The 121,896-nt window shown below is 41.3% G+C and overlaps 1 protein-coding gene across 2 annotated transcripts; it reads left to right on the top strand.

The window, feature by feature from the left end:
• Positions 1-628: 628 nt before the first annotated feature.
• LOC115076056 (multidrug resistance-associated protein 1-like) lies at positions 629-108,837 on the top strand. 2 transcript variants are annotated; one of them, XM_029577160.1, is made up of 32 exons: positions 629-823; positions 22,175-22,351; positions 32,811-32,936; positions 35,086-35,223; positions 38,181-38,306; positions 40,714-40,775; positions 43,699-43,830; positions 46,001-46,228; positions 50,923-51,100; positions 51,800-51,961; positions 52,156-52,248; positions 54,077-54,280; positions 59,306-59,452; positions 60,213-60,300; positions 61,706-61,775; positions 67,647-67,773; positions 68,263-68,439; positions 69,360-69,527; positions 71,565-71,742; positions 72,694-72,720; positions 74,906-74,984; positions 75,525-75,651; positions 77,521-77,728; positions 82,349-82,659; positions 84,408-84,607; positions 85,377-85,503; positions 87,739-87,840; positions 94,578-94,724; positions 98,804-98,962; positions 103,028-103,194; positions 105,329-105,523; positions 107,029-108,837. In XM_029577160.1, exons 1-32 carry the CDS (start codon positions 776-778, stop codon positions 107,135-107,137), a joined length of 4,587 nt encoding a protein of 1,528 aa, XP_029433020.1. In that variant the 5' UTR covers positions 629-775; the 3' UTR covers positions 107,138-108,837. The 2 variants fall into 2 exon arrangements, with proteins under 2 accessions (XP_029433020.1, XP_029433021.1); XM_029577161.1 differs by lacking the exon at positions 72,694-72,720.
• Positions 108,838-121,896: the final 13,059 nt, after the last annotated feature.

Below are 121,896 nucleotides of genomic sequence, written 5' to 3'. Positions count from 1 at the left end.
CAACGGGGGATGCCCGATCCCCCAACAGGCCAATCCGCCCCTGCAGTCAGGTTATCTCCAGGCCTGACCCAAGAGTTAAGTTTCCAGTGCTAAAAAACGGTGTGTTGGTCAAATGCAGTCTCTCTACAGTAGGAGTACTGCTAATGCCCTCATTTCCATGCAAGGGTGCTAAATAGTGCTCCCATTTTGGTATATTCGTTTTTTCACAAAACTCCTTGCTGCATGGGCAGTACATGTTATGCACTGAAAATTCCTATTCAAGTGCAGGTAGCAAGGTGCGTTCGACTGAACCGTACCTTTCTGCATCGGCGTGTACTTGAGTGTTATTCCGCGCAATTGAGTACATTTGCACCCTAGTATTTGACCTTAGCTGTAAAAGGACTGAGAACCTGATCGGTTTGCATACTTTGGTTACAGAAACAAACAGGTTTGCGTGTCAAGAGGTGCGCACGTCACTGTTATCATAATTACCGCTAAATGCCGTTTCTACGTCGCAGCTCTTACACAGCTCAGGAGAAGAACCTAGAGCAGGACAATCATGCAAAAGGAGGGGCGGAGGGGGCGTGCCGCCGCAGAGCGGCCGGCAGCCGGCAACCAATCAGCGGGCGGGCCGGCCAGCCGGCTCGCGGGACTGGGGAGCAGCCGCTGCGCCTGGTGGAGCCGCGCGGACGCGAAAAGTGAGAGGGGGCGGGCGGAGAGCGAGGAGCACGCAGGCGTCGTTCGCTCGCGACTGTTCCGCGTGAAAGCGGCGAGGCGCTCTCTGGAAGCCGGCGCGATGGGGATGGAGGCGTTCTGCGGCACGGGTAGCGTCGAGCCGCTCTGGGTAAGGCCTTCTGCAGCAACGTTCACAGCCTTCTAAGGGGTTTTGTTGTTGTGTTTTGGGTTTTGTTTTTGTTACCAAACGAGTTGTGCCGAGGCCGTCGTCCTGGGGCCTGCCCTTGACTTTCGGAGGAGCTGGTTTGACGACTTGGGGGGGTGGGGGGCGCGCAGGTTTCCGTTTGGCTCCAGATAACGCAGAACGGAGTCCGGTAATGGTCCGTGCGTGGCTTTGTTCTTCCTTCTTCGCTTTCCCATTAATGAGCGCTCGTCCACCATCGGCAGGCGGGGGCCATGGCTTATTCGTGCGCTGGGTGCCGTAAGCCGGTGGTACCAGGCTTGCTTGGAGGGATCGGGCGAGCCGGTGTGGGAGCCAGAATGCAGACGCACGTGACAATAAGTCGTGGTTCTCTGCCAGGTTCTCTGTTGCAGCCTGCGGCTTTCAGGCGGCGCTGACCTTTCTGGGTACCATCTGGGGTTCCGTTTTAAGGTTGCTGAGGGGCAATCATCGTGGCCACGTGTTTGTGGCTTCAGTATATAGCAGATATTGACAACGCAGAATGGCAAACCCAAGTTATCAGGTTTACAAAAATACCTGCAGTCATGGTGACCTAGCTACTGGATTCTTAGGTTAACCAGAATACGAGCAGGTTTATATACCTAAAGATATTCTTGGCCTGTAACTGACTCATTAAAGCTTTGTTTTCCTAAAACTGCTTTTATTTTCTCTCTTGGGAGAAGTTATGATGTTTATGCAAACAATTTTGTGCATTTGCTTTGCCCCACTTACTCGGTATTAAACTTTTCATATTAGGTTCAGAATTTTAATACATTTAGAGCATATTTTCTAATGTTTAACTTAGTGTTTCAGCTCTGTAAACCGTGTGTGTGTATATATACATATATATATACACACACACACTAAATGCAATGATTTTAATAACTAGAATGTTGAACTGTACAGAAGTGTTAAAATTCTAGATCATTCATTTTAGTGTATTGATGTATACAGAATACAGTGCATAAGCATAGAATAGGAAGACAATTTTTAATAACTCCCTAGTTCTTGTGTTGCTTAACTTGAAAAGTAATCATGGAATACCATATACCATGTACATTTAAAATGCATTAATTTGAAATCCAAATAAATATAATAAAGAGCCACAGATATATAAATTAAAACACTTCTGCATCTTATATTTTGAACAGCATCTTTGAATGATTTGAAAAATAACAGCTTTTTGCAATTGAGTTCAAGCATCAATAATCCTCTTATTTCCTGCCTTACCCTCCCCATTCAACCCCTCCTTGCTCTCTGACTTGATACGTTTTATATTTGAAAATGTTCACCTTACTCAACTGTTACACATCTTCTATGAAAATGTATATTGTTCTCAAGGTTTTACTGTGCTCAACTGCTATGATAATTACATAATCTGTAAACCGTTATGATGGCTCTACCGAATAACGGTATATAAAACTCAACAAATAAATAAATTTGTTTGGCTGGACAGTTACCGATTTATATCCCAATCTTGGGTTGCGATTCTGTTTGAAAATGTTCTCAAAACTTGAACAAAGTCCTCTTGTTGGATCTTGTATTGTATTTACTGACAAACCACTGATGGCAAAACAAACCATGATTTGCAGATTGTGAATTACCGAATGCATGCTACCTGATTATACTCCACTTTAATTCACAAAGAGCGAGAGTCCTGACCATAGTGATCGACTGTTCGTAATAATTTTTTTTTAAATTGAAATTTCATTACAGCTTTAATTTCAGTTGATAGGTTAAGGCCGTCTTGACAAGTGTGAGCAGTGTGACCATACCATGCCTTGTGTCTGGAGGGACTCTACTATGGCATTTCCACTAAATAATACATAGACCCAAAGAAGGCCCAATAGCATGAGCTGGCGATTAAAAGGTGGTGGCTGGGTCAGGTGTGCACCTGCTCTCTCTCAAATTCGGGGGAAGCTACTGGGACCATTCCATTCATTGGCCTGTTAGTAGAGCACATTAGTGGCAGGTTGTTAGTAACTATGGGGGAGTATGAAAAGCCTCACATCGAATTACTGTACCATTCCTTGCTCCAGCCTGAAAATGGCCCGGCACAGGGAACAATTCAAGACATAAAATAAAGTTGGAAACCTTTTTTGAGTTGCATTAATTTTTGAGGTTGTTGTGTTAGGCTTGGATATAAAATTTCAGTATTGCCTTGGTTTTTATTTTTAAAATACCCGGTGAAGCATAAGCACATCATAACTCAGCTAAAGGAAACCTATAAAAAGGATAAATTCTGTTCTCAGTCCTCAAGAATATTTCAGATGTGCAGATTATATTCTTTAGCATACTATTCAATTATTTTAATTTCCTTTCCGACTAATTCAAAATACTATAATTCTGGTTAGGTTCGCGTAAATTAATGCTTATGGCCTGATTTACTGAGGCTTTTTCCAATTAGTAGATATAGGGAAAAAACTTAGTAAAATCAGGCCCTTAGTGTGCTTATTTTTGTTTTAATTACGTTGAGCTGCAGATGTAGACTTTAGATTGTGTATTTGTCTATTGGTATTTTTATTTATGTATATGAATACTTACATTCCAAATAATATAATGGAGGTAGTGGAATGTAAAAAGATTTTTAACAAAATAGAAAAGGTTTTCTCATTTTCGGCATATGATAAAAAGCTTGCAGTAAGCAGGTCCATGGCACACAATTATTACATAAATATATAAATATTTATAATTATATAGAAATGTTTACATTCCATAAATCCCTTTTGTGAAAACAAACCACAGATCACAATTGCACCACCTGAACATGCAGCAGAGTAACATATACTATAAATCTCAGTTAAAATTGTGTTTTAGTTTCTCCTCAGTAATTAGTCTCCTATGTTTTTAAACAATTTTTTTGGCAGTCAGTGAGGCTAATTCAAGCGAGTTCTTGATTTCTTGAAACTTGCATATCCATAGGGAAAATACATCATTTAAATACCCAATGATGATTGCATAGTTCTTTGTCAATGATATTAGAATATTGTAACAAACACCCTGCAAAGGCCTCTGTTTCACCTGCGATGGGCGTCTTCAGGGGGTTCGCATTGGTGAATCTACACACAACGGTTTCAGTAAAAGCCCCCTTCGCTGAAATTATTGTATGAAGACCAATATTCACCATGACAACGATGTAATATTATTCATTTGCAGAAAGATTCTTTGATTAGCATTTAATTGTATCGCCTATTGCCATTGTTGGCAAAGGTATTGCACGACACTTCATAGTTGTATAATGGTGATGGAAGCTGGAGCGCTAACAGGAAAACCAGTGGATATTAGGGATGTGAATCGGGTGCCCGATCGTTCCCGCTTTCGGGTTCGTCTGGCCACGGGAAAATCTCGTTTTCCCGCGGATTGACTTTTTTTTTTCCGTGAAAAATTGGTTTTCGGGTTAGTGCGCGCTTTTGCTATTTTTTGTTAGTGCGCACTAACCCGAAAAAAGATTTTCACGAAAATTCATGGAAAAAATGTTTTTCTAGTTTTTAACCGATATATAACAAATTAAGAAATATCGTACAATGTTTCAATTTGTTATAAAATCGATTCACATCCCTAGTGGATATACCTGCCTTGTTCCCATTGTTACGTTATGAAGTTTTTTGTATTTTGGCATAATCTTTTAATATTAAGTCATTTCTAAAGTGGATAATTATCCATTATATGCAACAGGGGAATGTGTGTATATGATATGTGCATAGTTAATGATGGCAGATGAACACCCATATAGTCCACCCAGTCTGCCCTGCAAGCTGCTTGGGGAAGTAACGGCTGTTCTGTGCAAGTTACTCCCATGCAGAAATCTTACACCTAGGTTACCCCACTTTTTAAATTTCCATCCTCTAGCCACTAGGGATTTTCTGTGTTTTATTCTATGCACTTTTGAATTCTATTACTGCTATTTTCACCACCTCTTCCCGGAGGGCATTCCATGCATCCACCACCCTTTCTGTGAAGAAGTATTACCTGATATTTTTCCTGAGTCTACCCCCCTTGGAGTTTCATCTCATGACTTCTAGTTCTACAACTTCTTTTCCATCAGAAAAGGTTAGTGGGGTTTTGTTTTTTTTGCACCATTAATACCTTTCAGGTATTTGAAAGGCTGTATCATATCTCTTTATTTTTCCTCTCCTTCAGGATATATATGTAAGTCTTCCAGTCTCATAAGTATTTCAATGCTGTCTACACACCATTTTGGTTGCCTTTTAGTGGACTGATTCCATCAAGTTTTTATTCTTTTTGAGATATGGTCTCCAGATGTTCAGGGGCATTATCACCTCCTTTTTTTCCTACTGGTTAATCCTTCTCTATGCAGCTCAGCATCCCACTAGCCTTATCCATTGCCGTGTCACATTGCTTTGCTACCTTCAAATTGTTGGACACTGTCATCCCGAGGAGTTGCTCCCAGTCTGTGCATATCAGTCTCTTGCCCCTGTTACATACAGCTTCTTTGGATTACCGTACTTCAAACGCATGACAGCACTTTTTGGTGTTGAATCCCAACTGCCAGACCTTCAACCACTCCTCAAGCTTTCCTAAATCTCATTTTCTCTACTCCAGGTTTCTCTGCTGTTATGGATCTTAGTATCATCCGCAAAAGAAATAAACTTTGTTCTAATTCCTCACAATATTGCTCACAAAGATATTGAACAGAACCGGTTCCAGACCAAATCCTTGAGGAACTTCATTTATCACCTTTCTTCCTTAGGAGTAGGTTCTAGCTACCACTACTCCTTGACACCTGTCAGCCACTTTGTAATCCATTCCACCAACTTGACAACCACTCCCAGGCTTATCATTTTGTTCATGAGCCTCCTATGCGGTCTTGCTGAAATCCAAGTGAAAACCACGTGAAGTGCTCTTCCTTGATCTAATTCTCTAATCAACCAATCAAAAAGATCAATCTGTTTCATTTGATAGGACCTTCTTCCAATAAAGAGCATATTGCCTGGATTCCATAACCCACTGGATTGCAGATAGTTCACACTGTCCCAACTGAAACTTTAGAAGTAATTAATATCAGCAAAAGAAAAAACCTAGAGCCACTCGTACTACTACTACTACTACTTCTACTACTACTTAACATTTTCTATAGCGCTACACAAACATTCAAAAAGACAGTCCCTGCTCAATAGAGCTTACTATCTAATAAGACAAATTTGCAAGACATGAGACTTGGCTAAAAGAAAAGAAAGTTAAGACTAAAAGCAGACAATCAGGCATAAGATTTAAAAGCGGTTTCAGGAAGGTGGGATGTGCAGACTGCACAAAGAGAGGGGTGTAGGGAGAGGTAATGGGGTGCTGCAGAGCGAAGGTATCTGTAGGTGAGAAAGGAGTTGAGCTGTATGCAGGAGTAGATAGGAAGCTAATGCAGTGACTTCAGAAGAGGGGCTATGTGAGCATAGCGACTTTGGTGAAAGATAAGTCGCGCAGCTGAAACTCGTTGAAATAAGATCACTAAAGCCTCTCTGGCATTAATTGAAATGATCAGCCTATGGTGAACTCACACCTTTCATATTGTCATGTAATGTACATTAAGGAGCTGTGCCCTGAAATGGGCAGTGTTTCGCCAGAGCTGTATCGAGGCGGGGGAGGGCGTGAGGCAAAGTCAAACCCACAGATAAATAACCAGAGCTTTTGGGCTTCCAAAACTGCAGCCACTGTCTAAGCATTCCAGCGCTGCAAAAATAATTATAATTATAAATAAATAAAAGATAATTATAATTATCTAATAACTAGGTTTAGTTCCTGTTTGTATCTGCCTTGGAAGCCAGAACTGCCAATTTATCCATATATTCTCTCTGAAGGTATCTGATACCATGAGCAAATGCTTTGAACAGTGGAGCTAGCTACCTTGCTGACAGAAGATAAATAAGAATAAAACACGTCCTTTTTGGCTACCTCCACCCAGTTGTATTTGTGATTCTGTGGTTTGGTGGTTTGTTTTTTTTTTAACTGGGCATCCCTGTGCAGTACCATAGTGCAGGGGAGGGAGTTGAATGAAATGACTTTTAAGCATATAATTAGCTTGTCTGAGCATTCTCAACAGTGCTAGAATAGGGATGGTGCACGATGGAAATCTCCTAATTACTAACGCTATCCACTAGATTTACCTGAATGCAGTGATTTAGTGTATATAAGTTCATGTATATTTTTAAACTGCTAAGTTTTCATTCCCTTTCCCAGATAAGCAACAAATAACCATGTTCCTGTTTTTTTGTGCATTGCTTCCTTTGAAGATCTGGCTTAGGATATAGTTTTGGGTAAAGGGCCAAAAAAAAAAAAAAGAAATCCTTGTTTAGGTTCAGTGCCGAAACCTGCCCAAAGAAGAATCTTTGTACTTTTCATTCCTCAGTCCCATCTGCATTCAGAGTTTTTGTGAGCTTCTAAGAAGTTATTTTTGATGTTGTGAAGTACCTTTTTTTTTTTTTAAATGAAGTGAGACGCTGCATGACATGAATCCATTTTCTTATGGCCATAATTATTGATTTAAAATGTTATGATTGCAGGATTGCTTTGCAAGTTCATGTGGGTCACTCGGATCTTTTGTAGTGGTGATTTGAGTGAGAGGTGATCTGTTGCAAAGTATCATGTAACCAAAATACTTGGTGTGCTTTTTACCTTTCGCCTTTTTGTGGAGATACGGCGAGCGGTCCCTGCCGATTTTGAAAGCTTCATGCCCGTTTTCGTATTGATGAGCCATCGAAAGGGCTGCCCTTTCTTTGTAAAATCCCATTTTGGATTTTGTCTTGTTCAGTGTTCCATTTTATAATTATGCCTGCAGTTGCGGGGGAAGGGAAAGGTAAAATTTAAAAAAATTCCATAAAGTAACAAGAATATAGCACCCAGGAGCCAGCTTATCATTGGAGTTTGTTCTCATCCTACAAATGGAGCTCCAGCTTGTTTAGAGGTTGATAAATGGGAGCTCAGCTAATCATTTTGGAGCAAAACCAGATACTGACCTTGTGTGTTCATGTTCCACCATCTGCCTTCAGACCTGCCCTAACTTTATTCAATGGATAAATTAATGTCAGGATATTCAGGAGTTGTCTATGCACTGTTTGTTGGTTTGTAGGATTATTAAAGTATAATTTTGTAACGTCTTTGAGTTTTCTAAAGAAAAACAGCAAACAAATCAAATGGAATTAAGTAAAGCAGAATGAATGTCTCCAAGCCTCCTACATAAGGAACAGAGGAGCTGTATCAGTATGCTATTGCAAAATGTATTCAGAGTTGTAGGTGGTTAAGGAGAAAAGGAAAAGTAGGACTGGCAAATGTACGAGTCCCTTGGTCTGGTTGATAACATCGCATCAACTTGCTTAAGTAAGTTAAAGGAAATTAGATTTTATATAAGCAATTGCACCTGGGGGAATATGGTTTTATTTATAATTTTATATGTAATCAGTCTTTGGAATAGGTTTCTGCATGCATGAAAACCATTCTTTAGCTCTCATACTCATGGAGCTCGATACAGAAGGTCCTATCTCTAAATTTTTTTTTTTTGGGGGGGGGGTGTGTGTCTCGGAAACAGCTGGTATTTTAGAGTAAGTGTGTAAAGAGTACTTTTGGTTTAATTCTCTTGTGAGAAAAGGGCAAATTAATTTAAAAGTTAATAAGTGTACAAGGTGTTATACCACAGTCAAAACTGTAACTAAGATAACCATCTTCATGTTCACATGTTGAAGAAGAGGACCTATAAAGCAAATTAGGATATTGTTTGCCCCAGCCAGCAAAAAGTGATGTCACTTTATATTGTAAGAGATGCAACTTACCACAGGCATTAAACTAGCCATGCTACATGAACCCCCTGTCATCTCCCTCCCTCAAAAAACAGCTAGACTTTTTTTTGTTTAAACTTTAAAAAAAAACATATATATAAAAATTGTGTAAAAGTCTCTGAAAATTGTTCAGAGACCAGTGTCCTACTCCTAGCATTCTAGTGAATTGGTTTCAAAAGGAGCAGAAAGACTGCAGGATTTAATAGTTATGAACTGAATTGGAGTAAAGGCTCTCTCACGCTCTCTCTCACTCTCTCTTAAATTGTATTCATCACAAGAGCAATAAACCTATGGAAGGTTTCCTTGTTCCCATAATGAGGGAATTATTGTCTTTGACCAGCTGCTGTTGCAGATTTATGACAGTGCTTTCATCAGTGGTTACAATTATGAAACTGCATAAAATCATCCTGTTTTGTAGATGGAAGATGAAAGGTGGAATCTACTAAAGCAATTGGGGTCATCATAGTTTCTGCCTAAAAGTGTAGGTGATGTCTGTATCCCAAAAAACAGTGTAGCAAGACTTTAATAAGGCTCAGGTCAGAGGTCATTTCTAAGATGTGCTTATCCATAGTTTACAAGGACAAAAAAAAATGCAGTCTTGGAATAATAGCAGACAATCATTGCTGCTTTAAGAGATGAGTAATCTGTGAGAACAAAGAAATTGCCTGTTTAAGAGAAGGCGTGCTTGGCCAAGCTAATGAGCAGAAACAGGTAAAGGGCTAAAAAAAAAAAGACTGAGCATTATTAGTTAGCAAGATACACTCCTGCCTATAATAAGTATAGGCATTCGGCCATATGTGTTTGGGACCCTACCTCTCATACAGGAAGATATTCTTGGTGCCAGATTACTTGCCTGATGAACCCCACTGTACAAACGTCTTTTTTTTTTTTTTTTTGTCCTTATTCTTCTTGATCTGCTGTTTCTTGGAGATGAACCCAAAACGCAGCACTGATCCTGCCTCACAGACAAATCTGGAAGAGAAGTGTGAAGCTCTCCAGGAGTCCAGATTATGACAGGTGTCCTGAGAGGCACACAAATGGCAGTAATAAGAGATAAGGGACATTCACACTTGGGGCATATCAGAGCTTACTAACTGTAGTCTTCTTCTTATATTTCCACCTTTTTTTTTTTTTGTTTTTTTCAAAGATTTTTTTTTTCAAATTGCAAAAGTTGCTTAAAATGCCACTTCCCTGCTTTGGCTATTCCAGTCACCAGATATCTGCTTTATTAAACTGCTTTGAGGGGTTCCACAATACTTCATGGTGTGCAGGTTGTTTTCTTCCTAGTTGCAGCTGGGCATTTTCCTTTCATCATTGTCTTTCTTGCCAATGACTTTCATGGCCATGACGGTCTAGGAAAGGGCACACTCGACGCAATTGGAGAAAAATGACTTTTGTATTAAGGATGAAATATGCTGGGTCACAGATGACGTTGCATCTAGTTAACCCCCAAGTGCATATGCCACATCTAAGTAGGTTTGAAGTCCCTAACATACAAAGGGCCAAAGTTAGCGCCATGGCCTTACAACTCGCCCATAATGCCTTAGACTTAGATGGATTCACTTTTTAAAAGTATGAGATTGCAGCTAATGAGCAATGCGATCCAGACAGATGTGAAAATTAGAGAGTTCATTAAGAGATTTGGAGTCAAAATAGTAGGATAGTTGATCATCATCAACATAGATGTACCCACAGTCCTGGATCAAAGTGGGCAAAGGGAATGAGAACCGAACCTTGTGGAACTGCTGATGGATACCTAAGAGTCCCGCTCTACCTAGCAAGAACAATTGGTCGAATAAGATCCGAACCACACTAACAGGCTGACGTAATAACGCGCACTAAATTAGTTAACTGCCAGGGCAGTAAGCTAATGGTAGCTAATGCATCAGAAGTTGTCTTGCTCTTTGTTTTTCTTTTTTCCAAAACTTTGAAAGCATTAGTATACCGTTAGCTTCCTGCATTTGGAGTTAACTCATATTTTAGCCAGGAAGTGTAAAAAAAAAAAAAAAAAAAGTACGCTAAAATGTTTAGTGTTTATATTTGTTGCTGTTCCTTTTTTTTTTTTTTTTTAACAGATGTCTGCACTTGTGAATACAAATTGTGCATTCAGCCTAGCACATCTTATTACATCAGCCTCAAAATGACTTCTGCTCATAAAACGTTCAACTGAATTCAGTTCCTTCATGTGTCAATCAGCCATTTTAGGGGGGTCAAGAAATTATAGGGGGGAGGGGGGAGCAGGTTGTTGGTAGGTGGGTATTGTCCCAAGATAGTCCTCCTAGCTTGGATATATGGACTTAGGTTCTTTAGCCTTTTTTTTTTTTTTTAAGGCTCAGAAATTTAACTTTTATTTTCTGCTGTCAACCAGGAATTGATTCTCATTTCTGGAGCTGGTGTTTAGTTAGTGATTCTGTGCCAGTGTAGTCTTGGACTTTGTCCTGGAGCAGTGTGGAATGGCTCCCTGATAGGGACCAGGAAGCACCTGGCCCTAGGGAGTGGAGCACAGGAAGAGACAGAGGCTAGGAAGGCCATGGAGCCCGTAGGAACCCGGGCCGCTTGGACTTAGGTGGGCCTTGCTGGGTCTTCCGGAGAGGTAGTAGAGAGGTGTGCCCATGAGCAGCAAGGGAGCATGGTCGGCCACTAGGCTGTAGGCCTGGAGGATCAGGGAAGGCCAGTACAGCGTAGGCGATGACAAGGCAAGGGACAAAGCCAGAATCAAGAGACATGGTCAATGGCAGCCGGGGTCAGGTTCAATGGATCAATCTGAAGAGTGTCAGCCAAGGCAGAGGTCAGATACCAGGAGTTAGTCCAAGAGTAGTCAACTAAGCAGGGGTCAGGTTCCAGAGGTTAGATGAGGTCACAAAGCAGGCAGAGGTCAAGATCCAGGCAGCGAGCAGAATGGTCAATGGAGCAGGCAGAGGTCAGTACCAGAGAGACAGTCCGAAGGGTACTACCTGGGGAGACAGGACAGAAGGAGGCAAACTAGTGTACTAGGCAAACTAGTACACCTACAGTACGCATACCAGTACACATACAGTGCCAACCTGATTGCCAAGGCAAGGAAGTGCAGGCAGGAACTTCCTTATTTATTATTTATTTATTTAATTTCTTTTACTATACCGATGCTCAAGACTAGGTCTTATCGTACCGGTTTACAATGTAACTGAGGGGAAACCAATTAACATCAAGGTAGAAAGTAAAGTTACATTAAACAGGGAGCGTAAAACCTGGGCAATGGAAGACAGTACAGAATTTAAACTAAGAAACAATTAGAGAGAGATAAATATATATATATAATCAACAAAAACTATAAGATACGTAAACATAGATTTATCCTAGGCAGTTATTAGCATGGTATGTCCAGTGGGAGAAGGAAAGGGTGAGGTTGGGTGGGGGGGAAGGGGAGAGGGAAAAGAGGGGGGGGGGGGGGGGTAGGGATTAGGGAGGGGTGGGAGAATGAGAGTCAGTGATGGTTGAGGAGATCCTTCAGCGGTAGGCTTCTGCGAACAGCCAGGTTTTCAATTTCTTTCTGAATGTTGAATGGCATTGTTCTTGGCGTAAGTCTTGGGGAAGTGAATTCCAATGTAGTGGACCTGCTGTTGAAAGAGCACGCTTGTGAATAGAGTTGTGGACCGATGATTTGTTGGGGGGGCCTTGAGCGAACCAAATGTATGTAGCATGTTCAATCAGGGCACACCGTGGAACTAGGACCCACCCCTGGCCCTACAAGAGGCCGGGCGGTCTGCGTGTGTAGGGGCTTGGCCAACACCACAGAGGACGCTGAACTCCGGCGTGAGGCCTGGTGCGTAGTGGAAGGCCCAGCGACCGCTGCCGCGGGACGTTGAGGCCTGGAGGAGCTTGCGGCTGCCGCTGGGGAGGCCGACCCGTGACCTGCAGAGGAGCTAGCGAGGTGAGCAGGCCTGTGCGTTTGCCGGGCGCGGACGGGGCGCGCAACACCCAGGAACCCTAGGTCCACGACCACGCTGGCACAGAACCACAGATTAACACTTGTCTCAGAAATGTGAGTTAACTTTCCGCCTCCTTTTTTTCCAGGAGTTAAATTTACAGTTTTTGTAAAATGTGAGAATGCTACACACCTAGTGCACTGGGGAATAATAGTTTGCGCCTTCATTTTATTAACATGGATTTGTATGGAGGTGTGTGAATTTGTGTGTAATACAAATTTTAGTGTACACAGATGGATGCACAAACATGAATTAAAAAAAAAAATGCTCAGCCTAGTGTACCTTGTGACATCGGCCCCTTAATGCATGGATGGCTACTGAATTTTGAATGCTTTGACTGGTGGTTATACACGAGAATGTAAAAGGCCACCATATCAATGAGGCCCTCGTGTTTCTGCCTATGCAGATGATAGGGTTCTGGTTCGGTAATGGCTGACAGCTCACACATCTGTTTCCTAGATATAAGGTTCTTGGCTACTTTTTTTTGCCACAGAGTGACTGAACATTTGACTGTCAGTAGCATTCCTTTTGTATCCTTTTAGTTGCTTAATCCCTGTCCTTTGGATTTTATAGCCTAGTGTGCATCTGTACAGAGTTGCAAACATCTAGTAGTGCTACAGAAACAATTGATACTAGTCATAAATAGTTGCCAGGATTTGGAAAAGGTCGATTATTCATCAGCCTCAATGCAGAATGTATCATTAATCAGTAACGAAATAACAGAAGTGCTAGGGGTTCTTACTTTTTTTTTTTTTAAGGCATATTGCAAGTGTTTGGAATCAGGTGTAATGTGGATTTAGTATATTTTTGTCATTTTAGTTTTGGTTTTTTTTTTCTCAGCACTGAAAAGAAACAGCTTATTTTTTAATGAGAAGTGTTGGATGCTGCCATTGTTCGCACATAGACCAACTCATCACGTTCCTGCTTTTGTTAGCAGCCTTATTGTTCAGGTGACTAGAATAGGAGAGGTCATGCATGTAGCATAATTTCTAGCACTGTTCTCTTAGGGATCAGGGTACAGGCAGCTGTGATGAGTCTGCTTTTGAGCATGGGGGATGCTAGTTGAGCAATCCTTTGGGAGTTTCTAGGACAAAGGATGCCGATGTGCCCTTTTTTTTAATGCCTTAATGGCAGGACTAGGTTGGGTCTCCTAACAAATGATAGATGGAGAAAACAAGAAAACATTTTATAGGGGCACAGTCTGCTGTCCATGTGCACTTGTCTCCTATGTTGTGACTAGAATAATGTTTTGCTATGGGAGAAATATGCTTTGAAGCCCTGGAGATGATGTAACAGCAAACAGCATTTCATTCTGGATTTTTATTTTGGCTAGAAGGGTAGAAGAGATGTTTTCCCTGTGCTTCACTTGAAAGGGACTGAATAAGAGCTTACCCTGGATCTTGACCGCTTGGAGCTGGGATGATAACCCTTCAACAGCTCATGTGCCAAACTTTGGGAGAATGTGTAACAGATTTAGAAGCAATTTGTAGACCCTCTAATCATAATCAGTCTTTGCTTTGGAAAGCAGCTGTAAAAGTTGTTTGCTCTTTTGGCAAGGACCTACCTTTCCAAATGGATGGCAAATGGCTCCTATTTGCAAGCAATGTAAAAAAATTGTAACAATTCAGTGAAGGCTTATTATCTGGTTAAAAAAACAACACCTTTTAGGGATCTTTTCAACACACACACAAGCATGCAGAGGACAACATGAAAATCTCAGCTACACAGGAGTACAGGCGTGGCACAGGGAAAATATTACCAGAAGCAAAAAAAAAAAAAAAATTGTTCTAATTTGTTCTTGGCTTCAGCATTTGGTTTCGTTTCTCTGGTTAAGCGAGGAGGAGCTGCACCAGCAGTGTGTGTGTGTGTGGGTTTTTTTTTATTCTTGTAAGCATTGGGCTCCGTGGGTCCCAGGGCCTTCAGGCACCATAGAAGGATTCAGTTTCATCAGAGGCCTGTCTCTTTGGGCTTCAGTAAGCAGAGGGGCCCAGGATTATTTATTCAGTGTCCTGGTGGGCATCCAGGAGACTGGAAGAAAAAATTCTGCTCCCCCCCCCCCCCCTCTCAAATTCCTAAAGAGACAAGATACTTGATTTGCAAACTGTGTGCAATGTGTAGATGGCCTTTCAGCAGATATCAGATTAAGGTGGCACCAGTGGTCCTTATCTGCCCACATCTTTGTTTCTTCTGAATTTAGGATGTGTGGGGACTTGCCTTTTCGATATCTCTTCTCCTGAGATGGCCTATGCAACTACCACCATCTGTGCATCTAGTTAACTACACAACTGTATAGGAAAAGATTAATCTCTGGATAATCTTCTTGCAACAATTCCTGAAGAGTACACAGCCAAACCTATTAAAATGAATATAGTATGGAGCAGTTTTTTCTTTCCCTTCTTCTCCCCCAATGTGTCTGACACATTAGGAAAATAGAGCAATTTTATTTATTTATTTATTTTTGGTATGGAACAGAGAACATGAAAGTTAGTGCCATTCCTATTTTAGAGACTGATGTAACGAGGAGTAAAAAAAAAAAAAAAAAAAGTCCCCTGAACCTCAGCACACACTTTCTTTTCTCAAGTGCTAAAATGAGTTAATGCCTGTTGCAGTAAACTAATGTCATGGGAGTTTGAAAAAGTGTGCTAACCCTGAAAATGTGCACACAAAAATATGCATAGCATGCAAAAAGCATATTTTATGTCCCTAAAACGTGTTTTATGCGCTGAAAGCTCAATTTATGCACAAAATATGTTCTCTGTGCACAAACCACGAGTACAGGACCCCTGCACCATGAATTTGAAGTTCAGCTGTATAGACTAACACTAACCCTAGAAACGTTATCTCTGACTAGGACTTAAATTTCTGACATTAAAACAACATTGAATTAAGTCTATACTTCTCTGAATTGGGAAGCAATAGCTAATGAATGCCTTGAATTCACATGGGATTTGCATGGAAGAATGCTATCAAAAATATTTTGGGCACTACTTATTAAATTGGAAGTAAAGATAATGTGCGCAACCGTGCACAAATCTGTACACTGTGCTGATTGCACCATGTACGCTGGCACTATGATGGGAAAAAAGATTATTCAAGTATGATAAATCATTTATAACTTAGCATCTAACATTATCATTTAGGCCGCAAGATAGTTATGATAGTGATTCTGGAATTGACCAGTGCTGTCCATTGTTTCATCTCATGCAGCAGTTGCCACTCTGATACTCTGGCATAAGTGTTCACATAAGTACAGTAGTGTTGAGCTCTGCTGCTTTTAAGCATTTTTTTCCTTTAAGAAGCAGGTGTGCATGACTAGGGATGTGAATCGTTTTTCAACGATTAAAATTATCGTCCGATAATGTTAATATCGTCTTAAATCGTTATAGAACACGATACAATAGAAATTCTAACGATTTATCGTTAAAAATCGTTAAATTAGAGTTAGTGCGCACTAACTCGAGTTAGTGCGCACTAATCGGAAAAAACGATTTTTAACGATTTTTCAACGAAATAATCGTGCCAAACACGATTTTCTTCTCCTGCCACACGATTTCTATCATTAAGACGATATGGAAAACGATTCACATCCCTATGCATGACTATGCAATATATGGCTTGTACAGTTCCTACCCTCAGCTATTTATTTATATTCTGCTGTTCAGCAATTCAAAGCAGATTCCATTTCAGGTACTGGAGAGATTTTTCTATCCCAAGATGGCTTAAAATCCAGCCGGCCAATGCAGTCAATATCAGTGCATGAAATGCGTGCGTCTAAACTGGGGGCACGTTTTTTGAACGTGTTCCCATCCACCTATCCTGGGCACTCGATGCAATAGGCAAATGAGCTGCCGTACTAAAAGGGACCTGCAATAGGTAATTTGTATGTCCCTAGTGCTCTGCATCTAAAAAGCACAGTAGCATCTCCTGTTGGGCTTCTGTTTTGTGGCACTTTTCAAGGCTGGAGTAAAGCTATATTTAAAGTTCACTCTTTCTATGCCGGGGAAAGAAAAAGAATTGGCATGCTTTTGTGTTTCTCCTTTAAACTATTAAAAGCTCTTTCAAAAGTATCTTCTGCTATTTCTCTAATATTCCTCAGACTTTCAGTTAACACACAGCAAGACACCATAAACGTTCTCATTAGGTTAAACATTAAACAGCTACTGTCTGACATCTTCCTTCTCACAGTGAATGTGAAATCATTGTATAGCAACATTCCTGATTTGTTTCAAACTCCCAAGAACAACTACCCTGGACCAGCAATACACTGCAGAAACGGTTGCAAAACAAATTGAATTCTTGCTGACCCTTAACTACTTCAGCTTTAGTAATGACATCTGTTTGCAGATTATGGGAACCATCATGGGCTTCAGAATGGCACCGCAGCATGCCAACCTTTATCTTAGAATTGGAAGAGACATTCCTGAATTGTTACCACAACAGACCTTTCAGATTCTTCCGGTGCATTTGCATCTTCATGGTCCGGACCGAGTGAGAAGAAAACGTCAAGCAGTTTTAAAACTCCTTTAATGCATTCCATCCTGCAATTTAGGCTCAAGATGGACCACTTCATGGAAAGAGTTTTAACTTTTTAGGCACTACAGTCTCAATGATTTCTATACAAAAAAATCCTTATGTAGCTACCTTCACGGTTCCAGTGTCTCACACACAAAAGTCCATTATACACAACCAATCTGTGAGTGTGCTGACACACAGGTGTAAACAGGCTCAACTGAATCCTTAAAACAAAGTTATTGCCTAAAAATCATCTCCAAGAAAATTGCACCCTCACTCATAACACCCAGGGAAATCATATGACTATACAAGGAAGGTAAAACCATGGAGCAGTGTTAGAGGAATGCAAATTCCAGTTCCATTGGAAGCCAACAGAAGAGTCATCAACTTTATTGCAATATTACCTTCTCTTTGATGTTCCAAGGGAGTCCTCCTTGACTTGAAGCTTGTGCTGTATTTGCTAGAATACATGGACACCAAGTGGACCTTACTGGATAGGAGAAGATATTATAATTTATTGTAATGAACTTTTTATGAAATACTATTTATATTTGAATTGATTTAAATTGACTTATTATAGGCTTTTACTTCAGAACTTGGATGGGTGTTATTTGCCTGGAGCCAATGAGGGGCAAGGGATTGAATACTAATGAACCCTTTAAAAGGTAACTGCTTTTGTTTAAAGGCAGATAAAGGGAGAGAGAGAGAGGGATGTTCTCATAAGGTGAGGATTTAATTACTTTAAAAAAAAAAAAAAGGCGATTTTAATTAGTTTTATTTTTGGGGTTTTTTTTGTAATCATTATCTGACAAAAAGTACTTACCTAGTAGTTCTGAGACAGACAGTTGTTTTGCAGCTAGGGAAAGGAAGGTAACTTTGTTTTTTGGTTTTTTTCTCTTAGACTTTTCCTGATTTTGGTTTTATTTCAAACTAGTATTGGTCTAAGTGAGAGGGAAGTTTCTGAAAATTTGCTGTGATTTTATTTAGAATAAAATAGTCACCTTAACAGAGGCTTATTCTAACTGGCTCCAGATTTTCAAGACAGGTTCATTCAGTCCTGGCTTTACCCCATTGCATGCCGGGGACTTTGTCCTCTTGCTGGCAATAGGGAAACCAGAACTATAAATCTCTCTTCATACAGTGGATAAAATCAGGACTAGATCAACCTATCCTGAAAATCTGGAGCCAGTTAGCAACCCTAATCTACGTGGAGCTTTGGACCCCAAGGATCTGTAATAGCTTAATCACTCATCTGGATTTGAGAGAGTATCCAACTATCACATGAGATTGAGAATTATGATAATTTGGCCAAAATTTAGGTGGGAATTCTGAAATTTTTCTTGAGCTGAACTGAGATATATAGTGGGGTAGCAGTTTTCTATTGTAAATTTCAAATAGCTAATTTTCTTAATTTTCCAGTGCTAATATTTTTTTCTTTTATATAATGCCATGTGCTTCTGTTTCCTATATATATAAAAATCCAAATGTGTTTTATATAAATGTGCATTAACTGTTTTTTGTTTTTAATACTTGCTGTAGTATGTTTTATGTATTTGTGTGTGTGTGTTTACTTTTTGCTCCAGCCTCTTCTCCACCCTGGGGAGAACCTTTAAATTGTGTGGGTGTGCTACACATTCTTATTCTAAGTAGCTGAGAGCTGGACCTTCCCATTAGTGAAGGTTTACAATAACCTAAAACATTACAGAGAAAAAAAAACCAGAATAATAGCTCAGTAAGTGAATTCCAAGAATGACTTAACAATTGGAATATTTAAAGGGAACTTTAGAAGTGCACGGGAATGGAAAACATTTGAATTAAGACGATTAAATGTGTTGAAACAAACAAAAGTACTTGCTGTGTACTTGAGACTTGGATTGGCCACTGTTAGAAACAGGATACTGGGCTTGATGGACCCTTGGTTTGACCCAGTATGGCAATTTCTTATGTTCTTATGCAACTCAATAAGGGCATTGGCTTTCTCACAATTTTACTGTTTAAAGTCGTAGGGCATGAATGTTTATTGTGCTATTATTTTAATGTTAGTTTTAATTTGTCTTATTTTTTTAAGTTTATTCATTATGTATGTTTGGTTGTAAACCATTTTGATTAATTCTTTTGAATTGTAAAGGCGGTATATAAACATTTTTAAATAAATAAATATAGACCTTTCAACAGCAAAGTTTCTCATCACCTCTCATTCCCTGCTCCCCTTCTCCTTTCCCTTTACTGAGCTGTAATAGCATATGCAAGCAGCCTGTTAGCCTAGCTTACTTCTGTACTATTTAAACCCAGTGCTGTAGTGCGGTTTCTTCACTGACCTGATAGAGAGAATAACGATCGACAGCTTGTCACAGATGTGTTCCTTTAGTTCAACAAAAGGTTATCGCCTACAGCTTGTTTGACCCTTAGTTCCACATATCCAGGTGGATTAACCTGGTAATGTCAGTTCTTATCTGTGACAAAAACTATAAATTCAAGCCTAAAGTGCATAATTTGTTTAACTTGTCACCTTTTTTTAAAGTTTTTTTTAGGTCCTCTTTCAGCCTTTCTGGTTCTTTTCCAGGCAGATTGGCTCTGTGCTTAGAAAGTGGGTGCTTTCATTTCTTCTCCTGAAATCAGTTTCTTTCTCCCTAGTAAATGCCTCCCCTGCAATCTAACCTACCCCACCCCTTGGGTTCCATGTCAGTGTATATGTAATGTATGCGTGGGTGGCCTGTAAGCGTGACTAAGCAGAAAAGCATGCCTGTTTATACCAGACTTTCAGAGATCCGAATCAGACAGTGACTCACAGTAACCATGTCCCAATCATGCAACCCTGGCGAAGATGTGTACCTCCATTTTTAGCCTTACAAAGCTCTGCTTTGCCTCCTAGTTCTTAAATTCCATTTCTCAAGAACTCCTTCCCCCTCAAACATGCTTATCAAGCTTGGGTTTTTTTTTTGTTTTTTTGTTGAACCTTTTTTGACCAAGAGGTATATAGGTGCTAGGAATACTCAGCGTGGCTATCATGAGCAGAACTGTTTGGATTTCTCCCATGCTGGGGTTGGCAGATATTCGGGAAGCTGTACTTTTTTTTTTATGTTAGAGCTCAGGGTCTATCCTCACTCCATTCAGTGCTGTTTTTCATTTTTATGATTACTAACAGGGGTCTGTTGATCACTTACAGTTTTTGAGCCATGAGCGCTTCAGCTCTGGTTTTGTTAATGGTATTTTGCTTCTTTCTGTTATAATGCAGCTTTATTGCTATGACTCCACCTCTACTGCCATGGTCAAGATGCATCTCTTATGATGGGTTTTAATGGATTTTTTTTTTTGGGGGGGAGGGGGGCATTCCACACTATTGCTGTAAATGAACACTGTAGTTATTACAGGAGGATGTGATTTTAAATATAGCATTTATTATAAAAAGAGGTCCTTTTTTTTGTCTGAGCTCTCAAGTGCTGCACACAGTTGATTTCAGTAGTGCTCTGATCAGTGGGAAGCGGACTGCAGGAACTTGACCCCCTATTGCAGAGTCTTGGTAGTGCTTGTGGAGAAGTCGTATGCTTGTAATGTTTGGCACCAAGCTTCTATTTGTAGTACCACATTAAAAAAAAAAAAAAAAAGAAAAGAAAAATTGTACAGATATTTAAGACACTGTTTCCAAAATCACAGCTTTCCATGGTGAACATACTCATTTATAATTGTAATATTCTTTAAAAAGCTGTGGTTGTCCTTTACGTTCCTTCCCTATGTCTCCACAGGCGTACCTCTCAGTACCTGCCAAAATAGCTTTTAATTTTGGCTGCTGGGAGTTAGCCAACAATGATTTCAGATAGCTGCTGGTTTTTACGTATGTATGTATGTACCAAAAATGTTAAGTCGGAGAATAGCAGAGTTCCTGCTCTCTTGCATTACTCTTTCAAAAGGAGCCTTGGCACGTGAAATCTTTTCTCATCTTCCTATTGGATCTGGGAATAACAAGAATGCAGGCTGCTTAGGAAAAGAAATCAAAAATAGTCTAGAAGTTTGTGACAATTTGAAAGAGTGTATTTTATGCAGCAGCTGCTTCCTCTCCTGAGTTTGGGTGCTGGCTTGAGATGCTACTGTTTTCCCCTCCACAGTCTTGGGGGTCTCTTACTTACAAATTTTGCTTTTGTTTTCTGAATCGGAGAGGGAAAACCAGCACTACCTGGGGGGTTTCTGCCTCTAATTCTGCTGCTCGCCTCCCAAATCCATGCTGGGATCCTTGGCAGTGTTACTAGCACTGCTAATCCCCACCCATACACAAGGGATCTGCCCCTATATAGTGTCCACAATGAATTAAATAAAAACCGCAACGCACAAATTTGTGCTAAATGACCCTCATAACTGGGTACAAGGACTGCATAGGGGGATGTCTTATATCTCGTGTTCTGTTGTATACCTGTAAGTTGTAATCATAGGTGTAAGATGCCAGTAATCAATGTCTATACACTTATTTTTCAAGCATTTCTTTCTTTGCATGTAAAAAGGATCTCTTTCACTTCAAAAATTTATGTCCCATTTAAACTCTATGCGCAGTACTTATTGTTTGCAGTATGGTTATTCGTGGTCTGGGACTTAAGCTATCAGATGCTTCGTTAATCTATATAAACGTTATAACAAAACCCCTCTTCTTCAGGGGTTCTAGATAGAGAAGGTATTAACTCGTGCAGTGCAGTTCTCGACAAGGAAGTGCACACAGAGAGCCGCCTGGATATGAGCTAGCAACAGTCCCTAAAGACGTTCTCAGTGTAAAGTTTTCCTCCTTGGGGTGAGCGCTTTCAGTTCGGCCAGTGCAGGTTGGACTCTTAACTGTGCAAGAACTAGATTACTTATGTGTCTGTATACATTTACTATTACAAAGCAGAGCAGACTTTTACACTTATTTTACTGAAAATTAAAAAAGAAACCCAAAACAAAACTGGAATGCTGTGCAGTGGAAGTAAATCTTAGTGTAATATGGTTAGGTTTTTCACTGGTATATTTTAGGATTATACTTTTTGCTTTGTTTGATGTCTGTTTTATTATTCTTTTGGCAGGACTGGAATTTAACCTGGTATACAGAAAATCCAGATTTCACAAAATGCTTTCATAACTCCATTTTGGTCTGGATTCCTTGCATTTATCTTTGGCTGTGTTTCCCATTCTACACTCTCTACCTTCATCGTCGTCATCAAAGCTATATCAGAATGTCCTATCTCAACAAAACCAAAACAGTAAGTGCTTCTTTTTATCCTAATTTTAATGTAGAGAAACTGGCCTTATAAGTGCCTGTCCCTTCCTCATAATAACTTTTGAGTCATTCTTCCAGTTCTGTTCATGTCTGAGGCATGGATAGTGTCGCATGGTAAATGGCTCACAACTTTGCATGTACTCTCTAAACATTGCAATCTTTTCTATTTCCTGTAGGGTAAGTACCCTCTGTCTCTTGCAGTTACTTGGGAAAGGCAGCAAAACTGGACACTTCCTGTGGAATCTTTTTAAAACATTTTTTTTTTTTAGAATTTCTGCAAGAGATTAGGGGACCAGGTGTAAGCAGTGGCAGCCCGTGCATCTTCCTCCACAGTTTGCCAATCCAGGCTTTCTCACTGCAGCAGTGACCGGGCACCTTGGGCAGCTTCCTTTTCTGTGGAGTGTTCCTCTTTAAACCATGCGGCACTGTAGTATTCTGACCAAGCTGGCAAATGGGGGTGGGGAGAGAGGTTTAATGTGGGTGGGAGTGAGTGTGGATCTGTCCTCCCATCCTAGCGTTGATCGCTGTCAGCCCTTTTCTCTAAAATAAGAAAAAAATAAATTATCCGGATATACAAGAAATATCAAAAATAGATTATTCTCTATAAAGTAAAATAGAAATTTACATTTAAAATGTAAATGCTTCATATAATTGCCACAGAATTTACCCTTGAGTTCCCGCAGGAAACTGGAGGCTATACTTTCAGGAAGTGTTTCTCAGGTTGGTCCTGGACTACCCTACTAGCCAGTCTGGTTTTCATGATATCCACAATATATATGTGAGATTTGCATATCGATATCTATATTGAGATATGTTTAAAACCTTTTAAAATAACCCTAAAAACCTACTTTTTGAGTTAGTTTTATTGTTTGTACAAATATTGTGTGTTCTCAAATTGTAACCTGCCCTGGCATTTAGCGATATCTCAAGAGAGTGCAGTTAAACTTTAAGGGGATTCAGGAGTAGTCTCAGAGAATGTTACTGAAACAATAGGTTAAATGTCAATTTCTAATTTGCACACCAATTAGTTACTTAGTTAACATAACATTTTCCTAATTGGTAGGCATTATAATTTTATCTCCATATATGCTAACGAGAGAAGAATCTTGTAAGTCTTGTGATTTCATGTAAATTGAGCCCAGAAGGCAAAATGAAGCTCAGTGCTGACCCTTAACATAGTTTTTGACATTTTACTTACTTTTTAGCATTTCAGTAGCTTTGGATAGTTTTAAAAGTCTGATCAGCGCAATATGCACTGTCAGCATGCAGGTTGAGCCTAAGATGGGATGCAGGCGCTGATCTTGGTACAATTCAACATTTCTAAGTACCTTTCTACAGTGAATTTGCAGATTTAGTCTTCCTCGGACATTTCTTTAGCAAACATGATCCAATACCTAAGAGTAATGATTTATACTGTGGCTTGCATATCTGCCTCTTCACCGCTTTGAGACATACCGTTTTACAGATTTATTTTTCAAAATAACTTTGCGGAGCACCCTTACAGCCATAATCTCGCAGAGAGCTGAATTCACAATTTTGAACAATTAATTTCTGGAGACTCTGGGCAACAGTATCTATAGATGTGTTAAGCAGGATGATCTTTGGGTCCCAGTCCATGCTAACTTTATTAATGTCCAAAATCAGCTTCTGAACTTTTTTCCAATAAGAAACAATTATTACAAGTCCACCATATATGTACCATTGTTCCTGCCTACCCACACCCCCTCTAATATTTATTTGAAATAGAGGCATATATCTTGTACAATCTGGGTAGGGGATGATACTACCTAAAATACACCTTGAAAGTGTTTTCCATCAGCTGGGCTGAAATGGATGACTTAAGAGGTACATAATTGTAATAGTATGATAATACCTTTTTAGATTTCAACATGAAAGAAATACAAATCTTCCTCTTTGTTCTTCCCTGACACCCATGCTAGCCAGGCTCATTTTGAAGATTGTAGTCGATTAGGGTCTGGAATATTTTATCTTTTCCTTGTTTTGAGTTCACTACTACAGTGGGTTTTGTTTTTTTGTTGTTTTTGTTTGTTTGTTTTTAAGGCTTGGCTGACTTGCAGTGTTTCTTTTGCCTTGTATAATTTACCGAGAATGCTTGAATTATTTTTTCCTCTGTGGCCCTTATTGGGTTTTTCCCCTTAACCAAGTATCTGAGAACCTTTTAATCACTAACCTGTCATGTTTCCAGCCTTCAGCTGATTGGGCATATCTTGTTTCTTCCTCAATTTTGTACCAAAATTCTCTGTTTCTGTAACTTGCGTGCCACCACATAGCTTGGTAGAATTATTCCTGCTGTAATCTAAAATTGGTAGACTCGTTTCATTTGTGACTTTTGAACATGGAGCTCCTAACTTGGCACTTTTTTTTTTTTTAAATTAGGGCTTTAAGTAAACATGCCAGTTGGCTATATATTTAGCGCTGATGGTCGCTGGAGTTTTGTTGCAATGCATGTATGCAATAGGAAGGTATTTTGAAAGAAATCTTATGCATGGAGTTGTATTTTTGAAATGTGACACAGACTCACAGATCTTCAAACTACAGAGAGAAACATTCAGTTCTTTACCTGTGTTTAATACTGGGAAAGGTGTATCTGTAATGAGAAGAATGATCATGCAAAATGTGTTTTGTTGAATGTACTGTGTGGAAATATCTACAAGACTGTAGAAACAATATGACAAGGCAATAGCTAAAGCCAGAAGAATGCTGGGCTGCATAGAGAGAGGAATATCGAGTAGGAAAAGGGAAGTGATGATCCCCTTGTACAGGTCCTTGGTGAGGCCTCACCTGGAGTACTGCGCTCAGTTCTGGAGACAGTATCTCCGAAGAGACAGGATGGAGGAGGTCCAGAGAAGGGTGACCAAAAAGGTGGATGGTCTTCATCGAATGACTTATGAGGAGAGATTGAAGAATCCAAATATGTACACCCTGGAGGAAAGGAGGAGCAGGGGTGATATGATCCAGACTTTTAGATACTTGAAAGGTTTTAATGATCCAAAGATAGCGACAAACCTTTTCTGTTGGAAAAAAATCAACAGTACCAGGTGTCACGATTTAAAATTCCAGGGAGGAAGACTCAGAACCAATGTCAGGAAGTATTTCTTCATGGAGAGGGTGGTGGATGCCTGGAATGACCTTCTGAAGGAAGTGGTGAAGACCAAAACTATGAAGGACTTTAAAAGGGCGTGGGATAAACACTGTGGATCCATAAAGTCTAGAGGATGTGAATGAAGAATTAGTGGTTCACGGGAACGACAGCTACTACCTGGAGATAATAAAAAAAAAAAAGCGGGGAGTAGCTTGCTTGTTACGGCTGTTACTACCCCAAACCAAATAAGCCTGATACTTCACTTTCAATGCATATAAAGCATAGCTCTCTGCTTCAACGGCAGGGGAGAAAGACTGATACTTCACTTTCAATGCATAGCCAGCATGGCTCTCTGCTTCAATGGCAGGGGGGAATATACAGGCAACAACCAACAAGGACTGAATTACATAGTCTGGGTAAACAGATAAGCATGGGTGTAGCTTGCTTATTGCGGTAGTTAATACCGCTAACTAATTAAGCTATTCACTTAGATGCAGTTCCAACACTGCTCTCTATATTAATGGCGGGGGTGGAAGGGAAATAGAACCAAATAAGTTACTAAGGGCCAAGAGTAACAGATAAGTATGAGAAAAAAAAAGTGCAAAAGCTTGCTGGGCTGACTAGATGGGCCATTTGGTCTTCTTCTGCCGTCATTTCTATGTTTCTATGAAACTGGATATGCTAATCATGTATAGTTTTGACACCTGTCTTTTTGGATATCTGTTAAGATTTTTTTTTAACATATCTGTTGTTCTTACAGAATTCCAAACACTCCATTATGTGTATGTGTGTTTTTTATTTAAGGGCTTTTCATTTCCAGCTTAGAGAATTTTTTTTTTTTTTTTTTTACTGAAAATTTGTTTTTCAAAGCAATTCAGTTTTTAACTTGTGTTGATACTACTAATCAGCAAATATTAACTCGCTTAAAGAACATAAGAATTACTGGAAATATCTTAAGATGGTTTGAATCCTTTCTCACAAATCGAAAGCTGCAAATAAAATTAGATAATTGCACTTCAAACCGGTATCCTGTCCCGCAGGGATCAGTGCTATGGGCCTTATTGTTTAACATATATCTGTGTCCAATCTGTAGCCAACTTGCCAATATGGGGGTGGGCTATAGATTGTATGCAGATGACATTCATTTTTTTGTCTATTGCTACTTCAATTGAGGGTGCATTCAAGCAGGTTGAGTGTTGTCTCCATGTTGTCCAGGACTGGATGAGAGCCCAGTGGTTTGTCACTTAATATTTGAATGACAAATATAGAAACATAGACATGACGGCAGAAAAAGACCAAATGGCCCATCCAGTCTGCCCAGCAAGCTTCCACACTTTTTTTTTTCTCTCTCATACTTATCTGTTACTCTTGGTCTTTAGTAACCTTTTGGTTCTATTTCCCTTCCACCCCCGCAATTAATGTGGAGAGCAGTGCTGGAACCACTTCTAAGTGAAGTATCAGGCTTAATTGGTTAGGGTAGTAACCGCCGCAATAAGCAAGCTACTCCCACACTTATTTGTTTACCCAGCCTGTGCAATTCAGTCCTTGTTGGTTGTGTTATGAATATAAATCCACTTTTCTTCATTTCCCCCTGCCGTTGAAGCAGAGAGCTTCTCTGGATATGTATTGAAAGTGAAGTATCAGGCTTAATTGATTCTGGTAGTAAACGCCGTAGCAAGCAAGCTACACCCATGGTTATTTGTTTACCCAGACTGTGGAATTCAGTCCTTGTTGGTTGTTGTCGGAATATAAAAATTATCTTTTCTTCATTCCCCCTGCCGTTGAAGCAGAGATACTTTTAAGGCGACTTCCTCATAATAATCCACCAAAGTCATTCCAGTTTAGCACTGAACCAAATTCACATCTCTTCACCAGTCAGGAACTTGGAAGTCCAGCTTGAGCTGATCTTTCACTGTATCAGCAGGTAAAGATGGTTGCCTCAAATGCTTTTTACAAACCGTGCCTCCTTTATGGCTTAAAGCCATATTTGTCTACTAATGACTTTCATGCTATCTTATAGTCCATGTTTTTTGTTTTTTTTTTTCAAAAATAGATTTCTATAACTCTCTCTGTTGATATGCCTGCCTACAAGTAGTTCAGAATTCATCTGCTAGGCTGTTCACAGGTACCAGACTTTATGGCCCTGTAATACAGGTGTTACGGTCTTTGCACTGGCTCTCCATATTTTGGAGGGTGCAATTTAAGTTCGTAACTTTTGATTCATATTGCTTTAAGCAATGGTATCCTAGTGGTAGGTAGTTCGCTGCTAAAAAAATATATAAGCTAGGAAGAGCTTTAAGATATGCAGGCTGTAATCTGCTGGATGTACTATCAATTAAGCAGATGCACTTGGACGAAAAAGGAGGACTTTGTCAATGCGGGTCCTATTAGCTGGAGTAGCCTACCCAATGAAATTAGAGCAATTCGGTATTTAATTTCTAGAAAGCAGGTGAAAGCATTTTTCTTTAAACAGACACCGGTCTAATGAGGACTAGGAGAACTATCTTGCTTTTAGATTGGTGAGAGGCAGTCTGTCATCTTTTGTCTATTTAGTTTTCAACTTGACTACACCTAGTCATTTTGTTTTTATTCTCCTTTTTATATTTTGTAATGGTATTATGTATGTATTGTAACCTGCCAAGTACTTTGGATTGAGTGGGTTAAAGGATTTTTAAATAAAATAGGCATTTTAGCAATTCTATATACAATTTTGTTTGGTCTTGCAGATTTTATGACTGAGCTGTGCTACCCCAAAACCTGTTAAGTCATCTACCTGGCTCACTTCCTGGCACAGGAGAGAATGATTCAGCTTTTTGCCCACCCATTCCCTAATATATTTATGTAGAAAAATAAGTTGTCTTACTCCTATTCTTCTTGTTCCTATAAGCACTGAAATTCTTAGAAGAAAATACAAATAGGAATGACGGCAGAAAAAGTCTATTTGGTATATCGGCCCATCTGGTGAAGAGCTTGGCTAATCTTCTAACCTGGATTTTGGCTGTTTTGCATGAGAAAATTGTAAAATGTGACCTGTGATCTGAGGTTTCACATTTGCAATGGGAAAAAAAAATCCCAATTTCTAGTGAACTCCATGGTTGGACCTGGATGCTGATATTACTTGAACTTTACGGCGTGTGTGTGTGCATATTTAAAAATAACCGTGTCCTTAAGTTACCAGTCAGTTTCATCATGTTGTAGAGGGAGAGGTGAAACTGAAGAAACCCACAGACAGAGCACAGATTGCTGCTTGTTGGGCTCATTGTCAAGAGTTAGATGATTTGATGGTAGACGTCATCTGTACAGTGTTAGTCCTTACAAAGTGTAATAGGATGCACTGAAAAGATTAGGTGCGGTATTGAGCCTGGTCGGATACCTAAAGGCTAGCAGGTTCCTGGCTACTTTTTATGCACTCAGTTGAAAGTGAGTTCTCCATTTTCTCATCTGTTGTCTTGACATTCTGCTTGTGCAGACATATCACTGAATCACTTGCAAGTTTACCAAATCATCCGACTCTTAAGTCTGCCTTTCTGTATGTTAAGTAAAATCTAGTTCCTTTTTTCGGGCTAGTTTTCCTTTTTAAAATCCAACGTTAGGCTACTTTAAGCACATTTTTTTTTGTTCCTGTTTTAGACATCTGCTACCCTTTTTTTTTTTTTTTTTTTAAATGCCTTGTAGTGTCTGATAGTTGGGTCTGAGGTGTAGAAAATCCTGAGATTAGCCATTCCCACGTGAGGCAGGTAGAACAGGGTGTGCAGGAAAATGATGAATGCATCAGCATGTATGATCAGGGCTTGAAAAGTATCATGCATGGCAAGGGGTCCGCTCTGCAAGAATGGGTGCTGTCTGTATAAAGATGTGGCATACCATTTTCTCAGAAAAGAATAAAAAAAAAAAAAAAAAAAAAAAGGAAGAATTTAACAAAGAGATGTGCTACAAGATCAACTCCTGTGCTTGGCTAGGGAGTTGTGATTTACATCTGAGGAATTCTGAAGTAGAAATTCTGTACCTTAGTTGCTTTTTATGCCAGGCAATAATACTTTTTATTTTATTTTTTTTTTTTTAAGAAATGCCTTCCTTGAAAAACAGTTGATGCTATTTTCATATCAGCCTGTCTTTCAGTAACTTTTTTTCCAACTGACAGAATTAAAAAAATATATATCTTTTTTAAAAATGTTTTTGTAATAGAATTATTGCATCCTATTTGAGGTGGAATATAGCATCTAACCTGCAAATTTGAAGCGGTTTGCTGCAGAAGACTGGCAGAGTGTTGGTATTTACAAAACTTTGGAAATATGTGGATGGTTTTGTTGAGCAGGAGTGGTGGACCATGATTGTGTATATTTAAAAAAAAATAAAATCCTTGTTTGGGTTGATTCTGTATTTTTAATGACTAGTTTTCCATACCCATTCAACAAAAAAGATAAGAAATTGCCATACTGGGTCAGACCAAGGGTCTATCAAGCCCAGCATCCTGCTTCCAACAGAGGCCAAACCAGGCCACAAGAACCTGGCAATTACCCAAACACTAAATATATCCCACGCTACTGATGCCAGTAATAGCAGTGGCTTTATCTGTCTCTTATCTCCTTTTGGTCACAGTCTATCCAAGAGAAGGACTCGCCTCTGGTTATTGCTGTAGCAATATCTTTGTCATCCTGTGCACTGGGATAATTTTGTTAATACTAACTGTACCTGTTGAAATCCCCCGGAGGCCCCTATTCATTATTCCCCCTCCTCAATTCAAACCCAGCATTTCTTTTTCTTCTCCTTAACGTAACCAACTCACTGTGATTCCCCCCCCCCATCTCTCAAGCCTCTCCTTGGTTATTCCTCCCCCTTCCTTTCTCACTGGTCTGATCCTAGCACCCCCATTCCAAACATCTCTTCCTCTCCACTTGCTTCATCATAACCTTCTTTCCACCTCCCTCACTCCTGGTAACATCATTGTCACCGTATTCTCTCTCTTTTTTTTTTTTTCCCTTTACCCTTCTCCCTCACCTTCTCTCTCCCTACATCATCAGCTTCCCTTTTCCCTCTACTCCTCTCCCTCACCCCCTGGCATCAACTTCCCTTTGCCTCCACCTGTGGCATCACTTTCTCTTTTCTCTCTCTCTCTCTCTCCACCTCCAATGCCAATCACCTTTCTTCCCTTCCACCCCCATGGCATCATCTTCCCTCTCCCTTACCCCCTGCCATAATCATCACTCCTCCTCTCCCCCACCCACATAATCATAACCTTCCATCTTCCTCACTCCCTTGTCATCACCTTCTCTTCTCTTTCCTTCTATCCCCTGGCATCACCTTCCTTCATCCTCAGTCCTGGCATCATCATCATCACCACCACCATCACCTCTCCTTCCCATCTCTGTTTAGCATCATTACCTTCCTTTCACTCTCTCCCCCCCCCCCCCCCAGTAGCATATTCAGCTTCCATTTCCTCGCTCCAGTCCTTGTACAGAAGAAATCTGCGAGCAGGCTTACTGATGCTGCTTCTTTCCAGTTTCCCCTCTGCGATCCTAACTGGATGGAGCTAGCAGGTTTTATGAGACCACAGGACCCTGTGCAGTTTGTGTTGCAGAGGGGAAAGAGCAGGAGCAGCTGCCGTTTAAGTGCTGCTCTCCCGCGCCCCCTGCTGGTGGGAGGACATCCTCCAGGCCAGGAGGGAAACAGGAAATGGGACTGAAGCCATGGCACACCGGTTGGGGAAGGCTGATATAGATAGATATGTAGATGATGGGCATCATCAACATTTTTTTATCCATGTCAGGGAGAAAGAGGGCAACATGACATGGTAGCAGTGCTTTGATATATAATATAATCTGGGGAAGATGGCAAGTTTTCTGGCATGGGCTGCAGGCGGACTTGGCTGCAATTCCCAGCTAATTAGAAGGAGCAGTTTTATCCTGCAGGTGGTCAGCTGGCGTGGCTTGACAGACGGGAGATATCCTTAGCTGGAATAGTGTAGATAGAGACAACTGGGCAGACTGGGTGAGCCAAATGGTCCTTATATTCCAGCATTTAGCGTGTTACTCTAAGAGGAAGACCTTAGTATAATGGCATTTTCCATGTATTCTTCACGTTTTTAGACTTGAATTCTTTCTAATTCAATGGGACAAATATTTGACACAGTGTGTAGCTGAAGGAAGAAACAATTGTGATTTGTATGTGCATTGTACTCTGTAATCACAGCAACAAAATTTCAAGGCAGATTTCAGCCTCAGTCTACTCTGAATATTAATACCTGCTGCACATTATTGGGCCTGGACTGTATCCATCAGTATGGCATTGCGCCCATCGAGTGCATTGGTTGGTTTCTAGTATGCTGGCTCTGTGCAGTGGGTGAGGTAGATGGGGGGAACTGCATGGTCTTTCTTGCTATATGCTCATACGATACAGAAATGTTTGCGGGATATAAGGGGTAAAAATAGCGCGTCAAAAACGCACAGCTAAACGCGGGCTAACAGTGTGCGCTGCCGGAGCGCACTTTAAGTGTATCAGCCTGATAGAAAAGCATATTGCCAACTTATCTCCATACCTTCATTACCTATCCTTCCTCAAGATTATATTTCAGTTTGGAAAAGACAGCTGAGAGAGGATATGATAAAATCATGAGTGGGTTGGAATAGGTAAATAAAGGATGGCTATTTTACAATCTCGAATAGTACTAAAACAAGGGGATGCTCTATAAAATTAACACCCACAGCAGATTTAAAACAAATTATAGAAAGTACTTTTTTTTTTTGCTCGGCGCACAATTAAGCTGTGGAATCTGTTGCTAGAGGACCTGGTCAAAGCAACTAGCATAGCAGGGTTTAAAAGAAGTTTGGACTGGTTCCTGGAGGGAAAAAGTCCATAAAAATATCAGTGAGGTAGACCAGGGAAAAACACATTGCTATCCTGGGACGGGTTAACAAAAAATACATCTATTTTATGGGATCTGCTAGGTCTGTGACCCAGATTGGCCACTGTTGATGACAGGATAGTGAGCTGACCAGCATGACCTATATCTTCTATATTAAGTGGAGAGCTGTCATCCTGTGGTATAAGTTTCTCTGTCACTGTGTGTGGTTACATTGTTTCCTTTTTGGAAAAAGGTTAAGGCCTTTTTCTTTACTCAAGCTTTTTGTACTGGAATCATTTGTAAATTGTTATTAACTGACTTTATGGTTATATTTGTATATGTTTTTTGTCATTCATTTTAGTTTTGATTATGCTTTTTTGTTTTTTTTTATGCTTGTATGTTTGCCGAGTGCACTTTTTGTAGGATCAATGGAATATAAATGGCTCTCTCTAGATATGCATGACTTTTTTTTTTTTTTTTGTGTCTAATCCCCTGCAGGCTTTGGGCTTCGTACTGTGGATAGTCTGCTGGGCAGACCTCTTCTACTCTTTCTGGGAAAGAAGTCAGAGTATTGTCCGAGCTCCGGTTTTTGTAGTCAGTCCTACGGTACTGGGCATCACCATGGTAAGTCAAGCTGTTTGGAATTTTTTTTTTCCCCTGCTCTCTTGTCTTGTGCCATTGGCTCTGCTTTTCACCAGTTACTGGGCTACCTGAACCGTTATTGTGCAGTGGTGTTTAAAACGTTCTAATTGGCGATGGATGATTATGAAGCATTTCTTTGTACTTTTAACAACCCAAAAGTAATCATGACAGCTTTCCAGTCATGTGTACTGAAATATCTCGATATTGGGGAGGGGCTTGAATTTTACGTGTGATGCAGCAATTTGGCTTGGCCAACTAAGAGCAGAAATGCTTAGTCAAGACTGCACAAAGCAGCGGGGGAAGAGCAGAAATGCTTAGTCATGATATTGCACAGTGGGGAAGGTGTGGTCTGGTGCAGAAAGGCAACTGGTATGAGTCTCAGAGGAGCACCTTTTTGCTTGAAATACTTCTCTCCTACTATCAGTGTGACGCTGTGAACAAATCATTTTATCCCGCTGTGCCTTGGTTTAGCCAACACATTGCCAGTCTTGTAAAAATTAGCAGTCAGGATCTGTGCTTTAGGGGGTGCCTGGCTCTTTCTGACACATGCAATAAAAAAAAGAAAAGTTTTTAATCCTGTATGGATGAAAGGAACTACAGAGTACATTTGTTACCAAAATACAACTGTGCAAATGTCCTTTACAGATGAAAGTTACACGTCAAAATAACCTTGAGCTGCACGTTGATTTTGAGGGCAAGAACCAGAAGGCAGCCTAAGATTTGTGACTTGTGGGCTCAGCGACAGCTTGGGGGGAAGATGGTTCGGGAAAACATCTGGCAGATGTGGAGTCGTCCTTGGCACATGTTAGAATAAAAGCCTCTGGATATTTAAAATGTTCTCTTCCAAAGGAACTTTAGTATCGTAAGCAGATGTATTATACTTTTATATTTCAAAATTTGAGATGCAGAGAGATAGTTGTGAGTGCATTGCAGCTTGGATGATTCCTGCTACTGATTGCAATTTACTGGAAGCACAGAGCCAAGGAGGGAACCTTTTTCATACTGGAGCTATAGGTTTCAGTGTAAAGCCTTTTTTCTTTTTAATTGTAGTAGATGTTTATGTATGATCTTCAGAAACATTTCAATATTTGCACTCTGTAAGTAGATGGTGCTTCTTTTCAGTCTGATGAGGGATATTAATGGGATAGAGTAAAGGCCTGAGGTGAGGCTGAGTAACTAGTCCCTCACTTTCCTTACTTGACTATAAATTTAGATGATTATTATTGGTAAAAGTTTCTCTTCTGAGCTTTCCTTTGCATCCTTCTGCTTGGTGGGAGCCTTGACTTTTGGTGATTCTGAGAGTTGAGGATGCCAGCATTTGCACCAGATCAGCAAGTGCTCCTCTTGGGGATAAACTGAAATGCAGGATGTTTGCCATTGTATAACTATTGTCTATGTAAAGCAGGGCTAGGTTATCGACAATGAATATGTATGCAGATATCTCATGCATATTCATTGGGAAGGGCCTGAAAACCAGACCTGTTTGTAGCCTTCTAGTACTGGAGTTGAGAAGACTGGGGGTGAGGGGGTTTCCCACTGGGGGAGTCTGTTTCTGGGTGCCTTCAGTATTTGGTGCCCTAAGCACTTGCCTGTACCTAAATCCAGCCATGGTGTTCATGCTGCTGAAACTATAAAGTTGCTGGGGAGTGTTAATGGGATATAATTTATTTCCTTAAAATGTGAAGTTGGTCGTATGAAGGAAGAGCTGCAGCTTGGCAGGCCCTCATGGTCCTGGGCCTCAGAAGACCCCCCCCTTCCCCCCCCCACCCTTTACAGTGAAATATTTCCAGCTAATGACTGTGCAGTCTCCTCCTGCTTGTCTGTCTTGGCTTGATCCCCCATCGCAGGTAAAACAATGTCCACGATTTCAGCACAGTCCGTTATTTTCATATGGTTCTCCGGCGACGGTCCGTTTTAAAACGTGCTGCAAGATGAGCGCATACGGTCTTAGTCTGCAGTGTTACCTTGGTTTAAAAATTACACTGCTTCCAGCCATCTTTGGCACACATGGTGGTTTCAGATGTATTGTGCAGAAAGTTTTAACACTGCTGTTATTAAAGTGCTGTAGTCGTGGAGCATGCACGTTATCCATGGAAGTGGTAGTTATTGTGTGGTTTTTGTCTCTCCACAGTTGCTTGCTACATTTCTTATTCAGTATGAAAGAATGAAGGGGGTGCAGTCTTCAGGGATAATGCTGACCTTTTGGTTCATAGCGTTGCTGTGTGCCATTGTAACCTTCAGGTCCAAAGTTCTGCACGCCTTAAATACAGTAAGTATTTATTTTTGGAAAGTCTGCTATTGCTTGGATTACTTGTTTTCTGTCTGATTTTCACATGCAGCATCTGAGGTGCATGTTCTATTATATGTAAATATTTAATAATAAGAATCTTTAATGTGAAAATATTCTCTTTTTTTTTTTTTTTTTTTTAGGTGTGGGTTGGGAGGGAGGCAACCCTTTTCCACAGGGTGGCTCACTGTGCAAGACAAATAGCATAGTGACGTTTCCAAAGAATGCGTTCTTGATATTCCTGAAAGCCTCCTTTAAAAAAAAAAAACAAAAAACTGTTAGTCTAATACATGTCAATCCTGCCTTTCTAATTTGGTGATTTTTATACAAATGTTATTGATTCTGATGAAGGAGTGTAGCTCTCAAAAGCTAATCAGAAATACCTTTTCTTGGACTAATATAATATATCGCCTTATTACTTTGTTTTTTGTTAGACGGTTCTCTATGTCCAAACATTGGACTTGTGACATCTTGTGGTTTTTGTACAGTTATGTGAGGACCTACCAGTCCTTGTAAGTTAACGCAGGCTGCTAATGCAAGGCTGTGAAATTAAACTTAGTCGTGTGTTGCCTCTGCAATCTTCCCTTGCTTTTCTATCCTGAGGAAGCAAACTCTGCTCTTCCCTGATGAGTGGCAAGTGACGTTTTCAGCTGCTCATGCTGGACACGCTGTGGTTGAAATTTGAATAAGTTTTTTGTTGCATAAAAGTGCCAAAAAAAATTCTTTCATAATTGCAGGTCCCTCTATAGCAAGAAGGGGGGGGGGGGGGGGGCGCAAAATGCCAGAAACATCAGGGGGCGATGATTTGGCTTGTTTTCCTTATGGAAGGGAAAGTGGTTTGCTCCCCTCTCCTGGCTGGCATGTGAAGACGGTTCTCCCGCAGTGCTTACGGTTTTCCCGTTGCTCGCACCAGACTTAGTCTGACCCGGGAGCCGTGCAGAATTCATTTCTCGGCTGGGTTAGACTGGCTGGCACCAGTTCAAGTAACTCAGTTAGGTCACTTGCCTACGTTCAGCAGAGAAAACCATTCATATTGTTGACTTCCTTAAATTCTGTCACGCTGTTGTGCTGTTTTGGCAGAGATACTGCCCCTCCGTCCCCCGTTTAAAGGTCTGGCCCTCTCATCTGGATTAGTGTTTCATCTTCCCTTTTCATAGAAAATGCCGGTTACTACCTCATTAACTTTTTATCAGTATGAGAGGTATTTTTGGACGTGGTGTTTAGCTTTCACCGATTCACGACTGCGTAGCTGCAGGCAGCGTTTGAACAGCTTACCTGGAAACTAGTAGTCGCCTTGTAGGAAAGTGAAAATGATGCTGTTAAAGAGTTGCCCCATAGTCCGTCTCTTGGTTGGGTGTGTAGGAGCCCATAGTTTGGATGATGTGTTAAGGATTCTGGTGCATGATCCAGCTGTGGTGACCGTGGATATTTGTAATTGTTTTTTAAAACATTACCAGAGTCCTCGCCTCTTATTTATTTTAAATAGGATTTCCATTTTACCAGCTGAAATCTGCAAAACACTGGTCAAATTAGCAACTGTAGTCGTCGGCTGTCTTCCCCCCCCCCCCCCCCCCCCCCAACCTCTGCTTCTCTATCATAGATGAACATAGTCCTAGACTGTTTCCTAACCCCCTCCCCATAGCTCTGCTGCACTGTTGCTCCTCCGGCGCATGAGAGCCAATGTGGCCACTGCAGTTGCTGCTTTTTGCTGCTTTCCTCTCCAGCCGCGCTGGCTACAGGCCATCAACACCTGGGAAGAATGTTTGGGTGGCTGTGCCCGGCACCCTTAGCGTCTGTCCCCCAGAGGGAGCAGCCCGTGCTTTTGGGGTCTGTAGGGCGAGGCTGTAGTTCTGTGGAAGCGATGGGGGCTGATGTTTTATGGCCTGCTGGAGCTGCTCGGGCAGGTTTTCAATGCTCTGTTCAGCAGCGGCTCTTGCAGTATCTCCTATCAGGCTGAGCAGTCACTGATACAGATGCCACCACTCGAGTGCATATTTATTTTATTGATAGATATTTATATATCCATATAGCTTATATAATATACACACACATACAGAGATGACGGTGTACATCTGTTTGTGGCAGTTCCCCGTGTATGTTTCATTGGCCATTTTTGGCTGCTGTTTTCCAGTTCAGTCTTCATGATTTGTTGTATTTTGTTCTGCTTGTTGTGGTTTTGGCAACGATTTGTGTTTTGGGACATGTGGGGGGGGGGGGTATTTTTTGTTGACTGCTTTTAAAGTTTTTGGAAAGGCAGTTTATAAATATTTTAATCAAGTATATAAAACGACTCCATCTCCGTCTGCTTAGCCACTCAGTCAGTGCGTGCTGATGTGCTGATCCTTATCAGAACCCCAAGCAGGCCTCAACACTGTAATGCAGCACAAAAAAACAAAACAAAACACCGCCCCTCTGAAAAATGCACTTGGCAAAGGAACTTTAAAAAAAAACCCAAAAACTCAAATCTTTTTTTGTTCCCTTAAAAAGTTAAACTTGAAGTTAAATCTGTTACGATACAAAATTAATTCTGAGAACAAGACCAAGATGCACGTTTTAACAGAGGCAGGAAACAGGAAAGTTTGGGTGTGTTTGAGGTACTGCTTTGAGTGCACGGTGCTAGTGCTGGAGTACCACACTTGTATTTAGATTTAACTTGTGCCGTCTTGTTGGCAGCTTGAGGTCAGTTCCTTGATAAGTTTGGTAGTCCCAAAAGCTAGCACCTTTATTAAATGTTAGCCCTATAAATGTACCCTAATGCTTGCTTTTTTTAAAACTTATTTTATAAGTGGTTGGGAAGCAGGAGGTTTGCCTTTTGATTCAATTACTGGTAGTTTGCGAGGAAATGTGTGCTATGGGCCATATAAATAAACAAATTGAAAGAAAATGTTGTGATAACTAACCAGGCTCAACTTTCTTTTTTTTTTTCTGTTTGTTTCTAGGCTGCTGATATTGATATATTTCGTTACACCACATTTTTTATTTATTTTTCCTTGCTGTTGGTGCAGCTTATATTGTCCTGCTTCCCTGATCGGCCGCCCCTATTCTCTGAAAGTGTGCAGAACTTGGTAAGTGGAGTGAGTGTGTGTGCATATTTAAAAAAAAAAAAAAAAAGAAATTTCCATGTGACTTGAAAGAAAAGAGCAAACCCTGGGAGAATATCTCCTATCTGTCCTTTGTTTATGAATAAGAGAAATGATCTGAATGTTCTTCTGGACTGATGGCAAATTTAATTTCCAGCAGCAGCAGAATCTGCATACGTAAAGTAAATTTCACTTTTGTGAGAGGTCGTTGCTTTTCGCTGTAGTGGTTTTTTTGTATTACAAAATCTCTCGCACAAAATTCTCAGTTTATTCAGGGATTATAATGAAGACAAAACCATGCACGAGATCCATATGCTAAAGATAAGTATGAAGCAAAAAGTTAAAATGTTCATTTGGTGAACAGATTGCAAACAGCAAAATATCACTACAGAACGGACATGGGGCTCATGAAGTATCTTTAGCAGTATTTACAAATCCTGGTGTGATGAGATTATAAATGTCTGAGAGCAAAGAATATTGAAATCTGTTCGGCGATGTGCATAACAGAGCCTGATGATGATAGAGGCTTTGGCTTTCAGATAAGTAGTTTTGGTCTTTGACAGATTTGCCCTACTGGGTTTTTTTTTGTTTTGGGTTTTTTTTTTTGATATATTTACAAATTTGTCAATTAGGAATCTGCTACAAGGAAAAGTTGGCCTCTTTTTTGCCTGAGCTAAAGCCATATTCTTTCTTAAGCTATTTTCAGATTAGGCATTCCTTTTCTAAAGTGAGACCTTCTACTTAAGATTTTATTTATTTATTTATTTTTTTTAACAGGCATGGTGGTGGGCTTGCCATTCTCATAGTGTACGTGCCCCAACTCCTATTTTTTCTAAATCTCTTGGTGCCTGCAGCTAACCCCTAGTAATTTGGTTGCATAAACAGATCGGATCTCAGCCTGCTTTTACACTGCCACATTTGTGCTGTGTCATGTTAGGGAGCTGTATCCAGTACAGTTCTCTCTTGCATCTGACTGTTATTACGCTTCAGTAGTATGAAGGATCTTGTTTCCCCCTACAATGCTGTGCTTTTAATTTAAAATTAAGAATTCCTAAATTATGGGCTGCACTTGCTTGCTGGATCCCAGAAGACCATCAGGTGACTTCTGAGATAAAGTCCCACTTGGGTTAAGGTAGAGGGGATCACGAAGTACGAAATAGGACAAGAAGACAGCAGCATGCAAATCATTTTGCTGGCGCTGCATCACATTATGAAGTCCTTTCATCCTGGGGAAGGGGGAAATCCGCTGCCCTTTTTTTTTTTTTTTTGTTAGAGTTCAGGTTCTGAATGGAAGCCTGAAAGGGGCACCCTGAAAGGGGATGGTTGTTGTGCGCTAGGTTGGCATCCGTTCAAGGCATGCAAAGTGCACGAGGGCCACGATGGGAAGAGAGCTCGCAGTTTTAGGTGCGCTCATGGGTGCTGGCAGTATATATCCAACAGTTGTCACGTGGGGCATTGGACAAGTTGAGCCAGGCCTGCTTTCTCTTCCGTTGCACGTATGAACTATTCCGCTAAGGGTAGTTGGAACTTCAGATCCCCGTATGCATTTGGGGGGGAGCGGGTGGCAAAACCAGGACTGCCCCTTGTGAGTTGAAGTAACACGGCACAACCCCACTGTCCTTCAGAAATGTTCGTATCATTGAATTAACTAAACATGCAAAAATATATTTTCAGTCTTTTGTTTTTTGTTTTTTTAATTCTCCTTGCTGTTAGTGCTTTTTTCTTTCATCATGTGCTACTCTGCATTGGTGTTAAAATGTTGTCTTCCTCTCCTAGTGCCTGTTTAGGGAAGGTTTCATAATGTCCTCCCTGGAATGGGGGATAAATTACCTGCTAGGTGCCATCAGGATTCTCTGTCATTGGGAATAGCCATTGCTCTTGAGATTGAATAATTAGAATCTTTAAAAAATAAAAAAAAACCTGAGGCAGTAGGGATAGTGCTTTGAACTCCCTGACTGGAAAACAGGTACTAAATAAAATAGTGATGATGATAACCCAAATCTAGACACATAAACATAGCTAAAAAGAGAAATTGCGGATTTATTACCAAATCTGTTGAAATCTCTGTTAATACCTCTAGTGCTACTGTGTGTATTTTAATGGATTTATTTATTTATTTGAAACTTTTATATACCGACATTAGTGTGAAACATCTCACACCGGTATACATTAGAAGTGACAGAAAGTACAAGAAACAGGAGCTGTGGGGGGGGGGGGGGGGGGAATGCGAGTAATTGCAACGAAAGCCAGACAGAGCAGAAAGGTATAACGCAACTAACAATTCTTATACTGTATTGTAGCAAGAAAATTGGTAACAAATTATGTACAAGATTTGCATGTTTAATGTAAAAATATAAAATGTTTTTTGTTTTCTTTTTTTTATTTTGTATAGAATCCATGTCCTGAGTCTAGTGCTACGTTCCTTTCCAAAATCACATTCTGGTGGATCACTGGGTAAGAGAAGTGAATGTATTGAAATAAAAACTTTGTAGAAAATTTCCTCTACGAGTTTACATTAAACCTTTATGTATAAGAATATTAAAAAAAAAAAAAACTTGATTTTAAGTATAGTGCTACAGTTTGTTGGTTGGGAATGTTTAATTGCCTTTGTAATTAAAGCTGTCTGATCTCCTGAGTAGATTTTTTTTTTTTTTAATTATTTGGGGAAGGGGTGTCACAGCAGGGATAATTTAGGAGTGATAAATGGTTGTAATAACATTCAGGAATTTGGGAAATAATGGAGCGTGGGGGTACACTAATATGCTTAGGGTTTAGAATCCACACTCCTGTTTCGATGCTAAACTGAAACAAACCTTTGGGGGCTGCCCCAGCCCACGTCACTATGTATTATATATTGTACTGCAGAGAAAGATTTAAAGTTTGTCAGAAGCCAGATAAATATGAAATATTGGCGCATAGCTAATAGAACGGAATGCACTACCTGTGATGACATCTGAGCAAAAAATATTGCAGTCCCTTTGGTAATATATGTGTCAGGGAGCCCAATTAATCTAGAAGCTCACAGTGGCATTTGAAGTTCTGATTGATGCTCCTAACAATCCTTAAACAGTTGAGAGTGCTTGGTGTCTCAGTAGTAATTCTGTCTACTAAGGATGCACTATCATTGAAACAAGAGGAAATTTTTACAATTTCTTCTTTCATTTTTGTTTTTAATACTTTAGTGCTGGCTTCTGAAATACAGAAATATACATTCTCTATATATAGAAATGCATCTATAGAATAAAAACATTTTTTCATTTTCTATCAATCATGTATCCTAGGATCATACATCGCCAGCAGAACCGAGCCAAAAAAAAAATCTCCAACACAAATTTCAAATTTTATTTTATCTAAATAATCAAGTGTTAGAACATACCCTAGACTATGTATGCCTTGTATGACATTACAAGAAAACCTCCTAAGGGCCTTGCAATAAACAAAAAGATACATCGCACTCTCTCGTGCTCTCTCTCTCTCACCCCCCCCCCCCCCCAACGGGCATTCGCTCTCACAGGGACAGTCTCCCACTCGCATTTGTGCATATATGCATATTTTTGAAAATTCAACAGTGTGCACATAAGTACAGACCCTTCCCCAATCCCACTCCCAGGAATGCTTGCTTTTGCTGCAGAAGAAAGTACACAGAGACCTCTGCCACATACTTTGATCCATATATAAGGTGGGCAATTGTTAAAAAGACCATTTACCAATGGCAGAGTCGAGTTACCAAGAAAAATAACCGGGGCACCCAAAAGAATCCCAACAGCCTGCCGACTTGGTCAGACATCACACCTGTGGGTGTTACCTACAGAGCAGGCATCGTCACGCTCTCAACTGGAGGGTGCACGTGAGCTGTCGGTGGCTGCTCCAGCTGGACGTGACGTGATCGCCGCCTCATGCCGTAAATTGCATCGTGCACAAACCGTACCCATCTTATCGCTGCCATCACTGTGTGAATCCAAAAAATGAGAGCCTTGGGGAGCTGAAAAAACCCCCATAAAACTGGGGGTGGGGGGTGGGGGAGGGCCTGCCGGTGGCCCTCGATGGAGCAGCTCCCGCACTTCGGTCCTGCTGGAGGCTCACAGCAGAGCAGCTCTATTTATTTATTTATTTATTTATTTATTTATTTATTAACTTTTCTATGCCGATATTAGTGGCAGCGTCAGATCGGTTTACAGTAGAACGGCAGGTGGAAATTACAATAAACAAGTATCAGGGGAAGGATTACCTAGGAACAGAGAATTAGCAAAGAAATGTAACCAGAACCGGTAAACATCAACTAATTGTATAACCATTATGACAGAACTATGTACAAGGATTCAGCTACAAGCTGGCAGGGCGGGAGAGAAAGGAGGTGGGGAGGTTCAATTGAGGGTAGGCTTGTTTGAAGAGCCAGGCCTTTAAGTTAGCTCTGAATTGAGAGGGGCATGTCTCGAGCCGGAGGTTGCTGGGGAAAGAGTTCCAGTGTGTAGGTCCAGCGATGGAAATGGCTCGTTCCCTCGTGGAGGTGAGGTGAGCGTTTTTGGTTTTTTTTAGGGCAGGCACATGAAGGGTCCCATTATTGGATGGGACTCTCTTTCTTGAACCGCGACGGTGTGAAAGGCCGAGGCGCCCCTGAGCTTCGGGTTTTCAAAATGGCCACTGGTCAACCCAAAGCCCAGCACCATTGCGCGCTCAAGGGGTTGCACGCTTATGCACCCCCTTGCGCGTGCTGAGCCCTAGGGGAGCCCCGACGGCTTTCCCTGTTCCCTCCCCTCCCTACCTTTTATTTAAGTTGTGCCTGCCTCCGGGCAGGCGTAGGTTGTGCGCGCTGGCCGAGTGGGCCTTCGGAGGCCTCTGGCCACGCCACCGCCCGGGACATACGCGCGTACCGGGGCTTGCGTGCGTGTCAGAGCCTATGCAAAATAGGCTCGGCGCACGCAGGAGTGGATTCTCGGGTTTACGTTCCTAACCCTTTGAAAATCTGCCCCAAAATGAAATGAAACAAAACGTTTTTCCAGTGCACTTCCCATACTGTATGCTGCCTTGCAGAGTAGCTGGGCTTGATTTTAAGGTCCTGTCTTCCATTCTTTCACTTCCTGGGGTTAGGAGGAGTCCCAGTTATTGTGCAATGGTGACACATAGTTGGCTGTACTTAGGGTCCATGATCCAGAGATCGCATTGGTATCGCGCCTCCAGCTGAGCATTGTCTCTAAAATGACTGGGCTAACTGAGTTGGGAGTGTGATCGGTGAAAAATCCCCAGGTACTTGTAAATGAAGGTTCATAGCACTGTTAACCAACAGAGGTCAGTTCCTATTTGAGTTGGAAGCCCAAAGGAACAAAAAAAAAAATGGATTAACTCAGCTTTGTCATTGCTTTTGCTCTGTTTAATACAGGACTATGATTAAGGGCTATAAACGACCATTGGAAGCCAAAGACTTGTGGTCTTTAAATAAAGATAACACATCTGCAGAGGTGGTGCCCGTTCTAACTAGAAATTGGGCGAAGGAATATGCCAAAACCAAAAAGTAAGTCCTAATGTTCTGAACAAATGATTAAGAACTGTTAAAGAGTGTGACACGGTTTGGTCAGAGAGAGTGCCTCTCTTATGCCTATAATTGTGCCCTCCTAGAGGGTTGCTTTTCCACTGATAAGATAGTTGCAGCAGTGAAATGGAATTATTCTTCAGAATTTACTAAGCTTGATATAAATTGTAAAAACATCAGGCCCTATGGGGAAGATATTTCGCTGTTTGTTTTTTTTTTTGTGCTGTAGTTTGCAAGATAAATTTAATTTTTGTGTTTTTCTTACAAAGCTGATTGGTTAGAGTGCAGGGCATCAGTACTCCTTTTTTTTTTTTTTTGTTTGTTTCAGAATTTTCTTCTGGTGTATTAAGGTAAACAACTAGACACATGTTGCTTCCTTAATGTATTTTTCTGGACATATTTCTAGATTTCTCAGAGGGCAAGCAGGATGTCAGTCCTCACACATGGGTGACATCATCAGATGGAGCCCGGCATGGAACTTTGATCTCAGAGAATTTAGAACTTTCAAACCTGCCTTACCGAGCATGTGCAACTGTTGTCATCACCCTGCCCCCTAGACAGGGTCCCTCCAGTCTTTTTTCCTCGGAGCTGTGTGTGTCACGATATTCAGCTTTGCTGTCTCCTCACAGTTTTTGTAAGTTATTTTTTTCTAGAGCTGTAGCTGTTTTTTCCTTTACCTTATGCTAGATCTATTTCTTTTCCTTTTTTTTCTTCTTTTTTCCTCTGTTTGCCAGCTGCATGGCGGGCCTTAGGCAAGAAGGATGGAACGGTACGAAGCTGTAACGCTCCTGGAGTCATCCAGAGGAAACGGTTCCCGACACGACAATGCCTGTAGTTCAGAGATGCGACGTTCCGAGCATATAGTCACCAGGAACACCGTTTTCAAGGTTAATAAAAGCAAGGAAAGACTGCGCAGCGGCTGAAAGGAGGGCCCTACCAAAAATGCCAATACTAGATTAAGAATCCACAAGGGAACCGGCCACCGTGGGAGTGGCTCGAGGTGCTTCACCCCTTTCAGAAAACAGGCCACGTCAGGATGAGCCGACAGGCGGGTTCCACTCACCTCGCTCCTGAAACAGGAGAGAGCTGCTTACCTGGACCTTCAAGGAGTTAAGGGTCAAATATTTATTCAAGCCGTCCTGCAGAAATTCAAGAACTTAGTGGGATTTTGACCGCCTGAGGGGGGACACCACGTTCCTCGCATCAGGCCTCAAAATACTCTCCAGACCCACACGTACGCTAGGAACGCAGAGAACTTCAGAGCGCGGAGTAAGGTAGCAGTTACTGCCGCAGAATATCCTTGCGTCACCAGGTGAGCCCTCTCAAGAGACAGAATTGAGTCGGATCTTTGAGAAGGACTGATCCATGCTGTAGCAGGTCCCTGTGGGTGGGAGGCACAGAGGGGTCTCCACCAGGGCCATTCTGGAGCTACTAGTAGGACTAATCCCCTGTGGTGCTCGATCCTGCAAATTTCCCTTCCCAGCAGGGGCCATGGAGGGAAGGCGTATAGCAACTCTTCTTCCGGCCAGGTCTGAACGAGAGCATCGATCCCCAGGGACCACTGATCTCTTCTGCGACTGAAGAATCGGGGAGCCTTCGCATTGTGAGATGTGGCCAGCAGATTGATGGACGGGAGATCCCAGCAATCAACTATCAGCTGAAAGGCTTTGGCAGACAACCACCCACTCTCCTGGATCCAGACTCTCCCTGCTTAGAAAGTCTGCTCTGACATGGTCTTTTCATGCGACGTGGGAGGCTGAGATCATCTGTAGATAGATATCCTTATGGAATGGGCGGAAATATATCTTCTACCAGGTAATTAATTTCTCCATTGCCCATGTGTGAGGACTACCAGCCTGCTTGTCCTTGGAGAAAGCAAGAGTTGCTTACTTGTAACAGGTGTTCTCCTAGGACAGCAGGATGTTAGTCCTCGTGAAAGCCACCTTCCTCACCTGGGAGTAGGTTTCTGCAAATATTAGCTATATCATGGACTCTGCCTAGGGGGCAGAGTGATGACTACAGTTGCACATGCTCAGTAGGGCATGTTTGAAAGTTCTAGATTCTTTGAGATCAAAGTTCCATGCCGGGCTCCATCTTGCGTTATCCATAGTCTGGTATCAGATTTGTATAATGTTTTCCCCTCCTGTTTCAGGCAACCTTTGAAGATGGTTTATTCACCCAAAAAACATGTGAAATCCAACAGCCCAAACCATGAACCAGTGGAAGAAGCCGAAGCTCTAATCGTGAAACAGCCTCACAAAGATGTGGACCCTTCACTCTTTAAAGTGTTATACAAAACCTTTGGACCGTATTTTTTGATGAGCTTCCTCTTTAAGGCCATTCATGATATTCTGATGTTTGCAGGTCCAGAAATCTTAAAGTAAGATTTTGTTTGTTTTTCTCCTATTTTCTTTCTGCCTTTTGAGTTTTCTTGTTAGGACTTTTCTGGTAGCTGGATGATGAGGAAAAGGTGGTGCCTTAAGTTATAGTAACATAGTAAATGATGGCAGATAAACACTGAGTGGCCTGACCGTAGCGTAGGGACCTTTTTCAATTTTTATTTTATTTTTCTGGGGAATTTATCAGAGTTTTGTTACATCAAAAATGGGACATCATCTTTGAAAACAAATGACTTTTTTTTTTTTTTTTTTTTGGCCCACTGGTTTACCTTCTAGTTTTGCTTTATAAGAAACACTAGTATGTTCCCTGGAAAAAATAAAATAAAAACTGAAACGGAGGTCCCTATCCATCCAGTTTTTGCCGAGTTGTCTTCCTTTCCTTTTACCACCGTGGCTGGCACCACTTTGGAAAATAGTCGCCGCTGTGCCTGGAGCCTAGGGAGTGCTCTGGGTCTTTGCTGGACCACCGGGGACAAAATAGTGGGTTAGATGGGGTCCAGAGAGTTGGGCTAGGGTGGGGGAGTAGGGGTCCTGGTCTCGGGGCCAGATGTTTGCACTGATAGGGAGAGGCCCACACTTTTTTTTTTTTATGATTAAAAAATGTTTTCTACTACTGCTGCCTCCATGCCACTGGGGGGTGTGTTTAGGCAGATCTCCAGGGGTGAGTTATACGCTTCCGTGGGGGTGGGGCGGAGGAGTATAAAGGAGATGACTCTGGGCCGATCGGCACCTTTAAGGCTAGGCCCTGGGAGCAATGGGACATGTTAGCGTCCCCATGTTCTCGGCAGAAGTTAGCTGCAACTGGCTTGTGATTCTTCTGGCAAGCCATGTTGTTTGATTTACATTGTTTAGGGTATTTATGATCTGATTAGTACGCAATTGCATGCTAATCAGCTTATTTAAATGTGCAGTTCTGGGGTCAGAATAACGCAAGATGTTTTAAATATCTTGCATTAGGCTATTTACCCCTCAGTAAACAGCCCAAAATGGCTTGGTGAATGAGCTCCTTAATTGCTTATTGAAATTGCTTAAAAGGTTAAGACGCAAAGTTACCCATTGTGTTAGATGACTTGTGTTTCTACCACTTTCTGTTTGTGAGTTTCACATTCATAGGATTATCTAGTGTCCTGCTATATTTATTCTGTACCACCGTAACTCCTAAAACCAGTAGCTTTTTTTTTTTCTTTTTTTAATTTTCTTGTTTCTGTGATCTGTACATGTAGAAATTCAATTCAAGGGCTATCACCTTTTTCTGTTTCTTTGGATTCTCTTATCTAACAAGGGGCAGTGTATAGGACGACAGCATGGCGTCCCAATAGCGATCAAATCTTGCTCATGCTGTGACCTTCTTACGCTTGAATTCCAACTTGATTTTTGCTGTTTCAGTAATCCCATTGTGTTAAGTTTCGGTAAAGGTCATTCCTTACTCTTTACTGCCTCTTCTCGAGTTACATGAAAATGTTCAGGTTACTTTGTTACAGCGTGTAATCCCTTTTATTGTTGCATAACATCTTATGGAAGTAAAGTCCCTTAAAAATAAACAAATGAGCTTCAAAATAATAAAAGCACATTATTTCTGACCTCCATGCCGCAATCTGAAGGCCATGCTCACGTGTGCCTCTCATCTTAATTGACAGCTGCACATATCTTTTTTTTTTTCCCCTCTGTTAGTGAGTTTTATTGCACTTATTCATCTCTGCAGGCCTTTCATGTGGGGGGGGGGGAGCGGGATTCTGGCTACTGAAATGGTTCCGTTTACTACTGAAAATCTAGATCATTGGGGGGGGGGAGCTGCTGACAGAATTGTCATCCACTAAATTCCACTTATGAGAGAGGAAAAAAACACACTAAAAAGCCTTGTGATCTTGCTCAGCGCTGACTACTCTGTCCCTGCTTTGTGTGATGAAGGTACTTGTCTGGTCAGGGAAACTCCCTGGTTGGCTGTCACATGATTAAATAAATATAGGTTCATGCTTGAATTCTTTTAAACTAAGAGGCATTTTAGCATTCTCATTCAAATTGAGAAGGTAATTGAAATGGAAAAGTAGTTACTTATCAGGAACTAATGACCGACGTGTGCTCTGATGTGTTTATAAGCCCGGAGTTGGCAGCATTGTGTGTATGGAGAGTGAGTGGAAGGGTTTTTTTAAACAAACAAAGCAGAGATGGAGGTGAGGCAGTACTTGACAGCCTGTGGTAATATCGATCTGCTAGCTGGGCGTGCAGCACACCATCCTGAATTCCTGAAGTTTTATCTGGGAAAACATTTCCTGATACTCTGCAGCTCTGTGCTCTCTGCTTGCTGCTTCTGAAATCGAGACTGGGTTCTGTCAGGCCCATACAGTAAATCGCGCGGGAGAGCCGGCGCTCTCCCAACACGCGCCCAGGCACCTCTCCTGGGCGCGCGATTCAGTATTTTAAGTTAGGGCCCGCGCTAATAAGGAGGCACTAGGGACATTGGCGCGTCCCTAGCGCCTCTTTATTGGCGGAAGCGGCGGCTGTCAGCGGGTTTGACAGCTGACGCTTAATTTTACCGGCGTCGGTTGTCTGACCCGCTGTCAGCCATGGGTTCGGAACACGGATGCCAGCAAAATTGAGCGTCCGTTTTCCAACCCGCGGGTCGCGGGCAGATTTTTATTTTTTTTATTTTTGTGGCCTCCTACTTATTGTCGCTATGATATTAAGTCGGAGGGTGTACGGAAAAAGTTTTTTCTGCTTTTCTGTACACTTGCCCGGTGCCGTTTTGAAATTAAAATGTGTGGCTTGGCCGCACATTTTGCTTTCTGTATTGCAGGTGAATACCTAATAGGCTCATCAACAGGCATTTGCATGTGATGAGCGCTATTAGTTTCAGGAAGGGGGGGGGGGGTTGGCCGCGAGTTTTCCACGCACTATTACCCCTTACTGTAAAAGGGGTGGTAATAGTGCGTCAAAAACGCGCGTCCAAACGGGGGCTAACGGTGTGCTCGGCCGAGCGCACCATTCTGTATTGGCCTGTATGTTAGGAATCAATTCATATTCAATGGTGACTTTATGGATTAGCAAGGTGCTCTAGATTTCTTAAAAAAAAAAAAAAATACAGAGCTGGGATTGTAAGGTTGCATGAAAGATATTTTTATTTTGTGGCCTTGAAATGTGGCGATCACCTCTTGCTGGTGTTCACATTCATGTTTTTTTTCCTAAAATATTCTTCCTTTCCCTCTCCCTCTCCCTTTTTTTTTTTTTTTTTTTACTCTCTTCCCAACCCACCTTATCTCTTACCCAATTTCCACTACTTTGCTGTTCAAGTGGCAGCCAGCAAATTCAAAACAAATTGTTCTAGGCAGATTACAGAATACATACATGATAAAGATACATCATATTACATATAAAGACAGGCTCCTGTTCTTGCAGGCCCCCACCTGAGCCAGATCATACATTTTAGGTTTAGATTTTGATATACTGTTATCCCACAAAAGATCAAAATGGTGCACAATAAAATCAAATGTCATAATTTACAATACATAAAATTACACACATACAGCATACTCACTCAGCAAAAATGAGCCCAAAATAAAATAATAAAATCAAGCTCATACCCTGCAATCTCCTTATAAACACCAAAATCTGAAACAGTAAAACCTCATAAATCAACTTCATCCTAAAGATCTGTAAAAGCTTGTTCAAACAGCCACCTGTTCACACATCTTTTAAGTGTTAAATGATTCTTTTCTAACCTCGCTTCTAATGGTAAGTATTTCTGCATTAAAAGAACTTGGTACTTGAAAACAGGATTACCTATTACTTTCTAGCCTGATTAGATATTTGTTTTTCCCTAGAGGGCCTGAGAAATATCTAAAGTATCTGAATGGAACTTGCCTCGAGCTACCAATGTTAAAGGCATGAACAAAACAAACCTAAAATCGTTCTTGTTGGGAGGATCTAAAACATCCTGCAGCATTCTGCTCTTTCTGGCTGCTAGGGTCCTGCAGTGATCTTTATGCCAACTCTACATAAGCTGGTGCTTTCCAGCACTGGCTGCAAAAAAACAATTCCAGTGGTGGCTGAACTGGAGAAATGCAATAGAGGGCCAAAATTGGGAGAGGACAAAACCCAGCATGCACTGAATAGTGGTAGGGCTGCGTTAAGCTTACTAGGAGGAGGTAAAGTCAATCATCGTGAAACTGCATCAAGGTTCTCACCACACTTCCTTAAAGCAGAGGAAGCCAGGCAGACTGGGTGGATCAGGTGGTCCTTATCTGCTGACATTTACTTTATTGCTATGCAGTAGATTACAAAAGCAGGTTAGTTGGAATTTGTTGCATGCCTTTGATTTTCAGATCATTTGGTCCCGGAATTGCTTCTGCTTTTTTGTGGTTATGTCAACAGTCCTGACCAAAAAATGATGCCACGCAGGGGGTACTGTAGGTACGTGAAAGCCTTGGAACTGGCTGATTCAAGGCCCCTGCACTCTTCAGTAGCACACTTGATAAGAGACCCAGAGTAAAACAAAAGGGGAATTGTATCGCATTTTATTTTGAAGGTGGACCAGATCCCCTTTTCTCATTGAATGCTTTAGCTGGTGACGCAGAACCAACCTTGAGGGGAGGAAGGGAATATCTTGGGAAACCTCTTTACCCAAAAAGGTATTTGTAGCTGTGCATTCCTGTCATTTTTTAATGTCATTTCTTTACAGATTGCTAATTAAGTTTGTTCATGACAAAAATACTCCCAACTGGCATGGTTACTTCTACACGGCACTGCTGTTCATCTGTGCCTGCCTGCAGACACTGATCCTTCACAAGTATTTTCTCATCTGCTTTGTGACTGGCATGAGACTGAAAACAGCCGTCATTGGTGCCATCTACCGAAAGGTACGTGTGGGACCTCTGCCAGAAGAACAGGATGGGAATGCAGGTTACATAACGTAATGCAACAGAGTGTTTGACTTCTCTGATCCTGCTTCGCAGGCCAGAGATCATCCAGTCTGCTAGTAAAGATAGCAGAGGACATGTCACACTTTTTAATCACTGCTAATAAAACACGCTGTTTCTCGGTGGGCTGCCAAACAGTTTTTAATTGCTTTGTATGTACAGACAGGAGGGAGTTGTGGCGTGAGTAAAATGCAAATGGTGGCATCACAACCCCTTTGACCACTATTACAAAGTTTATTCAAGTGAAAATAAAAAAAAAAAAAATCAAATTTTCATTTAATTTTTGGTAGGTACCACACAATTTTTTTTTTTTCTGGTAATTTGCCAAGATTGAAAAACCTAATTGTCTTGGTGTGTGGGTTTTTTTTTTTGTTTTGTTTGGTTTTATCCCAGTTTTAAGAGAATATAAAAGCTAAACTTCAGTGTGATTGCAGATAATTTTCAGAAACTGTAAAATTACATCAGAGAGCACATGCACAAGCCATTAGGTCTTGTTTGCTTGCCATCACTGCGGATGCACAGATCACTGCCTTGTATAACCTAGCCACATGCGTAGGCTGGTAGAGCTGGCACTGTGACGTACATGCTGCTTAGGAGCAGTTCCTTATTATTTTATTGTTTTTCCTCTTGTTCGCGTAGGCTTTGGTGATCACAAATTCTGCACGAAGGGCTTCTACTGTTGGGGAAATTGTAAACCTGATGTCCGTGGACGCGCAGAGGTTTATGGACTTGACAACGTATATAAATATGATTTGGTCGGCACCGTTGCAGGTCATACTGGCGCTGTACTTGCTGTGGCAGGTAAAGATACTTCAGGACCATTTTGCCCGGTGTTTGGCACCAGTTGTGTTCACGCACTCTTCTGGTTTGTGCCTGTTATGCTAGTTGATAATGGCTAATTTCCAATGAGGGCTGACGTGTGCATGAAATATCCTGTTTACAAAGTGATGAAGAGGAAGGTATTACAAATCTTCGTTTTTTTTCTTATGTTGTAGAACTTGGGCCCCTCTGTGTTAGCAGGGGTAGCAGTTATGGTTCTCTTGGTTCCAATAAATGCTGTCATTGCAATGAAAAGCAAAAAGTATCAGGTAAGAAGGATTTTTTTAGTCTCCTTTTGAGAGCACAAGCTAGGAATAGACAATGACAACTTTTTTTTTTTTTTATGCTTTCTGATCTAGGAATAGGATTTCCCCTCTATCTAGGAAGTAGTTCTGCTTCTTGTTGTAATGGTAATGGTTTGCTCAGTTACCTATGTAATATCACAATCTGCTTTTATTTTCCTTTCTCCTTCTGATGGTGACTGGACTGGGACTTTTATCTCAGCAGTGAGATGCAGTTCTTCTGGGTCCCACATGGCTTCAGGCCTCTAGTCTCCAGAAACAAGTCTGCCTATAAGTATTTTATAGACTGATAGTTCCAAGAGGTAAACAATTGGATACAAAATACATAGGGACCTTCATTTTCAGTTTCTATCTTATTTTTCTTGGGAGTTTGTGTTACAACCAAAAAAAACAAAACATTTCTATTTAATTTGTTTGTTTATCCTGAAAACAAAATCTTGCAGCAGAGTTGCTTACCTTTTTGAATTAACCAGGTGTGTCTTTAACCTTAAATACAGTTAAGCCCGCAATGTTTGATCTACTTGTACTGTATGCCATGCAGAAGTGCCTAAAGGGCAAAATATAAATAAGTAAATTCCTTTGAGTTGAAAGCTTACCTGATTATGCGTTAAAGGCTCTACAGATGATACAAAATTATTCAGAGTAGTTAAATCACAAGCAGATTGTTATAAATTGCAGGAGGACCTTGCAAGACTGAAAGATTGGGCATCCAAATGGCAGATAAAATTTAATATGGACACGTGCAAGGTGTTGCATATAGGGAAAAATAACTCATGCAGAAGTTACATGTTAGGTTCCATATCAGGAGCTACCACCCAGGAAAAAGATCTAGGCATCATAATGGATAGTACTTTGAAATCGTCAGTTTAGTGTGCTGCAGAAGTAAAAAATGTGCGGCTTTGCTGCACATTTTGCTTTCTGGATCACTCGGGAATGACTAATAGGGCCATCAACATACATTTGCATGTTGCGGGCGCTATTAGTTTCGGGGGGGGGGGGGGGGGGGGGGGGGGGGGGGGGGGGGGGTTGGCAGCACGTTTTCGACCCGCTATTACCCCTTACTGAATAAGGGGGTAAAGCTAGCGCGTCAAACACATGGCCAAACCCGGAGCGAACTGTACTGTATCGGCCTGTTTGTAAGCCAGATTCAGCCCACAGGCCATAATTTGGGGTCCCCTGCTGTAGACCTTTTAATCCAGTCCTTGGGACGCACCTAGGCTGACGGGTGTTCAGGAATATGCATGAGAGAGATTTGCATGCATCGTCTCCATGGGTTGCAGATCCATCTCGTGCATATCCTCAATAGCCAGGACTTGGTTGAAAATCACTGCTCTAGACAAGTAACAAATAACTGAGGAGGAATTTTGCTAAGGCGTTTTTTTTTTTTCTCTGGGAGGGGAAAGATTAGTAAATAAGACTGAGTGTGTAAACTCCCTCAGAGTTGCCAGTTTTACTCTCTTTTATGGGTTGGAATCTTGTCCCAAAAGACTACCTTTTTTCACCCCTGTTTTTCCCAAAGACTTAGTTTAATCCACTGTGTTTCGGAGGCTAAGGCTTCTTCCTTTTTTCTGCCCCATGCATATTCTAAGCCCCAGTTAAGACCTGCTGAAGAACCACACAAGAGATCTGTGCTTTTGACTTATCTCTTTGAGCCGAGCCTGCTGGTAGAGATGTATGCCCTGTGGAAACCTATTAAATACGGGTGGGGGTTTGTTCATTTTGCTCGTGCTGTGGCAGTGGAGGGACTTGACGTGTTGTGGAGCCCTTATGTTGTTTTTCTGTGGCTTTTCCTCAGGTGGCTCAAATGAAGAGCAAGGACAATAGAATCAAGTTGATGCATGAGATCCTTAATGGGATTAAAGTTCTGAAACTCTATGCCTGGGAGCTGGCGTTCAAAGAAAAGGTGCTGGGCATACGGCAAGCAGAACTGAAGGTGCTGAAAAAGGCTGCTTATCTCGCGGCCGTGGGGACCTTCACGTGGGTCTGTGCTCCCTTCCTGGTAAGTCCTACAAGGCACAGAAAAATCTGGCAAAGTTGCTGTTTTTTGGCGGAATATATTAGTGGGGAGGATGCCACCTGTTTTGACAGCCCCTCCCCTTTCTCCCGCATTACGTAGTGGACCACGTGGCTCCGAGTACTCCTCCCTGCAGCTTGTTGGTCCATCCTCTGAAAGCATTGTTTTGCAAGCTGTCCAGGTTGCTAGTGCTAAGAATTTCCAGAGCAGCTCCCCTACTGCCACAACCATTGCTCCATCACACCCTCTTCTTTCCTTGTCAGGAAGCTGCACCTGAAACCAGCTCCCTGAAAAGAAACCCCTTGAGTGAGAATGCTGGCTGCACTGTTTTGCAAACCAGGCACGTGCTTCACCTGCACTGTTAGGGTGAACTGCAGACACTGCAACTCAAGTACCCTGGCTGACTGTTAATGACTTCTGTTTCCCATGATGCAAGACCAAACATGACATTTTTGTCCCTGAGCGTTGACTGTCAGATCATGGGACATGGCTGTAGGAAGGTAATGCCTTTGCTAGTTCCACTCTTCACCCATTTCTCCAGTCGAGCATCTGCACCCCAGGGCCCCTGGCAGTAGACATCAAGGTTTTTGCCCCCAGATGCATTGAAATATGACTCAAGATCATGAGTAGGGATAAGGGGAGTCTGCCATAGCGACACCCCATTGTATTGGTTCAGGATGGACTTGTATCTGACCAGATCCTCCTTGATAACTTTGTCACCCTAAAGTGGTGGTGCTTTTAGAGCAGGCCCACTGCAGCCAGCCTGTGGATGAATATTTGTCTCCTGGGAATTAGCAATGCAAAATTCAAATGGTCTGAGGGACTGCATCTTGGGCCCTCTTGCTTGCTACTCTTGTGGCAGAGATCAACTATCTCAGCCTTTCCAGCTTTCCACTGGACAACTTGGACAAGATTGCCAGTGAGTCAAGATCAGCACCCTGACCAATCCTTCTGTTTTGTCATGGGACAAATAATATGCCAAAGGCTGTTTCTGCTGAGCTGAAACCTATCATAAGGTTGTCACGTTCTTGTAAGGCCTCAAGCCGCACACACAACATTCATCCAGGTAATGCATCCTGTTTTTTTATTCCTTGTGATTGGAATTGTATGAAGGAGCTGAAGATTTCAAAAAATGCTCCTGAAACCAAAAACTCATTGGTATACATCTGTTGGCGTATTACTCCCCTGAAATTAGAAGCCCAGCTGCAGAAAGTTGTCAGAATATTATAACTATCCCACAGCGTTCCAAATCCCCTTTGGTTTTGTGTGTCTGCTTTCCAATAACTCAGACCCTTAATGGGTTCCCCTTAAAAATCCTGTTTATATCGAAAGCAGTTACATTAGAGCGCCAGCCCCATGTGCAGTAAATGTGTCATTGGCATATCTTGACCGCTTATCTGACGGACTTAGAATTGACATCTTTAAACATGACTCCCAGCTGCTCCTGTGTCACAAATGGCCACCAGTTGCTTTATTACTCCAGGCCTACTTTTCTGGCCCAGACAGTTAAATTGTCAACTTAGTAATGACCCAGGTATAGGTAGGGTAAGATATGACAATCAAGCATCCAGAAAATAATTGATATTTCTTGCTAGAATAACATTGCAGGCGCAATTAGTAAAGGACCATCATAACACCCACAGTGGTGGAACTGTAACAGGAGCTGAAACCTGAGGAAGTGTCGGCCCTTACGTACGTATGTGTGCGCTCCTGTTCTGAAACAAGAACTCCCAAGGAATGAGCAGCAAGTGGATTTTTGAGGGGTTTTTTTTTTTTCAACTTTATTTTTTATAATGGTTTTACAGCTTGCATTCAGGTGTAATTGGAAAATAAAATATATAAATGGCAACTTAAAATAGTAACACAAATAGCATCAAATATTCTCCAAGCAAATGCATTACTTTCTTGTAGCCCAAAGAATGGAGGGATACCCAATAAAGAAGATAGGGAAAGAAGGGGGAGGGGAAAGAAAGTACCGTAATTAAAAAAAAAAAAGTTTCTTCTTGCACATTGTAAGGTGAATTTTAAAAACTGGACGTGCACCAAAATTGGGAGATGGATGTATCTCTAGCACATGCGCAATATCCACCCGTATTTAGAAACTGCGCTCATATCTCGTCACCCCCGCCCCGAATCTCCCATTTGGGGCGGGGGTGACGAGGGGAAGAGAGACCATGGGCTTTCGGAATGCACTGAGAAGTCCATTTCAATAAAGCAGATGCAGATCTTCTTGTTTTTAATCGGGGAAGGCCGAGGCCTGCCAGCTTTCTGATGCAGCTCGGAGATGGCTACATTAGGGTAAAGCATGTGTTGTTCCACTGAGAGGTGTTTGAGGGAAGGAATGTGAGAGTGGAAAGAACACTTCTAATGAACTTGGTGTGTGGGTTTTTTTGGTTTTTTTTTTAAACACTGCGTATGTGTGACATAAGACAGGCTTGAAACAGGACTGGGTAGAAGTTTCTTTAGGGGAATGCCTTTCTAAGTAGAGTACGGTATGTTTAAAAGAAAAAAAATGTCCCATGCATAAATATCCTGAGAAAATTAGCAGCTGTTTTTCTCCCCCCCCCATTTCTTTTTGTGCGCTAGATGTGTCTTGATTTAAAGTACAACTGTTTCTTTGTTTCTGATTTATCCTGGAATAAACCGGACTTAACGAGATCTTTAGGGCTTCGGACAGTTTTGAAATTCCACCCTCTCTCCAGCCCCCACCCCCTTTCTCTTCCCTCAGAGTATTTTGTTTGCTGCAGCTTCTGGAAGGTGGTAAAAAAAAATAAATTTTCCACAGAAGAAAAATCCAGTAAGAAACAAGACCCGGTGAGCGCTTGCCAGATTCTTAGAATGAGCGCTCTCAATTCCATAGCACGCTTTTTTTTTTTTGTGTACAGGTGTTTTATGCCTGCATGGTTATGGGTTTTGTTTTGTTTTTTATCTTGCTGATTTCCGCTCCCTTCCTGAACTGGTGGGAAATCTAAATTATTGGGTAAAATGTATTGTTTCATAACCGTGTGCAAATGGATTTGTGGGATTTTTTTGCTTTTTTTTTTTTTTTTGCCTACAATTTAAATCTCTGACCCATTAGTCGGAAACACCAGATAGTTCCCTCAAAATATCAACTTTTTATTTCAGCTGTGCTTCGTCTTTGTTGCTTTTATTCAAAATTCTCAATGTTGGGATTTATCCAAATTAAGTAAATTTTAGGTATTTTTATGGGTGTGTTTTTTTTTTTTTGTTTTGTTTTTTGCATTGGAGTTAGTGGTGTACACAGTTACTTAGTAACATTTTGTGCAGGGCATTGTTATATTTCCATTGGGTTACTTTGGCACCCTCCCAGTCCCTATTCCTATTTATACTTCCCCTGTAAGTTTTAACTCCAGGTAGCAAGGGCAAAGGAGAGAACATGGCTTAGAGCCTGGCAGATCTGAGAGAGAGAGAGAGAATTGCTCCAGAACTCCCTTCCCTATCCACTTTGCTTCGTTTCACTGTGGGTGGCTTGTAAAACGAGCAGAGCTGTTACTGCCTGTGTCTATCTGTAATTAGTTCTGTGCGTACGCTTCCTCAGCCCAACTACACTACATTAAAGGAGAGGCTTCAGCCTCAAAATTCAGGGAGGGAATAGCCCCCCTGCCAGGTCTGAAATGTGTACTTGGCTTCGGGGAGTATCCCTTTTGTGGTGCAGCAGCAGAGCCTTGGATGTCAGCAAGCCTCTTCTTTAACGCATTGGGATCAGTGGATGGTTTTCTGCCACTTGGCTGACCTGGAACCTCTTTGGAATTTGCTTCCTTTTTTCCCCTCCCCCCCCCCCCCCCCCCCCCCCCCCCTCCATTGCAGCCTGAATGGAAGGTGAAGGCTGGAGCAGGCCTCGACCCAGATGTGGTACTTTTAAGAAAATTACCCCTGGGTGTGAGGGTTTGCTGCCGTTCTTCCTTTGCTGTACAGCATGGATACTCCTGGCAGCTTGAGCCCTCCTCAAGCTAAGCCAAGTCACGTTCTCCTGGGGACGTAAAAAGTGTACAGTTTCGGGTGAGGGGGGCAGGATGATTATTTTATGTATATGGCACATTTTTTTTGGGTCACCAGCCGTGACTGATATGCACGAGAATCCAGTCTTTTTTTTATTGATATTGGCTATGGCCAGTGATGTTGGTAATCTTTGGAGTTGAAGTAATGTTTTTACTATTATGATTTGTATTGCCCGTTATATAATGTTACAGAAATGTTCTGCTTATCTTGTTCGCAGCTTTGGGTGTTCTTGGGCCAGGAAAATGGCTTATGAAAAGCTGCAAAATAAAATCAACTTCCTTGGGAATAAGCTGTTGTGTTGTCAGGAGCTACTCTTTCACAATCTAATAGGTAGATTTACCAAGCTATGATAAGGGCATAAAATAGCATTTGTGTGATATACTCTCATCATGGCAATATTGTGTGTGGTGTTTTTCCCAAAGAAATCTGCCCCTATTGAAATTAGCTGCTTTGCATGCATAAAATTATTAATGCAGGCAAAACAACTAAGAAATAGGTAATCTAATGCAAATAAAATAACCTAGTTGGTCTCAACATAATGTGGCTGCTTTTTTTTTTTTTTTTATAACACATTTCAAAGAGTTGCAGTTTTCTGATCCCGGGATGCTAATACACATCCTGATGTCCCTGGGATGATGCTTAAAGGTCCCCACTGTAATGAGCCTGGGAGGAGGGGGTTGGGGCCTCGTGGCCCTATAAAACAGTGGCAGCCCCGTACAAAGAGGGCTCTTGTCATGTGTCTGTTTGGGCTCTGCTGCCTTTTTTTTTTTTTATCGTGGTGTTTTTCTATGATAAAATAATGTGGTGACACTGTTGCGATATTTTCCTCTGGAGGGGTGAAATATTGCGGGTCTCTCCCCCCCCCCCCCCCAATGATATTTCGCTCTTCCCACATTAAAATCACGGTACAGTAAGTCTCCTAAAATTGGTGAATTTTCCAAGTCATGTGTGCCCTGATTTTGTGGGGGGTTTTTTTTCTCCTCTTGCTAGGTTGCTTTATCCACATTTTCTGTTTACGTGCTGATAGATGAAAAGAATGTTCTGGATGCGGAAAAGGCTTTTGTTTCCCTGGCGTTATTCAATATACTCCGCTTCCCATTAAATATGCTCCCCATGGTCATCAGCAGCATAGTGCAGGTAAGCGGTTTGAGGTACTGGTGTCATTAACACCTTCCATGCCTTCTTCAGAGGGACATCGGATGGTGATTACTTGCTTTGAGAAATATTGTAAGCAAATCTTTAAATTAAACAAAATATGCCTTGGACTTCAAAAGCAACATGGTCAGTCAGATGAGATTTACTACATTAAATTAACTTTTTTTTTTTTTCATTTAACCTATGCAATATCTGGTTGTCTTCAGTTATACAATGCGTGTGTCAGCATGATTTATATATATATATATATATATATATATATATATATATATATATATATATATCCCCCCTCCCCCCACAAGAGCATCATTATGTAATCATGCAATTGGCTGGCTAGAAACCCCAGCCGTCTACATGGTACACAAGGATTGATGAAATTCTGATCGGGACACATCTCCAGCTGTTCCTCGCCCACGGAGTCTGCTATGAATGTGTCACTCTGATAGATAACTGTGATTCATTTTTGGCTAGTTTTTTTGTAAACTTGCAGTGTCAGTGGGCAGTCTGGACCAGGCTGCAAAGCCGAAAGCTCTCTTGCCTGCTTTTGATCTGCTTTTATGTAGCTGATGTATTTGTCTTTTGCTGGTAGGGAGGAAGGGACTATTGGCCGTTTTTCCTTTCTGACTGCCAACCTTTCCAGCTCGTTAATGAACTTGGCAAGGCACGGTGGACCAAACTTCGGGAGTTTAACGGCATGCGGTATACCAGCTTATTGAAAACACATGTAATTTTTATGTTTTAGGCCAGCGTCTCCCTAAAGCGTCTCAGGGTTTTTCTTTCTCATGAAGAACTGGACCCAGACAGCATAGTCAGAGGTTCCATCAAAGGCTGTAAGTCTACAAGATTTTCTTTTCCGTTTCTGTGGAGTATAAGCAAGAAGAACACAAATAGCTGCAGTGCGTACTTTCCAGCTCTGCTTATCCTCAGCTGTTATCATTTATACTGCCTCTTTTTTAATTTATACTTCTGGTGTCCTTTTTACCCTCTCATCTAATTAAATTGTTGTGTGACTGGAGAGGAAGAAGAGTGTTTAAATGGTACAAAGTGTAGGGGTTTTGAAAGTTTGCAAGGCCCTATTGAAAAAATCATGGGTATAAAAGTTTAGTTGCTTTAATTTGTTTAGTGTCTACCTTAGCAATGCCAACCTCAGTTTCATGTCCTTTTGAGGAGTTGGGCCAGATCTGCAGGCTTTTTTGCTTGCTTAATGTACACAGGAATATAGAATTGGCAGAAAGTATCATTGTATCCAGTGAAAAAGTACGTGTAGTATAGAATTCAGTGCAACAGGCAAAAATCTTCCAGGCCACAAACGAGTGATTCATCTACCTGGTATTGGAAATTGTATCTTGGGAAGTGGAATGGGAGCTAGAAGGCCAGCACTGGACATGGATACTTTGACATACAATTGGGTTGACAATGTTAGATTTAAGAGCTCCCACTCAGAACTGCTAAAACGTTGCAGATTTCTGTGAGTGGTGTGTATTTTACTATGTTTCTAATGATTTAAACATTTTTTTCCGTTTGTTTTATCAAGAATGGATTTTTGTATTGGGGAATTACAGTCCAATGAAACCCGTTCAAAAACTGGATTTAGAGCAATAGTGATCAAATCAATCCTCAGGATATTCGGTAGCTGGACTGGATTTCAGGGTGGCCCTTATGACAGTGTTAGGGAGAGGCTTGCATACATCCATTTGACTCTTAAACCTCCTGTACTGACATATATTTCTAGGGATATCCTGAACATCCCTAGAGTGGCTAGGGGACCCAAGAACTGGTTTAATCATCACTGGATTCCATGGCATAAGCTCAGATTAAATGCCCCCAGTTGACATTTTCAAAAGAGGCTCCAGGGAGGTCTCGGAGCCAGGAGCAGGAAGTGCAAAAGCTGATCCTGGTTTCGGGTTGGTGGCTGTGAGTGGGTCCCCTTCTTCCTTTTGGAAGAAATTATATTTATAAATTATAAAATTATATTTTTTGGCTGCTTGGGTAGAATATATACATACCACTGTCTAGAGCAGAGGTAAAGTTTTGTATAATAAGCCATTTTATTGCTATTTTTTATCATCTTCATTCAATTAAATCATTTTTTATACACAATACCTCATCATTTAATACATTTTGTCTAGCCAAAATGTGAACTGAAACTACCTAGCTAGTAAAACTTGTTAAGCATCCCCAAATTCATGTTCATGTTTTCATACTGAAAGTTACTGTTTTCTGAATTTTTATTAGCGGATGGAAGCATCATTGTGAAAAATGCAACATTCTCTTGGTCAAGAAGTGATCCCCCATCTGTGAAGGAGTAAGTGTTGGTGTTCTTGGACAGCACTGGCCTATGTTTATGAAATGTAGTGAAATGGAAAACTTAGTTGCAAGAGGGCTGGGTTTAAAAAAAAAAAAAATGTATCTATGCTCTTTGTAACACGTTGTTATATTCAGTAAGAACTATGAAAATTATCAGCGTGGTACACATTGCTTTTCATGACTTTACAGTACACCCACAGTTGCATCATGTAAGGCTTTGACTAGGTTAAGTAGATAATTTTACCGTCTATATTAAGAAACTCAAGGAGAGGAGGATGTTTGTCTTGGGTGACCGCACTTTTTTGCTTTTTGTATTTAGTGTATCACACAGGAAGGAAAATACATTAATTGCAAGAGATGTGGAGTGACCTGATTTTTTATTTTATTTTATTTTTTTATGAATCATGGTTGGGAAAATGAAGATGCAACAGAATGGAATGATTTGTTAATAATTATGCATAGATAATAGGGTGCAGGTTGCACTGTTGTATAGTTAAATTTGGGAAATCCTGCATCTTAGGCTGCCTGTCTTAATTTATATATTTTGTTAAAATAGTTAGGGTTTAGTGATCAACCTCATGCAAGCTAACAATCTCTTACTCATGTGGCCAGACATTAACTGCCTCGTAAGTCCCTCATCTTGGTGATACTGTAACTGCTTTTTATTCCTTTTTTAAATTTATGGTCAGGAGACTAGCTCTTCAGTATGAAGGAAGAGAGCTATTCTATTTTGCTTAATAGGTGCTTAGCTTTTGAGACTTGGTGGCATCAAAATATCAGTGGCACTTGGCTCTGAAATACCCAGATTCTGTTTTTTCTCCTCCAGAATTCGTGTTGGTTCTCCTTGGTGGTGGGAGGCCATGGAGACTTGTTTTAAGAACTGTAGAAGCTTTGTGCGGTCATATACTTTTTTCCTTTGTAAAACTTGCTAACCCAGGGTGGTTAAAGTGGCAGTGTGTGATGAGACTTACATAGCCCGACTGACGCATTAGCATTTTACATTCATTAAATTTATTGGTCGCCTGTCGCAAAAGTCTTGGTAGTATACAAAGTAACATTCATAAAATAAAAAATGTTGTACAGACATGCTTGAACAATAACACACACATACTGTACACTATAGCTTGTCATAAGTCCTGAAGTTAGGAAGATGTCTTTAAAGTTCTAATAAACCCACTGCAGTCAGTAATAAGCTTTTTTTTTTTTAAACAGGAAAGTTTTTTGTTTTTTTTTTAACAGACCTCTAAATGTTTTTATGCATACACTGAGCCTTAAATCCGTAGGGAGAGAATTTCACAGAACTGGAGCTGCAATGGAGAAAACAGTCTCCCTAGTAACACAGAAGCGAGCATTGTTTAATGATGGAATGTCAATCAGAACCTTGCTGACAAGATTTAGTTGCCAATCTGCTTCAGTAGTGCATTTAACCAAGGACAGGAACAAAGATTAATAAACTGGAACAGAGTTAATCCAGTCTTACATTTGACACATTGTCACAATGGTAGACATTGTAGCTGTACAAGAATCGGTGTAGTGTGTACGTAAATTTAACACCAGAAATCAAGCAAGCGGCGGCATTCAAAAGCAGTTGAAGAGGCTGAAGTGTGATATCAGGGAGCCCATTGCAGTAGTCGACAAGAGGAAAAATAGATGCCTGCACAATGGTGTGAAACTCAGTCATGTAGTAAATGTTTTAAGCCAAAGAGGACTCGAAGCTTATAGAAGCCAGCTCTAATTACTGACTTGGTGTGTCTGAAGCAACAGATGAGGATCGATCCATACACCCAGGCTCTTGATACTTTGGTTGATATTAAAAGTAGCACCATCAAGAGTGATCGAGGAGTATTGGAGCATAAATTGTGTAGATTGTGTCCTTTTTGAATGAGAAGAAATTCATTTTTTTTTTCATGTTTGATGCTAATTTATTCTGATGAAGCTACAATGTGTTAGTGGAGATAGATTTGAAGAGTCATGAAATCATATAAAGAATTACAAATTATCTGCATGAATCTTAATAACCATTGCATAAGCTAGTTAAGAATTTACAGATGGGAGCTAGATAAACGTTAAAAAGCACGGATGGTAGGGCAGAACCTTGAGGGATACCCTGCTCAAGAGACAAGTTAATGATAGAAGTTAAGAGTGGGGACAATGATATCTTTGGTGGCTTTGAATAAGGCAATAGAGCAGTTGCTAACAGGACAAACCATTCTATTCATGGAAGAAATGATGCTTAACTTCAGTGTGAGATGTAGTAGAAAAGGTGGATCAGCATGGTATGAGGTCTAGTTCAGTAGTGCAAGGGGGAACATTGGAGAAACTCAGACTAAGTTTTTCAGTTTTCAAAGAAATGCTTAAAGAGAGAGTCTGAAAAAGAAGTATCAGATGTAACTGAAGAGTTAGAAGAAAAACCTGTGAGTTTTTTAGCAACACCTGAAGAGTGCTTTGGGAGTATAGCCACTCATCCTTATTTTACTGGAATAGTGATTCCTTTTAGCTTCTAACGTTTGTATTTGATAATCATTTAGCAATCTTTGAAAGATGGAGACATTCAGAGGTGCGATGTTTGCGTCAGTGGCGCTCGCTGTTTCTGAGAACCTTTCTAGCAGTCTTATGAGACAGAGCGAGCCAGGGTTGTGATGTTTTCTTAGATTAATTAAAGACTTTTGAGGTGCTAATGTATCAAGTGGTGACACAATAGTGGAATCCAAATCAGAGACTGTGGTATCTAAATTAGCAGCCTGGGGGAAATATGCTTATAAAACTCAGTATAGTCCACGTCAGAAATGAATGGTTAATGATCTTAGATGGTTGTTGTGCCCCCAGATGGAAAAACTAGCAAAAAACGAATTTATGAATATTCCGACTAAAGAACATCCTGAATGGAAATTGATTTTGGCACAGTATTCACTAATAGTTATTTACAAAGACTAAATCAAGACAGTGGTCCTGTTTGAGTTGGTTGAGACAATTTCTAGAAATAAGGCACAATGTGGAGCCAAAGAAAAGACATTAACATGTAAGTTGAATTCACCAATAACCAACATCTTGTTAAGGTCAACTTTAGCCATAAGGAGTTGCTCAAAAAAAGGAGAAAGATTAGATTGTAGTAGTTTATTGGGACAGTAAACAAGATAAGTGGGAAAACTAGGGATAGCAAAAATTAAGGATTTGTAGGGCGAATCACCACTGAGATCCTGAAACTTGGGACTCCAGCAGTCCTTATAGCTAAGTAAACCATCGCCCCTACCCCTTTTTCTTGGTTGTGAGAAACAAGTATAACCCATTGGACAAATGAGATTGAGTAACAAGATTGGAATTAAGCAACCAAGACTTAGTGATGCATAAACAATCCAGTTGCTTTTCTGAAATAAGATCAGAAATGAGTTGGAATTTTTTCTTTATTGCCTGTGCATTAACAAGCATGATGGTGATTGTAGCTGACATGGAAAAAGTAAATGCATTAGAGCAAGTAATGGTTGACAGATAAGATGGCCGCCAAGTAAGGCAGCAGTGTTTAGTATAGCAAAGAGCACCATACCTTCCACGATTGATAACCACCGGGATTCTCGAACCAGCCTCCATGATCAAGGGCCACAGAAACAAAAGTTAGTCTCGGCAACACTCGGCATATATAAAGGAGTGCAGAAAGGAACTTCTTTGTGCTCCCTCGTGTGTGCGACAAAGCACGTATGCCTCCAGCACGCGGGACCTACAGTATCTGATACTGGCTCTTGACCCCTCCATTCAGATGATGCCAGTGGGGGGCAGGGTCACAGCTGAGCCGGCAGGAACAGCTCAGGGCTGTGAGGGTGTCTCTGCTGGGCCTGGAGCTGGAAAACAGCCTGGTAGTCTGGAGAGAGGCAGACAAGCAGGTCTAAGGCTTCCTTCCATGGGGTCAATAGGAAAATACATTTTAACACAATTCTGAGAATGATCCACTTTCAATGAAAGAGATCAACTTTTCTGGTTCAGAAACTTGGTGAACCTAGCCCCAGTTATAGAGCTAGGCCAGGTTCTGATATCTTTTAGTGACTGCCTTAGGAATTATCTTAAGGATGATGTGTTGAGACCACGTACATCCCTTCTTTAGGTATGCCTGTCCTGCAGAAGGAAACAGGATATGTACAACATTCCTATTCATCATCAACAACCTTATTTCTTCATGCCTTACCAATTTAAAATTGCTCAAGGTGAGTTGTTAAAGTACAAATAATGCAACCAGAAATCATGATAAAACTGTCAATAAATACCAAATTAGAAAAAAACCATAATCACAAGCCAGGATTGTCTTCAAATAAGGTATAAAAATATACAGTATAAGAATAAATTATGGTGATCCAATAAAAGGTATCACAGCCTACTTGGATGTCATTTTTCTGTGGGACCAAGATAGTTCTAGAGTGGAGCAGCAGAAATCTAGAAATCTAGTGTTTTGGCTTGTTCCTTAATTTCTGCCTCCCCCCCCCCCCCCCATCCCCACCTGTATGCCCCTCGTTTAATGTACCTTCTTACTTGTTCTGTTCTTGAGTTACCTGTAAACCGATATGTTCCATACGAACATCGGTATATAAAAAATGTTAAATAAATAAATAAATAGTACTCTGCATATTCAAGCAAAGAAAACTCTTGCATTAAGTGCGCGGGTTTTTTCATGTCCACGGTGCCCAGGAAAGAGCCTCGGTCATTGGACAGTGGCAGAACCTAGTGTGATTAGACAGTGTACACATACCACACGTTCTTTAAGGAACCAAGAGTTTTATTGCTGCAGTGAAATGGGCTAGATGGGAATGGTGGGGCAGTATCACAATAGGAACCCCCTCCATCTTTAAGTCTCTGTGGTTGTAAATGACTGCTCATGGTACCGTAGCTCAGTGGAAGGTAATTCTGGTTTGAGCTGGAAACCCAAAAGAGCAGGAAGAAAGCTTAAACAATAATTAAAAGAAAAAAAAAAATATATATATATCTCCTCGGTGACTGTGGAGCACTTCCTGGAGCTGTTGTGGGAATGTGCGGCTCCTTGATATATTTTGCAGGGTCTTGGAGCACTGCTAGGGAGAAAGCAGGCCTTCTGCTGGTATGTGCCTTGCTGTGACTCATGGAAAATCATTTAATTTAGAAGTAGTTTTACCATGTGAGTATACAGAGCTGTCATTTAGTATTATAGCCTCTGGGAACATTCTAACTTTGCATGGTGGTTTTTTTTTTTTTTTTTTAAGTTGGCAGATTTAGGAATGTCTCTTACAATCTAACCACCAGTCAATCTAGCTCACTTCCCAACATATTTTTTTTTTGTTAATCTTGACGGAACTTTAATTCCGATGGGCTAAGTGGAGGATAATGGCTAAGAAAAGGAAAATGTAAAAAAAGAAAAAAAAAATCTGATACCAAAAACCACCTTCATCCAGAGGCTGGTGAAACCCCTCCCCCCAACAAACCCCCTTTTCTTTTTTTTTTGTTCTGTTGGACACTGATGCTTTAAGATGTAGCTATGAGCTTGTATACTGAATTGCTCTTGATGGTCATTAATAATGTTCCTGCAATGGAGTCGGGACAGAGCAACATTTTAAGAATCCTGCATTGCTGTGCCCCTCCTTGCGTGTTGCAGACTCCACTGGATTAATAAGCAACAATTATTCCAAAGTTCCTTGGAGCCTGTTCAGACAGGGATTGGAAAAGCTGTTAGCACTGAGGCCTTCTACACTTCATTTAAGTACATTGCATAGCTTTAACTTTTGCACTTTAACTGTGGGTTTCGGGTGGAGTTTGGTGCTTTATAGCATTTCAGTCTTTAAAAAAAAAAAATATATATATATATATATATATATCTTCCACTGAGAGAGTCTAAAGTGTGTAAACTTTGTTTCAGCATTGACTTGCGCATTCCTGAAGGCTCCCTGATCGCTGTCGTCGGTCAAGTTGGCTGTGGGAAATCTTCTCTGCTGTCTGCGCTTTTAGGAGAAATGGAGAAAAGAGAAGGCTCTGTGTGTGTCAAGGTGTGTCTGAATAAACGTAAATGCCAGGGAGGCCTGCACCCCCCCCCGAGGTGGCACAGAACAGACACGTATGATGGGGACATGAGAGACCAGGGCAGAAGTCCTGATTACAGGGCACTCCAGCAGATCGCATTAGGGCTGAATCCGAGCCGCCAGCTCGTTCTTATGGGCCTCCCTAAGGGTCCTTTAGGGAGGCCCATAAGAACGAGTTCTCATGCATTCTTGTGAAATCATGTGGGACTTTGTTTTTTTTAAGCCATTGCAGCCACAGGAGAACTAAGATGTTTTGTGCATAGAAATGTTGGGCATACAATGGAATTGAAATGTTTAGGTTCTGTGGAATTTACATTGCATTCTTTTTCCGATTTCAGTGGATTTAATTTGCATGCGATGTCCTCTGCATGATGCAGTGCAAAGCATTCGGAACTGTCTGATTCATTTTCGATTTTTTTTTTTCTCTTCTCCCCCCCCCCCCCTCCCCATGGAAAGGGGTCAGTGGCTTTCGTTCCTCAGCAAGCCTGGATACAGAATGCCTCTCTGAAGGAGAACATCATTTTTGGCGGTGAAGTAAATGACAGTCGCTACAAGCGCGTGATTGAGGCCTGTGCTCTGCTCCCCGATTTAGAGATCCTGCCTTCTGGGGACAAAACGGAAATAGGAGAAAAGGTTTCCAAAACACGCTGTTTCTGGCATGTCAAACCTATGTTTAATGTCACTACTCCAGGCAGTGGCTAAGGAGATGGTTTCTGGAGCAGGCTGTGCTTCTTGGGATGCATTTGTGGCCAATGCTCCAGATGGTGTCTAATGACCTTCAATCTTTTTTTTTTATTTTTTTATTACTGTAAGAGAAATTGTAGCAAAGCAGGCGAGTGTAGCAGAAAGCTGTGCCCTCGATATACTGTATACATGGCCTAACAGTTATGCTTGCCGTGTCTGCTAAAATTAGTAAATCCAACCTGCACGAGCGGCTGGGAGCATCTGTGTTAGAAAAGACATTACAGATTACCATGTGCTCTGCAGCTATTTAGTCCACAGTAACTGTGATGTAACCACTGAGATTACCTACAGTTAATGTATCTGATCCTGCTCTAGATGTGTCACTGTTGCACAAACATGGCTCGTTACGTAAATTACAGGAAGACAACTGAAGGCTTGAAATTCTTGCCCTCAAGATCTCCAGTGAATTAACAGTAAAATGTGTAATTGATATTGGATGATGGCTGTGTTCCCCCAACCCTTTTAATCTTAAAATGGCAAACCTTCCATTTATTCTGTGCTGTAATTCCAGCAATGCAGAATGTCCAATGCCACTCTCCTAATATTTATTAAACCTGATACTTTTTGCCATGCAGCTTTTTCAGTGACCGTGCGTATACCTTTTTCATTGCCTTTTTTTAATCAGATGGTACTTAGATTACCCCTCGAAATGCTGTAGTATTAACTGGAAATTTATCACTAGCCTGACCATATGTTCATTGCAGAACACCAATGCCATGCTCCGATTCAGACAGGGCTGCGCATTTGGTTTCTTGCCAGTGGGATGCAGCTTTCTGAAAGAACATTGTTGGCGTTTTCCCTTTTTTTAGGGTGTGAATTTGTCTGGTGGTCAGAAGCAAAGGGTCAGCCTTGCTCGGGCAGTTTACTGCAACTCTGATATTTATTTACTGGATGACCCCCTTTCAGCTGTGGATGCCCATGTCGGAAAGCACATCTTTGAAAAAGTGGTTGGACCGAAGGGCATGCTGAAAAGCAAGGTGGGTGAGTGGATGATTTCTATCACCTCCTAAAGAGGGACACTTGTGGAATCTGATCCAGGTTTCCCCGTTGAGATAAAAAATACCAGTTTCTGTCCTTACCAAAGAGGGTAATTATTATACAGTCTACACAGGCGAAAGTAAATGGGTACTTTTTACCCACAGACCTTTTAGCCAGAATTTTCAAAGCGGGTTTATGTGCAGACGTTTGCTTTGAAAATTTGTAAGGGTGCCTAGAACCCTCGCATGGCACGCACCCCCACACTTTTTGAAAATCGAGATTAATCCCGATTCTGCCTCTTAACTCTGTCCTCGAGTGCCTATTTTGCAAGTAACTCAGTTACACAAGCTCTGTATGCATAAAATTTAGTATCTACCCGCATTACCAGTGGTGGTGAAGGCTTATTACTTACATCAGGTAACCCAGATGGAGGAGCCAAACTTGGCTTTAAATTTAACAGATTTATTGGAATCATCATTGCAGTTAGAGATATCCCAAAGGAAACCGTTACTTATTACATTCGCATTTCTCTCAGAGAGAAATAATATACTTAGGATGTTTTTTAGAAATAAACAAGCAAAGTTTTATGGTTTTCCCATTTGGGTTTATCCTGACGTGGTTAAGCCAACACAACAACGCCGTAAGGAATTTCTTTCAATGAGGACTGATTTAATAAAGATTGGGGCCCGATTTACCTTAAAATACCCTTGTAGAGCTTGCATATCTTACAAAAGTAATAGTTATATATTCTTAGAGCCTAAACAGTTGAAGGAGTTCTTGGTTGCTCACCCACCACAAGCATCTACCACAGTCTTGGAGTAGAATAAGAAAGGGCTCTATGGAATGTTCAGTTAGTGAGTCACAATTTGATAAATATGGTATTAATTTCTTGTGTAAATGCTTCTGTTTATCATCTCCTTATTATCCTATAATAATAATAAGAAGTATTCATGTATTTTAGTTCTTCCTCATCAGTTTCATTGTATTAGACATCAGATTTTCTGTAAAGAGATATATCTTGGATAATTTCAAAAATGAAAATAAAGAATTTAAAAAAAAAAAAAAAAAAATTTAGTATCTACACAGGTAAGGAGCACGTACACGCATCTGTGCTGTTCTAAAAGCCGGGAGAGTGTTCGCGTACGTCCAGTGTTGTGTCTAAATGTTAACAGCGAAAAGGGGTGGTTTAGAAGTAGTCCAAGGCAGGGTTCAAAAGTACACAAACTTGTCTGACCATTTTTGTACCTGCTAATTAACTAGTGTGGTGGAAATTGGACTTATCCTTTTTCTGCAGTATTTTTTTTGGGTGGGGGGGTGTAGGTCTGGAAGAACTGGTGGAGGTATTAGTGAATTGGCGATTTTCAAATACGCATGCAGGTATTTTCAGCAGTAGAATGCATGCATACCTTTTTATAAAATACCCGTCTCTGTACTGAGTTCTGGGTTATTATCTGCCCATTCTTACAATTATGTGCATAAAATATACTGACATTTTTATAAAGTGGGTAGAAAAAGTGTGTGAGTTTCTGCATTACAAATATATGCACATGCTGAAACGTGTGTTTTACTTTTGGGCCGAAATATGTGGTATTTTATAAACTGTGTGACTTCTGGTACATGGTTTATAAGATACAGATCTCCAAATCTCCTTGCATCCACTTAACATGTACACAAAGTGTACCATGGACCTTTTTTTTTTTTTTTTTTTGTTGGGTTCTAAGAGCATACAAGAAAGTGCAAAATCATATTCTGCTTGTACTGCTACACGTGCATGCCTGCCAGGGCTTTCTTAGAGCCACTTAAGATGCATACAACCAAGTTTTATGCACCTGCCTTTGAAAATTGCTCCCAAAATGTGTTAAGATAACTTCAACAATATTGGAAATAGATGTTAAATTTAATTATAAGCCTAGATTTAATCCTTCATATTGCTGTGGATAAACATTTGAGATGGATGCCATCATTGGGCTGGAGAGAGAGAATTAGTTGGCTTAGAACTTCCTTATATTATTATTTTTTTTTATTCTTATTTTAAGACTCGGATTCTGGTGACTCATGGGGTCAGTTATCTGCCTCACATGGATACCATCATAGTGATGGTTGATGGTGAAGTAACAGAGATGGGCTCCTATCAAGACCTGCTGATGCAAGATGGAGCCTTTGCTGAGTTTCTCCGAACCTACGCCAGCGTGGAGCAGGGTGCCGAGAGTGGAGGTAAGTTTTTCAGGAGTAGCACTTCTCCCATCCAGCAGGGCTGCAGTAGCCATTTTGTCTGGGTTGTAAATTACAATACAAACAAATGGCGCCAAACGTGAAGAGGGCAATTTTTTTTTTTTAAACAAATTTGCTCATCCTTTTTCACAGAGAAGCTTGGCTGTGCTTGCTTAGCTCTCTTTGCGTTGCAGACCCGACCCTAAATGACTCTCTTCACTCATAGGCTGGGTAAAGAGGGCGGAAGTCTCCTCGGAGGCTGGAGGCCTCCGGGCCAGTAGAGGTCACTCCAGGAGCAGCATCTGTCTTGCGCTTCAGCCCATTGTTCTGTGATGTCTCAGCCATGTTTGTCTGAATTTCAGCTGCAGCCAGAATATGGGGCTGGTCTGAAGCAATGGCTCTCTTTCACATGCACTAACATAAATTTCTGTTGCACAGCCTTTTCTATTGCTGGATTAGCTACATCATTAGTCAGCCTAGGATCTGTTAATTCATTTTTGTTTTTTGTTCTTATTACTTTTAAAGGAGCACTCTAGGAGTAAGTGAGGACTTTATTTTTTGTTTTATTCTTTGCATTCACAAGCACTATTGCAGTTGACTCCACAGGTGTGTGTGTGTATAGATAGGTTATTTTTATTTTTTTAGGCCAAGCAGTTAGAATTATTTGTGCCATAAGTCTGTATAGATAGCTTTGTATAGGCAAACGTGAGTTTGATATTGTCCCCTGCCATCCTAAGTTGGTTTCACTGCCTAGGACCCTCACTTTTGAATGAACCACAGACCGGATAGGTTTGCGAAGCTCTTAATTTAGCCAGATTCAAGCTGGATTTTACCAAGGGTTTAAGAATTTTTAGCCACTGTAGCCATTTATTACATTAAAGTGGAGTATTTTTTGTAATACTTGTTTTCATCACCATTTTGTGCTTTGTTTTTGTTGCTGCCTTGAACACACAGATGATAAAAGAGGAGAAGAGGAGGAAGGTTGGTTGTTGTGTAACCTAGTTTCAGGTTGCTTGCATCTGTAGTAAATGTAGATTTCCCGTAGAATGGTTCAGCTTGACGTGTAATCTTTCTCTTTACTTGTTGCTTTTCTGCTGTCATGGACACAGGTATAGGGGGAGGAGCCGAGGAGGAAGGTTAGTTGTGCAGTTTGTTTTGTTTGAGGTACTGAAAACGAATTGCACAATGCCCCGGTGCAGAATGGAATGCAGCATGAGTAAGCTATCCGGTGTCCGAACATGTCCCCCACATGACTGGGACAAAGGGATCGCTTAGGGTCAGCTGGCACCATTTTTAAAAAATGGGTGTGGTGGGGAGTGGCAGCAGGGATTTTCAAGTGCCTTGCGGCCTCTTTAATACCAGTCCTGGGAGCATTGCTAGGCGCATTAATGTGGCTTGTAAAGTTTACTGCAAAGCACGTTCTGCTTGCATAGTAATGAGCCGTTACATGAATTTGCATGCAGGACAGCTCATTACCTTGCTTGCATTGCTCTAGGTTTAGGGGTGGGGAAATAACATGCGGAACTTGCAAACTTCATACATTTCCATTTTTGCTGCACTAATGCATTTAATTGTGAACCCACATGTTAATGCACCTTAGTAAAATAGGCCCCTTTTCAGCCTGTTTGACTTTTTTTTTTTTTTTCCCTCCTTTCCTACTACTAAAACATTACATATATTGGGGTGGATCACTGAGGTCAAACACCTTGCCCCTCCCCTCCACCCCCATCCCCACCCCTGGCCAGAGGTTGTGAATACTGCCTCCTTAGTATCCCCAGCCCTGGCTGACCTGGGGAAATGGAAGATCTGAGTCAGGAATCAAACCCAAGTCTGACGCAGCAAGTGCATTCTTAAATGTGTTCTCTTTTAAAACTGAATAACATTTTGCTTGATTTCTTACACTTTCAAACACAATACCTTTATTTTCCAGATGTTTTTCTTAGTTCTGGAAGAGGGGTGTATATTTATGCAACATACAAGCATGCATATTACTGTATACAAAACAACTTTCTCAGAGTCTGAAAGCTATTATGTGCGACTTGGGTTTTTCCTCTTTTCGGAGTAAATGGGGAAAATAGAATTAAGCCCAATGCTCAGCTTTGTTCAGTTTTATAGTGTGCAAAAGAGCAAACAAGCTTAATGTAGACAGAACAAAGATAACTGTGATACATTATTTACTTTTATTTAACAGTTATATTGCTTCTCAATTTATATCAAGGTGGCTTACAAATTTACAACACTTACAATTTGTTATTTATTACAGTATAAGATCAAGTTAGGGATTAAAGGCAAAATACTTTTTAGTGTATGCTTTGTCATTAATCATGCTTTAAATGATACTTTTAAAGTATGGGGTAAGCACAGAAAATCCTTAGTTGTGAAGAAGTGGAGAGAGAGCCAGAGATCAGCTGAGATATATAGACATGCAAACATAAAACAAAACAAATTGAGCAGACTAGATGGGCCTTATGATGTATCTGCTATCATATTCTTTGTTTCTGTGTTAATCGCTGTTGTATGTAGTTGGAATTGGACAAGATAAGTAAAACCTTTTATAATGGGACCTAAAGTGGGGAGGATTCTGGAGCAGTGTGAAGAAACTACATACAAGAGAAGAATAAATGAGATGGAAAGCACATAATTTTTGTAGAAAGCAATTCATAATTCAGTCTGGAGTGTGCATAGCTCTAAGTAGTTCTACCCTTCCCAGCTGTCTTTTTTTTTTTTTTTTTTTTTTTTTTTAATAAGTGCTGGGCCCAATTTCCTTCTCCATCTTAAAAAAAAAACCAAACCATGATCTTTCAACAGCCATAGGCTTCTATCATACCTAAGGTATAATGATCTTCTGTGTATGATGGAAGCCTATTGGCTATTTTAAAAAAAACCCCAAAAAACAAATAAACCACAATGATGATCCTCCTTATGACAAAGGAAGACCTCTTAAGATCATTTAAGAGAAAAACGTCTTTAGTAACTGAGGCCAAAGGAGGGACCGTGAGTGCAGTGCCCTTCAGCATATTAAAGGGATTGAAGCATGGCATGTGTGCAAGATTTCTGCATTGTGGAAGTTCTGCCTTTTGGGTGACTTAGGTTCTGAGCTTACCTTATCCACCTGCAATTCCCATGCTGGGTCTTTCAGGGCAGTTTTTTTTCCTTTTTGTTGCAGATGCGAATAGTCCGACAGAGTTGAAACACATGGAAAATGGGGTTCTAGTGAATGAATCATCTGAGAAGCACTTTCTCAAGTATGGATTATATCTTTCATTGTGCTAGGTTTTTAGTTTTTTGAAAGCTTTCTTATAGTGAGGTCTTGCTATAACAAAAAAAAAAAAAAAATAGTGGTTAGAAATTTAAATACTGAAATAGTCATGGCAACCTCCTCTTCCCCCATTCCCCCCCCAACTGTTGGAAGTATCCACTCGTACCATCCCTGTGCAGTCCTTTGGATGCACACACAATATAATGCCGAAAGCCATAGGGTTCTCATTGTAAGATGCCGTGGTTAAGGTATTGTGTTAACCACCTATTTTCTGCAAACAGTGGTTGGTCATTGATGAATGCAGAAAAGTAGTCGGATCCTTCCTTGCAAGGAAAGGCTGCAACTGCCTGATCTGGCGAAGACAAAAAAAAAATGGCGACTTAACCACCGCCGAAACCTTAGTTTTTATTTGTTCTACCTACACCCTCTTGTTTTTGGTAGTGATATTAATAACGAGAGAAGCTCCTTATTGATTCAGCACAAAGAACAGAATTGCTTTAGCTGCTGCATTCTCTCTCTCTTACAGCAGGCAGCTGAGTTCCTCATCGGAAACCAGCAAATCATTGCATCTGAATAGCACTGCAGACCTGCAGAAGTCCACCGAGAAGGAAGCTTGGAAGTTGACGGAAGCTGACAAGGCCAAGACTGGGAGAGTACGAGGATACAATTTATTTTTACTACTTAACCTTCTGGGGGGGGGTCACCTGTCCATCTATTTTCAGATTCAGTAAACAAATTGGAGTTGTACCCAGGGTGGGTGGTTGTTTTTGGTTTTTGTTTTAATTTTTAAAAAATGTTCTCAAGCCCTCTAAAAGTAAAATAAATACCGAGAGGGATGATTTTAAATATTTTCTTAAATTGAGATACTACTCTGGGTTATTCGTAGGCTTTAATAACTCTATTGGATTAATATCAAAATTATCCAGAAATGTGGCATATGACAGTGGTTTCTCTATAGCCAGAGGACTGATAGTTAAGATTATTTGGAGTTGAGTATGTGTGTGTGATGATTTGACTGATGTAACCAAAAAAAAAGTAAAAAACGTTATTTGACAGTGGAAAGACCTTTTTTAAATTTTTTGTAGCCAGAATTATAAGGGTTTTACGAAAGACATATCACATGTATATGTGTGTATTAAAAAAAAAAAAAAAATTCAATTTAAAGGTGCCTCCTAGTGGTTCTCCGATTTAACCATCTATTTTATTCTGAGTGTAGTTCTTACTTTCAGAATAACTTTTTTTTTTTTTGGTGATGAGGAATAAACTAAAACAGGTTCTAGCAGAGAAAATACTGTGAAAACTCAAATGAATCTGCTTAAAAAACGTTTTTCTCACTAGCCCAAGGTATGCGTTGGTGAAGAAACAGTACGTTAATTTTCTCTCTGCTCCAAACTCCTAATCAAGTTCCATTTTTTTTTTGTTTTAAAATTAAATGAGAAATTGAAATAAGATTTGAAAAATAATCATTTTGCAAAAGAATGAAAAATGAAAGCAATCACATTTTTTGGGCAAAAGTAGGCAGTTTTGCAATTCGTAAGTATTTAGAATTGTCAAATTTTAGTTGGTTATGGATCTGATCGGGATAGAAATTCCATGCATTGCACAATATTTTGTGCATATGTCAGCTCAAAAAAACCATCCAGCTGGTTTGGACAAATAAGCATAACATTGTGCTTGTGAATCCTGCAAAACTCAATTTCTCTGGCCAACAAAAGGAAGCTGCATTATAGATGTAGGGTAGCTTTTTTAGCACATTGTAAGATGAAATGCAGTGCTTGCTACTGCTCGCATACTGTTTTTGAACAATTTGAGGCATGTCTGTTGTAAGTAAACTATTTATCCTGCTTTGATACACTTTGTGGGGATGGTGTGGACATTTAAAATGATACTGAAAAGTGCCAACATTTGTTTTATATTGTTTCTTATCTGAAACAGGTTTTTCTTTGGGTTTTTTTTTTGTGCACGCTAAATGGTTTTACTTAGCATGCTTGAAACACAGAAATGAAATGAGAAAAACCCTGAAAAAAAAAGTAAATGCTTATTTTCCCACGCATGTCGATGGTCCTGTTCTTGCTTCAATAAATGGCTTATTTAGGAATGTGCTGATGGGCTTGCCAGCTAACTGGTAACCCTTTCCACCACAGCAATGTTTTCGTCCAGCTGTTTAGCCCTCTGTCAGCAGGTTAGGGTCCGATTATAAAACAGAATGTCGATTGTGATGGTTGGTTAGTGCAGCTGTGTGGTTGTACTAATACTATGTAATATAGTTGCACCATCATAAACCTTATGGTCCTTGTTAATCCTACCAGGGGCATGCAGTTAAAGGGTACTAGTTATGCAGAATGAACCCAGGTTCTTTGCTGTGCCCATCTTGAATAAAATAAAAAAAAAGGGGGGGGGGGGGGAACCATATTAGCTCACGTGCCACCTCCAGATGATTGTGTATTAGATACTTTAGTCGAACTTAGTGCAGTATTGTAATTTATTTTCTAAAGTTATTTTTGTCCTCTTTGCATTTGCAGGTAAGGCTGGCAATATTTTGGGAATATATGAAAGCTATTGGACTTTTCATCGCTTTTTTGAGCATCTTCCTTTTTATGTGTAATCACATAGCCTCCTTGTCGTCAAACTACTGGCTGAGTTTGTGGACGGACGATAAGGTGGTCAATGGGACCCAGCAGTATACTAAAATTCGCCTGGCGGTCTATGGAGCTTTGGGAATTTCACAAGGTATGTCCTGGAATCTCCACCTGCAATTAGTTATATTATGTGCAGCTCTAAATGCCATTTCCACGCATTTTAAGAATATAAGGTGGTATGCTGGGGGCGGACCTGTGGTCCTATCGAGCCCACCAGCATCCTGTCTCCAAAAGAGGACAGTCTGGGTTGAGGGCGTTACTGTGCTGATGCTGCACAGTGGGAGTGCTTTTTGTGTGGGTAAATATAGGGAAAGTATGCAGAGAGTTGTCCCATGTCGAATTAGCTGGGTAGCACTGAATATCCCACTACCTGCTAAATTTAAAAAGTCCACTCTGACTCCTTTCTTACCTGATAAAATCACTACCCGCACAAAATTTATACTTGTGCGGATTTAGCAAGGTAAAGTTGGCAAGGAGACGGGTGAATTTTGAATGTGTAAGATTTACTTGGCTACAATCAATTTGTATTTGTTTAAAAAAAAAAAAAAGTATTTAAAATCTTATATTCCATATCTTCTGGGTAAATCTTTTGAATACCAACCTTTTAATTATCTGTAATTGCTGCTGTTCCCTGTACGTACCTGGATCAGTCCAGGCTCCTGGGTTTTGCCTCCCCTCCAGCAGATGGAGACAGAGAAGTTTTAACGGACTCCGTCCTATACCCCTGAGGGTGCCACCTGAGTCGAAGCATCTGTTATGTTTTGATGTGGCAGTTATTGTTACAACGTGCGTGTTTGTTCTTGATATGCTATTTTTATAAGGAGTTATTCTGGTGTACTGTGTTAACTGACCCCAGCAGCTTGCACTGCAGCCAGCTCTCGGTACCTCTCTGTCCAGGTCCTGACCTGGTGTCTTGTTCTCTCCTGCGGCCTTCCAGCATGGCATCCTGGCCCTGCCTTGCATCCTGCAGCTGACTAGGGATGCGCCCAGAAAGTATCAAGCTTTATAGGGCCCAAAGAAAGGATCTATGGAGCAGCTTGATATAAGCACTATCTAAGGAAGCCCAACTCACCACACTTGCCTGAGCAACGTGTCCTGTTATCCCTGAACCAAAGTATTTGCTTTTTCTCATTCCTGTTTTTGCTTTGAACCGAAGTGTTCTGACCTTGCACTGCTTGCCACCTGCTCTGACCTTTAGTCATGCAGTTGTTGCAAGAGCTGGCTGCTGCCAAAAACAGGTTATAGCCATCTCAGTCTCTGGAGAACTTAGGAGCTCTCTTTGACATGAAGAGAGGTAGTGTTTGACTAACAGGACAATGGATTCAGAAGCTTCAAGGTCAGGTTCAAACATTAATGAAAAAATGCAGGCCAACAGTCTGGATCTACCTTCAATTGCTGGGATCCATGACAGTGGCCTTGGATTTGATTCCTTGGTGAGAGCTCATATAAAACTTAGAGCGCTTTTTTTTTTTCTTTTGTTACAGTCTCCCAACTACCAGTTGAGACTTAGTCCCAAAACCAGTGCGGAATCATCCTGCATTGGTGGCTGCATCTTGAAAACTTAGAGAATGAGGTGGAGCTCGAGTTTCCTCGGTGGTTAACTCTGATGGATGCCAACCTTTCTGGCTGGGGGGGGTCAGCGTCAGAGCTAGCTAGTGCTGAGAATGTGGCTGTTTTCAGAAATGCAATGGTTCATCAACAGATTGGAGACCAATCCAATTGGCCGCCTTTGACTTTGCCTTATTCCAAAGAAGAGGTGCAGTGAGGATACTGCCAATGTGACAGCGGTGGCATACATCAGCTGTCAAGTGGGGGAGACTAGAAGTCCTCTGGTTTCAACAGAAGCAGATTTCCTATTAGAATGTGCAGAGAAGAACGTTAAGGCCCTCTTGGCCTTACATATAGTAGATTTGGAGAATGTTGAGACAGATTATCTTGGCTAGAATGCCCTAGACTCCTGGAAATGGGCTCTTTTTGGCAAAGGCCTTTTCTCAGATATTTCTTTGATGGGGAGATTGAGTAATGGAGTAAATGGTGTCCAGCAAGAATGCCAAAGTGAAGACATTACAACAGAAGGAAGGAGAATGGGTTGTCAGGCTCTGATGCATTGGTTCATCTATGGCTACAGGACAAACAGCTTTGTCTTTCCTCTGTGGCCACTAGTGAGCAGAGCTGTTCAGATGATTTTCAGGCTTTGGGGTCTGGTGATCCTGGTGGCACCCAACTGACCGAGATGTCCTTGGCATGCGAATCTGGTCAATTGCTGGATGGATCTCCAATGCGGTTGGTACAGGACAAGGAATTTGTCCCAAGGCTCAGTGGAGTATGAAGATCTGGCTCACTTCTATTTTATGGCTTGCCCTTATGAGGGATTGCTTAGTTAGGGGAGTGGTACAAACTTTAAGTTCCAGGAAGTATTCTACATCCCTGGCATACACGAGAGTTTGGAAATTTATTTGAGGACTGGTGCACTGACGGAAGGTTGTCAGCAAAGAAAGGTTTGTAGACCTCTTGCCTCACATCCGAGGTGTTTTACTCCCATTTCTTCAGGGGAGTAAAGAACCTCAGTCCTCCAGTGAAGGTACCCTGTTCTAACATGGATTTTGAACTTGGTCCTTAATTACCTCACAGAATCTCCTTTCTAGCCTCTGAAAAGGACTACCCTAAAGCTCCTTTCCATCAAGACTGTGTTCTTAGTGACTATCTGTTCAGCTAGATGGATTTCAGAGTTACAAACATTGTCCTGCAAGAAGGCTTTTCTGGTGCTTTCCAACAAAATGGTTAGGATTTGCATGGTGCCTTTCTTCCGTAGATAGTTTCCTCTTTTCATCTTAGGTGATTTGCCTTTTTTCTATTGAGAGGACTGTGGAACAGATTACACTACTGCATCATTTTGGATGTAAGAAGAATGTGTTTAAGATATCGGAGTCATGAACAATTTCAAAAAGTTGGATCATTTTTATTTGTTCTGTATGGAAGACCAAAGAGAGGTGAGGCGGTCTTGAAATCTATGGCTCGAAGCATAAGGAAAGTAATTATAGCAGCCTATGTAGACGAGTGTAACCTTACCTAGGAAATTGATGACTTATTCGATCAGGGCTCAGGGTACCTCATGGGCTGAGCTTTGTTTGGTTTCACAAACGGAGATGTGTAAGGCTGCCTCTTGGTTGCCATGTTGTTTGTTTTTTTTAAAGCATTATATGTATATTAGAGCCAGGGAGGAGGCTTCTTTTGGCTTGGAGGTGTTGCGAGTGGGTTTGGCAGTATCCGCCCAGTGCAAAAGTAGCTTCGGTATGTCTGGACTGGTCTGGCTGGGTGAAGAGGAAGGAGAAATTTACACTTGCTGGATAATTTCGTATCCTTGAGTCCAGCTAGACCAGTCTAGAACCTGTCCATGCTGCCAAACTGGATGGTCTTTTCATGTAAATTTGATAGTTTATTGAAGATGTTCGCTATTTCTGGTAAATTTTCTTTTTCATTATCTTATTGATTTAGTTGTTCAAATTAATTATTTACAATCATACTGTCCTAGAAAGTTCCCTGTTCAGAGGAAGGGGAGAGTTGGTGAATTTTGGTTAGCTTGTTACAGAATACTGGCAGGCTGAAGTTGGCATGGGCAGGCCTAGATTTTCCAATAGGCACACTAGGCGTGTACCTAGGGTGGCAAAAATCTGGGAGGCAGCAGACCATTTGAAGATTTGATACCTACCTTCTCTGCTTAATCTCACTCAGCAGAGAACACTCTTCTGCTTCCTGCTCCAGCCCCTCCCCTCCCAGTGCAGAGAGGGGAAGAGTGAGGCTGGAAAGGACAGAGCAAGGAAAAACTGTTCTACTCTATTCCAATCCTGTCCCTCCCCCTCCTGTCCTATGCAGGGTACAGAAGGAGAGGGGTGAAAGAAACATACAGGGAGCAAAGAAAAACCACTCTGCTCCCTAATCCAACCCCAATCCTTCTGACATTCAGGGACTTGAGAGGAGGAGGTGAGCCTGGAACAAAGGTTATGCCTTAGACCTTCGGCTCTTTTGTCACTTGTCCAGGGGGAATGGATGTCAGCACTAACAGTGCCTAGGGGCAGCAGAGTCCTAAATCCATCACTTGGTATGGGAGCCTAAATCATAAGCTTGTGATAAGTATTATAGAAAATGTTGTATTGAGGCTTTTGTATATCTCGCTATAAAATAAAATGTTTTTTGAGTAATATGTAAATATACTGTTTGACACTTGCTCCTGTCTTATTTTGCTGTATTATCGTTACGAGAAGAGATTTTTTTTTTTTTTAAGTTGCCATAGTTTTTGTTTGTTCCAGATTAAACCTATAAAGGGTGACATCAGCAAAGTTGTTAGTCTCTCCTTCTGCTGGTCAGAGTGCATAACCCATGTCTGGACTGGTCTGTCGGGACTCAAGGAAAGGAAATTTTACTAAGTGTAAATTACTACTTCCATAGTCCTATATTTACAAGATATCTACCTGTTATATCTGTATATATCTGTTACTTATGTACTCTGTGCCTTGTTACTTTATGCAATATGCCTTGGGCCTGACTTTAGCAAAATGCAGAATCAAATGCTCATAAATAATGACTTGGAAAGACACTGACAATTTGAATTCTTCCTTCTAGAGTGGTTTAATGTTTAGTTTTGTACCAGGAGATTAGGACACATATATAACCATAATCCCTTTTTTTTCTCTTTTGGTGGTTTATTTTTCAGGCATTGCTGTCTTTGGCTATTCAATGGCCGTATCAATAGGAGGCATATTTGCTTCACGGTATCTGCACCTGGACTTGCTACACAATGTTCTCAGGTCGCCTATGAGCTTCTTTGAACGGACACCCAGTGGCAACCTAGTGAACCGCTTCGCAAAGGAGATTGACACCATCGACTCCATAATCCCCCAGATAATCAAAATGTTCATGGGTTCCTTGTTTAACGTGATTGGCGCGTGCATCATCATCCTCCTTGCCACGCCCATAGTTGCGGTCATCATCCCACCTCTGGGACTGGTTTACTTTTTTGTTCAGGTACACCACAGCCTCACTAGTTTTGTAGCCGTCGTAATTTATCACAAAGCTTTGCTTTAAGACATGGGAGTGAGCCTAGATGTTGGATTGTAAAACCCAAAGAGGATGATAGTGCCTACAGGGTGGCCTACCAGTGGAGGTGATGAAGATAGGAACATCCTTGGAAGGGAAGAGGGGGGGAACAGCAGTCAGGATGATTTGTAAAGGGGGAGGGGCCTTGCACCGCTAAACCCCTGATGTCTGATACCACTTCCTGTTCCTTAGGAGTGCCAGCAGGGCAGGAGCTGCCGTGGTCTGCACAGCATAGGCATCAGCAGCAGGCCAGCAGGCCTAGCCAAATTGAGGGAATGCCCCCTGCCTGTCTCCCCTGTAGTTTTTTTTTTTTCTTAGAGCTTTAACATATCTTGGGAAGGGGGCCTGCTTGGGCTGGATTGCCCAGGGTGCCTCTCCCCTCAAAGGTCAGCCCTGGTTGGAGGTCAGCATTGTACTGACATTTAAACATGCTTGAGACAGCTGTAGAGGGCAGTGGTAGCAAATGGGGTTGGTTGGGTAAAAGATATGGAGAGGGGAGGGGGTGGCTGGGGTTGGTTTACGTATAGGAATTTATCAATCCTAAGTGGTAGAGAGCCAGAGAAGAAGACAGCTGGGTAAAGGGTGTATGGCCAATTGGTCCTCATCTTCAGTTATGCATCTTGCTACAGCACAGATAGGAAGTCAGTCCTGCTCCATACCAAACTCTCTTATATTGCAGTTTGCATTCCATGTATAATATGTGGGGCAGGGAGAAAATGTGGAAAAATCTGTTCTGAGAGAAAATACAAAGCAAAGTTATGAGCTGGCATAAAACATTGAAATAGCCCTCTAGTTCAGCAAAAAAAAAAAAAAATGTACAAGACATAACAGCACAATGATGCACTAAGTACAACATTCAGTGCCTGAAATATAAAATGAATATTGCATAAGTTGAGCCAGGCAGTGCCTGTGACTAGGGGAACACCCTCTGATACTGATGCTCAGGTCAGTAACATAGACCTGAACGCCACTGCTGGCAAGGAGCGTGTGCAAAAGACAAACCAGCAGTTACGCCGGGAATGATTCACCACCTTTGTATGGCACCCTGATCAGCTGTTAGCGGAGACACCCAAATATTGCATGTCATTAAAACCAGGCTCTTCAGCTGCCCGGAGATGGTGCTGTGGGTGGTCTCCGTCATGCTGGCGCGGCATGCACCGGTATGCTGTGCCAGATCTCCTCCTCACACATGGAGGGCCGCATTCTCCGGAGCTGTGAATACTGCTCTTGTTCAATAGCACTAAACGCATTCAAAAATTGCAAACATATATATATATATATATCTCCATTTTAAGCAAAGCAGTAAAGTGTGGCATAAAAGGGCAGTAGGGTACCTTCTGCCTGGTAAATCCAATACCGGCAGTGACAGCACACGTGGCCAAAGGACGAGACGACAGAGAAAATGTGTGCGGTAACTGGCAATGTCCACCGGAGTCACTAAGAGACTTGCACGGTCCTTTAACCACTTTAATTTTGAAGCTCTTGAATAAAAAAAATATATTCACCATTGGGGGAAAAAAGTCTCTTAATGACTCCGGTAGACATTGCCAGCTACCGCACGCATTTTCTCTGTGTTCTCGCCCTCTACCTGGTAACATGTCCTGAGGCATTTGTGGCTTCTGGCTTTTTGCTGTGTATTTAAGCCATTGACGGACTTTTGTGTATTGTTTTCTTAGAGGTTTTACGTGGCTACTTCCCGCCAGCTGAAGCGCCTGGAGTCCGTCAGCCAGTCACCAGTGTATTCTCATTTCAACGAGACCCTCCTTGGTGTTGGTGTCATTCGAGCCTTTGGAGAGCAGAAGCGTTTCATACAGATAAGCGACTCAAAGGTTGATGAACACCAGAAGGCTTATTACCCGAGCATAATTGCAAATAGGTGAGCTGAGCCAGTAAGGGCAAGGAATTAGCTAATAGTTAATTGACCATCACCGCTGTGCTCTGTGCACATAAGATGCCTCTTCTATTTTGCTAGAGAGGACTTTAGGATTTATTCAAATGTCTGTTGTATAACTGGTATGAATGAAAAGCTAATACACAGCTGGCTCTGTGGCTTGGCAGTAGATCTGCACATTACACAGGAGCCCAAAATTTGTTTTTTTTTTGTCAGGGTTTCTGAGGTTGGGTGTGTAGTAGAAACAATGCACTTAGGCTCTGGAAGAAGGATGGACAGCTGTCTTCTGCAATAGTGACCTCTTGGCAGTAAGGGTTCAGCCTTGGAGAGAGCTTTTTTTTTTTTTTCTCTTAGCTCCATTTCCCCTGGTGCAAATATCCTGAATGGAAAAAGGGGTAGCTGCAGTGCATTCTGTGTATGTACATTTATCTACTGCAGGTCACTTAGCCCAACTGTATGGAGCTTTTTGTGCCCATCTCTGATCTGTATATGTGATGGAATGTGGCAAATGACAGTCATGATGGAATAGATGACAGTAAACTATAAGGTAGCAGAATACTGACTGCATGAAGTGTGTAAATAACGCACACCTATATACCATGCCAAAGCAGATGTCAACAATGTGGCCCAAGCATGCTGGAATTAATACCTTAAAGTCATTCTGTTTGTTGAGATTCAGGCATTTGAGGGGGAAGGGATTTCTTCAAGTTTGATTCAACCACCTGAACAATTACAAAGAAATGTTTGTCTGCAGGTGGTTGGCTATAAGATTGGAATATGTTGGGAACTGCATAGTCCTGTTTGCAGCTCTGTTTGCAGTGATTTCCAGACACAGCCTCAGTCCTGGGTTAGTTGGACTTTCAGTGTCTTATGCCTTGCAGGTAAGAATGTCCTTATTTTTGTTTAATTGTATGTAAAATATAATTTTATAGATTAGGGTAGCCATAGGGGATAGTTGAGGCGAGGTTTAATTCAAATTCTGACCAGGCAGATTTCTTCCTGGCTAGAGTTTGAAAGAGATCTCTGTAGTTAACCAAGATCTGCTGGAAGAGTCTGGACTTTGTACTGTGGGTCTAGGTTAGTTTGTGGAAATCTGTAGTGGATCCACTGGTGGAGTTTTGCAGATCGGCAGATTTTCAACATGAGTTGCCTCATTTCTTTAAAACAAAACCAAAAAAAGGTTGCACTCTAAATTCAGAAGTCTCTTTTTAAAGAAGTTCATAATCCTTTCTTCGAGTGATGTAGTGAAATTTTTGTGAAGCCACATTTTGTTCTGGTCACATATGCATGTGCACATTAACATATCAGATCTAGTAACCTCGTTTATTGCATTAAGGGAAGAGGATGGAGAGATGTTTAGTACTGTAGGAATGCAGACCCTTGACTCTCCATGCTATCTTCTGCCTTTGGTTTAAGATGCTAAACTCTGAGACTTGCTATTTGTAAGATGACCCATGGGCATTATATTTCTTCTGAGGCAGTATATCAGTTTTTTGGGGGGTTTTTTGACCTGGCAGTTCCCACCTGCTCATTTGAGTGTCTTGGTCAATTGTAACCGGGAATGAAACCCATTTTCAATATCTCCTTTCAGATGTAGACAACTCCAGTTCTGGAGTTAGTATGGTTTTCAGGATATCCAGAATGAATATGCGTGATGAGATTTGCATGCACAGTCTCTGTTGTACACAGATATAGCACATGCATATTCATTGCAGATGTGCTAAAAACCAGACTCTGGCACACCAGGGTCGGACATGCCGACCTCTGGTCTGGTCATTGTAATGAACGTCTTCAAGAGACCTCACATCTTCTGGAATGCTGCAAGCATGAGCCCTAAATCCAGCCACTAGGTGTCACCATTGCATGATGACTTGACTCTCTTCCCCTCCTAAGGGCTGTGAATGCTGCCTCTGCAGGATCCCCAGTCTTAGCCTGACCCAAGGAGCAGAAAACATAGGGATTAAAATCCAGGTCCCTCAACATACTGGTACACAGCATTGCCACTAAACCAGCCTTTTTGTTTGTTTGGTTTTTTTTTTTTTTGGGGGGGGAAAGGGGTTAAATACCCGTGGGAGTATTGGCATGCATTCCTCTCTGTTCTCATGCTGTTTGTTCAATCCTTATGGCCTCAGTTACTCTGAATACTGCTTCCTGCATCTATCTTTCCCTCCATAAACCAACTGCAAATAAAGCCCAGCTGCAGGGAGAGGACATGGCAGAAATATTTGGCACACAAATGTGTAACTCATGTGAACTGCCTTAATTGGTTCCAGAAAGACTGGTTATAAGTACCAATAAATGCCAATAGACAGATTAAAGTAAACATTACAGAAAGTGAAAGAACTCTTATCGTTCATGATGCTCCTGGAAAGAGAAATCCAGGAGAGTAAAAATGGTTTCTCCTTGCCATTCACCATATGCAGTGCAACAAGCTTGCATGACAGGTGTTTATCCAGCCGGTATTATGTCTGCTGTATAAATTCAGCCTCACTAGGTGTAAAAACAGCCCTTGGCAGATGGGAAGGTGCATTGGAGCGAGTGGCTTCACAGGCTGCAGGATCTGCAGGGGTGAGACTTGGTGGAATTCCTTTTAAAGCAATGCTGAGATGCGGTTTCTGGCTCGGGATACCTTAGGGAGCCAGAATTCAGTCTGTGGAAGCAGCAATGTTTTTATATTGCATTCATGAGCTATTTATAACACGCTAGAATTCCCCCCTCCCCCCCCCTCCTCCAGTTTGCCCCGTTTTCTTATATACGTAAGTGATGTAGGGTATTGTACTTGTTTGGTTTTTTTGGTCTGTTTTTGTGCCTGTCTTGGAGGACCGCAAGTGCAGGTTTGTCTTCAGACGTGTTCAGGTCGAAAGGCTCAGGTCACTTCCAGCTTTGCAGGCCTCTTGCCATAATCAGAATTAAAACAGGTTGGCAAAATAACAGGTGTCCTCTAAATGTGAGGGCCCCCTTTGTGCTTGCGGTCTAAGCCAAATGACCTTCCTGGCATTGCCCCCTCCTCCTCCAATTTGCCCTGCATAATCAGCGCTGCTTGGTAGTGGTGTTTTGCATGCACTATTGGTACTGGTGGTCCTCTGACCCTAGATTGCTCTCGTTTCTTTCTGCAGGTTACAACATACTTGAACTGGTTGGTGCGCATGTCCTCAGAAATGGAAACTAACATTGTTGCTGTGGAGAGGGTCAAAGAATATTCCGAAAAGGAGAAAGAGGTACAGTGTGGCCTAAGTGTCCTGCACGATTCTCTTGTTTAATAAGAAAAGTACGATGCAAAGGTTCTTAAGGCCTCTGCCTTTTTAGGAGAGGATGTGCTTCTCCTTAAGTGGGAGTGCGTCTGCCCTCACTTGATAGGATGTTGCTATTCTAGTTGACCTTGGCGCTTCTCATTGCTTACTTTGGAAAGGACTTCTCTTTTTTTCCTACTTATGTGAAAAATCTCTTCTTCCTTGTTAGAGGGTGAAAGATAATTGGCAAAGTGCAGAGATCTTTCTTTTTTGACTGTAGCCAAGGTGAGATTTAGTATATTAGCGGAAAAATAGGAGATGGTAAAATAGTCTATGTAAGTACCAACCCGACAGAGCATTACATGTCTTAGTTTAATTCCATGTTGAATGTGCATGGGGAAATGCTTGTGTTAAGGAGCAAGCCAGCCTAGACCAGGGTTGGCTACTTTTATCAAGAAGGGTGAACTGCTTCTGTCTTTTGAAGCAGAGAGAGGTCTCAGGAGGATTAAAATGCAGATTTCCTAGCATGTAGCCAGATGGATTCAGGACCAATGGGTTATGCTCCCCTGCCAGCAGATAGAGATGGAGTCAGGTTTCAAAGCTGATGTCATCCTATATACACCTCTGCAGTGACCTCAGCCCTTCAGTATTTCTCCGTCTCCAGCAGATAGAGGATATGCTTTCCCTATGGGGATCGCTGTACTATTTTAAGGAAAAAAAATTCTACTTTTAAATTGGAGAAAAGCTTGAGCCCCCACTCTTCTGCGGTGATACCTAAAGGTCCCTTCCCCAGTTGAGAATTCCTGAGGTGATTTCCGAGATCCCTCAGAGGTGTGCCTTGATCCGGTAGCCGGTTCCCGGCATGGACTTACTGCTGAAGCAGCTGAAAGTCTGCAGGTGCAAGAAGCCAAAGCCCTCTACCCCCACAGCTGGAGACTATCTTTGAACTCAGCTGGTAAGTGCTGAGCCCAGGTAAGTTTAAAAAAAAAACAACAAAACTTACCTCCTGATTTAGAGACATTTTAGAGGGGTTCCTCTAGCCTCCTTCCTCTGTGCACTGTACTGACATCCCTGATTCTGTTGGGGGTAAAGAAGTAGGCTTCTGAGCGGGTTGAGCGGCCTTCCAGTGGTCTAGGCTCTGCTTTAGGCTTGGTCGGCACACTGTGTGGTAGGACGTGGTGGTGCCATCTTGTGTGCATCTTAGTGCGTGCTGTATTGCCCACCATAGTGCATTGGCAGGGCTATCTCCTGTGACATTTGCTGGCTTTTGGTATCCTGGACCTGAGATACCCCCGGGACTGGGTCATCCATGGGAGAAAAAAATTCGGCAGCACCTAACCCAGTACCTCCTGGGCTAAGCATGAATTTGGCTGCCTCATCTTGGGTGGAATTTTTTCAAGGCCTTCAACCCTTCGTTCAGGTGCAGTCTGCTACCTCACTTGCCCCTGTCTAGATGGAACCTCAGCTGGTAAGCCCTCCCTCTCCCAGTCCTATCGGCAGATCTCAAGGCACGCCTCTCCTCATCAAGGGTATCCCTGGCAGTGACCCAGTTGGCACGGATGAAGAGGAGGATGCAGATTCCTTGGAAGATGGGGAAATTCCCCCTGGTTTAGAACCATATGGGACCATGTTACGGTTTTTCCATAGCGACAAATTGCCGGCCCTGGTTTCCCAGACCCTGAAGATGCTGGGAGTTCCTGGGGCGGACTCTGACGGAACCAAAGAAGAATCCCATTCTGATTTATCTACTGAAAGCCTCTTGCTACTTTCCAGTACTTGAAGCCATCCAGGAGTTGATTGTCCTGGAATGGGATGCCTCAGTAGCAAGTTCTAAAGGTAGACTAGCATTAGAAACTCTATAGCCACTGGATCCGGCAGCGAGAGAACGTTTGCTTTTCCCTAAAGTGGATGCGCAGGTCTGTGCCGTCTCTAAGCAAACAACTATCCCAGTAGAGGGAGGAGCGGCCTTAAAGGATGAGCACAATAGACGGATGGAGACCATCCTTAAACAGCCCTTTGACGCAACAGCAATGAGATTATGGGTAAGCCGTCATGCAGTCCATAGATCAGGGCATCTATAATCTTATTGGGGTTCAGTGTTTGGTTGAGTACAGTTACGGGTATCCATTTGTAATCAAGTTTTTATTCATCTTTTAAATCAAGTTTTTTCAATAGTATATCCACAGTGGCTTTTGAAGAGAATACTGAAGGGCTGAGGTCACTGCAGGGGTATATGTAGGGTGACATCAGCTTTGAAACCTGACTCCGTCTCCATCTGCTGGCAGGGGAGCATAACCCATTGGTCCTGAGTCCATCTGTCTACACTAAGGAAAACAAAATTATCAGGTAAGCAGTTTGTCCATTAGCTGGCTTCTCAGATTGAAGATACAATTATCTATAAGATATTGGTTATCTGCACATTCATTATGGATATCTTAAAACCAGCTCTCAAGGAATATAATTATCTGTCTGGAAAAGACAGGCTAGGTTGAAGTGTTCCTTGAAGATTTGTAGTGTTTAAGATAGTACTATAAGCTCTCAGAAGGCAAAAAAAAAATGTCTCCTTGATTCAGGATCTGGCATACATCAAGAAAATAATTTATTGGCTGGCTGTTCCCTAAGCCCTTACAGAGCCTTAGCAGAGAGCTTCCTTAATGCTTCAGCCACATCCTCCTCCTGATGGGACTGCATCAGAGGTCAGAAGGCAGCTGTCTGTATGACACTCAGAAGCAAGCCAGAGATCTCAAAAGAACGTTGTGGGTTGTGTGTGTGGTTTTTGTTTTGTCCACCCCCCCCCCCCCCCCTTTTGGCCCAGCAGTTTCCCTACGCTGCTTGAGTTTCCAGCTTAGTCGAAATCTGCCTCCCTTGAGCTACAGCACCATGGGATTTCATTCAGAACTACCCAGGGGCCCAGCCACTGTAGTGAGCATTCTCCGATGAGGCCAGCACTCTCTCTGATCTCCTGTGGGTCTTGCGTCTGGCCACTTGGTGTCACTTTGCATCTTATGTTCCTTATTTGGGCCTCTGCACTTTCCCAGTCAGCCCAGGGAGCAAGTCTAGTCTGGGAATCAAACCTTGGTTTTCAGCATGGCAAGCTGGCCCCAAGAGCATAGTTTCTAATGCAAACGTTATTTTGTCCATTTTTGAGGGTTTATATATTAAGCTGTTAGCAGCAGGCATCCTCTGATTTTTCCAGTTTGTTAGGTTGAAAGACCTGATAACCCAATAACAAAATGGAAGATTTTTTGTGTTTTAATACGGGAGCTGTTGTGTGGTGATTTCAAATGGGAGAAACAACTGTTTTACCAAGAGCTTCATACCACCTTATGTGCATTTTATTTATTTATTTTTTTAACTGTGTTTGGCATCTAGCAACTTTGCCTGTTCTGGCCTTTCTTGGAATAGTTTGCTGTGTGATGTGGCCTGTGCCTGGCCATTGTGAGGTATTTGGCTGTCCTTGCCAAGGTCACCAGGGTGCTGTAACTGCTAACCGGCTGTGAGAGTTCTGGCTGGGAAGTACTTGACCAGCAGGGAAGGGCAGAGTTAGTGCCCTAGCAAATCACTGGGATATCAGAAGCTTTCATCTCCACAATGATAAGTGAAGATTTGTCTCTGTTGTGCTGGCTTCATAAAGCTAGTTCATTAATTTTGCAGAAAAATATTGCATCCAAAACTATAGAGAGGTCAATCTCTGTTCAGATTTTGTATAGAGCAGAAGCTTTTCCATTGGGTTTTTTTCTCCCTTATTCTTGTAAGCTTTTCATTCCCTAAGGTTGTGGTGTAGGTAAGTTTTTTAGGGATACAGGACACTTCCAGTTCCCTTCCCCTTCCACCTCACCTCGTGATCCTAAGTTCAGGAAAAGACGTTTTCTCTAAAGAATTAAATTTTTTTTTTTTATCAGATTTGGCAGGATTAGCATTTAGAAGATAACATCCCCACATGTCTCTAACATCCTTGCTACCCATAGGTGGCTTAAAACATGCCATAAACCTTAGCCTGCCTAATATATTAGTACTTAGGGCTAGCCTAATTACCCCTGAGTCCCAACTTCAGGTGATTTCCCTGTTTACCTCTGAAGCAGGCTCTGGCTGAAGGTCTGGAGAATGTGGGCAGGGGAGATGGCTTTCTTCCGGGTCTGGTACTGGCAGAGTCGCCGGGCTTTTCTTGTCTTCTCACCGCATCAGACTCTGCTCCACCGTCCGACCCCCAGGCATGGCGTTTCCTCTCTCCGGTCTCCTGGACACACCTAGTCTTCTCCCTCCTTGATAACAGGGGATGTTGGGGCTGCTTCGGGTCTGCTTGCTTTCTCTTTATTTGCCCCCATCTTATACTTTCCAGCTGATAAGTGTGCATAAGGTCGTGCATAATCATGTACTGAGTGGAGGGTCTTTGCCACATTGCAGATCTCTTCCCCCTCCCCTTTTCTTGGGGGGGGGGGGGGGGTCCTGCCACGTATGGACTGATGCTTTCTGTCACAGTCAGCATTTTCTCCATTTCAGAGTGTTCCCCCTCTGACCTCTGGATTTCCCTTGGCCAGTCAGTGACTTCTGCTTTTGAGCCAAAGTTGCTGCATTGTCCCTCTGCCTTGTGTTTTATTTACACAGGAGGTTACAAACCAGCAGATCTTGATAAGTATCCTTCCGTTCTGGTTTAAAGTTCTCATCTGGGCAAAGTTTCTTTTCTTTAGCTGAGACAGTGTTTTTGGCCTGTCAGCATACTTGTCACCACCCCTCTTTGGCTATATTGATTCATATTGGGTGTTTGCAGTGGTTAAACATGGGATATCACCCTACAGTGGTGCTGCTCCTCTCCTGTGCATGTTAAATGCTTAAGCACCAGGAGACTTAAGAAAAGGGGGAGGGAGGGCAGAGGGGGTTGTCGTATCCGTAGTGGGCTATGTTTTTCAAAACATTCTAGCTGCCTAACTTTGGGATTCAGCCTTCCAAAAATTACCCTCATTGAGCAGCCAAATAGAGCTGCCTTTTTTCACCAGGTGGTTGTATTTAGCCATTCAAAATGTTGGCATACCTGGGGGAAAACTTTGCCAGCTAGTACAAATTGTTGGCATGAGCTAGCTAAGTTTAGTTGGTTGTATCCATATACAGAGAGAGCAGGCTTAAATCTAGACGGTTATGTTCTAACCAGCTAGCTTTTTAACGTAGAGGATGACAGCAATAAAAGTTAGTGGCCCATCTAATCTGCCCCACTTTAATCCTGTTCACATTACCAAGAATATATCCCAGGTACCAGACCTGGATTTAGGCATAGGCAACTGCGCAGAGCACCAAATTTGGAAGATGGCAAGTATCCAGGCCAAAGAGGAGCCTGCCACTTGCTTGTTTTAGGGTCTTGTGCGCAAACAGCACATGGCACTCTGCCTACGGGCACCAAAACCTTAAATCCAGCTTTGTCAGCTGCCAGCCATAAAACACAACTGATTGTAAGATATTGCTTCTTATCCTCACCAGCTTTTTTTTTTGTCTTCCTTGATAGTTCTCCATCAGTCTGTGCAATTCGGTATACGAGTTTCCACACGCAATCCAATACATATGTTTCCATGCTGCCCTCCCCCCCCCCCCCCCCCCCCCACCCCCCTCAAAGCTATATCTCACTTCCAAGCAGCTACCAAAACCAGCGAGTTCATTGTCAAGTTATCCAGCTGCTTAAGTCACGTCAGCCTTGCTGGAGAATGCCTGGCCACCAGCCTGCTGGCATCCACTCCGTTGTTCTCTGGGGAGTTATGACCTGCTGGAATCAACTGACCCTGTCCCCCCCACCCTCATCCTTTCCATGGGCTATGTCACTAGGTTTGCTCATCCTCTTGACTCTTCCCTTCTACTCCCTTCCATGTCTAACCCCAGCATGTCCAGATTGCAAATGCTGCCCTCCCTCGCTACCGTTGGTAGGCTCTGACGACACCGCCCTTTATTTTTACAGTCCTGTCTTTACGTCAACATCGAGGCCCTTTTCCATTTTTTTACCACCAGGTTCTTTGATATCCGTAAAGCTGCCCAAAGGTAGCAAGACAGTTCAAAAACGTCGATCTCCCCTCGATCATTGGTGTTTTGGGTTTTAACTGTAGTCTCTCTGTGCAGGTTTCCCCAGCCCTCTGGAAAGCCTGGGTAGAACCTGTACCGCCGCTGTTAGGGGTGTAACCATTGTTACGTGCAAGTTTCCCTAGGGTAGTTATGGTTTGACCATGACAGCCCAGTACATCCCTTCCACCGCTTGTTAGGGTTTAACCAAGCCTGATTCAGTTGTACCTCCACTCTCTGACCATTGACCTGCATATTCCCCGTTTTTGGTCTTGTAAATTCCACGTGCTTGAGCAAACATGCAAACTGCATTTCTTCCACCTCTTATCCCCTCTCCCCCACCCATGTCACCTGTGATTATCACTGCACTCTGCCTGCCCCAAGCATGTTTAAGTTGTCTTGGTTTCGATTTGCCTTCTGGCAGAGGCAGTGGCAATCTAGGCCTCAATATCTTCTTGACAAAGAAGTATTTTCTCTTATTTCCTTTGTGCTTTCCTCCCTGCAGCTTCATATTATAACCCCCTTGTCCATAACTTTCCTTTTCTGTGTTAGATTTCACGTTTCTGCACTTTATTCTTTTTTAATTTGAAAGGCTTTAAGTGCAAATTTTCAGTTGCAGCCTAGCCATCTCAGTGGCTTGTGGAACATCAACGCCAATGATTTAATGCAACTCTGGCCTTCAATTTCAGGCGCAGTGGAGAATCGAGCAGGCTACGCCTGCAAGCAGCTGGCCTCATGAAGGCAAAGTGGAGTTCAGAGGTTTTGGTTTGCGCTATCGTGAGGACCTGGATTTGGCTCTGAAGAATATAAACGTGACCATAGATGGAGGAGAAAAGGTAGGTAGAAGATGAGTCTGTTGTTTTGTTGTTCTTAGCACAGTTTGAGGTCTAAAAATGTATCTGTGGGTTTCCATGAATCTTATTGAGCAGTTCCTGTTTTACTTCAAATGGAGCTTTCTCTTTTTAGGGCCTGTGAGCCCTTTTCAGTTTAAGCTCCCCTCTTCCATTTTCTCCCATGATAGCCATGTGTATCTCTGATTGTGGCCTTGATATCCTCTGCTCCCTGCGCTTCAGGTACTCCCAGAACACAAATCTTGGCATGCCTTTGACCTCTTTCTAAATTGTCTCGTCTTTCATGCAGCTGCACAGTTGCTTTCTGTTTTCTCCTTGAGTTTTTTGAGAAGGCTTCAGTAGGAATTGGTTTGTGGTCTGATGGGCATTTTGGTGATCAAAACTTTTTTCCCCAAGTTCCTTTATCTCTCTCTCTACTCAAATCTGTGCCATATTGGTAATACCTACTCTGATTTAATCTCCTGCATTCACACAAGAATGTCGGCCTTGATGACTGGCTGATCGAGGTCTTTTAGGTAGCTAATCCCCTTCTGCTGTTTGAAGTATTGCTTTGAGTTGCTGGAATATTTTCCTCAAGCAGAAGAATAGCTGGAGGTGTGGTCCATTCTTTTATAATTCAGCAGGCAGTGAAACAAATTTAAATCAGACGGCATGGTGGTGGTGACGACTTAGCCTGTATCGCCTACTCTACAGCAAGTGGAATCTTCCCGGACCAGTGAAAGAAACCTTTTCATAAACCTGTTCGCTTTAATTTGTAGCTTTTAACCAGGTTGAGGCAACAGGTCTCTCTTCATATTACGGTTGGTTCCTGCTTTCTGTGCAGAAGGGGAGCATTTGAGAAAATCTAGTATTGTCTTATTTACTTAAAAGGATGTTTGTGTTTTGACTGCCCACTTATATTGGAATTAGTAAGGCTTACCTTAATCTTCCTTCCATCTGACTTTAATGTCGACTGATGTTTTTGTGTTTTGGATTATTTTATAGCTATGCTGTCTTAATGAGGATATTTGTTTTATCTGTCCTAAGCAGAGCCCCTGGTTTCCTGCACCAGAATTTTTCAAGATTCTGTGGCAAGAGTTAGCAAATTGTGTGGCAGAATTTTCAAAATTCTGCAGCAATTATGTGGCAAATTTTGCATTAAGTCAGTTTTTTTTTTAATTGAAAAACATTTATATTTGTTTTTAAACAATATTTAAACTATATACAAATTAAAGTGTATCTAGTTCAAAAATCAACAATTTATCATGTAAGACATGTTAGAAGCTTTTAACTGTGAAATGTCACTTTTAAATTGAAATAATGAAACACTCTTTATATTTTCTTGAGAAATTCCTTGTCTTTTCGAGTATGAGCTTCTGTTTGCTGAAAATGCCCTCCGTATCAGCAGTTTGTCATGCTGTTAATTATACAGAAAAATATGTGCACATATATTAGACACACAACAGACACAAGAAGCACAAGTTTATATTTGAAGGCAGTAGAGTCGGTCATCAAGGCTTCTATGAATTGAAACGAATGCCCTCTTCCAAAACACATCCGGGTTTTTGTGGTGGGGTTTATGACTAACCACATATGCAGGTACAAAATTCTTTGTATAAAGATGAAAGTCTTCTATAGGGGCATCTCTCCATCCAGGAATTATATCAAACCCCTCTTCAGCTTGAAAAGGCTTTAAGAGATCTTTGAGAGATCAAACATTCTGACTGCTTTCTCTTTCCATGGTAGTGGGGTGGGGATAACAGAAGAAGGCTGTTTAGAGGGGAGGGGGCTGGAGCAGGAGCAGAGAGAGCTAAGAACTGAAGGGCAGGCAGGCAACCAGCAGCTTTGTTCAAAGGATTGCATTAAGAGGTCTTAAAGCTTACAGGAATGTTGACTCTGTTGCAGATTATAAAATATTTGGTTTCTCCAGGTGGGAGGCTGGGAGCACTGATCTTATGTACGTTTTGGATTTGGAGCTGTTGGTTTGTAAAAACTGGTTTGTCGCTCCTATGCTTTGAGCATTTTTTTTCTTTCTGGAAAGCATGTCACAGAAATGAAATTAACAGTGCAAACATTCCTTTCTTTTGAAGCCTTAATGGTACTACTTTAGAAGACTCCTGCTCCTGGTTTAATGTGGTCACCTTATTTATCGTATGAACGTGCCCAATACTTGCAGGTCGCTTCACCCCCTTCTCTTCTGCCTTGCTTCCCATTTCTTCTCCTTTCCCTCTTTGATGCCTGCTCTTGCTTTGTTCTTACACTTGCCTTTTCTCCGTCTCTGTACTCCTCTCCATCCCACGATACTTTCACGAGACACGTCATTCTAGTCGCATGATTACTGTGGTAGAGTCTGGCAGACACTGAATTTCATGCTGCAAATATTTATTTATTTTGAGGTGCAGTGTATGTAGAGGAACGTGCAGTTAGTGATTTACTGTTAAGTGCACGGAGTTACAGTAATTTCTGCATTGTGCCACTTAGACCTTTCTTGGTGATGTAATTTATTTAATATACCACAATTTGAATATATAAATATAATATCTGCATCAAGACACATACATATAAATATTGCTTGTGGTAATCTTCAGATTCCTGCCACGATAGCCCAGCGACTCGCATCCTCCTCTTCCTGCAGGCGTTGCCCATCCTGCTAAGGATTTTGGCACAGCTGCACCTTTTACGGGGAGCCGCCCGAACAGGGCACTTGAGATGTGCTTGTGGCTGGTGCCACTCCAGGCTCTGACCATGCTTCTGCCAATAGTCCAGAAACACACCCGGCTTGCCAGTTTCTTCAGCTTGGCTCCTTGTGGCAGTGGGATTTGAACCCTGGTTCGTAGCTCGCTGCTCTAACCACAAGGCTATTCATTCCTTCCCTCCAAGAGAGCTGTTGTTTTAGATGGCTGGTTAGATCCGCAGCTCTCTCCTCCCCTGTAACTGTTTTTCGGCCTAACCCTTTAACAGCTGAAATGTAATTTCTGCATGACCTGTCCATGATACTCCAGAGTAATTGGAGTATTCCTGTTCCTTTAGCTCTGTGGTAGAGTCCCTGCTGGAGCCAAGATCCCTAGTTGGAAAATGGTTATAATACCGGGGAGTGCACAGCAAGCAGCAATGCTTTACTATCTGGCTTCCTGAATTCTGCTTAATAACTAGCATGATATTATTAGACATTGGGTCCCAGTTAAAAGATGAAAGTGTTATTAAATATATTTAACTTAGAGAATATTCAGTCACAATGTAAGTGCACAGCAGCTATCACACTCAAGTACAACATTTTGGGCAGACTAGATAGGCCATATGGTCTTTTTCTGCCTTTGTTTCCAATTACTGCTGTAATTGCCCAGTTCTTCCCATCTTCATGAGGCTGAAATCAATACCACCACCACTACCACAGCGCTTTCCTTGGGGAAATTTAGGGCAGTTAGACATTTATAGCCTGATGTAATAAAATGTGACTGTAAAAAAAAAAAATTTGCACTGAAGTTCAGCACATATTTTCTTTACTCATATGCTAAAAAAAAAGCTGAACTCCCAATGGCAGTAAGCTAATGAAATATTTTATGTGCACAAATATGTTTTCTGCCCTGAAAACACAACTTTTGCATAAAATGTGATTTATGCACTTAAATCCCAAATATAGGATTCTGGCACTATGAATTCCAGGTTCAGTTATCTCTACTAGCACTACTCCACCTCTGACCAGGAGTTAGATTTCCAGTGTTAGGAAAACATGGGTTAAGCTTACTCGCCTCTCTGCATTGGAAAGAAACAGATAATACTTTGATTTGCATTGAGGGGCATTTAAATTGTGTGCATGTTTTTTGTGTGCTGAGCTCCTTGTTAAAATGGGAGTAAAGTTGTACACACACACACATGCACCCAACTGTGTGTTAAGGTGCGCTAGTCTGTGCGCAAAGTTATTACGTCGGCCTTCCAACTAGATGGGAAGCAATGGATAAATTCTCCACTAGCATTAGATTGGGGGCTGGGCAGACCCTTGGCACTCTCTATATACCATATAGAATAACAGCATGTGTTGTGTGGTGTTTTTGTCTTTTATTGCTTTTTTGTATGTTGCATGCTAGGTTGGGATAGTTGGAAGAACAGGAGCTGGCAAATCTTCTCTTACCCTGGGCCTGTTTCGCATCAATGAGGCTGCTGAAGGGGAGATTATCATCGATGGAGTCAACATAGCAAAAATAGGGCTTCATGATCTGAGGTTCAAGATCACAATCATCCCTCAGGTACAAACAAAGCATGCTGCTTTTATTTGGGGGGGGGGGGGGGGGGGGGAGAAACGGGCTGGTCCATATTATGTTTGAGTACATATGGAATATGTGCAGAAATATAATAGTATGTAAGACCTGTTGGACGTAGAACTTTTTGATGGACTCTGAGAACTGGTGGACCTGCCGAGTGCTACAAATGACGGGAAAGGATGATTTGGAGATGTTAGAAAAGGGGGCTGACACTAGGAGAGGTAATTGATGCTCCTCTGTGCCCTCCCCATCAGACATACACCTTTTTGTGCTGTGTTACTAAGGGGGTGCACATTATAAAGTACAAATCAGTAGATGTGCAGCCTGCCAAATGTTTGGTGTGTGCGTTGGCGAGCTGGGAGGGGTTGTCCAGTTACCGTTTCTTTTAAGATTTGTTTTGTTTCTGTTCCTTTTCAGAAATTAAATAAACAATAGAAAAGCCCCTTCCCAACCCCCAGTACATCCATGTTGGGTCCTCTGTAATAAAAGGGGCAGGAGGGATACCTACTCGCCTTCTGCCTCTGGATAGACTGGCATCAGTTATTGTACTGGTCCTGAGGTCGACCGCCATTTGAAGGCCCAGGAGCAGGAGGCAAGTGGGCAACCCTCCTGCCCCTCAGGACTTCCGCGGATGGGGTAAGTGGGAGCTGGTGTAGCTCCTTGCCCCCAGTACCTTTTCGGGAGGGGGGGGTCAAAGGGTTCCTAGACCTTAGCAATGCTTTATTGGGTGGGGAGGGGGTTTGGAGGCTACAGGCCGCTCCTTTTTTTTGGGGGGGGGGGAGGGGAGAACAGTGTTGGAAAGCACATCTCTGAAAATCCAGAGCATTGGGAACAGAAGATTGCACGAATGTTCATATCTTGAAGGCTAATTGTCAGATTTAAGGGGAGGGTTTGTGTTTGAAAGCTTGCAAATCACTTGACTTGCGGCCTGTTGAAATGGTGCACCTTTTGTCCAAGTAGATAACTTCCCAAAACACAACAATATCCATGGAAAATGATAGAATGTATCTGCAAAACACTACAGAGATGTTTAGATTGATTCTTAAATTTCACCTTTTGAAGCAAAAGGTCCACAGTGGTTTTTGCTGAAGTATTTTACTGGTGTATATTTTTGGTGGACTTTTTTTTTTTTTCCTTCTTCTGAAGCTGTTGTAGACTAAATCCCTGGGCAAAAGATGGTCTAATTCAAAGGTGGGGTCTTGAACTTTTTTTAAATTTAATTTTTTTGCTATACCTCTGCCTAAAAATGTAAATCTGATGTGCAGGCTAGTATGCTACATGATTTGAGAGTGCCATCTAGTGGGCAGGCTGAAAAACAACTGATTTTGGTAGAGTTGTGTAGAAACATTTTAAGTAAGTTTGGTGAACCACTTTACTTTCCATGGTATGGAAGTTGAGAAGCCATCAGATGGAGATGCACTTCAGCTTACCTGCTGGCTAGATTTGACACATTACCTGCAAGAATATATCATTTAATCTAAGATAAAATGTAAAATGTTTTAAAATTTGGAACTTGGGGTTCACCAAGAGAATCTGTTCTTTCCCAGTGGTACTCCAAAGCCAACCAGTACCTATTAGAGGACAGCGGGCTTCCCCAGGAGCTTTCTGATTGCCCAGCAAGAAGTGATATTATGGCAGACAGAAGTGCAAACAAAAGAGAATATAGCAAGAAAGACTAACAAAATGTGTGTGCATGCATGTATGTATATATATATATAATATATATAATAAATTATATGTAACACATACATTGAACATGTAGAACATGCGTTCCCCCATTTACATGTATTAAAATGTGTTGATTACTTAACACAAATGGCCTAAGCGATGTGCAGATTAAACATTCAAAATTTCCAAATGTTGTACAAAACTAAATACATAACACCACAAAGTTAAACAATCACTTGAGTCCAAATAGCACCGAGGAGACGCTCATTATAGTGCAGAACCTACTGTCCTTGGAGAAAAGCCTGCCTATACAAGAACGTTTTAGGAGCCCTGTAAATGTCTTTATGCACTCGCTCACCCGTAGTTCCACTGGGGAAAGACTTCCATAAAGCAGGTGCTCCCACAGAAAAGGCGGGCTCTGTTCAGAGAGAGGTGGGAGCATCAAGTATGCCCCCTCTGTGATGACCTTAACAAAGGTGAAGACTGATATAACTTGAGGACCATGGACAGGAGCCAGCATTAATTAGTTTAAACAGTGCAACCCGCTGTCACAAAGGAATCCAATGTAGATAGATGCATGAGTGTAGGTGTAAAACGCTCATTTAACTCCAGAAATCAGACAACCAGCAGCATTCAGCAGTAAAAGCTGAAGAGCTGCAAAGAGGCATCAGGAAAAAAGACGAAGATAGCATTGCAGTAATCATTGAGAGGAATAACAAAACACTATGTAAAAATTCACAGAATTGTAACATCAACCATATTGCCTGAACTATAAAAATAAAAATGTTGTAGAGATGTTTTTTGTATATTTTTTCATATTTAATTTTTTTTATGTTTTATTATTACTTCATTATTACTCAATAAAAAATTGTGATGAAAAAGCCCAGTTCATACACAGCTACATCACTGCCACCATAGCAGATAGAGATTTTAATCATTTAGCAAAAAAACTTCCAAAAAGTAAGCATCAAAAAAACCCCCAACTTGTGGAACCTTTTCACTGAAATAAACAAAAAGATGTTTAAAATGTGTCTTAAACCCAGCTCAGATCAACTGTTCAAAGCAGTTTCCTTAAAAGAAATCCCAGAAAACTGAAGTGCTTGTCCCTTTACAGATCAGGTTTCAGTATTAAAGTGGATTTAAGCAAAGGCCTCTCTTTCACCCTTCATGGTTTCCGCAGGGTGTTGGACCCCAGTAGTTTCTTTCTGCTACTTTAGTTTTTCAGCTCATTTCGAACCTGGGCTGGGATCTGGCTGTGAGCCTTAATTTCCTGACCACCCAGGGATATTTTTTTCCTCAATTTTATATCCCTTCCTAACTTTAGTCCAGTTGTTGCAGTGATGGTCCTTGGCTGGGGGGCCATGCACCCAGGGCTCCTTCTGCAGTCAAGACCCTAAATCCAGCCATGAGGTGTCACTATTGTGTGATTACTGAGATGACTTCCTCCTAGGGGCTGGAAACATTGCCCCTGGAGCAGCCTCTGTCCTGTCCAGGAGTTAAATCCAGGTCCCTCTGCGTGGCCCCATTTAATATTTGTAAAAGTTAATTTATAACCAATCTAGCATTACGTGTAGAATGCAACCGTGTGATCATTTTCGAAGCACCATGCTGCCAGAGCACGTCCTTGGACGTGAAAGACCTTCATGCGTGAGTGAAGTTTTAAGGGTTTATTATTCTTTAGGTTAACGAGCAAAATGAAAAAAATGACAGCATAAGAAGATCCTGGCTCGCACAAGGGCAGGCTAATCTACTGCCCTGCAAAGTAAAACAGCTTATATGCATCTCTCAAATAGAAGGCATTTTAAAGCTGGATAAATAGGGTGGTTTGAAGATCAGTATTTCATAAGGGGCCCATCAGGGTCCGAGCCTTGTTAGATAACCCCAAAAACTATAGGCCTTGTTCGTAAATTCAAAGGTCCACTATCTTCCAGAATTTTTTTTTTTTAAATTTTTATTTTATATTGAACAGTTTCCAGCCTCTGCAGGCTGTCTCCAGCTGGTCCTCTCTTCTGGGCAGGCTCAAGCTTCTTTATCAGGCCTCAGTAATTAGCCTCTCCCAGCCTCAGCTCCGGCTGCCTTGTAGTAACTTTCTGAGAGCAAGAGTTCTTCTGTGTCTGCCAAAGGTGAGGTCCCCAGGGCCGTGATGCTCAGAATTTCCAGTTCAGGTTGTGTGTGCCATCCCAGCAGTATTCAAAGCTATCTTAATGACACTTTATGGATATCCATTTACTCTACACATAAGTATCAGGAGTGCTGGTTCATTTAATGCTAAATTAACATATTGGGTCTGTACCTAGAGAGAAGAGAGATTTATGGCCCGTTCTGTAGTATTTGGTTAGTGCTAACATATAATTATTTTCTTTGTGTGCCTTGTCTTCGTAGGACCCAGTGTTGTTTTCTGGCTCCTTGAGAATGAATCTGGATCCCTTTGATAAATACTCTGATGAAGAGATCTGGACAGCCTTGGAGCTGGCTCACTTGAAGAATTTTGTAGTGGATCTCCCTGACAAACTCAATCATGAGTGCTCTGAAGGAGGAGAGAATCTGAGGTAAAATTATTTTTGCTTGTTACATAGTCCTGTCTCAGAAGAAGTACTGGGCAGGAAAAATAGGAATCTTATCCCTACCCCTGCAAGGTGTAATCTCCTAGTGTTTTTATAGTAGTAAACTTCTGCTGCTCCATTGCATGCAGATCTATCTCATGCATGTTAATTGTGGATGTCCTGAAAACCAGACTGGCTAGGGGGAACGCCAAGACCACCATGGCCTTAAATTACCTAATCAAAATAAAAAAAAAACACCCCAAAACATCCCAAGTCAATCTGGATTCTGTGCAGGTTCCAATTATTGGACCAACATAAGAGTTATCCAGCCTAATCTAAAGATGCAAGTTCTTCTCCACCCCCTTGTGCACAGCCAATTGGCTGAAGACACCTTCAAGAGCTTCTCTCTGATTGCCTGTGAGGGCGGCGAGATGAAACGGTAGCCTGGGGAGTACGCAAAAACCTGAAGCACTGATTATTTCCACTACCTTTCTTTCCTTTAGTTAGTATTTCAGAGGTTTTTAGTGGTTGACATGCCACGATGCTGCTGCTGGTCTGGCTTTACTCCTGGGGGAAATTCTGCACAAAAATTACAATCCTAAGCCTTTAACACAATATTCTCTTTATGCAATAACTTCTTTCTGTATTGCATTATAAATTCCTCGGATGCATGTATATTTTATTTTTTAAATATTTGGAGCAGAACTTTCCCATCATAAGGCTTGACCCCCTCCTCCCCTAGAACTCTCTCCTTTCTCCAGGCTCTGGCTGCAGCCTTCTCTCCCGTTTTAGTCTTGAGCCCTTCACCCAGACTTGATCTCTCCTTCTGTGTAAGATCAACCCCCCCCCCCCCCCCCGCACTCCAGCTTTGTCCCCGCCAACTCTCTCTGCACCCCCCCCCCCCTCCTCAGGTATCTCACTATTCCCTGCTGCTTAACCATTCCCCTAGTTCTTTCTCTTGCTGCCCCTCCAGCATTGGCGGCAGAACTCACTCTATGCCCCAGGCTTGACCCCCGACCCCCTTGGTTCACTCATTCTCCCCCCATCCCTAAGCACAGCCTCCAGCTTTCTCTCTGTCCCCTACTTCCTGGGTTTGACACCTTCCTCAGCTTGCCCTTCTCTCTGCCCTATCAGGCTTAAATCCTCCCTCCCCAAGCAAGACCCGCAGCTATCTCTCTGCTCCCTGCTCTTTTTCTCCTACCTCCCCCCCCCCCCCCCCCCCCCCCCGCCCAATCTCTTAGGCTTCACTTCCCCTACTGCATGGGCAGACCCCCATCACCACTGCAGCCTCTTCGGGCCTGCACAGGCCAGCACCTGCAGCCACAGCCTCCTTCGTCTTCCGGCATGTGCTTGCCGACACTGACGCTTCTTCCTTCTGGCTGCATGGAATGATGCTTCATCCTTCCAGCCTGCCCTGCTGGCTCCTGGTCCCTGTGCCAAATTCTGCAAGGCGGAAGGAGAATTCTGTGAAAAATCTGCTCTGCACAGTTGCACAGAATTCCCTTAGCAGAATAATGTGCATGGATTTTACTGTTAGAGATTCTGACACAGCAATTACTTAACCTTGGAGGGGAAGATGTGAACTACTGATTGGACTAAGCAAGCTACACCCATGCTTATCTGTTTATCCAGACTATGTAATTCAGTCCTTGCTGGTTGTTGCCTGAATATAGACCACCTTTCTTCATTCCCCCCTGCCGTTGAAGCAGAGAGCTATGCTGGATATGCGTGAAGTGTAAGACTTTCTCCCCTGCCGTTGAAGCAGAGAACTATGCTTTATATGCATTGAAAGTGAAGTATTAGGCTTGTTTGGTTTGGGGTAGTAACTGCCGTAACAAGCAAGCTACTCCCTGCTTTTTTGTGAATGCAAATCCTTTTTTCCACATTTCCTCATTGCCGCTGAAGCTTAGAGCAATGTTGGAGTTGCATTAACCGTGTGTATGTTTATTGAATAAGGGTATTATTGAATTAGGGAAACACGGGAGTAAAGAAAAATGTTGTACGCTCTGTAGGACATACGGCAAAAGGGAATGGAGATGGAAAGTGGCAGTGATGAAGAAACGATTAAGAAAATGTATAAAGTTCAAGTTTGGGGAAAACGTTTGATTATTGCACACGGTTTCTTTTTTTTCATTGGCAGTGTTGGGCAGCGCCAGTTGGTGTGCCTGGCTCGGGCGCTGCTCCGGAAGACCAAAATCCTGGTTCTAGACGAAGCCACGGCAGCAGTGGATCTGGAAACGGATAACCTCATTCAGTCGACCATCAGGATTCAGTTTAAAGACTGCACTGTGATAACCATAGCCCATCGCCTCAACACCATCATGGACTACACGAGGTAAATGGTGGCAAAGCTAAAGTTAGAATCCTATTGCTTGCACTGTCATGGAAGGGGACCAGAGTTAATTTCCTGTCTCGCGTCTTCCACGCTCTGGGCCGGCTGAGGCTGGGGCTGCCGAGGGAAGGGAATCACAGTTATCCATGCAGTGGCAACACCTGGAGGTCCATATTCAAAAGTATTTAGCTGGCAAACTCAGAAGTTAACCAACTAAATGAATATTTGGACACACATCTGGCTAAATTCTAGCTGCCTAATAAGTTAGGGGTGTTTAACCAGCTAACTTGGATGGCAGGATGGCTTAGCCGGCTAACAGGGTCATGTATCATTTCACAATAGGGTCTTAATGCGCGCGATAAATAATGCAAATAATGCGTATGCAAATTCCACATCGAGTATTCCAGTGGGGGGGAGTTTGGGCGGAGTATATGGAAGTGCAGGTCATTAGTGTTCGATAACTGCCCCTATTTTTCGGTCCACTGTGCTCATGATAGTCTTGCGTTACGGTGAAAATACCTCTGTATAGAGTTAGTCTCTCTCTCTCTCTCTCTCTCTCTCTCTCTCTCGGCTGTGAAGCTGGATTTATTTATTTATTTTAAAAATGCTTCTTAATCATCGTCCTGACTGCATCTCTCAAAGCAATTTATGACATTCATTACATTAAAACAATGTACAATAAAAAAAAAATCAACAGGCCGATGTTATCAGAAACCATTCTTGCTCGTCACTCATACAAGCCATGTTTTTAATTTATTTTGGAAGCTCAGTCTCCTGGATTCACTGGAGATGTTCTTTTCTTTTTTTTTTTTTTTGCTTTTTGACTCCGTGGCTTTAGTCATTTATATCGCATGCTCTGAATCAGGCATCAGCAAGGTTTTGTGGCGGTGTGCCAAAAAACCCACAATCTCCTTGGAAGAGATCTCCCCGGACAAACGCTGCTGCTGCTGCTCCTCTCCATCTACTCAGGACATGGCTGGCTTTACGTTGCTGGCAACCTCAAGTATTTTCGGATCTTTTATGCATTATGAGATCAGCACAGCCGGCCGGTTAATTATGAAAATGGCTACTTACTGTGTGTGCAAAGCTGACCGCATTCAGACAAATGGTCAGGCATGTAAGATGCTCCACAATATATATATATATATATATGTGTGTGTGTATATATTATATATATTATATACATATACACACACACATATATATATATTGTGGAGCATCTTACATGCCTGACCATTTTTCTGAATGTGGTCAGCTTTGCAGGCATAGTAAGTTACATGTATTAATGTTGAGAGATGGACTTGTAAATTGAAAAAGGACACACAATTTGAAATTAGCACTCAGTATGAAAAACACCTTTGGAAATTTTTGTGAATTCCATGAAGTATGCTTTTTCAGTCTTTGTTTGTTGTTTTGTTTTTGTTTGTTTTGTTTTTGGAGGCTGCACATTTAAGTATCTGTTTAAGTTCTGATATATATATATATATATTTTTTTTTTTCTCTTTTAGGGTTATGGTACTTGACAGAGGTCAAATAGTGGAGTTTGATTCCCCGGTCAACCTTCTTCAGAAGAAAGGAATCTTCTACAACATGGCCAAAGATTCAGGCTTGGTTTGATAGAACATGTCACAATTTTTTTTTTTTTTTAAGATACAGTGACTTGACAAAGACTCAAAGAGCTATTATTTCCATACAACTATTTTTTCAAACCAAAAGAATCAGATTTTTATAAGAGGAGAATGGTAGTCATACCAAATTACATGATCTTGTGTTCAAGGATTAAGTAATGGGCACAGATGCTCACCAGCTGTGCATGACATGCCAGAAATCCAATTTCCTTAATACCCTAGTGTCACAAGTTTAATGTAGCCCACTGTCCAAAATATTTATTTTATTCTGGAATTTTTTTTATACTTTGGTGATCCGTAAAACATACAGCTGCTGGTTTTGTAACATATCTCTGTGACCTGTAGAGTCACAACTTTTTTATTTTTCTCTGTTTCCTGAAGTGGAATCATTTTGCACCATGAGGTGCTCCAAGCTTTTGCTTTTCTGTAATGTCAGTTTTAAGATGGTCCTAAATCTCCCTCTGCCCCGGCACTCAGCCACTGTGCAATTCATTGTGCAATATTGTCCTGGGAAAAGCTCTGGTACTTTGCTCTTGTTCCCTGTTTAACACTTGGCAGCTGTGTAGATTTTACAGAAGGTGGCTGAGCAGGAGCTGTCCGGCAGAGGTCAAGGGCCTGTGAGAGGAGCATCAAAAAGGTCAAAAAAAAAAAAACAAAAAACGACAAGAAGCACAGACAATGGGAAGCCATGAGCAACAGGCGAAAAAATAAAATAAAATTCTGTAGGAACACTAAAATCACCTAAGAGGGGGAGGGAAAAGTTAATCTGATTGGTGTTGAGAGGATCTATAAGCAAACCAAACATTGCTGTCTCCTGAATCCTCAGCTCTTGCCTCCTAATGTGATTTTACTTATTCTGTACTACAAAAGGTGGAATTTTAACTTTGTCTGCTGCATGCACTTGAGGGGGATCTATTATGCTTCACAAAAGGTTGTGCGCATTCACTGGTGAAATACGCACATGCATGCAAATAGCCACGAGGCTGCTCATGAGCGCTATATGGTCTGGTAGAATTATTTGAATTGAAGGTGTTGGGGAAGGTTCTTTGCTTTTACAATAATATCCTGGTGCTAAGAGAACTTCCTCAGCAGTTTTTTTTTTGGGGGGGGTTTATTTTTTTCCAAGAAATATAAATTGAATGTCCTGGATTAAATTGAGTTGGACCATGGTTTCCGCACGCCGAGGCCACTTGCTACTAAGGTCCATGTCCGCTCTACATTCTTATGCAAAGTGCTTTCTGGTGAATTGTGCTGATTTTCATAGTTTCACAAAGCTAAGCCTCGCAGCTACGAAATTATTCTAAAAATAAAATGGTTTGTGGTACAGTCTACTTCACAGTGAAGCTTTTAACCAGTCTGTCTGTGCTTTCTTGTATTGTTAAAGGAGAGAAAAAACAGTCTTTTGTTACAAAAGGTCATATTTAGTGGAAAGTTTAGCTAGGATTTACGTGCAGATTTGACCTGTGCACTTAAATTTCTTTGAGGTTTGGACTTGTTAAATGACATTTGCCTCTTTGTAATCGGAAAAGTTTATTTTCTTAGATATTTATTTTTTGGTCTTGTAAATTATATATTTCCTTACATTTGGACAGTTGAATTTTTTTTTTTGTAAAATCTATTAAATAGATATTTGTAAAGGACTTGTAAAACAACAAAACGTTGTTTGAATAAAATTTTGCTTGTTTTTTTTTTTCTGTTCTGTATTTTGTGGGTTGTCTTTTTTTTTTTCTTTTTTTTTTATTTTATTTTTCACTTTTGTTTATGAAAGCATATATTTTTGTTTTTAAATGTTCTTGCTATTTTAAACACTAGTAACCCCTCCCCTTCTTGGTGTTCCATATACAGTTGTGCTCATAAGTTTACATGCCTCTGGCAGAATTTAAGATGTGTAGCATTTTAAGAAAACATGTGTGATCAGACAAAACATGTCTGTTATTTTTAATGTTTCAAATTAAACTATTTTATGCATCACAGAATAGCACAATCATTAAACAAACCATAGCAATAAAAAAAATAAAATATTCCTGTTCAAAAGTTTTATATAGCCTTGAATGTTTGGGCTGATAATATACACTCATGTTGATACACACACAGGTTGAGATGGCAATGAAAGATAGGTATCCACACCTGTGCCTTGTTTGATTGTAATTAGTGTCTTTGTATAAATAGTCAATGAATTTCTTAAACACAAACACAGAAATAATGGCAGAAAAGAACCAAATGGTCCATCCAGTCTGCCCAGCAAGCCAATGGCAGCATCTACTGCCGTGTAGGTTACCCCTATGCTTATCAGTTTCCCAGACTATAAAAGTCAGGTTGCTGGTTTCTCTTGAGAAACCCTTGTGCATTTCATGTAGGGCTGTACTGACTTTAGTGATTGCTAAAGCATTGGGAAAGCAAAATAGCTGTCAAAGGATCTGCGAGCAAAAATAGTTCAACTTTATAAATCAGGAAAAGGATATCCAAAGATTTCCCTGTACATTCCCAGATCAGTTCAGTCTCCTGGGTTTTGCCTCCCTGCCAGTAGATGAAGACAGAGAGTTTCACTGACACTCTACATAGCCCAGTGTGCCACCTGCAGTCCTTTAGTATTTTGGTCTCCAGCAGATGGTAGATATGTAAACCTGCAGTCTGGAGAGAAAAAAATAATTAAGACAAAGTTTTTGGATCCTCTTGGCACATCAGATCCCACACCCTGCTGTCCTCCTCCCCTTCCCCCCCCCCCCCTGAAATTTTGTATTGCCTTTCCTTCCCCTCTATTGTCTGTATTTGTTTCATATTGTACCCTGCTCTGAATGTAGGAAGGGCGGGTAATAAATGCTTTTTTTTTTTTCATTTACACTTTTCATTAAGCTTTTCACATCATACATATACCAATGATGACAGGTAATGTATCATCAGAGAAAATAACAGTGGAAAACAGAAACAATAATATTAAAGATAATTATACATAAGCCCACATCTAGGGGAATACTAAGGTAATATCTACATAAGAATATTAGAAATGTACTGCGCCAGGACCACCATGCCACATTCTTCAAACTGGGTTTCTCTTATTATTAAGAACCCTGTCGAGGTCTGCAGGGTCAAGAAAAATAAACTTATTATTCTGAAATGAAATAACACATTTGCAGGGAAATTTCAAATAAAAAGTCGCTCCTATATCTAATACACCAGACTTTAATGATAGAAACTGTTTTCTTCTCAATTGAGTTTCCCTCGAAACATCCGGAAATATCTGAATCTTCTGACCACAAAATTTAACTCCTTAAATTTAAAAAAAATTGGCGAAAAAATATATTTTTATCTGATTCTAATATGAACATGACCACAAAAGTGGCCTTAGTTCGTATTTCTTCAGTTTGCAAAAAAGAAGAAATATTTGGGCTATTAATAGGTGTCAAAATATCAAAAGATCCCTCCTCTCTATTTACCACCCTTTTCTTACTAGGCAGATAATAAGAATTTGAAATCAAGAACATTTTTTTGTTTGTAAATTGCAGATTCTCAATTGCATATTTTTACCGGAAAATTCAGGAGACGTAAAGTATTAGATCGTAAATGATTTTCCAAAGCTTCATATTTTTGGTGGATAATTATCTTTAAATAGAGGAAACAGATGTTTGCTGCAGACTGGATATCACACCAGATTGGAAAATGAAGTTAAACTACAATCTTAAAGATCTTAAAAGATCTATTCTCCAAATCTATAAATTTAAAAGATGCTTTTTCTGTATATGAAGACAACTGTTGTACTGAATTTAAAACACTGTCAATCCTAGTAATTACTCTCCAAATGTCCTTGAGTGACACTTCCACCGGTTCTCCTTGTGTTTTCACTAAAGATTCTTCCTTTACAAAGTAAAAAATCACTGGCTCTGGGATAAGATGAGGAACAGCTTCTGGTGAAAACTCATTATCCGAATTCCTTTGCTCCCCAACTGGAAGGGCGCCATTAGTAACATAAGTCAACTTTTGTTGATGTTCTGGCATATCAATATGGCCCAACCCACAAGAGACATTTTGAGAAATATTCAAATCCATTATGGATGCACCGGTTGCTGCTTGCGGTATGGGAGGTGGAGAACGCATTTCCGGGGTTAATGAAATCCCAGCTAATTCCATACTCTGTTCCCGCAGTGTTGAATTAGCTCTTACTACATGTGAATCCATTGTACTCAAAGTTGGAGTTGATGTTGCTGCTGCTGTAGGTATCTTCCCCTTCCTTTTCCTTCCCATAGTAATATTGGAAAGAAAAATTTAGAAGAGGCATGCCAGTGGCGGCATGCCACAGCATGCCTGCGTTTCAGGTTCGCAGGGTCCTCTAGGGCAAGGTGTCTCCGAGTGCCCACGTTGGAATCGGAAACCTCATCCCGGCACAGGTACTCTCGGGTTCCCCCTCTCATTGCAGTACACCTGCTTTTCAGGTCCTCTGGGGCAAGATGTCTCTCCAAGTGCCCACGTTGGAATCAGGGAAAACTCCTCTTCCCGGCACAGGTACTCTCGGGTTCCCCCAATAAATGCTTTTTAAATAAATAAAATAAATGCTGCAGGGAGGCTGTCCCTGGTAATGTTCAAGGGGGTGTGGATCATGAGACATCGGAGGATGAGGAATTGGCTTTCTCACTTCTAGAAGAGGGAGAAATTGCATGTGATTGAGAGCTGCTTTGGACTCTGCTCAGATTTTCTTTTTTCACCGAAATGTCTTGCTGAGTTTGGCTCAGACCCTGAACACGCTTAATGTGGCCGGAAGTGAATTTTAAGTTAAGCATCCTGTTTCTTCCCCCCCCCCCCCCCCCCCAAATATCTAATGCAAAAGGTATTGAATTTAAAGAAGGTAAATGCAGCTCTCAAGGTTCCCCATTTCCGCATGGAAACTCTGAGATCCGTCATAGTTGCGGTACGCAAGGGAGAGTTCTTGGCATCTCTCACCTTGATAGAGTTATATCTGCACATAGCCATCAGGTCAGAGCACCAGAGATTCCTGAGGTTCATGTCCTAAGGGAACATTTTCAAGCTCTTCCCTTTGGCTGGCGTTGGCTCCTCCTACCTTCACCAAGGTGATGTTGGTGGGGACAGCCGTGTTGCAAAAGGAGGGTGTGTTGGGGTATCTGTATCTGGATGACTGGCTTATTTGTGCAAAATCAAATTACCTCTGTTGATAATCCAATACAAAAGGTACTTGAAGTCTCTAGGCTGGATGGTGAACCTAGCAACTAGCCATTTCTTCCTCTTACATGAAGTATCTGGGAGCTCAGTTCAACACACTGGCGGAGAGAATTTTTCTCACAGAGAGAGCTTGCTGAAATTGCAGTCAGTTTCTGCTAGAGCTTTCAGTGCCTAGGGTCTGGGACTATTTACAGTCTGGGTTCAATGGCATTGACATTGGAATTAATGCATTGGGCGTTTGCACATATGCAGCCTCTGCAGGGGGCTTTTCTCCTGCTGGAATCCATTATTGGAAGAGTTTCATCTTCCTCTTCTGTTAGAGGGGAAAGCCAGGGACAGTCTTTCGTGATGCTTACTTGCCCCAATCTCGAGTGTGGTGTGGAACTGGAGATTCCGAATTGGATAATAGTCATCACCAATGCAAGCCTCTCTGGATGGAGGGCAGTGCGGCAAGATCAGGCGCCACAGGGCCAGTAATTGAAACAGGTGTCATGGCCTATCAGTAGGTTAGGGATGAGAGCAGTGCATTTCATGTTCCTCAAAGTATTTTTAATTTTCTCTTTTTGTTCTAACCACTAGGCTACTCCTCCACTCAATAAGCACTTTGAAAGGATGTTTAAACTGCTGTAGATGGCAAAAAGGGACAGTTCAACTTCAGCATAATGAAAGTTGAAAGTACAAAAGGTTAGTCCGATTAGATGCTTGAATAGACAGTAATTTAATGCAAACTTTAACGATTTGTTATTTTAAAAAAAAATACAGTAATGCTAGCAGATTTTGCTGGCATGAACTTCAGGTTTTCAGGATCACCATTAACCTAACTTTCCTCTTGTATTTATTTTTTTAACAGAATTATATTTTCCCCCAATAGTCTAGTTCTGTTTATGCTTGAATACCAAATGGGCTATCCCTGATACCCAAGCTTTTATACCTTAAAAAAAAAAAAGCTGTATGATTTTCAGATTTAGTGGGTGAAAGGGTGCCAAGAATATCCTGAAAGCTTGAGGGAAGCAGGCAAAGCAGTTAATAAAGGAAAGTCACAGATTTAAAAAAAAAAAAAAATAGTAATATGGCAGTAAAATAGGGGGCCTTGATTTTTTTTTTATTGTTTTACCTATGATAGTGAAAGGATGTGTAGAAGTACTTATTTATTTAAAAAATGTTTATAGTCGCTTATAATGAACCGGTCGAGCTAGGGTGGGTTACATCGTCTACGGAATGCAATCTTAAAAATAATAAACACAAAACATTTAAAATACAATGTTCTCCAACCTTGGGTCTTCAGGAGCACATTACATCTATGCTCAAGCATCTACCAAGTCCCTAAAAACATCTTCCAAAAGCTGGGCCTTTACCTGGCTTCTAAACAATTTTATATAATAAATAGCCTGTAAAGCTGGTGGTAAGTTATTCCAAGTTACTGGACCAATCACTGTGAAAACTCTGCTCCTAGTGTCTTTTAAATGAAGGTGTTTGACAGAAGGGACTTCTAGGTAACCCGTTTCCTGAGATTGTAAAGTTCTGTCCGGGGAAGACTGAACCAATAACCTAGGATCCTCAGTCTTAAATCACTTTAAATAGAAACATCAATGCTTTTAAACTTAATATGCTGTTGAGGGGGCAACCAATGTAGTTCAAGTAACTTTAGAGTTGTACAGTCCCAGGGAAACCCCCTCATTATCAACAGGGCTGCAGAAGTTTGTAATATCTGCAACACCTGGATACTAGAGGCAAGGGAGTCCCACAAACAGCACGTTGCAATAGTTATTGTGGAGAGAATAAAAGACTGTATTAAAATACAGAAATAATTTTTATCTAAAACATTTCACATGATCTTAAAATAATAGACTCCAAGTTGGGCAGAAAAGGTAAATGTTGGTCAAATAAAACTCACAAATTTCTTACCTCATTTTTAATTTTCACTAAAATGAGACAATATTTAAATTCAGATAAAAGCCCCATTTTACAAGAGAAACATAAGAAAATGCCATACTGGGTCAGACCAAGGGTCCATCAAGCCCAGCATCCTGTTTCCAACAGTGGCCAATCCAGGCCATAAGAACCTGGCAAGTACCCAAAAGCTAAGTCTATTCCATGTAACCATTGCTAATGTCAGTGGCTATTAAGTGAACTTAATAGCAGGTAATTGTCTTCTCCTCCAAGAACTTATCCAATCCTTTTTTAAAACAGCTATACTAACTGCACTAACCACATCCTCTGGCAACAAATTCCAGAGTTTAATTGTGCGTTGAGTAAAAAAGAACTTTCTCCGATTAGTTTTAAATGTGCCCCATGCTAACTTCATGGAGTGCCCCCTAGTCTTTCTATTATCCGAAAGAGTAAATAACCGATTCACATCTACCCGTTCTAGACCTCTCATAATTTTAAACATCTCTATCATATCCCCCCTCAGCCGTTTCTTCTCCAAGCTGAAAAGTCCTAACCTCTTTAGTCTTTCCTCATAGGGGAGCTGTTCCATTCCCCTTATCATTTTGGTAGCCCTTCTCTGTACCTTCTCCATCGCAATTATATCTTTTTTGAGATGCGGCGACCAGAATTGTACACAGTATTCAAGGTGCGGTCTCACCATGGAGCGATACAGAGGCATTATGACATTTTCCGTTTTATTCACCATTCCCTTTCTAATAATTCCCAACATTCTGTTTGCCCTTTTGACTGCCGCAGCACACTGAACCGATTTCAATGTGTTATCCACTATGACGCCTAGATCTCTTTCTTGGGTTGTGGTACCTAATATGGAACCCAACATTGTGTAATTATAGCATGGGTTATTTTCCCTATATGCATCACCTTGCACTTATCCATATTAAATTTCATCTGCCATTTGGATGCCCAATTTTCCAGTCTCACAAGGTCTTCCTGCAATTTATCACAATCTGCTTGTGATTTAACTACTCTGAACAATTTTGTGTCATCTGCAAATTTGATTATCTCACTCGTATTTCTTTCCAGATCATTTATAAATATATTGAAAAGTAAGGGTCCCAATACAGATCCCTGAGGCACTCCACTGTCCACTCCCTTCCACTGAGAAAATTGTTCATTTAATCCTACTCTCTGTTTCCTGTCTTTTAGCCAGTTTGCAATCCACGAAAGGACATCACCACCTATCCCATGACTTTTTACTTTTCCTAGAAGCCTCTTATGAGGAACTTTGTCAAACGCCTTCTGAAAATCCAAGTATACTATATCTACCAGTTCACCTTTATCCACATGTTTATTAACTCCTTCAAAAAAGTGAAGCAGATTTGTGAGGCAAGACTTGCCCTGGGTAAAGCCATGCTGACTTTGTTCCATTAAACCATGTCTTTCTATATGTTCTATGATTTTGATGTTTAGAACACTTTCCACTATTTTTCCTGGCACTGAAGTCAGGCTAACCGGTCTGTAGTTTCCCGGATCACCCCTGGAGCAGTTTTTAAATATTGGGGTTACATTTGCTATCCTCCAGTCTTCAGGTACAATGGATGATTTTAATGATAAGTTACAAATTTTTACTAATAGGTCTGAAATTTCATTTTTTAGTTCCTTCAGAACTCTGGGGTGTATACCATCCAGTCCGGGTGATTTACTACTCTTCAGTTTGTCAATCAGGCCTACCACATCTTCTAGCTTCACCGTGATTTGATTCAGTCCATCTGAATCTTTACCCATGAAAACCTTCTCCATTACGGGTACCTCCCCAACATTCTCTTCAGTAAACACCGAAGCAAAGAAATCATTTAATCTTTCCGCGATGGCCTTATCTTCTCTAAGTGCCCCTTTAACCCCTCAATCATCTAACGGTCCAACTGACTCCCTCACAGGCTTTCTGCTTCGGATATATTTAAAAAAGTTTTTACTGTGAGTTTTTGCCTCTACAGCCAACTTCTTTTCAAATTCTCTCTTAGCCTGTCTTATCATTGTTTTACATTTAACTTGCCAATGTTTCCATTCTTCTCTAAAACAAACCAGATCAATGGGTCTTCTATATTATTCAGAGGAATAAGATAATTGGAAACTTTATCCTAGAATATGAAATAAAATAATGGTCAGCCCATAAAATTGTTTAGACTTGTAAATCATCATTTTGTTCTTGTTGAGAATCTGGGACAATTAAAAAGTTTAATATATGTCCTTTGTGTGTCATGGAGAGTTACTAGGTTCATGAATATTTGTCGCCAATTATTAAAATCTTAGCATTAATAAGGACATTTAAAAAATCCTATACAAAAGAAAGATGTAGGATATTATGGCGAGAGTGAAACCAGGACTAAAGCAGAGATAGGAAAGGGGGTGTGAAGATGCCTTTGCAGGTCCTTGGCGGGAGGCTCACCTGGCATATTGTTTTCAGTTCTGGAGCCCGTATCTCAAAAAGGAGCGAGGTGACCAAAATGGGGTGGGTCCTTCTCTAAAAGAGTTACGAGATGTACACCCTGGAGGAGAGGGGAGAGAGGGGTAATACGATGCAGACTGAACGGTATTAATAAAGCACAGGAATCAAACCTTTTTTTGGTGGAAAGAAAACTGTAGAACAAGGGGTCAAGTCAGGAAGCATTTCTTTATGGAAAGGTTAGTGAATGCATGGAACTCCCTTCCCAGCAGAGGTAGTGAGGACCCAGGCCTGTAACAGAATTCAAAAGGGCACGGGATAAGAACAGAGGATTCCTAGTGGATAAATGATGGAGGCAAAAAAAAAAAAAAAAGGATAACCCGTGTTCACTACGATAAACTGCAAAGAGCAATAATAACTCTTAAGAATGGGGGGGAAAAAAAGCTTGCTGGGCAGACTGGATGGATCACTTGGGTCTTCAGTCAATATTTACTACATTACAGTATTGTACTTCCCTATAATATTCACTTGGGGGAGGGGGGAGTGTGAGAAGGGTCACAGGTAAGGAGTTAAAAAGAAAAAAAGGGAAAGGTAAATACTAAGCCATTTACAGAAAAGGGGTCTCATGAAATGAGCTAACTACAGTTGAACCTGAAGATGGCTTCAGATGTGATATTCCCAGGCTATTTAAGAGTTTCCGATAACTTTATTGGCATGATGATTTTAGAAGCGTTGCCAAAATAATACATAAAGTGATTTTTTTAAGATATAAAAGGGAAAAATATAACTTTTATTTAAGAGTAATCATGATGATTCACAAGGCTCTACACAACATCTCTCCCCTCAACCTATCTTTTCGAGTACAGCTGCACCCCCTCAAAGAGACCGATCAGAAGTGCATACCAGAACATGCTTCACACCCACCCGGCTACAACTTCCCTGAGGAAACGAGCTTTGTCCACTGCTGGTCCCCTCCTTTGGAACAGGCTTCCGCCCGACCTCCGCCAAGAACCTTGCCTAGCAACTTTCAAAAAGAAGCTAAAGTCCTGGCTATTCACCCAAGCCTTCCCTGAGATCTAAAACTTGATGAAGGGACAGACGGTATCCATATCACCGTACATATGCTTTCTGATTGTGCACCCTGTAGCACCTGTTTATACCCTGATCCTGTACCTAGTTTTATACCCTACCTCAGTTATTTTGTTTTTTGAATGTTCTCCCTCATGGTTCTATGTCAACATGTTACAATGTATTTTGCCCCAGAGGCGTCAGTTCAGTTCCTTGTAAACCGGAGCGATATGTATTGTATACAGGAACATCGGTATAGAAAAATTAAAAATAAATAAATAAATAAAGAGTAAAAATAAAGCGGCAGGTTACAGAGGACAATTCTCAAGGTTTGGTGCTGGCCTGATGGCAGGATCCAACACACATTGCTGCTGTTTTCCCTTTGCTTATACAGGGGGTTTCCTGCTCATTCTTTTGGGGGGAAATCTTTGACAGTCTCCTTAAATTGCTCCACGTTGTCAGGAATGGTCTCCAAAAAGGTGGAAGCCAGGAGGAGGCCCGCAGTTACTGCCAATTTAGTCTGATCTCGGTGTTCCTAAGGATAGGCTTTGTGGAATAACTCGACTAGCGGATCACAGGATTGGAGAGGCCCTGGTTTCACCAGAGCAAGATCATGTCAAACTGGGTTATCAGTGCTACAGTAAAATGGCAACAGATCAGGACTTAACGGCCCCTTTAGGCTGCCCGGTAATTTCCTCTAAACTGCTCTAGCTAAGACAGCATTTCTCAAATGCGGCTAGCAACAAACATGAAGAACATGACCATTTTCCCTAAAATACTCAAATTAATGGTAACCAGTGTTGGTTGTCAAAAACAGATCATCATACAAAATTCACCGCCAGTATACTGCATGTGCTGGAGTAAAAAAAAAATATATATATTAGAGAGCTAGCTAGGTTAGATGCTGGGTTAACAATGAGAGAACAAGTGTCGGCAGTTACCCAGTCAGCGTTTGCTCCATTAGGTGCTGGCTGTGTACACGTTTGCTCCAGACTGGTCCCAGTACCAGCAAGCCTGCACTATCATAATGCTGTTAACAAAGGCAGTTCCAGCGCTTACAGATTGTGGCCATGCGTTAAAAAATGGGAGGGGGGCCCCTGGGTCCCCACGAATAAAATCTTTACATCTCTACTTGCAAAGCACAGAACAAGATCGGACGCCTTCCTGGCTGCAGGATAGGTTCAGGCAATATTGCTGAGTACTCAGAGTGCAGCAGAGGACAGATCAGAGAGAAGAGCCTTCTCTGTAGTTGTACTCACATGATGGAATGGGTTGCCAGATAGTCTCTCTTAAGATTATCTTCAGTTTAGGAAATGAGTTAAGGCATGTTGAGTTTTGTTTTTTTTTTAACTGGCTTATCTGGATAATAAGAGTGGCCATAAAAGGGTTTCCTCTGTTAACAATTGTATAGCTGTAATACTTCTATTGATCGCAAAGAAAGGAGGGATTGTTGAGAGAGGAGTTTTAATCAGGTGTGGAGAAAGTAAAGACTTCTAAAGGTGCATTTCTTTTGGCACACAGCCTCTAACCTAGCTCTCTCATTCCCCCCCCCCCCCCCCCCCACATGCAGTATAGTATCGGCGAGTTTTATATGACGATCTGCTTTTGACAACTTGCATGGAAATCCCACGCCATTGAAGACATTACTGTAGCTATTATCCCAGTGCAGAGAGGTGTGCTGGTTTACCTTTTCTTAATTCCTAGTCTGAGGTGGAATAACATTTCCAGGGCTAATGCTAGTGACGGGTGGAACCTGGAGTTGCGATGCTGGGACCTGTAGGCAGTATTTTATATGCAGAAAAAAAGCATATTTTTCATGCATAAAATATGATTTATGTGGACAAAAAAATCTTTCTTTGCTGAAAATGTGTGCATAATTCATATTTTGTGCGCATAAAAAATGAATTATGTGCCCAAATCTTGTTTTGCTGTGTGTTAAATCTTTTCTTTTTGTACATATTTTCTGGTTTGTGCATATTTTACAAACTCCTGATGCATTTGCATACCATTAGCTTATTCTACCAGACATTAAACATAAATTGTTTTAGGCCACACTGGATCATTTCCCTCACCTTGTCACTCCTTGTTCTCCCATGTTATTTTGTTTCCAAGTTGTTTTCTTCCTTTGTTCACTGTAAGACATATCTCATGTCATTTGTTTGATGGTTTAAATGTAAACCGAGGTGATTAGTAACTCCGTTACCTGAACCTTGGTATAAAAAAGCTTTAAATAAATAAATAAATTAGCTTGTACAATAAGAAAATATCAGACGGATACACTACAGTGCGCTCAGCTCAACACGGAGTGCCAGTTTTCAGTGAGACTTTACTGTATCGGCCTGTGCTGAATTTTAGAGCAGTTTTAACGCTCAACTCCTTAAATCGGCCCCTTAGCTTGTAAGCTCTCTGTGAATCAGTTATTTAATCTTTCGAAAAATACAAAGCGTAGGGTCCATGAACATAGTAAATAGTATATTTATGTTTAAATCTTTTTATTGCATTTTTAAGACAGATACAAAATCTGGGTGGTGGTGAGTTCTTATCCACCACCCAGAGAAGAATACAGAAAGTTCCATTAACAAGTAGAAAACACAAACACCCCCAATTCCCCATCCTATCCCCCCCAAACTGTGACCATGCTCCACAATACCTTGGATTCAACTCCATAGACAATGCAATTTCTTCGATCTACCGGAAGATCATTAACAATCATACTATGAACTTTGTGGCAGCGACTGTAAATAAGGATTCCAAACCTGTAAGAAAATGGGCTTGGCTTTTGATAAATCGTATTTAACTGAATATTTTTCCAAAATACACGAGAAATTAGGCATTCCTTAATTGCGTAATTGTAGGTAATTCTGGTTCAAGCCATTTCTGTAAAATTGCTTTTTTTCGCTAATAAAAGAACTTTTCTGCACCACAGAGGTGAAAGGCCAGTGCGAAAGAGTATCTTACTTCAATTTTAAAAAAAATACAACTTCTGCAGCTAGATGTAACTGAGTTCCAGTAATTGAGAAAATGAAGTTCATCACTTTTCTCAAAAAACCTTGGATCCTGGGGCATGTCCAGAACTGGTGTGCACCTCCACCCATAGACCCGACGCGGACAATCGCATATTCTGAGCCTGCTTTTGTGGGATATAGAAACGGAGAAAAAATTTATATTGAGTTTCTCTCAAATCCCTATTGCTAGTGAGTTGCTTAATTTGTTTGAAACAAAAAGCATAAGCTTGGTCACTTAAATCAATGGTCAATTCATCTTGGCAGTGAGACAATTATACCATTAACATAAGTTTTTTTTTGTTTTTTTTTAAACAATGTATAAAAGCCCGAAATTGTGCGGTGAGAGGGATCTTCCTGGTCAAAAAGGTCTGAAAGAAAACAATCTATTTTCATGTTTTAACTCTTGTTTATTCGAGGAGCGTCTTGCCTGCAGATAAGCAAAAAAAATTCATCAAGGCTGGCAAAAAATGTATCAATCTGCCATAATTTTTGCAATAAGCTTGAAATAAAAATTTAATAGAGAAATAGGTCTGCAGGACCCTGGACACTGCGGATCTTTACCATTTTTCAGAATAACAATATAAGCTTTATTAAAAAAAAAAAATTGAGGCTCTTTCAATATCAAATCATCATATACATAAGAGGAAGGACAATTTGGTTGCTCAGCAATTTGTAAAATTTTATGGGAAACCCATCAAGGTCTGGAGATTTCATAAGCTGTGCTTTCTGAATACCCACTTGTCGCTCCAGTGGTTGAATAAGTAAATTCAATTAGTGTAGGCAGGCCCATTGAAGTTAGATAATGTCATATTGCCAAAGGGTCAGGTGATTGAGCTGAAAATAACTAGATCTAATATTTGGTAAATCACTTACACGGATTTGAGTTAGCTTGCACGACTCTACCAGAAGGTGTTTTCATAGACGTAATGAAACGAGTGCCACCCATCCCTTTCACAACACTTGTCATTAATTTCCCTGTTTTATTACCATAGTAAAAATATTTATACCTATAGTACATCAGGCCTTTTTTTTTTTTTTGCTCTTTGATGTACCAATGTATTAAGTGCAGCTTGAGCTTCTAAAAACCCGACCTTATTAGTAATACAAGGATGTTGCTCATGCACTCTTTTAGCTCTTTGCTTTTGACACTCTAGATGTAATCTCTCTTTATTG

Source organism: Rhinatrema bivittatum, chromosome 14 (genome assembly GCF_901001135.1).
Source record: "Rhinatrema bivittatum chromosome 14, aRhiBiv1.1, whole genome shotgun sequence".
Classification (NCBI taxonomy): Eukaryota; Metazoa; Chordata; class Amphibia; order Gymnophiona; family Rhinatrematidae; genus Rhinatrema; species Rhinatrema bivittatum.
Note: the sequence above shows the minus strand (reverse complement) of the source record. Positions and strands in the feature narration are given on the sequence as shown.

Excerpts from the sequence above, each read along its gene's own strand:
- LOC115076056 (XM_029577160.1), top strand. The coding sequence starts at position 776 with ATGGGGATGGAGGCGTTCTGCGGCACGGGTAGCGTCGAGCCGCTCTGG. Across the intron at positions 67,774-68,262 it reads AAGGCTCTGTGTGTGTCAAG|GGGTCAGTGGCTTTCGTTCC; the intron begins GTGTGTCTGAAT and ends CCCCATGGAAAG. Across the intron at positions 74,985-75,524 it reads TCTGAGAAGCACTTTCTCAA|CAGGCAGCTGAGTTCCTCAT; the intron begins GTATGGATTATA and ends TCTCTCTTACAG.